The sequence below is a fragment of the Haliotis cracherodii genome, unplaced genomic scaffold (genome assembly GCF_022045235.1).
Source record: "Haliotis cracherodii isolate W230 unplaced genomic scaffold, xgHalCrac1.p SCAF_10, whole genome shotgun sequence".
In the NCBI taxonomy this organism is placed as follows: Eukaryota; Metazoa; Mollusca; class Gastropoda; order Lepetellida; family Haliotidae; genus Haliotis; species Haliotis cracherodii.
Genome location: NW_027266265.1, coordinates 46,400,363 through 46,518,332, shown reverse-complemented (window position 1 = coordinate 46,518,332; position 117,970 = coordinate 46,400,363). Strand labels below are relative to the sequence as shown.

Genomic DNA, 117,970 nt, shown 5'->3' with positions numbered 1-117,970 from the left:
CAGCCAATACAAAGGTCGATGAGAACCGGAGAAACACCCTAGGCTTCTTGAGAGCTTTGTACATCAGGAAGGAGGTGGACGGTATCCCAAACACTCCACACACAGACAGCAATACCAGAGACAGCACTGTTAAACCATAGTCGCCTTTATCCATTGTGGATTTGTGTGAAGGAAGAATTCTGACAAATACCTCACTTTATGGGGCATCCAATTCTTTCAAAGCGCTGTCTGGGGATCCGTTTTGACTTGTGTTTGGGGTCTGGTTCTCTGTATCCTTGAGTCTCAGCACCTGTTGTCTGGTCCCCTTGTGTCTTTGGGCCTGTTGTCTTGTCCTCTTATGTCTCGGTACCTGTTGTTATGTCGCCTTGTGTCTTTGGACCTGTTGTGTCTTTGGACCCGTTGTCTTGTCGCCTTGTGAATTTGGACCTGTTGTCTTGTCCCCTTGTGTCTCGGGACCTGTTGTCTTGTCGCCTTGTTGTCTCGAGACCTGAGAGTATTTTTTCCCTTCTTGTCTCGGGGTCTGCCGATCTTTCCACCAACACCCACACCCTGTGTTGACTGCGTGAGCTCGGTTCATGGACTGAAGTGTGAGTTGTAAACACGACACTGTGAAAAATGCCATAGCGCGTTATGTACATAATCGGAAGTACAGGATGACGGAATCATGGCTCACGTGATCAGCTCCATTCCAACAACAATTTACTCGGCTGCGAATTATCAACTCAGTCATTGATAGCTTGCTCGTTTTGGAAATAATACTCTCGTCATACTATCGTAAGCCAGTATTAAAGTATGGGAGTTACGATCACCTTAGTGCTAAGATGGCTTTGTGGAACGGGGTCCAGTTCAATAGGCAGGCCTATCAGATTTGATTGAGGTATTTTAGAAATTTGCTTCTTTTTAACTTTTACTTTATTATGTCACTCAATAGCTGTTAATGAGTACTTGAAGTTCACAGACAATGTCTCAGTTTGACACAAGTCACTGGACATAGGGCCATCCATATCTTTTTATGTGTTTCTCATCTCTAAACTCAATCAGCAAGAGAGCGGGTGTGCGAAAAATAATAATTTAAAAAAATAATACTAACTGTGTAACATAGTTTAACAAAACTTTAAAGTTTAGAAAACTTGCTTCCAGGCTTTAAATTAAGTTATGACATTGGCAGAGTTGCTTTGCTTTTAAAACAGATTTTGCTAACGGAATATCAAGCTGATCTGTTTTGTTTTTTTTCACACATATAAAGTACGATGGCATGAGTTCTTTTTTTTATCACATCGGGGCATAAATTTTCACACTGGTGGGGAAAATTGAAATTATAAAACTTTAGTAAATTGACGTCCAAAAGAAACTTTACCAGAGTTTGAAATCACTCTGGCTCAAAAACAACAAAACATACATGCATGAAGTAAAGTGTATTGAGAAGATCAATATATCAACATAATCAACACTGAAAATGACAATCATACCGCGACCGAGAATGACGTCAGAGCCCCCCCCCCCCCCCCCCCAAAAAAAAGGAAGAAAAATTGGGTGTGGTACAAAACTCGAGCTTTCAGAATCATGGACAATAGGCAGAGTACATAAACAATTGCTCACATTCAATAACAAGTCATCAGTAGCGTATGTGACCACCAAATGCCTCAATACACGCAAAATCTCTTCGACGCACAGAAAAAGTCAGTCGTCTGATTAGGTCACGTGGGATTTGACGCCATTCTTCTTGGAGGGCCAAGATCAGTTCTTGCCGGTTGGCTGGAGAGTGCGGTCGTTGTCGAACACGACGATCCATCAAGTCCCAGAGGTGTTCTATGGGTGACATGTCGTGTGAGCGTGCAGGCCACGGCAGGACGTCGACGCTGTTCGCTGCGAGTAAGTTAGTGACAATTCTGGCTGTATGGGCTCTCAGTTGTCATGCTGATAAATGACACCACGTGGCTGCTGTTGGAGAAATGGTAGGACAGCTGGACAAAGAATGTTATCCATGTACTGCTGAGCTGTCAAGTTTCTGTCAACAATGACCAGCGGTGTCCTCTCCTGCCCACAGATCCCTCCCCACACCATGACACTCCCTCCGCCATATGGTAAGGCGCAACACGCCGCCGTTCGTTCACCCCTTCGGCAGTAAACACGTTGTCTTCCATCAGCCCTAAACATACAGAATCGACTTTCGTCAGTGAAGAAATCCCTCTGCCAGTCACGTCGTTGCCAACGTCGTAAAGTCCGGGCCCATCTTAATCGCAGACGACGATGTTGCGCTGTCAATAGCTGTCCTCTGTTTGGTCTAAAAGCCCTGATTCCATGAGCCCTGAGTCTCCTGGCCACTGTCTGTTGACTAACCCTGTGACCTAAGGCATTTGTCGCCGATGACGTCACTGTTAGGAAGCGATTTCGGAGGTGCGAGGTACGCAAGTACCGGTCATCATGGGGTGTGGTCACCCTGGGCCTGCCTGTTCTTGGCTTGTCAGTGGTCTGCCCTGTCTGTCTGTAACGGCAAAATGGGAGCAACCGAAGGTTCGTGCAATATGGGCGTGTGTGGCTCCCATCTCGTTCACGTTGTTCGACTGTGAGTCGTGGCATTTTTTTTGTGTCTTTTTATCACTGTGGATGTCTGACTTGCCGTTGCAATCGTTTTATACCCTTACACGCACGTGCATTTGCAGTTGTCCGTGGTGCACATGTTTTTCACTTTTTCGCGTGTTATGTCGCAAACATGTAACAGACGATTAACATTTCTGCATACACTTGTTGTATTTAGTAAAATCCTCCTCTTTCATTTTTTCTTTATTTAAAAAAAAAAAAAGTGGTGGTGGTGGCGGCGGGGGCGGAGAGGGAGGGGAGGGTGTCGGCGGCAGTGGAGGGGGGAGGGAGGGAGGCGGCGGGTACCATTGAAGAGAGAGACGATCCTGGTGAAGGGTTTTCCTGAAATGCAGAGGTCACAAGTCCCTGTAGCGATGAGGGGAAGACCATACTGGCATAGACATCATTCATCACCTCTTGGTCTTTGTTCTTTCCCTTCGTAGGATGAACCTGTTTCAGTCTTTGCCCAATGATGACTGTTGCTCAACTGAAGGAAGGTCAGTGGGTTCGCCTGCTTTTATGAAAGTCTCTACATCTCCTAGGTTTTGCACATACACGAGGGCATCTCAGATCTCGAAAAGAGGCGGGCGCGTACGCGATGGTCTTGCAACGTGTTGGGTTTCAAGTCCAAGAACAGGTAAGTGTAAGGCTCTCGGGTGGCGTCTTCATCAAAAGAACCAACCTTTCTACCCTTATTGACCTGACACTTGTTCACTGAACCTACGATCACCTGACTGTACATACGTTCATTGCGTGGTAGGAATATACCCCTGTGGTACACCCTTGTGGTAAAAAAGAGAAAAAACGTTCATGTTCACAAAAATCACAGGGACGCCCCTTATCCTGTGGCTTTTGTTTTGTTGTGTTGGTTCATGTGAGCGGGGGATTAAGAAAGTTGAACCAAAATAAGTGCTGTACACATGTGTTGTCTTTTTAGGATGGGAATCGTCAAAACAAGATCGACATCTCACCGCTCCCTGCATTCCTACACCATGTCCATGTCTGTGCATGTTGATTCACCTTTAGAATTCAGGCGTCCGTTCCACAACATGATCGTAGCGCTAAGGTGATCGCCACTCACATACTTTAACTTAGACGAACGACTGTCATTGTGCTACAATACGATCGCCTTGTGGAACGAGACCTTGCACCTCAAAGTTTACAATCACGTCAAAATACCCGATGATGTCATTTGTGGAATTTTGTTGCAAGATTCTTTGACAATGTGACGTCATCGACTGTGTATAAGCTCGTCTCAGTGATCTATCATCTCCACACGCAATCGACACACACACCTTGCCACACCAACGGCCCTTTTCAGGGCCACCCATCTCTCCCGAAAGAACGCTTTCATCCATTGCTTTGACTACCCTCAAACCAAAACAAAGAACTCACCACCTCCTCCTCCTCCTCCTCCCTCCGCCGCCGCCGCCACCACCACCACCACTTTTTTTTCTTTTTTTTTAAAAAATCCTAGAAGGTCAAAATGCAGAGAATGACACGTTTACTTCTTCGCGTGAGTCAGTTAATATACTTCTCCATGGGAACATGAGTCACATGTTATGTTGTTTGATATGCATTACTTCAGGTTGACAGTCGATAAGCTACACACAATTTTATAGATAATGACTTCTTTAATACTGTAAAAAGCGACGTTTCGGTATAGATCCTTATACCGTGTGTCAAGCAGGATCTAAACCGAAACGTGGCTTTTTACAGTATTAAAGAAGTCGTTATCCATAAAATTGTGTGTACCTTGTCATATGTTGTTTTATACCCCTGAACTTTACACTCGTGATTTTCACAGATCATGATGTTTATCATCTCTATGGAAACAACAGGCTTGTTAATTTGGGGAACCTTAGTCAAAAGGATGCTGTTATGTGTGAATATTGACAAATGTATCACCATGGAAACCCGTGGGCCTGTATAGCTTGTCAAACTGCACCCAATCATTGTTAAAACGTCTTCGTAAATTTCATTCATCCCCTAGCGCCAGTGAAGATTTCATACTCTGCAAAACTACGCACACCCTATAACACAAATACCACTGAAACTGGTTTAGTACCTCCATGATTAACATCCACCATATCTTGATTGGTATGGAAAAGAACACACCAATTGAATTATGCATTATCATTTTATTGCATGTCACATTTTATAACAAACAACAGGATACATTTAACAAGAAATTGAAATACCTTGTAGAAAATAAAACGTAATTAAATAATGTAGTATGCACTTTCAAGTGGAAGAGAGAACACGCCTACAATGATGAATTCACTAAGAACGACTTACAGTATATCAAAATATCAAAAACAATGGGAAACATTCAATAGGAACATGACATCGAATAACCAATACGTTCTGTATCTTCCCGAGATAAGGCTGTCCAGGAGCCTATATCAAGGCTAGTTACTAACAAGACTTTGATAAAAAGGCTAGTGGACGCTCTTGCCTCGGGAAGATGTACATTCTGAGAAAGACGTTTTTACTTGCAACAGAAGTACAATAATTGTTCAATCTTATGTGAAGCAAAGTACAATTATGACATTTATTTCAATAACAATATCTGAGCTGCAAAATCATTAAAAGATTCAAAAAGTTTAGAAAACATAACAATACAAACAAAACATAGGTGAACCAGAAACAAACTGTGAGATTAGTGTGTAAGAAAGACGAAAGTTTTGTTTAATTGTTTGTTGTTTAACGCCGCACTCAGCAATATTCCAGATATGTGATGACGGTCCGAAATAATCGAATCTGAACCAGACAATCCAGTGATTGACATCATGAGCATCGAGCATCATGAGTAATTGGGATACGATGACATCCATTTACCAAGTCAGCGAGTCTGACCACCCGATCCCGTTAGTCGCCTCTTACGACAAGCATAGTCGCCTTTTAGGCAAACATGGGAAGCTGAAATGACAGTTTCGGTACTGTTAATTATGCTACGTACTTATCCTAGGCATAGTTAATGCAGTTATGGCGTAACAAGATCACAGACTGACCATCGATCGACCATAGGGATCGTACATGAGACATAAGTCTTTTTGTATGTAGAGCCTTTTTAGCGGACACTGGTAGGCACTGACCAAGATTGTGACTGTGGGTTCTGAGTCTCTTGAGTCTCTTGAGTCTCTTTCCCATACCAATACAAACATACAGTTTAATACATGATAATGAATTAATACTAGTACGCATTTACTGAACGTACTACATTCTGTTTGGATAATCTTTTTCAAGGAATGATATGCAATTTTCTTTGAATGGATACGACTAAATTGACTTGACCTGATTGACATTTATGCTTATGCCTCTCTATATAATGAGGCTAAGACTTGACATGCATGGCGCATGGCATTTCCATTGAGGTGTCAATAAGCAATCCTTAAGGACAAATTAGTGAACGTATACACCTAAAAGTATCTGTATTAATTAGTGATGCGGCTTTCAACCTTTAAATAGTTAGTGAGCAATCCTAATGAAAGACGCCATAGGTAATTCGGTTGCAACTGGGTACTAGGTCAGTAATTACTTTCTTCCAGAAAAAGCGTTAACCTTTAGCAATGAAATGTTTAAAGGGCATCCATAATCGTTCGATTGTTTATGATGAACATGAAAGGATTGACGGCAAACAGTAGTAGAGACAAGCTCTCTGTCAGAGGAGACAGGGCAGTAGCGTCGCCATGAATGTCAAAGAAACTAAGGCATTTGATCACAAAGTCTGGCAGAAGTAGCAGAAGGACCACCAGGATCTCAAGGAGAGGCTTGCGCATAACCTTCTTCATATGTTGCAACCGCCGTGACACAAACGAGAACTCGGTAGTCGAGCTCATACCTGGCGATGAAATGAAGTCACTGTCTGTTCTCGTGGGAATAGGTGGTGATAGTCCAAAGCTTGAGTTATCTACAGGCCGCGATAAAGTGTTTGAAACAACATGGTCCTGCTCTACCTCATTTGCAACACCGCCCTTGCTTCGCTGGGTGTCTTCTAGGTGATCACAACATGATTCTGAAACAGAGATTTTTCTCGTCGAGTCGTTATCTGTGTTGTCAGAAGTTATTCGAATTCTGACTGGCTGCGGGCTTGGGCTCAGAGCGTGTGAGTCTAGGTTGTTGAGGGGCGGAGAGCATGCCATTGTAACACATGTGTTGTCATATGTGTTGTTTTCATCGGCATTATGAGACTCGCACTCCTCCCCAATATGACAAAGCGTTGCCAGGACTCTGTCCTGTGTAGCGAGGTGTATGTCTGCTGATCCATCACTGTCCGATGACAGGAACCTCCTCACAACTGTATTCCTTCTTAGACTACCGGGACTACATACCCCACTGTCATGATCCAAATTAATGTTATCTTGACTGTTAAAACAGACCTCGACGCCAAGTCCCAAAGGTCGATCCTCGTCATTACATGGCTCAGTCTTCACCTCACTGGATCTATGTTCATTAACGTCATTACCGTGCTCATCAAACGAACAAGTCCTGGATAGGCAATGCTGGTGATCAAGGGACAACATACTGAGTGACTGTACTGAATGATCCTGTGACCTTTTCCAAATCAGTCGCTTCGATTTCTTTGGGCTTGATGAAGCTGAATGCATAGAGTTTAGTGTTGAATTTATCAGATAAGTTGGCAGAGACAGAGGGGAGTGTAAATTAAGTTGTCTGCTTCCTGCGTCCTCATCAAAGTGTCCAGGGTTGCAAATATCAGAAAAAGCAAGGCCACTGTCTGTCCTTAGATGAGACAAGGCCCTCCTTGTACGCGAATAGAAGCGTGAGGTAGGAAGGTAATTGCTGAAGTCTCCAATTGATGGACATCGTTCCAAAGTATGATCCATGTTTTCTTGGATATTCGGCATCTCGGCTGAATGTGTCTCATCACCCTGTTGACATATCCCCTCCATGCCTTGTCTCTGGAATTCCTCATCAAAAATCAACTCAATCTGGGGTCTGACATTTCCAGTCCCGCATCTTGTCCTAAAGGGAGCTACTTTAGGGGCTCGGAGAAACATCAACATAGATATCCAGCTGCCAAGCATCACCATGCAGGTTACAACGAGGACAACAAATCTGATCATGTAGAATACAGACACATGTGTCATCTTGACAGTGTTGACATTGACAGTGCACACCAGGGAAGTCTCATCCCATATTCCTCCATCATACTGACTGGCACAAATCAAGAGACAGCACCCAATACCTACGGCGAGTCCAACACATACAGACACCGCTTCCGTCTTCAAGTATTGATTTCGTTTTAATGACTGGACGTTTCTAGAGCGATTGACCGTCAAGACACAAAGACTGATCATTTGTGAGATTTCGAGAAAACCTTTAATGCTCAAGACAGGTGTGCATAATGACGTCGTGGTTCTTTCCACCATGTAGCCGCGGACAATCTCAATCACCTTGACAGGAACAAGGACGAAGCAGGCTACGAGCCCCAAGGCAGCCAATACAAAGGTCGATGAGAACCGGAGAAACACCCTAGGCTTCTTGAGAGCTTTGTACATCAGGAAGGAGGTGGACGGTATCCCAAACACTCCACACACAGACAGCAACACCAGAGACAGCACTGTTAAACCATAGTCGCCTTTATCCATTGTGGATTTGTGTGAAGGAAGAATTCTGACAAATACCTCACTTTATGGGGCATCCAATTCTTTCAAAGCGCTGTCTGAGTATCCGTTTTGACTTGTGTTTGGGGTCTGGTTCTCTGTATCCTTGAGTCTCGGCACCTGTTGTCTGGTCCCCTTGTGTCTTTGGGCCTGTTGTCTTGTCCTCTTATGTCTCGGTACCTGTTGTCTTGTCGCCTTTTGGGACCTGTTGTGTCTTTGGACCTGTTGTCTTGTCGCCTTGTGTATTTGGACCCGTTGTCTTGTCCCTTTGTGTCTCGGGACCTGTTGTCTTGTCGCCTTGTTGTCTCGGGACCTGAGACTATTTTTTCCCTTCGTGTCTCGGGGTCTGCCGATCTTTCCACCAACACCAACACCAACACCCACACCCTGTGTTGACTGCGTAAGCTCGGTTCACGGACTGAAGTGTGAGTTATTAACACGACACTATGAAAAATGCCATAGCGCGTTTTGTACATAATCGGAAGTACAGGATGACGGAATCATGGCTCACGTGATCAGCTCCATTCCAACAACAATTTACTCGGCTGCGAATTATCAACTCAGTCATTGATGGCTTGCTCGTTTTGAAAAAAAATACTCTCGTTCTGGAAATAATACTCTCGTCATACTATCGTAAGCCAGTATTAAAGTATGGGAGTTACGATCACCTTAGCGCTAAGGTGGCTTTGTGGAACGGGGTCCAGTTCAATAGGCAGACCTATCAGATTTGATTGAGGTATTTTAGAAATTAGCTTTTTTTTAGCTTAACTTTATTATGTCACTCAATAGCTGTTAATGAGTACTTGAAGTTCACAGACAATGTCTCAGTTTGACACAAGTCACTGGACATAGGGCCATCCATATCTTTTTATATGTTTCTCATCTCTAACCTCAATCAGCAAAAATAATAATTAAAAAAAATAATACTTACTGTGTAACATATTTTAACAAATTTTAGAGTTTAGAAAACTTGCTTTGCTTTTAAAACGGATTTTTAATATATATTGCTAAAGGAATATCAATTAGCTGATCTGTTAGGGTTTTTTTTAAACATAAATGTACGATGGCATGAGTTGTTTTTTTTATCACATCGGGGCATACATTTTAACACCGGTGGGGAAAATTGAAATTAGAATTCTTTTATTAATTCACGTCGGAATGAAAATTCAGGGCCGACGGGAGATGGGAAACACAGAAACAATTACGGACAGCCTTGGATGGAAGACTATATGTTCAGACCGTGGATCAGTGTGTTTACGTCGTGGAGATCCCCCGCACATTTAACCACTAAAAACTCACGCCACTGCGATTTATTGGTGTATTCACTCATTTTCCTGTTTATCATTCTCGTTGTATAGAAGGTTCGATTTATCTCTTACTTAGTCACAAATTAACAAAATTGATTCCCCGGATCGGTTTGAACTCAACTTACACGCAAAATACTCAAACTCTACAGAATCGCTAACGTCATTAGAGTTAGCTCCCTTCCATAAACAGCATCTCACTTCCGTTTACCTTCATGTCACATGATTTCAGTTTGTAGGAGGCACAAGACTTAAACTTGTCGGTAGAATTATAACAAGAGCGGAGAGAGAGTTGCACAGTTTAGTGGCTGTCAATTAGATGATCATGCCTGGGCCGGAGGGAGACGCTGTCAGGGGGACGGGGGGCCAGGTGGACGGTAAGTGTGAGCGAGGAGAAGGCATTTCCAGAGACCCGTCCAACACTCGAGTAGCAGCGTCAGATGGCTAACAGTGGTCTGTCATTGCTCCTTGTGCTCTTACATTCATTGATCAAAAACAAGTTCGAAAAAAGTATTACACCATTAGGGTCTATGTTGCGTCATTTTTGCTAAAATAAATTTTCAGATTTTATTTCCAAATATTAGACTCTACTAATTATTTTTGTTATGTTTTCATTAAGAAGGGCGATAAACACCAAGAAATATGGAAAACGATGGAATGGGTGTATTGGGTGTATTGAGTTAATATTAAAAAATCAAAGTGCAAAAGATATTCTGCGAATTGGTCTTATATTGAAGTTGCCAAACTTATTGAACGCCCCTTGTATGTAAAATAAAAAAATATTTCTGAGGAATCCTTGACGAAGAACTTGAAATCATACATGCAAAAAAACCCCCAAAAATATGGATAACAGTCCCTTAATTATACTGTAATAGCATTGCTTCAGTAAAGATGCTTTGTCCGTTATCATGGGGTGCAGGCTAAAACGGCACCTCAGCAAAATGTCACCGATTCTCTGGCGAAAAACGGAACCGCATTTGGCGCATCAATTCTTCTATGATGGGATCTACTCATCTCAAACAGCGGAAAGTGAAATTTTCTTCAGTCCGGCAAATTTCTAGATAATGGGCCACAGAAAGTCTGGTTCCACATACACGATGGGTAGACTGGTCACAGTTATCACAGGATACAGCATGTTGATTTTTCTGACATTCTTCTCGCATGCAACGCATAGAAAGACCCTTGTTATCTGACAGCATCATATTAGGCTTCTTAAATTCAGTTTCAGCTTGACATTGAGTTAAATTGAGTAAAGGTACTTAAAACTTCAAGGCGTATAGTGTTTTCACAATAAGCATGATAAGTTAAATACGCCCCCCCCCCCCCCCATCAGTGAGTGAGTAAGTGAGTGAGTATGGTTTTACGCCGCTTTTAGCAATATTCCAGCAATATCACGGTGGGGGACACCAGAAATGGGCTTCACACATTGTACCCATGTCGGGAATCGAACCCGGGTCTTCTGCATGACGAGCAAACGCTTTAACCACTAGGCTACCCGACCACCCACCCCCCCCCCATCAGAGTCAGTGAGTAAATTGGAGTAGGGGTCCAATTTCTTACTTGTTTTAACATTTCACAATTTCACAATTATTTGTGTTTGTAAGAGACGATGTGAGTTGAATTTAATTTAATTTACTTCAATGCATGTTATGTTTTCACAATAAGTTGAGTTGCATATAGGCTAAGTTGGAATATAGTTGGAGTAGAGGCTAATTTCTAATGTAAACTTGTTTTAACATCTCACAATTATTGGTGTTTGCAAGTTACCATGTAAGTTTAATATCATTTATTTGATCTAGATAAAAAAAATAAGTAGCTGTTTTTGCTTGAGGTGAGGTGACGTTTTCGCCAATCTGTGCTGTTTTCGCCAATCTGTGCTGTTTTCGCCAGGTGAAGTTTTGCTTAGGTGCCGTTTTAGCTATGACCCGTTGTCAAGTATCATAGGATTGTTTTAGGATAGCCACGTTTATCATGATTACTTGCGCTGTAACGGGGGTGTAGCATCACAGAAATACTGTAAATATTCAGTTGATGGCTTGTTATGCAAAGAAAGTTGTCTTTTTATGAGTGAATGAGATGTTTTACAGTTGTTCATGTGATTAGAGAGAAAACTACGAATGTTTCATAAGTGTCGAAAAATGCATAACACGGGGATACGTGGGAATAATTAACATGGTACAGAATTATATATGGCAGGTGAAAGATTAACAGTAACAATTATCATACATGAGAGGGATTAACACGAGTAGGTTAACTAAAAAACACAGAAGGATGATATTGTAACATCATGATGGACAGAGAACACATGCGGTTAGGAAGCCAATTAAACAGGATTAAATTCCTCGATGGGATGATTGGAAAAACTATTGCTTGATAAGTTCATAGTATACAGACGGGACGAAATAATCTGGATCTCTCTGTTGGAAGAAGGCTTGGGGCTGTGAAACTGGACTTCTGCTAGTTTTCTTTTAGTGAAGTCATGGTGGTTGTTGGTAAGTATTTGGATGTTTTCCAAATTGATGTGAAAGGGATAGTGGCTGATATTGTCCAAGATGGCTGATGATTTACTGTCTGAATCGATGGTTGAAGTTTTGTGCTTTTTTTGTAGGGTATGTTGCAATTCCCAGTAATGACTGGTCCCTATCACACTTTTGTCTAGATTAATGACTGATCCCGAAATCCGGCACTTGTACATGATGGCTACCGATAATGGCTGATATTGTCCGAGATGGTTGACGATTTACTCTCTGATTTGATGGTTGAACTTTTGTGTTCTTTTGATTCTGGTGTTGATTGGACAGGATGTTTCACTTACTAATGTTTTCCACAGTTTACATTCATGTTTATAAACTTTACCTTTGGGTTCAAGGGGTTTGGTGGGGTTTCACCCATTTGCTTTTAGTAGGGTATGTTGCAATACCCAGTAATGACTGGTCCCTATCACATATTTGTCTACATTAATGACTGATCCCGGCATCGGGGCACTTGTCAATGATGGTTACCGAGTAAACAAGAGAAGTCGACACGTGCGTCTTGTCGTCATTCTGTTTAGTGTTTGGATAACACATGATATTGAAACAGGGTATCGAGTGAGTGAGTTGGGTTTAACACCGCTTTTAACAGTATTCCAGTAATATCACGGTGTGTCAGCTTAATGTGGGAGGAAGGCTCAAAGTGATGCAGGTCTCAGACATATACCACTTCGGTGACATAATCGGGGAGAAACGGGATACAAACTCTCAATCATAGGTGGGCGGTCGGGTAGCCTAGTGGTTAAAGCATCTGCTCGTCACGCCGAAGACCCGGGTTCGATTCCCGACATGGGTACAATGTGTGAAGCCCATTTCTGGTGTCCCCCACCGTGATATTGCTGGAATATTGCTGAAAGTGTCGTAAAATGATCATACTCACTCATTTAAATCATTGGTTACTGGCGTGCCCAAGGGACACAACTATGCACAGCGAATCACAGAGGTTTAGACGACTGGGCCACCTGTGCCCCCGTATCGAGGGAGGTGGAGCTGGGGTAGTAGGTGTCAGTGTTGGCTTGCTGTTTGAGTAGGTGGCTATGAAGGAAGAGTGATGCGGGAGGGCACTGATTCAGGCTTGGTGGTCGTAAATCTAAGTCTGTTGTGGAATATAGGGCTGGGACGAGTCCAAATTTGCGACCCGGGTACTTACTTGATCCCTATTACCTGACCCGACCTGGTTCCCCACTGTAGGTCTCAAGAGTTGGGACATAATGTCCGATTCCAATTGCGAATTGTTTTTCCGAAAGCCCTGGCAAATGGTATTTACACTATAAAACGATCAGATCATGCGCACACAGAAGTCGACTGAAATTATATCTTTACTCAAACATATAAAAGTCAGAGTCAGAAAGAAATGCAAACATGAGCGACTTTCATTTTTATTATATTTAAACAATATATTACGTGAGTAACCACTGGTCCAGGTAGTCCTGTGGGTACCTGGGTCCTACTCACAATTACCAGAGTTACCCATCCCAACCCTAATAGAGAAGTTGACGTGTTTGGGTGGGTAATTGTTGAGATGAGCGAAGACATGACAGTCGTGCTGGATCTCAGCAGAAGAAAAGTTGATGGCTCCTTTGGTGAGTATAGAGATGATGCCAGTCCTAGTTCTCAGGGGGTAGTTGGAGTTGAAGTGGATATACTGGTCGGTGTGGGTAGGCCTTCATTAGACACTGGTTTGGATTCAGTTGGCTGGGGTTCTGGAGACAAGGAGCTCTTAGCTTCTGGAAATAGCAAATACAGCGTAGTAGGTTGTATTTTGTAGACATATATGCTTCCAGTCTTCCTCTAACATTGCATGGGGCACAGATGGCCCAGTCGTCTAAAGCGCTGTAATTGTCCCTTGGGCATGCCAGAAACCTAGGATTGTGGGTTCATATGTTTCTAGGTTTGGCAGCACCATACCCGTGCTCATGGGTTTCACCAAAGTGGTAAAAGTCTCAGACCTGCATCGCTTCAGGCTCTCCTCCCACATTAAGCTAACATGTCATGATATAACTGGAATACTGTTAAAAGCTGCGTTAATTAGTAAAGTTGTGTTTCAGCGGTACACTGGTGCATCGTCTGCAAACTTTGCACGATACGATGACCGATACACTTAATTTGGGATCGATTCACATTTAACTCCATATCGATTGCCCATGTGGAAATTTTCTGTGATATCAATAAGCAAGTACAAACTATTTTCTTAATTCATCATAACTTTCTTGGTCTTTCGGATATGGAACTGGCCCGACTACAACACTGACCAGCTTTTTCCTTGCTGCTTGTCATAATACAGTACAGAAACCTGTTCTCCTTTTTCATACAGAAATATATACATATTCTGTATTTTCTCATACAGAATAGTTGACTTGACTCCGTGTCATCCGTGTCGATGGGTATTAGTCAGTTGTCAGTTGTTCTTCTTTACCTTTATGAGCAAGTCTGTGGACTCTATTCTCAGTCTAATGACACAAAATGTTGTATATGCAGTATTGAGATACGTATCGTATCATGTCTTTTGTATCCAGATATGTATCATATCGTGTGACACCCTTAACATTAATACTACTTCTTTTGTCTTCCAATTACACCAGAATACAAGCAGTACTAGATACATCATTTGAAATAACCACATACCGTATTCGATGTAATAAGCGCCCAGGGCGCTCTCAAAATTTGAAATGGGGGCTCTTATTAGAATATTATTTTGGTGGAAAAAACAGAGTTGAAAGAAAAATTTAGTGGTTTATGCTGACGGCCTGAACTGTTTATATACGACAGAGATATTTTTCCAGAATTTAATTGCCCATAATTAAGGGTGCATATAACACACGAGTGGCTTTAGTTGACCAATTGTCTTTGAGAATTGCTAAAAAAAACATTTATTAAGTTATTTATACTCATATGCGTTCCACCCTTATGGATAATATAATCTTGTTAGTGTCTGTTCAAAAGATGCATTCTTTCTTTCTTTTTTCCGTTTCTTGTCTGGTTCCCGTACACATAGAGCATTTTCTGCAAGAATCTTGTTACTATGGTTATGTGGGTGTCATGTATCCCTAGAGGATGAAGCTGTAAGTGACTAATGCTGCAGATAACGATTCAGTAAATTCCACTACCATATTCGCCCTGTTACTTGCCCTGCTCTAATAAGTACCCCTGACCAACTGCTCGATAGATCTGTAAGTAATCTTTAAAAGCACCTCCTACTTAAACCTCTATATTTTCTTGTGTATATTACATGTTGTTTTACAGATAAACTGCTGCGTAGAAGGGGTATTTAATTGTCTTGTAACTATCATTAAAATGTTTAAGTTTGATCAACGTTTGAACTAAGTATGACTTCTATCTGTGTATGGTTTTTACATGTACCCCTCTTTGTCAATTATGGTGATTATGGTATTTGGGATTTTGACATTTTGACAAATCTTTCATCCTTTGTTTCATTGGTTCCGTGGTTACAATCGTTTATGTGTCTAACCGGCCCATGAATTGTGTCCAGTAAGACAATGAATCCAGTGATTGACATAAAATATCTTGATATGACCATGTTATAAGGAAGTCTCATTTTGAAACCACTTAGCTATCTGCTTTCGGAAACCGTCTACTTACTCTAGGCCAGACTTAGTTTTCTGTACTTGGATAACACATCTTCCTGTTTTAATTTTTTCAAGTGAAAAAAAATATATGAAAATGAAGTTGGTTTTTTCGTTTCCATTGACCTTGTAACGGCTATTTTGAACTCTGGACCCTGTTCAGCCTTTTTAAAAGGACAGAACTGAAAAGTGTAAAGATTTCACAATGACAAAAGGGACCGAAAACCTGTGAGAATTCCTTCTGGTAGTTTTATGTGTTTTTTGTTGTTGTTTAACGCCGCACTCAGCAATATTCTAGCTATATGACGGCGATCTGTATATAATTGAGTCTGGACCAGACAATCCAGTGATTGACATCAGGTGCCTCAACCCACGCAATTGGAATACAAAAACATCCATCAACCAAGTCAGTGAGCCTGACCGCCTGATCCCGTTAGTCGCCTCTCGCGACGAGTATAGTCGACTCTTACGGCAAGCATGGGTTGCTGTAGACCTACTCTAAAACTTTACCTATACTTGGCGCTGGAAGTTTGATTGACAATAACATGTCACCAACTTGGCTTGATAACGACATATCACCAACTTGGTTTGATAATGACATGTGTCACTAACATGATAACATGTCACTAACTTGGTTTGATAATGACGTTTCACTAACTTGGCTTGATAATGACATGTCACTAACTTGACTTGATAATGACATGTCACTGACTTGGCTTGATAATGACATGTCACTGACTTGACTTGATAATGACATGTCACTGACTTGGTTTGATAATGACATGTGTCACTAACATGATAACATGTCACTAACTTGGCTTGATAATGACATGTCACTAACTTGACTTGATAATGACATGTCACTGACTTGGCTTGATAATGACATGTCACTAACTTGACTTGATAATGACGTGTCACTGACTTGGCTTGATATTGACATGTGTCACTAACTTGGTTTGATAATGACATGTCACTAACTTGGCTTGATAATGACATGTGTCACTAACTTGGTTTGATAATGACATGTCACTAACTTGGCTTGATAATGACATGTGTCACTAACTTGGTTTGATAATGACATGTCACTAACTTGGCTTGATATTGACATGTCACTAACTTGGCTTGATAATGACATGTCACTAACTTGGTTTGATAATGACATGTCACTAACTTGGTTTGATAATGACATGTCACTAACTTGGCTTGATAATGACATGTCACTAACTTGGTTTGATAATGACATGTCACTAACTTGGTGTGATAATGACATGTCACTAACTTGGCTTGATAATGACATGTCACTAACTTGGTTTGATAATGACATGTCACTAACTTGGTTTGATAATGACATGTCACTAACTTGGCTTGATAATGACATGTCACTAACTTGGCTTGATAATGACATGTCACTAACTTGGTTTGATAATGCATTTTTCACTAACTTGGCTTGATAATGACATGTCACTAACTTGGTTTGATAATGACACGTGTCACTAACTTGGCTTGATAATGACATGCCACTAACTTGGCTTGATAATGACATGTCACTAACTTGGTTTGATAATGACATGTCACTAACTTGGCTTGATAATGACATGTCACTAACTTGGCTTGATAATGACATGTCACTAACTATGCTTGATAATGACATGTCACTAACTTGGTTTGATAATGACATGTCACTAACTTGGTTTGATAATGACATGTCACTAACTTGATGTATGGGGGTTTATGAATCTAATTGACAGAAAGGGCTTGTGCACCTCTACAACTGGCCAGCCATGCATGAATCAGTGTTAAGTGTATATTATTTGGTATACCTATTCTCCTTTTCCCCTCTATGACCTTTCTTGTCTAATGTGATATTCCAGAAAAATCCATGTGAGCTTCAGAGCCTTGTGGCTTTATTTTGACTGACATGAGGTCAAGTATCCTAAAGTTCTTTTTCTATCCATGTGTTCCAATATTTTGGCAGAGATTACAATGGCACTGATTGATGCTGCACATGACAAGAATGACGAGGCACGAGAAGTCATCTCCAACTCACTATACGAACTCGGCAAGAAGAAACCGTCTCTGGTTCTAAGCTCATGTTATTCATATCTTAAGAAACACAATAAGGTGAGGCTTAAGTGAACTCACATTCTTGTTTTAAACAAATACTGTTTTTATTATTATCTTTGTCATAAGATTCATTAGATATGATTTTTAGCTTGTTGTTTGACGCAGCACTCAGCAGTATTCAAGCTACACTGCGGCAGTCAAATAGTTATGTAAATGGATGCATCTGGACCAGACAATCTATGCATTTATGATCAGATGACATGCATCAAGCAAGTCAGCCAGCCTAAACTCCCATTCCTGTTAGTCGCCTCTTACGACGTAACTCAGTGACGTGATTGCATTTCATCGTACCCTGTTGGCTGATAGGTACTGCTGGTTTGTCAAGGCTAACGTTGATTATTTACAGGCAGGTGTGATACAGCTGGAATATTAATTACTGCATCATTAAACACGGATGAATTCTTCTGTTTCAGCTGTCGACAGATCACCGTATAGTGATACTCAACGCCCTGGAGCGTATCTTGAAAGAAGTCCTTGATAACATTGATGTCAGCCTGGCTGTTGACCTCATCCACCAGGCTGCAGATGAACTCACACAGTCCAAGGTACGGCCAACCTGTTTACATTTTTCAGCTTAAAGATTTCAACCAACTTGAACCAAAACCCCCAGTCTGAAGATAATACATTTATATATGCTTGTCTGGTTAAGACAAGTAGAAAAGTTGACTTGCCTTTGTGGAGGGCATGTGTTTGTGACAGGTGCAACAGGTTGGGCAGGATAGGCACGCATTTGGCGAACACCTGGTATCATCACACTGTGATAGTTATTTATAAACAGTTACTGTATTCGACGTAATAAGTGCCCTGCTCTAATAAGCGGCCATGGCTATATTTGCAAATATATTGGCTAGTGAACAATCCCAATTAACACCCTTCCAATTGATCAATGTACACAAGACTTATTTATTCTTGTATAATATGTATGTTATATGCACCCTTAATTATGGGAAATTAAATTCTGGAAAAATATATCTGTCGAATATAAACATTTCAGGCTGTCAGGATAAACCACGAAATGTATGATCTTTCAACTCTGTTGATTTTCACCAAAATAATATTCTATCAAGACCCCCCCATTTCTAATTTTGAGAGTGCCCTGGGCGCTTATTATGTCGAATACAGTACTCATGATGGGAATTGTACATATGGACTCTTTTGGCATTTTCATATGTTTATTGAAAGGGTTTTGACGTTGTTTTATAAGAAAAACATAAAACAATAATCAAACTTACGAGCAACTGTTAACTTTTAATTGTAGTTGTTTAAATATGGTGTTTGTCAGGCCACTGCAAGCATGTTACATTTTTGTTTTCATTTCCTTGTTAGTTGTCTCCCCTTATATAACAGGAAGTTGTGCCTGAGTGTTCCATTAGTCTCGATAATAGACCCATGAAGATCCGGGTTAGGAAATGTCTTCAGCAACCCATGCTGGCCGTAAAAGGCGACTATGCTTGTCGTAAACGGCGACTAACAGAATCGGGTAAGAGAGATTTGCTGATTTGGTTGATGCATGTAATTGTATCCCAATTGCATGGATCGATGCTCATGATGTCAATAACTGGATTGTCTGGTCCAGACTTGATTATTAGCTCACCGGGTCTGAAGGACCAAAGTGAGCTTATGCCATACCGTGGTGTCCGTCCGTTGTCCATCGGTTGTCCGTATGCCAACAATTTGTTCAAATGACTTCTTCTTCTGAACCACTATTTGGAAATTAACGAAATTTGACTGGAAGCATCCCAAGGAGGTGGGGATTCAAAATTGTATAAATGGTGGAGCTGACCCCCCTAGTGGCTGAGGGGCAGGGCCAAATAGGGGTAATTTGGCTATATTGCTTTAAACGACTTCTTCTCTGGAACTAAGAGATAGATGTCAACCATATTTGGTTGGAAGCATCCCTTGGTACCTTGACCAAAACATGCAAACCGATATTATCCCCACCCTATAATAAACAGATACATTGCATACATTTGTTTGTTTTAAAGAGAATAATACCTTCAATATGATTTATCCTGGATCATAACATGGAAACAGTTCAGATCTTTATGCTACATTTGTATCTAGAGAAATACACATTCATGCTGTTAGATTTGCCATGATTGCGTAAATATCCAGGTGAGCGATACAGGCCCTATGGGCCTCTTGTTTATAGACCGCCGTCATATAGCTGGAAGTGCAGCGTTTAACAACAAACGAACAAAATTATAGTTAATTATCTCCCCTTATGTAACAGGAAGTTGAGCCTGAGTGGCAGACGGCAGCCAGTGGTGTTCTGGTTGCCTTGGGAACCAAGTATTGTGATGAGGTGATGGGTGAACTCCTGGACCGTTTCCAACCTGGAGTCATCCCACACTTTTTCGTGGTGCAGACCATTGGGAACTTGGCGTCTGCTAATGGTATGTTGTTATATCATGTTGTGTAGTCAGACATTTTAAGGCCCAATAATATTCATCCTTTCTCAGTTGGAGTTTCATCCAACACCATTAGTTGAAATTGATTCTTATGACATGTATAATTTTCTGTTATTTAGATGACAATTTCAATCTCATTAAAATGAGATCTTAGTTCTCGCTATCGCTAAAGAAAGATCTGAGGACATCGCATTATGGATCACGTCAGAACGACCTTTCATCCAACCATTCAGAGCGTCGCTTACCCGATCATGAAAGTGACAGTCGGAATGTGTTTTCTAATCATGCAACCATGATATATTTAAAACGGGGGATTCCGAACGACAGTTACAGGTTTCATGATTATATCCATACAATCTAGGCCATCTAAAAGCCATTCCAGAATGTTTTTCTTATCAGTTTTAAAATCTTTAATTGAGAATACGTCAAAATATGTTTCGAAGCGTAGTCGCCAGTTTGAAACTAGTGTCGTTAAGCTCGAGAAAGCTGCCTTCTGATTGGCCAATGTCGATTTCTTGTCAGTCATTTCACTGGACGGTCAAAACTCTCTAAAGGTTGTTCTGTATCTTTGTTTAGCGGTAGCGAAGACTAAGATCGGATTTTAATGAGATTGATGACAATATTATTATTTGTTTCATGGTTTGTGGATTGCTTACCCAAAATAATTTGTTTCTTAAGATTTTTGGTTCATTTGACAATAAATAAAGTGCAAGTGATTTGTTTGGCTGACAATGCAGTTTTCTTGCATTTTTGTTTTCTAAACAAAAAATAAATTAGGTCATGCTCACTGGTGGACTATTGTTGTCTGATTGGCTGATTAAAGAATGGGTGGGGCTGAATGATGTCACTGATTTTGTTTTGTTGTGTACATTTTTCTGTAAATAAGCACTCTGTGAAGGTATTATACTTGAAATGTGTTTTATGAGAGTTGACGTAAATATGTTTTTGTGTTTATGCAGGTATTAATGTAATTACATTAGTGTCTTGTAACCATGGTAACTGAGACACTGCATGTGAGTTTGTAATCCTCAGTGACATTTTGTTGTTTTCCTGTCGTCAAGGAGACCATGGTACTTTCATTTTCTTTCATGCCCTACTAGAGTGACACATAAGTATTTTGTTTACATGAGAAATACATAGAGGTTATCACGCAAGTGTGTTTGGGGATGGTAAATATCCTGCATTAGGAATAAACATTGTATTTAGTGAGCCTGGGCGAGCTAAATACATAGTGTTTATTCCTAATACAGGATATTTACCATCCCTAAACACACAAGCGGAATAACCTCTTTATAATATAATGTTATTCTTCAATTCTGTGCTTGAAAATCGCTTCCCCTAACTCACAAACATTACCTAAACATTGCGAGTTTTCCTGGAATGCGCACATTAATATTTATTACATCAAAGGGTAAGTGATGTGTCAGTCGGACAGTGACAGTAGCCAATATAGTGCCAACTAAAATCTGTTTCTTATACAGTGGCAAAGCAACATATACGCAAAACAACAATTTGTTTTTACTTGCCTTTCGCTGCAATCCATCGATCTGTCCGCTAGAGTAGCTGCCCTTTGTCAAAGGAAAGCTACTCTAACCCTAGTTTTTGAGACGTCACAGCCACGTTCTGATGTTGTTGACAGTCGGTCTGTCCTGTCATAACATTAAGTGCAGTCAGACGTACACACAGCGACAAAACGAAACAAGGTAACAATTCAAACATATTTCGGCCAAAACCAACTATTTTAATTTGTGGAAAAGATTTCAAGCACAGATATGGCTACTGATCCCGCTTGGCTAGGCCTAGTGCCCTTGCAAAATTGTTTCGAAATTTATATCTCCAAAGTTGGCAAAACTTATAAAATACCTTAGCTACGTCACAGTTATAGACACTGATTTTCGGTATATTAGACTGTTCTTTTGATAATGATAGAATTATCCTTTTAGTTTATCCAGATTCCCGATAGTTATTTCTGACTCGATAACCGACTGACAAGGGCGACGCCATGTTTGTTTATAAACACTGAAAGTAATCCCTACTTGACCTTTGATATTTGCATCTCTATCCGCATATGACCCCAACGGATATCAATTATCCATTGTCTTTATCCTGCCGAGAAACCTTCCCATTATATGATAAAGTAAACTACACTACAGTAAACTACGGTTATACGAACTCAAAAGGACCACTAAGTTTAGTTCGTTATGACCATAGTTCGTTATAAACATATACAGCATATATACAGCAAATTACTGGGACCAAAATCCAGTTCATTAAATCCGCGGCAGGGGCGGTCGGGTAGCCGAAGACCCGGGTTCGATTCCCGACATGGGTACAATGTGTGAAGCCCATTTCTGTTGTCCCCCGCCATGATATTGCTGGAATATTGCTAAAAGCGGGGTAAAATCAAACTCACTCTCTCATTAAATCCGCCAGTCCGTTATAAGCATGTTTGTTTTAAACGCAGTTTACTGTTTTAATTTTTTTATAATAGAATAGCTAGCTGCAAATAGATTCAGTGCAGCTGATGTGGCCTAAAACAATATTTACTCTCATGAGTGCCCTCCCCCTTATCCCCCCCCCCCCCCCCCCCCAAAAAAAAAATAATTAAAAATTAAATAAATAAATAAACAAAAAAACACCAAAAACAAACTAAAAAACATGCATTGTTTGGTTGAGCCTCCACCAGCTTACCGTTATGATAATGAGTGGTCCCTTGAGAGGATGTACATGTAGTAAGTATGGTGTTTGTTTGTTTGTGTCCAGTGTATGCCATGGTGCCACATCTGACTGCAGTGCTGGGCACCATGCTCCCCATGCTAGGGATGATCAAGTTCGACAACATGAGATGGGTCTTCACTTCAGGTGAGTGTCACTGTGTTCTGGAGGGAGTGAGGGAGTTGGGTTCAGTGCTGCTTGGAACATGAGAGAGTTGGGTTATCTGGTATCTTGTACAGTGGAAAACTCAGCCCCCGCCGTGATATTGCTGGAATATTGCTAAAAGCGGCGTAAAATCAAACTCACTCACTCACTCATTAAATCCGCCAGTCCGTTATAAGCGTGTTTCTTTCACTTCAGGTTTGTGTCACTGTGTTCTGGAGGGAGTGAGGGAGTTGGGTTCAGTGCTGCTTGGAACATGAGAGAGTTGGGTTATCTGGTATCTTGTACAGTGGAAAACTCAGCCCCCGCCGTGATATTGCTGGAATATTGCTAAAAGCGGCGTAAAATCAAACTCACTCACTCACTCATTAAATCCGCCAGTCCGTTATAAGCGTGTTTGTTTCACTTCAGGTTAGTGTCACTGTGTTCTGGAGGGAGTGAGGGAGTTGGGTTCAGTGCTGCTTGGAACATGAGAGAGTTGGGTTATCTGGTATCTTGTACAGTGGAAAACTCAGCCCCCGCCGTGATATAGCTGGAATATTGCTAAAAGCGGTGTAAAACATGAACATGAAACATGAACATGAGAGAGTTGGGTTATCTGGTATCTTGTACAGTGGAAAAGTGAAAGTGCTGCAGGCTTTGAGGTTTGCTTGTGAGCTACAGTGCACAGATCATGAACTGATAGAGCAGAGGAAAACATGAAGTGATACAAGTCTTGATGTTACCACCATTGTGAAACCCACGAGCACAGGCATGGTTATGACAAAGTAAGGAACATAATCGTGGCAAATCTGGGATTCGAACCCATCATCATATGTTTCAGGTATGCCTAAGGGACAAAACTCTGCACAGCAAATTGCTGCAACTTTGACATCTGGACCACCCGTGCCCAACATGCTTTAAGGGCAGCCATGATATGGCTGGAATAATGCTGACTGTGGCATTAAATGCATGATTCACACACACATTACCATGACATACCGGTACCTCAGTGCTAGTGGGATACAAGCGTTGTGCATACCATGACATACCGGTACCCCAGTGCTAGTGGGATACAAGCATTGTGTATACCATGACATACCGGTACCTTAGTGCTAGTGGGATACAAGCGTTGTGCATACCATGACATACCGGTACCCCAGTGCTAGTGGGATACAAGCATTGTGTATACCATGACATACCGGTACCCCAGTGCTAGTGGGATACAAGCGTTGTGCGTACCATGACATACCGGTACCTCAGTGCTAGTGGGATACAAGCGTGCATACCATGACATACCGGTACCTCAGTGCTAGTGGGATACAAGCGTTGTGCATACCATGACATACCGGTACCTCAGTGCTAGTGGGATACAAGCGTTGTGCGTACCATGACATACCGGTACCTCAGTGCTAGTGGGATACAAGCGTTGTGCATACCATGACATACCGGTACCCCAGTGCTAGTGGGATACAAGCGTTGTGCATACCATGACATACCGGTACCTCAGTGCTAGTGGGATACAAGTGTTGTGCATACCATGACATACCGGTACCTCAGTGCTAGTGGGATATAAGCATTGTGCATACCATGACATACAAGTACCTCAGTTCTAGTGGGATACAAGTGTTGTGCATACCATGACATGCCTCTTTGTATGATATCTTCCAGCCTTGTCCAAGTTCAGTGAAGCAATCCTGGAGTACATCGCCAACCTGGACAAGGCCCCAGACTCCTCCATCACCAAGCAAAAGTTCTCGGGGGAGATATTCTCGGCCTATGACATCATCTTCAACATCTGGCTGCAGTCTAAGGAGGCTAAGGTATTGTGTGTGTTGGTGGAGACTGGGAAGCAAAGTGCATGTTGACTAGCTGTAATCTGTTGGTTTGCAAGAGGTTTCTCATGGGTTTTTCCTCACTTGCGTAAAAAGCTAAATTTTGCCGTAAGAGTATTATGTAAAAGAGTGATGAAATACTGTGTGGAATAAAATAGGAATATAAATTATTTTATTGTAAATGTTGAAAAATATACTTGTTCTTTGTCCACTAGGCTTTTATACTTCATTGTTATTATCCCCCCGTTTTTAAAAATGGGGGAATATGGATATCAGCATGTCTGCCCGTCTGTTTTCCGTTTCCTGAGCAGAACTCCTAAACCATTGAATATTTCTTGATGAAACTTGCTATACAGATCAGTCTAGTGGTGAAACAGGGCCTTTTGACAACATGTTTGATGATTTGTTTTTTTATATTTTTGTTAATTTTTTTTACAAGTAGTGGGATTTATACTGGAAAGGAGGTTTTTTTTGTTTTGGGTCGTTTTGGCCAGTCAGAATCAAGAATGCTTCACTGTCATGGTAGAATTAGCAACAAATGAATGATAAGAATTCTGTGTGCAAGTAGTTATGAACCATGGTGACCAGCTGTTAGGAGTCTTGATTATGTTGGCAGCTTCGTCTGGCAATAGTCGAGGCAGTGGGTCACATGACTCACGTGATGGACCAGGACAAGTTGGAGGAACAGTTCCCCAAGATACTGCAGGGCATGCTGGGATTGTACCGGCGCCACCCGGAGCCGTACCACATCACACAGGTAATGGTCACATTAGGGCTGGGACGGGTAACTCTGGTCGGATGGGTACTGAGTAGGACCCGGGTATCCACAATACTACCTGGACCCGTGGTTAGTCACATGATACATTGTTTAATGACAAAGATTATATAGAACTCCATGGTTACACTACAAGTCACTAATGTCTTTCTGACTTTTATGTGTTTGAATAAACTTTAGTCAATTTCAGTGTATGCATGACCAGATCATTTTATATGTGTATCTATATACACTTTGCCATGGCTACAGTCCCAGTAAACCATTCCCAATCGGACATTTTGTACCTATCTCTTGAGACCTACTGCGGGTACCCAGGTAGGTTCGGGTAATAGTGGGGTGGGTACCCGGGTAGTAAATTTGGACTTGTTCCAGCACTAGATCACATGTAGTCATACATCATAGTCAGACTTCGAATTTAAAATAACAAAACCAAATTTTTGCACTTAAACATAAACATTTGTGTGTATAATGTGTTGATTTTCCAAGCTGTTTGTTCTGATTATTAAAGACATTTTCAGCTTGTTAATATTTTTTATGTTCATAATAAATCTGTAACAATGATATTAAGAAGTGTTTTCATATGCATTGTTGCATTCTGGGTCAGGCAACCAGTATACATCTGTTGTGTTAGTTGTGACTGTATGTCTTTCAAAATGTCGACTGAAGTGAATTGATTTATATATTTCAATTTTTCATTTCCTCCCAAGGGTCTGTGTATGGTGCTTGATGGAGTGTGCAAAGAGGAGAGCCCCATCCTAGAGCCACACTTTGACAACCTCTTCAATATCCTCTTCTCACAGGTAAAACAACTCGTTAAGTTGTCAACAGGTGAAAGGGGAATGTGGTCTGACCACAATATTTAAGATCTGTTTATGCAACTGTCACTTGATTTACACCAGAATAGACATATGCTCTGACCTCACTCATTAAGACTGTTGATGGTTTTTACACCAGAATAGACATATGCTCTGCCCTCACACACTAAGACTGTTGATGGTTTTTACACCAGAATAGACATATGCTCTGCCCTCACACACTAAGACTGTTGATGGTTTTTACACCAGAATAGACATATGCTCTGCCCTCACACACTAAGACTGTTGATGGTTTTTACACCAGAATAGACATATGCTCTGCCCTCACACACTAAGACTGTTGATGGTTTTTACACCAGAATAGACATATGCTCTGCCCTCACACACTAAGACTGTTGATGGTTTTTACACCAGAATAGACATATGCTCTGCCCTCACACACTAAGACTGTTGATGGTTTTTACACCAAAATAGACATATGCTCTGCCCTCACACACTAAGACTGTTGATGGTTTTTACACCAGAATAGACATATGCTCTGCCCTCACACACTAAGACTGTTGATGGTTTTTACACCAGAATAGACATATGCTCTGCCCTCACACACTAAGACTGTTGATGGTTTTTACACCAAAATAGACATATGCTCTGCCCTCACACACTAAGACTGTTGATGGTTTTTACACCAGAATAGACATATGCTCTGCCCTCACACACTAAGACTGTTGATGGTTTTTACACCAGAATAGACATATGCTCTGCCCTCACACACTAAGACTGTTGATGGTTTTTACACCAGAATAGACATATGCTCTGCCCTCACACACTAAGACTGTTGATGGTTTTTACACCAGAATAGACATATGCTCTGCCCTCACACACTAAGACTGTTGATGGTTTTTACACCAGAATAGACATATGCTCTGCCCTCACACACTAAGACTGTTGATGGTTTTTACACCAGAATAGATATATGCTCTGCCCTCACACACTAAGACTGTTGATGGTTTTTACACCAGAATAGACATATGCTCTGCCCTCACACACTAAGACTGTTGATGGTTTTTACACCAGAATAGACATATGCTCTGCCCTCACACACTAAGACTGTTGATGGTTTTTACACCAGAATAGATATATGCTGTCAATCATTATAGTATATGCAGTCTGGGATTCGGCTTGTGTCATCTTTGTACTGTCTCACATATAAGACTGTTATTAGATAGCTAATGTACAGTGAACCTCGTTAACTCCAACTCATTTACTTGATATACGCACACTCTATGTATTATTTAGGTTGAGATCCCATCAAGATCTGGATTAGAATAGGTCTTCAGCAATCCATGCTTGTTGTAAGAAGTGATTAACGGGATTGGGTGGTCAGATTCACTGATTTGGTTGGATGTCATTTAGGGCTGGGACGGGAAACTTGGGTACCCGGGTCGGGTGGGCTCTGAGTAGGACTCGGGTACCCAGAGGACTGTCTGGAGCTGTGGTTAGTCACGTGACATATTGTTTAATGACAAAAACTCACTGTAGCTCAGTGGTTACTACAAATTGCTAATGTTCCCATTTCTTTCTGACAATGCACACATTCCTTTTGACTTGTATACATGTTTGATTAAAGATAAAGCTTCAGTCAACTTCAGTGTATGCATGATCTGATCGTTTGATAATGTTTCTAAATAGTTTTTGCCAGGGCTGTGTAAAACAATTCCCAATCAGACATTTTGTTCCCAACTCTTGAGAAGTGCAGTGAGTACCCAGTAAGGGTCGGATAATAGGCGGTTCTAATGTCATTGTATCCCAATTGTGTAGATTAATGCTCACGATGTCAATCACTCGATTGTCTGGTCCAGATTCGATTATTTGCAGATTGTCTTCATGAAGCTGCAATATAGGAGAGTGTGGTGTTTAACAATGAACAAACAAAAAATCCCTGTTTCTTACGTTCATAATCTTATAATTAAATTTTCGTTGTGTTCATGGAAATTCCTGCATTCTGATCAGCTGAATTGGTCACGTGTTATTGTTTTCATTTCCCAATGAATGTAAAAAATTAAGCCACGCCCACCGCAGCGCACTACTTTTATTACTGCGGAATGTCGGGGAATCCTAATGTTACAGTCGAGGGAATTCCCTTTCTGCTCACGTGTATCGTCATGCACAGGACATTTAGCGACTTTCATGCATATTCATTGTCCAAACTACCCTTTGAAACAGAAGGCCGAGAATGAATGAAACAGCAAACGTGCAGGCTCACTTGCGTGTTTTTTTCCCGCTCGCTTGGTTCAACTTTCATGTCTTCGGGTTTCATTTCTAACTAGCATTTCTCCAACTGTGTTTTACTGTAATCAGGGAAGTAATGTTTGAATCACGCAGTAAATGATCATGTTATTTGAAACAGCCGCCTTCTCTCGGACATATTTCTTCCGGTTCGTTACAGTCTGACTGTTGCAGTTCTTTTCGCCTCTTGCCTTAATTGACAGGTCCAATGAACATTGTTTTAATACCACTCTCCATTGATTGGCTACTGACTGTGTAGGCGTGTCAAATTATGTGCATAAATTAAATAATCACCTGATTCATGTCACGCCACTGTATGTATTCCTACACCTGGAATGTTTATCAATGTCGTCATTTTTGTCTGTTTTGATATATGCAACTGTTTGGGGTTAAACTATTGTAGATAAAACATGTTTTACGTTGTCGAATTTAAATATAAGCATTGACTGTATATTTTTTTCGGTTCATTGGTGTATGTCCTTAAGTCCTTAAGTATACAAGGGAGCATTAAGACTGACGTTGTCTGTTCCAGGTCCTGCAGACTCCGGACTACACCAACCCCCTGAGTATCAAGAACCACAATGAGCTGCTCAGGTCTTTCACCATCATCGGTCAGTTGGCAACTTGTAAATTAAGGATCCACCATTCAGATAAAATTCAATTCCCTATTTTTGACAAACCTATGTTAAATATTGCAACAGTAAAAAAAGAAATTCAAATTGTATGCTTTTGTTGTCAACATCTTTTTGCTTGTTTTTTTTTATAAAACCTTTATTTCAGTTAAATTTATTTCTGGGAAATTATCGATCCTGACAAAAAAATTTTTGCTTTGTGCATTTGTCATTTTGACCAAGTAAAGTTAAGTGTTGATTGTTGTTATATACCGTGTTACGTGTAACATTCCAAGTGCTGCATGTTTTCTGTATCAGATATAAATATTGCTCCACAGCCCGGTCATTTTCGGGTCGACTTGTTGGATTGCTGCTTCAGAAGTTGGAGACGACCAATGAGAAGACAAGGATTGGTGTCCTCACCATCTTCAAACACATCATTAACTCTGCAGGTAGGAACCATGAGAGTTATCTCCCCATTAGTGTCCTTGGTGTTGTACAAAAATCTACTGTCATTGTGCTAGGGGGGTACTTGAATTGACCTAGGGGGAATTAACCCAGGGGAGCAATTGTCAGGGGAATAGGCAGAGGGGAGTTGATGGAGGGGGAATAGGCCTAGACGCATGTGAAGCTGGGTTCTATGTGTTACCTGCAGTGACTCATGTATTGCAGGCCCCTCCATGGAGGACAAGAAGGAAGTGGTTGTATCTGGGCTGAAGAACCTCTGCAACGACAGCAACAACAAGGTAAACTCACTTGTACTTCAGGCCGATATGTAGCCCAAGTATGCAGCAAATCACAATCAACAGTCTCACTTCATGTTAGCATCGTTGAATCAATCAACTGAGGTTGGAATTAGAAGATAAATACTATGTGTGTGTCTAACGCTTTCGGGCCTCGAGATGAATTTCCAAGATGCAAATACTCGATAAAATCCCAGAAATAGACACACACATAGTATTTATCGATATTGTAAACCTATTGTTTTATTTAGAAAAAAACATGTGCACTCTTTAACACCTCGTTCTTACTCGGTTGTGAGGCGTCAACATCGAACGTTCTGTTGTTGCTATGGTGATTGTGATTTTGGTAATTATTTCATTTCATTTTTTTAATTAAAAATTTAAAATCCCAATAATTCCCATGAATAGGAAAAATCAAAATATTTGTTATAAATGTTAAGTTTGTATTTCAATTTGCTAAAGAACTGTCACACTCTTTAACTCAGCGAGTTATCACAGTTGTTAGTATGCAAAAAAATGCTGAGTAATTATGTATTCCTACACAGTGATTCGGTTGCTTGCTTCAGGGAATGCAAATCATATTTTCACCCTTTGACATTTGGACATGTGACCCAAATTAGCCAATCACAACACAGAACACACTTTCTATAGGTTTACAATGCTAGATAAACCCCTGTCCCCTCAGGACCTCCACTATATCTCCAGGGCTTGCATTTCGGTAATCCGACCGTGAAGATCCGTTAGAATAGGTCTTCAGCAGCCCATGCTTGCCGTAAAAGGCGACCATGCTTGTCGTAAGAGGTGACTAATTGGATCGGGTGTCAGGCTCGCTGACTTGGTTGATGCATGTCCCAATATGGCAATATTGGGATAAAGAGAATCTCTTTAGCTTTACCTGAGAGTAGTAGCAGATAACATACAAATACATGGTAGCCATGTTAGTTGCAAATAATTGTCAACATGGTATTAAATGCAATGGAAGATTTCCTCCCGTAACCCCTGCTTCAAATTTTGACAGCTTAGGGCACCCAGATCCTAACCCTGACCCCTGATATTTTTATAATCCTTGCCAGCAGTAAATATCGAGGCAGAGGTTACAGGCGAGGGTACTTGTTAAGTGCTCTGAAATGGTTAAACCCATTATAATTTTCAGATCATGAATTAATTTAGAATGATTGCGGGCTCTGCTTTTTATGTATGTGCTGTTATATATTTCAGGTGAAGAAAGTGTTTGCCCAGGTCGTCATAGCGATGGCTCACCATGGTTACCTGGAGTTGGAAGGGGGACAACTCATGGTGGAATTTATTGTCAGACAGTGTGCTCTTCCAGATGACCCACCGGTAAGAGTTGATTTTTTTACTTTTGGATCTTTAATAATTATGATTTTTGTTTCTTAAGAGAACTACTGTTTTGTCAAAGCATGTAAAATGTTTCTCTCTGGCATGGAATCGGAGGTCCCAGTTTCACCATCTCCTGAGCCATTCTTGGATTTGGGCAGTTGGGTAGCCTTGTGGTTAAGCATTTGCTTGTCGAGCCGAAGACATGGGTTCAGTTCCTGACCTTGGTACAATGTGTGAAGAACATTTCTGGTGTCCTGTGATAATAGCTGGAATATGGCTAAAAGTGGTGTAAAACGATACTCACTCACTTATTGGAATTACTGAAGATGGTTTGAACTTCAGGGCAAGAGGCCTGCAGACCCAGAATGGGTGTCGAACAAGGCTCTCCGCAGCATGTGCGAGAACATCCTGCAGCTGGTCACCACGACCATAGAGAGGATGGAGATTGTGCTGTGGCCGTACCTGCTGGAGCTGATTGTCCCCGAGCAGTACACCGAGGCAGCAGGTGCCCTCTGCCGCAGTCTGGCCTACCTTTCAATCAAGAAGAGGGAGGAGAATGCTGACGATTACGAAATAGACTTTGAAACTCAAGGTAGATATAAATTCTGTTAATACATGAAATAAGGCTTCAGCAAATGTTGCGAGCCTCCCATTTCAGACACCCAGCATGTCAACCATTATTTCTGTCATTACTTGGTAATATGGGTTGTGTTCATCTTTCAGAATCGTTCCAGATATTTAAGCTTGTTCTCATTTGCTTCATGGCTGAAATAACGCTGATGCAACGTTAAATTTTAACTCATTCACACTCTTTCAGAATTGAGGATACACATGTGGAGTGTGCTGGCTCCATGCTTCATTGCTCTAAGGTTAAAATATACCAGAAATATTGCTAACATGACTTTAAGTCGTAACCCACTCACTATTGTGCTAGGTTGTCAGGCCGGGGTGAGTAGGTCAGTAGGTGCGTGTTAGCAAGGCAGGTGCCCTAGGTTTGTTGCCCGTCATTTAACAGGATTATATGTTACTCAACATTTGACAGGGATATTCCGAGTGTCCAGAAGGGGGATAACTCTGAGGTTGTTGGGGATGTTGTCTAACGAATAGGATGTGATGTAGGCATTGAATTACGCATGTTAAGTTTCACTGCAAACAATAATTAACAAAATAAACATTTATATACATTGTTGTCTCCCAACTTCAATAGGCCGTGGTAGGCATGTGAGCAAACACAATGTCCTTATCAGGAATTGAGTAGAATATATACTTCCACTGGTGAGATCATTTTCCCCTGAGATCATTTCTCACCAGATAAAATATAGAGGTTTACAAGGGAAAATGATCTCACCAGTGGAAGTATCTGGCGGACGCCAGATAAAATATAGAGGCATACAGTGAAAAATTATCTCACCAGTGGCGGGTATGGTATCAAAATATCAGTGTCTTCAAATACGCTTTTTTTTCAGCTTTGCTTATGTTGTTAAGTGTTTGTAATTTGTTTTCAGCAAACATCCCCAAACCTCCATCGCTGGCTGCCAAACTTGTTGTAAGTAGTTGTACAATAGCTTTAGGATTATCATTTGCAGAAGCCCGAAGTCTTCCATTAACTGCCCGACAAAGGAGGGCGTTTGAAAAGACCGAGGGCTTCTGCAAATGATAATGCCCTGAAAAATAGCGTTACCCTTGTTATAGCTAAAATGGAAGGAATTTACTGTAAGAAACAACAATATCGGTTTGGAAACATTTACTGCAATCAACACAAATGTCATTGACCCACTTTTACAAATATGGCAACGTCAGAGAACAAACCAGATGACGACTATTGAACGTGACGTCACCTATCCCTATCCTGTGACGTCACCTAACAATGGGCGTGATAATGGCCCGTCGTCAAGCAGTATGAGGGCATTATCAAGTTACAGTGGCCCGCTTATTTCTGATAACATACGGGCGGTTTAATGATAACTCTATCCATTTTAGCTATAATATATATTATACACAAACAGTGTTTCAGGGCTGCTTCTCATCCCTTCATCAGGTGAATGACTGGAGCAAAAAGTGCCCCTGACACGTTGTTTATGTGTAATAAAGAAGTTGTTATCCAAAATAATATCTATTGTCAAGTTCTAGGAAATACCAGTTAGTATACTTCTAAAGCAAAATAATTTATACTACTGAAAAAAAGTTAAGGACCAACCAATTCTTTCATATTACTGTAGTTGCTGTACCTAGGAGAAAGAATCGAGTGGTCCTTAAAGTGTTTCTAGTATAATTGATCAGTCTACGGTATTTTCCTTTGAATTTATGCAATTTCTTTTCATTTATTTGTCATTCATCACTGTCCGACAGCACCATACCCTTACTTGTGGGTTTCATCAAAGTGGTGAACATCTTAATACCTGCAAGACTTCTGGCTTTCCTTCAGCGTCAAACTGACATGCGTGATATAGCTAAAATACTAATCAAAGGGGGCATTGGGGTAGCCTAGTGGTTAAAGCGTTCACTCTTCACACCGAAGACACAGGTTTGATTTCCCTCATGGGTACAATGTGTGAAGCCCATTTCTGGTGTCCCCTGCTGCAATATTGGTGGAATATTGCTAAATGCTAAGCCCAGCTCAGAACAGAGTATGGAGAAGGCGGTAATAAGTGCTGCACTTGTGCCCAATCCCTTTGTCTTTTTGGACAATAAAATATGTTTGATAATAACTCAGAACATCAGTTACTCTCCACCTTAGACCCTGCTTTGTATATAAACTGGTCGTTTCCCATATGAGAAAATAACAAGAGGATTTTTGTGTTAATTCCAAATTTTATATTTTGCCAAATGTTGTGGTGCAGGTGCTTGCTGGTCGTCCACTGAATGGCCGAGAACGAGGGATGCATGTCCTGCAGATGATGCGAGGGATCTCGGGTAACATCCATGAAAACCTCGTGGAGCTGTGGGATACTGTCATCCCTAAACTTGTACAGTACCTAGAAGGTACGTCTCAACACTCTAGAACAGTCAGACAATATTTACTGGAGCCTCGGTGGCTGAGTGGGCTAAATGGCTGACTTTGTGTGCCGGCGATTAGGTGCCACACTCTGGGACTGTTGGTTTGATTCCCAGATGGAATTTAACCCGCAAAAGTTCTAGAATCTGTACTTTACTAAAGTGTTATCCCAAATATAACATTTGTTACATTGACCAATTTCTAAATGGCATTGTGTTCATTCCCATCTGGGTACAATGTTAGAAGCCCATTTCCGCTGTCGTAATATTACTGGAATATTACTAAAAGCATCATGAAACCATACTCACTCACTCACTCACTCCTGGTTTCTAACGTGGAGTGCCACGTGGGGAATCCAGGTGAGAATCGGTCCCCTGTACCGCATGCATGTACAAGTTAACTGAACTGAGAATAGGGAGGACAGACTGTATGACTTGGCTGACTGACGATGACCCTACCATTCTCACTTACTGTTTATTTGTTGTAGAAAGCAATCACTTTTCTTTTTGTTTTTTGAAACATTAAAAAACCCATTTAACATGGTTTTCTTTGATAGTTTCACCAAAGGTATCTTATGGTATGTATGAACGAAATGTGATTGCTTGTTAGTTATTTTAGTGAATAGGGTCGTGTTGGATTTCAAATTGTTGGAATTGTCTTCTGAGTAAATATTGATGGTTGTAGTTATCATTAGTGAGTGAATTATTGCTTAACGCTATTCGTGGTGGTATGTAGCATGTGTGTGACATATGCTTCCATGACTTGCACTGTCGCCCTCCTTGTATGTTGTGCTGTGAGTTAACATTAAGAAAACATATAACTTCTAGTTTGACATGTTTGCCAATTGTTTTTGAAAAATATTAAGTGGTTTTCGAGTTGCGCTCCGGAAACGAAATGATTATAGACGAACGGACAGACAGACAAGGCGTCGACTTATATCCCCGGGCATATAGTGCGGATGGATGGACGGACAGAGAGACAGGTTGTCGACTGTTTCCACCACATTATATGCCGGGGGATATAAGTTGATACCTCGTCTGTCTGTCCGCCCGTCCGTCTGACCATAATTATTTCGTTTCCGGAGCAAAACTCGAAAATTGTTCAATATTTTTCAACAGATCTTGAAGTGGTGTCTTTTGCTATTTATGGATTTTGGGCATTTTTATTTTCCTTGATTTCCATGGAAACAATTTTTACTCAGTCTCAAAAGGGACAAAACTTGTCCACCAGATCCTGAAGTGGTGCATTTTGCTATTTGCAGACTTTTGGCTATTTTTGTCTTGATTTTCATGGAAACAATGTGGACTTAGTCTCAAAAGAGTTGGTAGATGTTGTTTCCAGAGCACAACTTGAAAACTGTGAAAGCCTTTTCATCCAAACCTGGTACATGTATTAACCAAAGGCTGAAGTTGTGCCTTTTGCTATTTAGGAATTTAAATAAATAGTAATTTGTTTGACTTTGACTTTGACTCTGTATATATTTGTAAGACTAGTAGGTATTCTTGCATGACACTTTGCACACACGAGGACCAGGTTGTCAGATGGGGCCTTTTGCTTCTCTGGGGTGTTTAGAATCTATATTTTTTTTCCATTTCCATGGCAACAAGTTGGACTTTGACTCAGTCCATAGAGGTGTGTACCTAACATAGAAATCCCAATTCCATGGTATCGTTTTGATAGCTCAGTAACTACTCGTGTATAGAGACAGACAGATTAGATAGAAATTCTCTCATCAAGACAGACTTACAGTAATGGTCAGATGATTTGTTCTCTCGAAGTTGTGGGGTCGGGGGGATTTGTCATCTTCCAATGACTCTTGTTGCATTTAGTGATGTTTCGATGTACATTCTTACACCATTAGAAAGCTGGAGTGACTACATCCAAGTAAAGGACAGGTATATGTACAGACCGCCTCCGTGGTCTTGTGGTAGAGCGTCCGCCCGGAGAGCGGAAGGTCCGGGGTTCGATCCCCGACCGCGTCATACCAAAAGACGTTAAAAGATGGTACTTGTTGTTACCCTCTCTGGCGCGCGGCATTAAGGGGATAAAACAAGGACTCATGGTTCACCTTCAATTTCTTCTTAGAAGGTTCATTTCCCGGCCGTAACTTGAAAACCGTGTGACATATTTCAACTGAACTTGGCATATGCATTGCTCATCAGCTTAACTGGTGTCTTTTGCTATTTTTAATTTTTCAAAATTTTATTTTGTTATGATTTCATGGAAACAAATTTGACTTGTCTCAGACAACTCTAGGCTTGTTTGTTTGTGAGCCATAACTCTTAAACTAATGAATATTTTTGCATAAAATAGTCATGTGCAATGACCCCAAGCTCAGCTATTGCCTTTTCATATTCTTGTACTTTTTTTATTTTGTTATGTCTTTTGTTTCCATTGAAACAATTTAGAATTGGTTGCAAACAAGTACTGTTTGTCTTGCCAAAACTCTACAGCTGTGGAATATTTCTGCATGAAACCTTTATCTTTCCAGGCTATATTTGATACGTGTGCATTTATCATTAGCTGAATTGGTGCCTTTACCTTTATTTAGATGATTTGGTTTCTCGCCAATGATGGTAGCTGACTACTTAATCAACTAAAATATGTACACATATGTATATTGCTACTGTGACTTACTGTTTATCAGGGGCGGTCGGGTAGCCTAGTGGTTAAAGCGTTAGCTCGTCACGCCGAAGACCCGGGTTCGATTCCCGACATGGGTACAATGTGTGAAGCCCATTTCTGGTGTCCCCCGCCGTGATATTGCTGGAATATTGCTAAAAGCGGCGTAAAACCTCACTCACTCACTCACTACTGTTTATCAGACCATTAAACGTCTCTTGCTTAAAGTGACAAGACATGCATAGTTTTTTTCAAATGATATCACACATGAAATAATTCCACTGTGTCATAGGAGTAGGAAGACAAGTACGAGATACTACCCTATCACTATATATAAGAACTGTCCAAATTTTGAATTTTGTCCATTCTCAACAGATGTTGCTTTCAGACTTTTCATTATGTTGGCACAGATGCATTAATCAGAAACTGTCCTAGTTTTTTTTATGCGGTTACTCTTTTTCGGATTTGCAAACAGATTTATATTAACAGCTTGAACTAATGTATCAAAAAAAGTATCTGGGAGACATATTGTTAAAATAGTTTAACAAGCTATACCAGCTGTGCGGTACACAGCCTTTTTAATCATCATTCCCAACATGAAACAATTCCAACACCGCTAAACACACAACCATGAAAAGCACACGCTACAAGAGACACTACATAGTTGTCAATTATCAAAAATGTATTACCATTGTACATATGAAAACACATTGACCATCAGGGTTAGTATTCGTCTTCAGCAACCTATGCTTGTCATAAGAGGCGACTAACGGGATTGGGTGGTCAAGATCGCTGACTTCATCGCATCCCAATTGTGTGGATTGATGCTCATGATATCAATATGTGGATTGTCAGGTCCAGACTCGATTATTTACAGACCACTGTCATATAGCTGGAATATTGATGAGTGTGGCGTTAAACAACAAACAATCTCATTAAAATCAAAGAACTGAAGACATCCCATTAGGGGTTACATCGGAACGACCTTTCATCTGACCAATCAGAGCGTCGCTTACCAGATTATGAAAATGACAGTCGGAATGTGATTTCTAATCATGCAATTTCAAAAACTTTAACACGGGGTATTCCGAACGATAGTTATGGGTTTAACGACTGAATCCATACAATCTAGACCATCTATTAGCCATTCCAGAATGTTCTATTGTTTAGGTTTCAAATTTGTAATCGAGAATTTGTCAAAATATGTTTCGAAGAGTAGTCACCAATTTGAAATTAGTGCCGTAAAACTTCTTTCTGATTGGTCATTCCATTTGTTGATCAAAGTTCGCGCAAGGTCGGCCTGACGTGACCCCTAATGGGATGTCCTCAGATTTTTGTTTAGCGGTAGCGAGAACTAACATCTGATTTTAATAAGATTGAACAACAAAGAAACAATTATTAATTAGTTTGTCTTTGGTTGTGTGACAGATCATCTGGAGGATGAGGGGAAATGGTCGCAGAAGAACTGGGAAGACTTGCTGCTGAAGGTGACTCTTCTAATTACACAGTAGACTAGTGTGTCATAGTACAGGATTCATAGGTTGTATACTCCTCAGGGAGCTGAGAATGATATATGATTCAATGACCTGTACAACCCTGTTAATCCAGATCGTACAGTGTTATTGTCTGGATAAGAGAAATGCACCATGAGTAAAGTCTTTTGTATACATATATGTTAATGTTTCTCAGAGTAATTGGGGGCATGGGTGGCCCAGTCGTCTAAGGCGCTGCGTTATACTTGAATACTGTTAAAAGAGGCGCTAAACCCAACTCACTCACTCACTCACTCACTCACACTCACTCACTCACTCACTCACTCACTCTCAGAGTAATTGTCTAGAAACTTGGTTTCCAGACAAACAGGGTCTAGAGTAATAATGTTAAGTTTTTCAGTGTAAGGATAGCCACATTGTTTTCATTTTGACCAGCCAGACTGCCTTTTCTTGAAGCGTTCTTAGCTCTATGAACATCATAACTGCAGTGCTATTGTACTAGCTTATGAATAACGTAATGCTTGGAACGTTTTGTGAGTAGGTATCTAGTTTTTTCATGTAAAGAGTAGCAACTGATAGTTAGAAATGGTAAAGACAAAACTATTGTTAAACTATTGTCTGATGCTATGATCAGATGCTGGCAAAGAGCCTGGATGTGATTGACAGCGAGGAGTGGATCGCAGACTTCGGCGAACTGATGGGTCAACACGTGACCATGTACCAGAACGCTGCGGAGGAGAAGGTGGGTTGAGCTGGGGCTCGTGTTCAGCCATTGTACAATGAGAGACTTTTGGCCATAGTAAGTGAACTGGGCCCTTAGAAAATTGACGAAAAGTAGCACTGTCTTTTAACACCAATTAACTTGTAAAGTAATGAATCAAACGCATCGTGGTACACTGGTTATAAATCAATGTTTTGTATCGTGGGCCTCGTATCAGGATACAATAATGTAACACTGTATCATTACACCAATATCATATTCAATTCTTTCTTTGCTGCTAAAAATGTTTTCGCACAGGATGAAACAAAAATGTCTTTAAACAGGAAGTGCTTATTAGTTTCTTGTTGAGGTAGCTGGACATTGACCGCTGATGAATTCTCACACCAATGTATGATGTGTGTCTTCTAGAACTTCCTGTACAAGTGTCTGGGCATCATCATGAGGAAGTCCACCAAGAAGGACTTCGTCGCCAAACATCTAGATCTGCTCTTCAGCACCGTCAAACACACAGAGCAGGTCGAGAAGGAGGTAGGTTCTGTGGAGACACACTGACTAGACTGAGAAGGAGGTAGGTTCTGTAGAGACACACTGACTAGACTGAGAAGGAGGTAGATTCTGTAGAGACACTGACCAGACTGAGAAGGAGGTAGGTTCTGTAGAGACACACTGACCAGACTGAGAAGGAGGTAGATTCTGTACAGAGATACTGACCAGACTGAGAAGGAGGTAGGTTCTGTAGAGACACTCTCCAGACTGAGAAGGAGGTAGATTCTGTACAGAGACACTGACCAGACTGAGAAGGAGGTAGGTTCTGTAGAGACACTGACCAGACTGAGAAGGAGGTAGATTCTGTTGAGACACAATGACCAGACTGAGAAGGAGGTAGATTCTGTTGAGACACACTGACCAGTCCGAGAAGGAGGAAGGTTCTGTAGAGACACACTGACCAGACTGAGAAGGAGGTAGGTTCTGTTGAGACACTGACCAGACTGAGAAGGAGGTAGATTCTGTTGAGACACACTGACCAGACTGAGAAGGAGGAAGGTTCTGTAGAGACACTGACCAGACTGAGAAGGAGGTAGGTTCTGTTGAGACACACTGACTAGACTGAGAAGGAGGTAGGTTCTGTTGAGACACACTGACTAGACTGAGAAGGAGGTAGATTCTGTAGAGACACACTGACCAGACTGAGAAGGAGGTAGATTCTGTAGAGACACTGACCAGACTGAGAAGGAGGTAGGTTTTGTAGAGACACACTGACCAGACTGAGAAGGAGGTAGATTCTGTAGAGACACTGACCAGACTGAGAAGGAGGTAGATTCTGTAGAGACACTGACCAGACTGAGAAGGAGGTAGGTTTTGTAGAGACACACTGACCAGACTGAGAAGGAGGAAGGTTCTGTAGAGACACTGACCAGACTGAGAAGGAGGTAGGTTCTGTTGAGACACACTGACTAGACTGAGAAGGAGGTAGGTTCTGTTGAGACACACTGACTAGACTGAGAAGGAGGTAGATTCTGTAGAGACACACTGACCAGACTGAGAAGGAGGTAGATTCTGTAGAGACACTGACCAGACTGAGAAGGAGGTAGGTTTTGTAGAGACACACTGACCAGACTGAGAAGGAGGTAGATTCTGTAGAGACACTGACCAGACTGAGAAGGAGGTAGATTCTGTAGAGACACTGACCAGACTGAGAAGGAGGTAGGTTCTGTTGAGACACACTGACCAGACTGAGAAGGAGGTAGGTTCTGTAGATACACTGACCAGACTGAGAAGGGGGTAGGTTTTGTAGAGACACTGACCAGACTGAGAAGGAGGTAGGTTCTGTAGAGACACTGACCAGACTGAGAAGGAGGTAGGTTCTGTAGAGACTCATTGACCAGACTGAGAAGGAGGTAGGTTCTGTAGAGACACACTGACCAGACTGAGAAGGAGGTAGGTTCTGTAGAGACACTGACCAGACTGAGAAGGAGGTAGGTTCTGTAGAGACACTGACCAGACTGAGAAGGAGGTAGGTTCTGTAGAGACACACTGACCAGACTGAGAAGGAGGTAGGTTCTGTAGAGACACACTGACCAGACTGAGAAGGAGGTAGGTTCTGTAGAGACACTGACCAGACTGAGAAGGGGGTAGGATTTGTAGAGACACTGACCAGACTGAGAAGGAGGTAGGTTCTGTAGAGACACTGACCAGACTGAGAAGGAGGTAGGTGCTGTAGAGACACTAAGCAGACTGAGAAGGAGGTAGGTTCTGTAGAGACACTGACCAGACTGAGAAGGAGGTAGGTTCTGTAGAGACACCAAGCAGACTGAGAAGGAGGTAGGTTCTGTAGAGACTCATTGACCAGACTGAGAAGGAGGTAGGTTCTGTAGAGACACTGACCAGACTGAGAAGGAGGTAGGTTCTCTAGAGACACTGACCAGACTGAGAAGGAGGTAGGTTCTGTAGAGACTCATTGACCAGACTGAGAAGGAGGTAGGTTCTGTAGGGACACCAAGCAGACTGAGAAGGAGATAGGTTCTGTAGAGACACTAAGCAGACTGAGAAGGAGGTAGGTTCTGTAGAGACACTAAGCAGACTGAGAAGGAGGTATGTTCTGTAGAGACACACTGACCAGACTGAGAAGGAGGTAGGTTCTGTAGAGACACTGACCAGACTGAGAAGGAGGAAGGTTCTGTAGAGACACACTGACCAGTCCGTGAATGAGGATGGTGCTGCACAAACACACATACCCCTTGACAGGTTCATTACTTGAGTGAGATAGAATGACAAGTTGGATGTTTTGATAAATAGGTGAGCGTGAGCGGTTTGTGTTTTCGGGAGAAAGGTAGTGTAGAAGATCGCGGTTCTGTCTACCTGTCGTAATGTTCCATGTGTATTACAGATAGAGTGTCTGGTCGAGACTCAATTACTGACACAATGCTGTGATACTGATGGAATATTCCTGACTCCGATGTGACATCATACAATCCCTTGTTTCCCCAGGGGTGTGCAATAGCTGTTGGCTTTTCTGCTGCCTCACACTTGGATGCTGTTCTGACCAAACTGGAAGCTGTTGCGAAAAATGACACTGCCAAGAAGTCAACTGGGATCCTCAGTGTGTTCAAGGGCTCTGTGAGTACAACTTATAGATGTGGAATTATCTCCCCTAGCAGGGGCATGTTGACACGAAAACCTGGCTGAACCAGACATACCCAGGCTGCACCCTGGTCCTTTCAGTTTATCAAAGTTGAAACATGGATGCATAAACTAGTGTAACTAAATAAAATCTCACATCTCTGATGACTGTGTCATGATTTCACATAAATTAATGTAGTGCTGCTGTATGACATAAAAGGTACATATGCTGATGACAAGAAAACATGACAAATTACACACACCACAGGGATTAGTGATGTAGTACCAAGGAAAAGAGATACAAATCATGTTTATGTATGGAAATAGTTATTTGAACAGTTATTTAGGACGAAATGCGAAGTTTTATTGTCAAATGCTGGGCTGGCTATCAGACGCCGGTTGACATCGCCAGTGGAAAAAAATGTGAGATCTTCGACTCCGTGTATAAGACGACCCCCCTTCTTAGCCCCCTCATTTTTGGTACGAAAAACTCGCCTTATACACAGCGATATACGGTATGTGACATAAAGCTTGGAGGTATTCAAAGATCGAAGTGTGGAAAAGTAAGGAATAGTCAAACATAAATTATTTTTAGGCTAAAAAGAAAGTCTTGGTTCTCTGGCACCGCCTGCATCATCATAAAGTTCCTCGCACATTTTGTTTTTATTTCCATTTTTTTTTTTTAAATCCTCGAATATTCCAAATCAAACGGTAGTCAAATACAGTATCCCAGTATTTTACTCATCAAGGAATACATCTATGTAGGGAGGCCCTTTCCCAGGTTGATTGTAGACCATTGGTTATTGATTACACAACTGTTTATTGGTTACATACTACATGTAATTTGAACAGCCAAAAAAAAGGACACCGAAGACACCGCCCGCCCGCACTATATTTTCAAAAAACATTGTCTGAGAACCAATTCTTTTATTTTTTTAAGCCTTACATGAACTTGGTGCACATAGACAGTAAAATAAGGTTGCATTATTTAGTAATAGGTTGTACTGCTGCATGTTTTATATAGTTAAATCGAGCCCTGTAAACCCAATTCACCCACTTACACCAGGACAAGTCTGAGGGAGTGCCGGAGAAGGTTAAGTCAACGATCATGTTGTGTTACGGCTTTGTGGCCCTCTACTCTCCACCCTCCCTCATCGTGTCAAGGATGGAGGCCACCATCCTCCGAACCATCGCTCCATACTTCCAGAACGTCAAGGTGAGTTCAAGCAGTGGCACACTTTATTGCCACGGGGAGCGTGAACTCAGAGGAAATTTTGTCCCAATTCTCCATGCATGTTCCCCACAACCCCGTGATGATATGGTTGGAAGTGGTCTTCAGCAACCCATGCTTGTCGTTAGAGGCGACTAGCGGGATTGGGTGGTCAGACTTGCTGACGTGGTTGATGCGTGTCATCGTATCCCAATTTCGTAGATCAATGATCATGATGTCAATCACTGGATTGTCTGGTCCAGACTCGATTATATAGCTGCAATATTGCTGAGTGCTGCGTTAAACAACCAACCAACCAGTCCTATACCCTTGCCTGTGGGTGTCACACACCTCTTCTTCATAGAAAATCCTAATTTTATCTGACAGAAGCATGAAACTTTCTGTGTCATTTGTTCAGGAAACAGATAATGACAACTATTTGAACAAAATCTAAGATTTAAATTTTTTAATTTTTTATTGCATTGAAATATTCTAGTTGCTAGGTTACTGTTGCAGTCTTGCAGCATCAGCGTGGACCTGCGTCGTAACCTGATTCACTGTATCAGCTTGCTGGGGCAGTGTTACGGTCAGGACAGTCTGCGATACGTTAACACTTGTGCCATACGGGGAGACCTACTCACTAGCCTACAGGTAGTGTGTGGGGAGAGGTCTATGTTATGCATGTCTGTTTCTCTTATCATTTATTCAGGACACAAGTGTCAAACAAAATCTGATTCGCACGGTGGATTTGATCGGGAAGGCCTTGCACCCCGACCATCTTGAGCAGACGTATAACTTCAGCACACGTGGGAATTTCATAGCTCACCTACAGGTACTGCCTGTGACTTGGTAGTCTTGCACATCCGTAAATATTGCTGTAATAATCTAGAAACACTACATAACTATTTAACCTGTGAAGATCTTGGGTAGAATAGGTCTTCAGCAACCCATGCTTTCCGTAAAAGGCGACTATGCTTGTCGTAAGAGCATGATCGGGTGGTCAGGCTTGCTGACTTGGTTGATGCATGTCATCGATCCCAATTGTGTGGATCGATGCGCATGATATTAATCATTGGATTGTCTGGTCCAAACTTGATTATTTACAGACAGCCGTCATATATCTGGAATAGTGGTAAGTGCGGCTTTAAACAACAAACCAACCAACCAGAGTGTATTGAATAGTTTTATCATACCTCCATGTCAGAATGATGAGATTAGATTGGTCCACGTGATCTTAATAAAATAACGTGTAACCTGCCTTGGAAGGGAATAAATTTACATAGGGTTTTATGCGTCCCGCGTTAGGTTTTAAAAATGTGTATAAAACTAACGCGGGTCGCATATACCCCATGTACCCCTCATGATCCTGGTACAACTTCTAGTGTGTCTTTCAAATGTAGTTTTCTGCTTGCACAGCACAAGTATACACATGATCCACTATACAGGTGACTTTGGTATGTGTTTTGTTTGCACTCACAGTTTGTTTTAAAACAGAACTTGCATGAGGCTTGTTGAAAAACACAGGAGTAGTGAAAGTGTAGTGGTATAACTGAGTGTCGGGAGATGTCACTGCATGGTTAGTGGACTGTTGATGATGTCCTTCCTGTGGAGCCCCATTGTGTTCCTTTGCAGGAGACACCCCTACCATTATAAGGGCCCTACCATTGAATATTTTCAGGGGGGACCTGGGATTTTCGTTTGACAAAGGATAGATTTTTGGTAACTGCTTAAAAAAATGTATTTATTTTCTGTAAAACAATCCACAGTAGCATATAACAACAAACTTTTTTCAGGACATCCACCATGCTCCCCCCCAAAAATTCTTAATCAAATCCCCCCCCCCCCCCCCCCCCGCTCCGAATATGAAATGGTTGGTAACTATGATCTGACTATAGAGATCAGGTAGTCAATGTCGCCCAGCGACGTGGATCGTTGGACATGCAGTCAGCACTTTTTTCCCAACCACCACTTTGTGATTCACTGGCTGCCTTGTTTTAGCTGGGGTAGTGCTGACAGAGATGTAAAACAACAAGCATTCTCTTGTTTTGTTGTGATGACAGATATTACTTTGATACTTCTGAAGGCAGTGTTAAACCCAACTCCCTTACTCTCGTTGATTGCTGCAGACTTACATGAATGCCGAGCCAGTCTCCCACCTGTCCAATGAGACGAGAGCGCTAGCCATGAATGCCTGTGCTACCCTTATGTATCCTTTTTGAATTACAAGGAGCATGTTCTTTTCTGACATTTTGTTTCAATATATGACTTAACCTATAGTTTTAACTGTAAGACATTTTTTGTTTTCTTTATTGTTCATAAAAAGAAGTACCCGTTACGTAAAACAGGTTTTCATCCAGGGTTGCAGAATGCCCTTGCCTTGACATCTAAAGAATATTTCACAACTTATAAGCACATCTTAGAATTGTTACAGAAAATAACATACTTGTCACTCCCACATTCACTCTAGGAGTAAGGGGTGGTCGGGTAGCCTAGTGGTTAAAGCGTTCGCACGCCACGCCGAAGACCCGGTTCTGATAACCGACATGGGTACAATGTGTGAAGCCCATTTCTGGTGTTCCCTGCCGTGATATTTGCTGGAATATTGCTAAAAGCGGCGTGAAACTATACTCACTCACTCACTCACTCACTCACTCACTCACTCACTCACTCACTCTAGGAATACAAATATACTGCATATATATAAACTATTGAAGCTTAGATATTATATAGCAGCATAGGAAAGTACATGGTCTCAAACATTAATATCTATAGTGTAAAGCTAAAATTGCAGTGAGAGCTCCTCTTTTTAGTCTGGCCCAGACATATAAAAAGCCTCTTTCAGTGTTTCAAAGAATATTTCCTTAGTTCCATCCAGTAAGCTTGACCCACGCCTGTCGGAGGCGGAGATATTTGACCTGATCAAGACGGGGATGGACTGCACGATGGCGCTGACCCCCAACGGGTTCCCCCTGAAGAAGGGGAAGGAGGAGACGTATGACGAGATGCTGGAGATGGAGGTGTTGATGGAGGCCACGTTCCAGGCGTTGTACGATATGCTCAACGGCATACTGACCAAGGATCTCGCACCACAGGGCCTCGAGACAATATTCAAGGTACCATGGTATTCAGTGTTTTACTCTAAATGAGATTGATATGAGGATTTATGAGGTTTTACGGCATTTCCTATATTAATTTTTGTTTTATTTCTTCATAAATTAGGTTTTGTTGTTTGATCAATGTCAATCTCATTAAAATCAGACCTTAGTTCTCACTACCGCTAAACAAAGATCTGAAGACATCCCATTAGGGGTCACGTAAGAACGACCTTTCATCCAATCAGTGCTTCACTTACCAGATCATGAAAGTGACAGTCGGAATGTGATTTTTAATCATGCAATCTCGAAAACTTTAACATGGGGTGTTCCGAACGATAGTTACAGGTTTAACGACTGAATCCTTACAATCTAGACAATCTATTAGCCATTCCAGAATGTTTTTTGTTCAGGTTTCAAATTTGTAATCGAGAATTTGTCAAAATATGTTTCGAAGCGTAGTCGCCAATTTGAAATTAGTGCTGTAAAGCACGAGAAAGCTGCCTTCTGATTGGTCATTCCATTGGTCGGTCAAAGTTCGCGCAAGGTCGGTCTGACGTGACCTGTAATGGGATGTCCTCATCTCTTTGTTTAGCGGTAGCGAGAACTAAGATCTGATTTTAATGAGATTGGACCAATGTCAATAATATAAATGAGGTTTTACTGAATGCCCTGTATTAAAAAGGTATAACTGTTTGCCCACTAGCAATAAGGTTTTACTGTTTATGCTATATAAATGAGGTTTTACTGAATGCCCTATATAAAAAGGTATAACTGTTTACCCAATAGCAATAAGGTTTTACTGTTTATGCTATTTAAATGAGGTTTTACTGAATGCCCTATATAAAAAGGTATAACTGTTTACCCAATAGCAATAAGGTTTTACTGTTTATGCTATTTAAATGAGGTTTTACTGAATGCCCTATATAAAAAGGTATAACTGTTTACCCAATAGCAATAAGGTTTTACTGTGTATGCTATATAAATAAGGTTTTACGGAATGCCCAATAGCAGTGGGGTTTTACTGTATGCCCTATATTAAAGAGGATTTACTGTTTGCCCAATAGCAGTGGGGTTTTACTGTATGCCCTATATTAAAGAGGTTTTACTGTTTTCCCTATATTAAAGAGGTTTTACTGTATGCCCTATATTAAAGAGGTTTTACTTTATGCCCTATATTAAAGAGGTTTTACTGTTTGCCCAAGAGCAATGAGGTTTAATGGTATGCCCTTTGTGTGTGATGTTTCAGTGATTTCGTTCCGAGTCATACTGGGGTAAAAATCATTTCGGGATTATGCCCTAAATTGTGGATGCGGGATGTCGTGAAAATTAAATAGATTGTTCGGTTCCTCATTTCAGAGGAATAAATTGAATGTATTGCCGAAATGACCAGAGTGTATTCTGTCTCTGACAAACCCTACTGTATGTCTTACATCAATGCCCTGTCCCAACAGCACCTGGTGCCATGGATCCTGGACCCCGAGGAACACAAGAGGGAGAGGGCCCTGAAGACCTGGCAGACAGTCCTTACCTTCTACCTGGAGCACGCAGAGATCACAGTGAGGACCACGTACAGGGAGGGGCGGAGACGAGTCTTTGTGGATTGTCATGGATGTGGGAAGGGGTTGTCGTGGATGTGGAGAGGGGATGTCGTGGAAGGGGTTGTCGTGGATGTGGAGAGGGGATGTCGTGGATGTGGGGAGGTATTATCGAGGATGTGGGGAGGGGTTGTCGTGGATGTGGGGAGGGGTTGTCGTGGAAGGGGTTGTCGTGGTTGTTTGGAGTGGTTGTCTCAGATGTGGGGAGGGGGTGTCGTGGTTGTGATGAGCTTGTCGTGGATGTTGCGAAGGGTTGTTATTAATGTGATGAGGTTGTCATGGATATTGGAAGATGTTGTAATAGCGATGGGGAGGGATATTCCAGGCAGGGACAATCAAAATTTATTGTAGATACAAACCATTCTAGCAGTATCATTTGATGCGTCAATCATGACTTTTCAGTCTGAAGAAACGTTCAGCAGAGAGGGAGTATTTCTGGCCAGGATGGTTCCTCGATGTACAGACCCCAGCATCAACATCCGACTCCACGCTATTGACTGTGTACAGCTCACTCTCAAGATTGGACTCCGATATGAAGGTATGCTACACTCACAACTGTGGCTGCTTCATGAAGATTGAAGTTTAACTACAACGTCACACAGTTTTTTTGTTTAAATATATTTTTCTATCAGGTTTGAACATTGACAAGTTTGGGATTAAGTTTTGAATCACATGCCTTCAAGGATCAGATGTGATATCCATGGATTTCTGCATTATGTATTTCACATTTCATCTGTAATATCTCACGTCTGTCATAAGAGTTATATGTGTCACTTGCAGGGTGGGGTTTGAAGGTCTCCTTCAACAAGGGATCTAACACTAAGATGACCATAGATACCATACTGGCAACAATCATCATGCTAAGATTGCTTTGTGGAGTCAAGGATTTTATGAGCTGATTTGTCTTTAACTTGTAAATCCTGTACAATACGTTTTAGTTGTTTGGTTTGTTGTTTAACCCGGCACTCAGCAATATTCCAGCTATATGGCGGCGGTCTGTAAATTATCGAGTCTGGACCAGACAGTCCAGTGATTAATATCATGAGCATCGATCCACGCAATTGGGATCAATGACATGCATCAACCATGTCAGCGAGCCTGACCACCCGATCCCGTTAGTCGCCATTTACGACAAGCATAGTTGCCTTTTACGGCAAGCATGGGTTGCTGAAGATCTATTCTACCCCGGATCTTCACGGGTCACGACACGTTTTACAAATATATCACTGTCCTCGAGTCAATTGGTGAAATGATTTTGTGTGACATTTAAATCCGACCTTCATTATGATAATGCAAAGAGTGAAGAGGGTCACATGTCATGTGACAAGCATGTGATGGCACGTTAAGCATTATGACTTTCATGACGTCCGTGCAGATTGGCCAGTTAACTTGTACAGTAAACTATGGTCGTAATGAACCCCAAGGGACCACTAAATTTAGTTCATTCTAACCGCAGTTTGTTATAAGCACATTTGCAGCATACATACAGCAAATGGACGGGACCAAAAAACTGTTTGTTATATCCGTCAGTTTGTTATGACTGTGTTCGTTGTTATAAACGTAGTTTATTGTATTTGTTTTGACATGCCACGACTGGCCACTGTGATCGTGAATATGACATCATGGACTTTGGGATCATATGAAGGATAATTCATGTGTTCAGAAGTATTCAGATTATCATATTGTTGCCAAGGTAACAGTGGAGATCACAAGGACCAGATGGTGGAAGCTCTTGGCACTCTGAAGGAGAGGCTGAAGAAGGGTGACCCCAACATCCTCTTCAGTGTCATCAACGACTTGTCAAAGGTGAGCAGGAAGAGACATACTTTGGGAATAACTTGGCCACTTGGGCCGAGTCAGTACGTTGTGTCTGAGTAGGGTATTCATGTTAAACTGAGGAATCGTATCTCAGCTGGCTAGCACTATAAATCGGCATCAGTCTTGACTAGTACAAGCAGCCACACCCACATGTGCATGTACATTGCTAATTCAGCGCAATATTGCAATGTCAAACCCCATTTCACCTCACCTTGTTAAGCTGAAATTCAATATTGTTCAAAGTGGCATTAAATTCAACACACTCACTTCTTGTCGACAGAGGCACTTGTATGGTGGGTGGTGACAGGAGCTTGTTCAGAAAAGTGCAACTACGACCTTAAGTCTATGTTACGACATGACAGTCGTAGAGCCAAGATTTCATTGTGGAACATGGCCTTGACTGTGTAAATGTGACATCATACCATGACGGCATGGATTACTGTTCGTGCAGTAGGAATAGCATCAGGTCCAGGCTGTTGAAATTGCTGAATTGTTGCTGACATTCACCGATCATTCAGACATTGTTATCAGAGGGTATCCATGAGACTTTGTTTGAATTGATTGCGAACCAATTTATATTTTCCAGGTGGTATCCAAGAAGCTCCATGCTGACCACCTCCAGCCATTCATGGAAGTCCTCCAGGAGGGTCTCCTGGATCCCCAGTCTCACAGCTCGTCTGGGGCGTGCGTGGTCCTCAATGGTCTGATGAAGACCCGGGGAGGAGAGCTGCATAAAGAGGTGAGGGTGTAGAGGAGGGGTGCTGTAGCCTCACAGCTCTTCCAGGGCGTGCATCGTCCTCAATGGTCTGATGAAGACCTGGGGAAGGGAGGGGAGCTGCATAAAGAGGTGAGGGTGTAGAAGAGGGGTGCTGTAGCCTCACAGCTCGTCCAGGGCGTGTGTGGTCCTCAATGGTCTGATGAAGACCTGGGGAGGAGAGCTTCATAAAGAGGTGAGGGTGTAGAGGAGGGGTGCTGTAGTCTCACAGCTCGTCTGGGGCATGCGTGGTCCTCAATGGTCTGATGAAGACCCGGGGAGGAGAGCTGCATAAAGAGGTGAGGGTGTAGAGGAGGGGTGCTGTAGCCTCACAGCTCTTCCAGGGCGTGCGTCGTCCTCAATGGTCTAATGAAGACCTGGGGAAGGGAGGGGAGCTGCATAAAGAGGTGAGGGTGTAGAAGAGGGGTGCTGTAGCCTCACAGCTCGTCCAGGGCGTGTGTGGTCCTCAATGGTCTGATGAAGACCTGGGGAGGAGAGCTTCATAAAGAGGTGAGGGTGTAGAGGAGGGGTGCTGTAGTCTTGCAGCTCGTCCGGGGCGTGCGTCGTCCTCAATGGTCTGATGAAGACCTGGGGAGGGGAGCTGCATAAAGAGGTGAGGGTGTAGAGGAGGGGTATGAGATATGGGTGTGAGATTTAGGTGTACAGTGCCTAGAGGATTCAATACAGTGAATCTTTTTCCCAGGTGGGCAAGATCCTCGACAATCTGTACGACAAGCTACGGCTCATCCAGTGTCCACAGACTCGAACAGGCACACTCCGAACAATCCGAACAATGGCCGCTCACCACCTCATCCCAGTCGTCACAACCCTCCTGGGATACCCATTGCCTTATGATGAGTAAGTTGAGTTCTGTGTGGGGAGATAGCCACTGCCTTACGATGAGTAAGTTGAGTTTTGTGTAGGGAGATAGCCACTGCCTTATGATGAGTAAGTTGAGTTCTGTGTGGGGAGATACCCACTGCCTTACGATGAGTAAGTTGAGTTTTGTGTTCGGAGATAGCCACTGCCTTATGATGAGTAAGTTGAGTTCTGTGTTGGGAGATACCCACTGCCTTACGATGAATAAGTTGAGTTCTGTGTTCGGAGATAGCCACTGCCTTATGATGAGTAAGTTGAATTCTGTCTAGGGAGATAGCCACTGCCTTATGATGAGTAAGTTGAGTTCTGTGTAGGGAGATAGCCACTGCCTTATGATGAGTAAGTTGAATTCTGTCTAGGGAGATAGCCACTGCCTTATGATGAGTAAGTTGAATTCTGTCTAGGGAGATAGCCACTGCCTTACGATGAGTAAGTTGAGTTCTGTGTAGGGAGATACCCACTGCCTTACGATGAGTAAGTTGAGTTTTGTGTAGGGCGATAGCCACTGCCTTACGATGAGTAAGTTGAGTTCTGTGTAGGGAGATACCCACTGCCTTTACGATGAATAAGTTGAGTTCTGTGTTAGGAGATAGCCACTGCCTTATGATGAGTAAGTTGAATTCTGTGTAGGGAGATAGCCACTGCCTTATGATGAGTAAGTTGAGTTCTGTGTTGGGAGATACCCACTGCCTTACGATGAATAAGTTGAGTTTTGTGTAGGGCGATACCCACTGCCTTATGATGAGTAAGTTGAGTTCTGTGTTGGGAGATACCCACTGCCTTATGATGAGTAAGTTGAGTTTTGTGTAGGGAGATACCCACTGCCTTATGATGAGTAAGTTGTGTTCTGTGTAGGGAGATACCCACTGCCTTATGATGAGTAAGTTGAGTTCTGTGTAGGGAGATCCACACTGCCTTACGATGAATAAGTTGAGTTTTGTGTAGGGAGATAGCCACTGCCTTACGATGAGTAAGTTGAGTTCTGTGTAGGGAGATACCCACTTCCTTATGATGAGTAAGTTGAGTTTTGTGTAGGGAGATCCACACTGCCTTAATTACGATGAATAAGTTGAGTTCTGTGTAGGGAGATAGCCACTGCCTTATGATGAGTAAGTTGAGTTTTGTGTAGGGAGATAGCCACTGCCTTACGATGAGTAAGTTGAGTTCTGTGTGGGGAGATACCCACTTCCTTATGATGAGTAAATTGAGTTCTGTCTAGGGAGATCCACACTGCCTTAATTACGATGAAAAAGTTGAGTTCTGTGTCGGGAGATAGCCACTGCCTTACGATGAATAAGTTGGGTTCCATATATTGAGATACTCATTGCCCTACGATGAGCCATCTTCCCGAGGCAAGAGAGTTAAGCCTTCTAAGCCTTGTCTATGGACCAATCAGATTCCATCATTTGCATTTGTTTCAAACAATATGGCGATCTATGTTGTGATAAAACGGGTCTTGCATCGCGAAGTGCATCAAATCACACGAGCACCTTGATTTAAAACATGAAAAGGTTTGGAAAATATCTTTTGACAACGCGTTGGCAGTGCACGTGCTTTGCCAATCCTGCAATCGACCGAAATCTGCACGACAGTTTATGAACCAGATTTCGATTTTGATTGGACTATGCATAGACTCGTTAGTCCAGCCAAAATGTAACTCCATAATACCAGACTAGTTTGGAAAGGGTGGAAACTGGACTTTTATAGCCAGTTAACTCTCTTGCCTTGGGAAGATGACGATAAGCAAGTTGAGCTGTATTTTTTGGGGGGGGGGGGATACTCATTGTGTAAGGATGAGTTAAGGGGGGACTGCACACTGCTGGGGACTTTAAGCAGCCTAGTATGTTTGTGCAATTCTCTCAACTTTATGATGAGTATGTCTACCATATTTTAACTCGACTACTGCGCTGTTTCGACTTGCAGACACATAGTTGAGGTGTGGCACATCATTGCCCAGGAGTCGCAATTGACGGCCAGCATGATTGACCACTTCCTGGAGCTGCTGCAGAAGAGTCTTCCTTACGAGGAGAAACCCGACCCGCGGGACAAGAGCCATCTGCTCAAGACTGCAACAGTTACCCCCCTTGCTGTCAGTATAGTCAGACATACATTTACAATTAGAAAGTGTAAAATGGTTGTTTGAATTGAAGTAATTACTAAATGTTACTGTCTTTCGATTCAAAGATATTTAAATATTTTAGTTCTGATTCTGAATTAATGAATGATCCCGATGATTCAAGTATTGACCTTCACCTGTCAGTACCTCCCATCATTCTTAAATCATTGTGTGTCGGTTCAGGTTAAACAAAAAGAGTAAACACTGATCGGCAGGGGTTGGCCATTAATGTTTAAAATATGTTCCATCTTCCAAGGCGAGACTAATGTTTTCTTGTTTTACACCATTTCTTGATCCATTCCCAGGGGCGGTCGGATAGCCTAGTGGTTTTAAGCGTTAGCTCGTCACGCCGAAGACCCGGGTTCGATTCCTGACATGGGTAAAATGTGTGAAGCCCATTTCTGGTGTCCCCCGCCGTGATATTGCTGGAATAATGCTAAAAGCGGCGTTAAACCATACTCACTCACTCATTGATCCATTCCTTAGAGGCAGGAAGTAAAATTAGGTATGTGTTGTCAGGGCTGATTTGGGGTTGTTACAAAACAACATTCAATCAAGCACATGTTTTGTATACTAGAAGGAAATAAATTGGTCAGGGCTGAAGTGGATATATGACAATGCCGACATGGGTTTGTTGCAGGTTACATATGCACTGAAGGAGATATTCGTTGTGGAGGAGTCTGAAGAACAAGTGTTGAAGAACTTCCATAGACTGTTTGCAGCGCTCATGGTGAGAGTGGGCTCTGCTGTCGGAGTCGGACCACCCAAAACTCAGGTGAGTGGAGTGAGGGAGTGAGTGAGTGAGTGCTCTGGCATGGTAGGACTTGGACAGTGAGAGTGAGTTGGGTTTACTGCCTCTTTGAACAGTATTTCAGCTTAAAGAGGGAGGAAAGCCCCGAGTGGTGCAGGTTTTAGGTGCTTACCAGTTTTATGAAACCCATGACCATTGACTGGTGCTGATGTTTTACTTCCTGGGAGGAGTACCATTTGTGACCAGGGACAACTTGTATTTATCATCCAAAACTGGCTCCCACAGGAGATATCGCTTGGAGTAGATCACGCTTGGAGTATCTACACTGTAGATATCGCTGCAATGAAATTACATCACAATGCTTTGCAGACCATTGTGACATCACTGGCTGCAATTTGAAAAAGTTGGAAGAATGATGTTGGATGATAAATAAAATCTCGGCAGGCCTCGGATTTTTCCGCTTTTATCAACTCGTGCTGATATATTTGATATAAAAAAACACGCGGGTGAAATTCTCTATGTCATTGTGCACTCCCTGAATGTTTTCTGGGTATAGCAAGACAGGTGCCCGGGGCTGTAAGCTTGTCATATGACTACAATAGGGTGTCATAGGTTGTACAAGTTGTACAAGTTGATGTTTGCCACATTTTCATATTTTGTATATGAAGATTTAAGGAAAGTATTGTGAAGTGTTTCGTGATTTAAATGCTTCTTTTTGACTGCTGTCTTCTTGAATTTGATTATGTTCTAGTTCTTGTATTTTTAACTTATCCTGCATTACATATTGCACGTCGCTGAAGTCCTAACTGGAAATGAATGACGATTTATCATCGTCTTCAGTAACTCTTTTGCCAACTTGACCTCCATGACCCTAGTGACATCTGGTTTCGGAAGACACGCCCCCTATATGTCTGGCGCCTAATCTACGGAGCCAGCATGATTGGACCTGATCACTTTGCCAATACCTTGACTGGTAGCTCATGCCATCGAACGCTTCAGACAGCATCAAAAGTTCAAAGCATCCCATCACGATGGGGTGGGGGGCCCACTACTTGGACCAGAACAAACAGTGACCCATCAACAACTTGGAACTGGAGACTGGTACCCTGGCAGTACAGTATTGGGCTCATCAACTGACCGACACCAAGCTGCTGATACCCACGGACAACACAACGGTTGTCTGGTTCGTCAACAAGCAGGGATAAACCCACGCAAGCTCTCTTTTGAACCAGTCATTCCTCTTTCACCATCTCATAGACTGGATTCCATTGGGTGAGACACATCCCCTGGTGCAGAAATGGCCTGCCAATGCCCTATCAAGGCAGGACTGCCCATCCCCACAGACTGGAAGCTGCCTCTGGAGTGTTCCGTTTACGGTGCCAGTAGTTGGGGCAGCCAAACACCGAGCTGTTTGCCACACGATACAACCCGCAGTTGCAGACATTCGTGTCTCCTTTGACGGACCCACAGGCCTGGACCGTCGATGCCCTAGCCTAAGAACAGGAAAGCCTCAGCACCTATGCATTTCCCCCACCAGTGCTTCTGCCCCGGGTGATCCAAACAATCAACTCAACAACCAACCTGTCCTTGAACCTTCTGGTGCTGCATTGGCCGGCAAGAACCTGTTTCCCGGACCTATTACAGGTTGCCGGGCAACCGGCTCGAAAACTCCCAGAGTGGTCAAATCTACTGCAGGACATTCACATCCACTGCCTCCATCCGTCCCCAGAGCAAGTTCACTCACTTCACACCTGGTTCACATGCAGAAGGCGCTCACCTCCAAGAGTTACTCAAGGAGAGCATCCCAAGCTGTAGCCCAGGCTCATAGACCATCCAACAGGCTACTGTATGATGATAAATGAGCCTCCTTTAAGATTTTCTGTCGGCAACAAGGCGTTACTCCCAGATGTTACTTACAGATGCAACAGCACAATCCATGGCAGATTACTTACTCTATCTGAGAATGAATAACCACCTAAAGAGTGGTACTACAGTTACTTACCTTGCCATGATTGATACTCTCTGTGCTGACGCTCAATACCGGAAGCTATGGTTGGAGAACCAGAAGTTCCGATTTATATCTCGTCCTCCAGCACCTCCGACAACGCCCCTGTGAACCACTCAACAGGGACTCTTTTCAGCAGAAGACTGTTTTCCTACTACCTCTAGCTACAGCAGCCAGGGTCAGGGAGCTCCATGTACTCGAGTCCAGTAGGAAAAACTTTCCAGAGGGTTTGTCCATCTTGGCCTGTGCTGGGATTTTATAGCCAAATTGGAGTACGCCAGGGCCAAGAATGTATATTTATATACTAATCCTACATTACTCAAGGTCCCTCTTGTCACTGATGTCTTCCTCCCCACTGTACCATCAGCCCTGAGGGGCGTTCGAAGACAACAATGACATATAGGGGGGGTTTCTTCCGACACCAGATGTCACAAGGGTCATGGAGGTCATGTTGGGCGAAAGAACTACTGAAGATGCTTGCAGATCGTCATTCATTTCCAGTTAGGACTTCGGAAGTAAGTGCAATGTGCAATATGTAATGCAGGATAAGTATATAAAATAAACATAATACTCTGATTATGGAATTTTTTTCATCTTTCTGTAACAGGTTGAAAGAGAGGAGCCAAAAACAAAGGACAAGAAAAAAGCGCCAAAGGTTGAACAGAAACTCATCAACCCAAGTCAGTAAGGACACTGTTCGATTTTTCTTCTTTCAGAAAATGTACAATAGAATGTACGGAGGCTCGGATGATGTGAAGAACTGCATCCCTTGGGCATACCAGAAACCTATAATCAAACCTGGTTCAAATCCAGGATTGATTATGTTTTGTAAGCACCATACCTTTGCGAATGGGTTTGAATAAAGTGGTAAACAACTCACACCATTTTCCCCACATCAATTTATGGTGTCTCTCATCGAGGTTTTGCAGAATATAAACAGATTCTATGAAATCCTAGTCATTCATTCGTAAACTTCAAATCGACACCATCATACAATTAGTAATGGATGAAATACAGGAATGATGATTTTTGCAATATGCGTGTGTTTTCGTTTTTTTTGTTGCAAGTGAGCTTGTGAAATTATTATCATAAAAAGTCTGAAGTCGTAGGATTACTATATGTCATTAATGAAACAGTAACAAATCCCAAGGAGGTGGGAAAAGAAAAGACTTTTTCATTTTTTTGGTATTTTGTTCCACATCTGTGACCTTCATGAATCTAGTAATTAAAATGACCTTGTTACCCTTTAGAGCAGTGATAGAGGCCTTCCAGAGGTTCCTCCAGAGAGCAAAGAGCTTCGACATGTGTGAGAGCCTGGAGAAAGAAATGGTGTGGATCAACATGGAGGACGAGATGCTGTACCCAGAGGCCATCACCACTCTAGCCAGGTAGTGAAATCAGTGTCCTTCAGGGGAGATCCAGGGCTGAATAGGGGACTCTAGGGGCCATTACCACTCTAGCCAGGTAGTGAGATCATTGTCCTTCAGGGAGATCCAGGGCTGAATAGGAGACTCTAGGGGCTGTCACCACTCTAGCCAGGTAGTGAGATCATTGTCCTTCAGGGGGGATCCAGGGCTGAATAGGAGACTCTAGGGGCTGTCACCACTCTAGCCAGGTAGTGAGATCATTGTCCTTCAGGGGGGATCCAGGGCTGAATAGGGGACTCTAGGGGCTGTCACCACTCTAGCCAGGTAGTGAGATCATTGTCCTTCAGGGGGGATCCAGGGCTGAATAGGGGACTCTAGGGGCTGTCACTACACTAGCCAGGTAGTGAGATCATTGTCCTTCAGGGAGATCCAGGGCTGAATTGGGGACTCTAGGGGCTGTCACTACACTAGCCAGGTAGTGAGATCATTGTCCTTCAGGGGAGATCCAGGGCTGAATAGGGGACTCTAGGGGCTGTCACTACACTAGCCAGGTAGTGAGATCATTGTCCTCAGGGGAGATCCAGGATAAGATAATGAGCAAGGGTATAGAATTATAATTGATCCTTTTGACTTACGTCTGTTATTAGTGACACATTGATAAGAATTCACGACCTTTTCTTAAAAGAAAAATGATGATACTAGAAGCCCAGTTGCAGTAAACATTCGCAGAGGTCTTGTTACACGAAGTCTGCACTTCCACTAAAAGAATTGACTTTAATATTTTTTTCATTTTTGAAATTATAAACATAGAAACCGGTATGCATTCTGTGTTAAATCAGCTTAGTCTATTCTTATAAATATATACTTCAACAATAATAACTTCGCAGACTGCTGATTGAAGCATCAAGACACAAAAACCTGTAGACAACAATACGAAGTCAGCGACATCGTTCAGCACAATAATACAACACAAGCCCCGCCCTTTCTATTTTCAACCAATCAAGAAACAGTATTCTGCTTTTGAGTGTGGCCTATTTTGTTAGGGGTGTGGTGTTTTATGGAAACATTAACGCAAAAATAAATTGCTTGGTGAACCAATGAAATGCCACGGAATCACTTGCAGTTCATTCATTGATTCATGTAATTGTGTTGTCAGAATTTTGGTAACCAGCACAGCAGAATGTGCCTACACATCCAAGATTGTGGCCAATCTCACGTCAGTCCTATCCAGTCTTTTTGATCCACAGAGGGTCGTAGTGGCTGCTTTCTTTGCAGAGGTAAGATAGTCTTTAGGAGGTAACCAGTACATATTTGTGTATTGCCTTATGTCCATTAAGACACATGCTGAGGATCTGGGCCTGAGCAATAACAAGTTCCTTTCTGAGTTTTAGAATGAGTTATGCTTTTGTAGAGTGTTTATATAACATGTATTAAATCTACAGACAACATGTACATTAATATTCAAACCTTTTCCCTTTAGCTACAAACTTTGGGACCCTAAGTCAACGAAGGAAAAATGGGGAAATTGGGGAAAAATTATCTTTCAAGTTGGCTTACTGTGGATCAAATAACATTTCAACTTGTAGGGCATTGTGTTCAGTGTTGGTAGGCGATGATCACAGCAAAAAAAGTGTATGTTTCCGTCTTCCGGAAACCTTCCGGAAACCTTCCGGATACCTTCCCATTTTGGATCCGGCCCGGATACCTTCCGGATACCTTCCGGAAACCTTCCAAAAAAAATGTCAAAATTTGGGGGGTGCATTTTGTTCACTTAAGTGTGAAACACATAAAAAAATTAACTTGAAAATACAAAGCAATTTGAAGGTTGTTGAAGGCATCTGGAAGGTTTCCGGAAGGTATCCGGATGCAAATTTTCTTCATGACTTGCTTCTGGTAAATAATGTTAGCCTGTGCATTACAGATACCTGTTGTAATATTCTGTGTTATTTTAATTGTAAATATCCTCCTAAAACATTTTTGGAGAAGAAAATTGTTCAATTTCATATTGTGTCCTTTTTGGATGTTAATGGTATTTAATGAACAAACATCAGTTCTTGTATAATGATATCCTTAAATTTCATGTCCAGACTTCCAGTTTGTACTGAGAAAAAGAAAAAGCCATTGACAATGTGCTCACTTGGGCCTTTGGTCCTAGTGAGATGATAATAAGACTATTTGTAACGGTACATGTACTTGTTATATCCAAAATACTAACTTCATTGACATTTGCCTCACCCTAGTTTTATGGTACTACAGTAAGCTCTTCCTCAGTTACTGTGAATTATTTTATTAAAAGGGATTGACAGTTAATTTGACACTGGAGTTGTAACCACTGCACATATATGTGTATTCAAATAATATAACAACGATGTGCTTAATACTTCACAAATATCTCCAGAAATAGGCATTCTAGTTATAATTGCAGAAATACTTTATGAATGACCCCTTCACAGTTGCCTTGATCTTACACTTCAACCCCTCATGAGTTATCACTTTTGAGTGTGAATTTGACCTTCAATATCAGTGATAAATATTTCAAAAACATTTCAAAGAGCTATCCGGCACATAAACCAAATATGCAGTCCTTTGGTAGAATTCAACATATCATTGACCAAAATATGGAAGTAATGTAACCAGTATATGTATAAGAGTTACTAAGACTTCTGTAGAAAAGGCAATTTAAGGGAAAATGTAGTATATATAGATCACACACCACCTTTTTCCAACTTTGACCCCTGCCCAAAGGAAGAGTTAGACCACAAACAAGCTTTTTGTCTGGTTGTGACTTTAACCTTTGACATAACAGATCAATGTGTCATCAGACGTTTTCAGAGCAAAGGAAACATGTGTTATTTATCTTGAGATGCCCAAGCAATGCATGGTTTCATAAGATAAGTGTGGCTATTAAACTGAGGCAAAATCATGAAACATCCCCATTTACACAGCTGGCAAATGAAACATAAGCAACAATCAAATTATCAATTTCTTTTATTCATATGCCTATAGTATATCGCACATTGAACAGTGTTCACATGATGGTTCCTGATGCAGTATGCAATTTCATCCTATTCTTCAATACTCATAACAGAGTGTGATAACTGTTCGCTTGAAAGGTACCTACGGATTATGTTCACCAGTTCAGATAACTTACTTTCCCTCAATCCTCCTTTTCTTTCTATATTGCCATGGATGAACAGGAACCAGGATGAGGGGATACCAGTTAGACTCAATCTCTGCTGCATTGTGTTAGTAGAATTGTGAACTTTCCATTTGGTGTTTGGGTCCACATTTAAAGACAGTAAGTCCCATTTATCATTCCTTTCAAGTGTTTACAAGAATTTCCTGAATGTCCTGGAAGAATTCCACTCCAGCTTGGCATTGGTTGGTCTTCTCACATTAGCCAGACCAGCCTTTGTGTGTCCCAGTACCATTTGGCATACAATTTCTCGGTCGGCCTCCATTGAAATAACAGGACCCTCATCATCGCTGTCTGCAAATCACCTCTGATATCTGAAGGGGTGCAGCCTCTGTTTAGGACTCCCTTGTCTGGTCCTTCCAGACTGTCAACCTGGAGTACTCATCCAGGGATCTCAAGCAGGACTTCAGTTTCTGCAGCATTATGTAAAAAGATTTTAGCTATCAAAAGAATTGTTGCCACATGTACTTACAGATAGAAGGCAACAAAATCACTTAAGTTGTCATATGTGAGTCTTGTTATATGCTAAACATTTAAGATAATCACATCTCAAATCTCAACCAGACAAACCAGTGACTAATGTTATGAACTCGGTCAAGACAAACCGATGATAACTATTATGGACAATATCCCACATCACTGTGGTATGATTACATGTGATCAATGAGCCTACTCAATCACAACCTTATCTATTAATTAGGCTTGGAATGCTGGGAATCTTTTTAAGAGATGTCATTTAGTGATTGTTTCAACTCATCAACATGGAAAAATATATATTCACAATCCTTGTCATATAGCCAAACTATTGCTGGATGCAGTGTTAAATAAATGATTTGGCTTTAACACTGCTTTGAACAGTATTCCAGATATATCACCGCATGTTAGTTTGATGTGGGAAGAAAGTCCTAAGTGATGCAGGTCTTTGATGAATCCCACGAGTATGTGTATAATGCTGACAAACCTAGCAACATAATCAGGGAGAACCAGGATTTGAACCCATGACTATAGGTTTCTGCTAAGCCCAAGAGATGCAACTCTGCACAGAAAATTGTAGCGCCTTAGATAATAGGACATCCGTGCCTACAGCGATAAGGAACAAACTGAAGACATATTTGCAAAATAACCATATGAACCAAACAGAATAATTTCAAAATATTTACCACTCACTGTTGCTCTTCTATGGTCTTTCTTTGCATTGATGCTGCACGGATGACTGTCTCTTTTATTCATCCGGACATTCTACAAACATAAGTAGCATTCACATCACAGAAATGTCCAAACTGTACATGTTGTACATTTGATTCAAATGAAAAGACCCCGGTTGTTATTCCGACTTAGAACTACCCTAATCATAATAATTCATGTCAAACATTCAGAGATGACATTTATCCCCATATTTAACAAATGTTAAAACAATATTTTGACAACAAAGTCAGGGTCATTCAACACATACATTACATAGGAAATAACTTGTTTGACAATGCAGAGAGATCCTCACCGAGGTGAATATCATTCCATGAATTATTGCCACATTTTCTTGAAATGCAGATTAATGCAATGCAGTATTTACTTTTATTTCTAGGCTATTTGTTTGGCTTTTCCATGGCACTGGTTTGACAGAGATCTAACCTTGATATGACACTTTGTTCAGAAATGATATAAATAAGAGAATACTTTATTATTCCAGAGAAAATTTGGGTTACATTGTAAAAGCACAGAGAAGCAAGTATAAGATTCATGATTTAAGTTAAATACACTCGACCCGTGAAGATTCCGGGGTAGACTAGGTCTTCAGCAACCCATGCTTGCCGTAAAAGGCCATTATGCTTGTCGTAAAGGCGACTAACGGGATCGGGTAGTCAGACTCTCTGACTTGGTTGATGCATGTCATTGATCTAAATTCCGTGGCTCGATGCTCATGATATGAATCACTGGGTTGTCTGGTCCAGACTCGATTATTTACAGACCGCCGTCATATAGCTGAGTGTGGCGTTAAACAACAAACCAACCTAAATACACTCATACATACACACACAAACACAACATCCAAACACCAGGGTTAGAAATTGGCACTAGTCATTTTGACATTTTAAAGGTTTTGCTATAAGCTATCATTTTAGGACTAGTGTGCTGAAAGTGTTAGTTTCTACCGCTGCAAACATTAATCAACTAATGAATTGAGTGGTCAGATTAGGTTGTCATCATACTCTGAGGGCATGGATCTTTGCTGAAAATAACAATCACTAGATTGCCTGGTCCATGTTCAATTATTTACAGGCTGCCATCACAGAGCTGGACTATTGTGAGTGTGATGTTTCACATTACATTGAAATATACCATAATGAATACATGTAGTTTGTATTTATCACAAACAAAAATACTCACTCAATACTTGGTATCCTCCCTGAGGATGTCTGTGAACCTGCCCACAAACCCTGAACATGCTGAAACAGAAAACAACTAACTTGTCTTTATCCTTTCAATGTTTCAGTGTGAATTTGTTAAAGATTGATAAGCTGTCACTATTCATTGTAATCCATATCTCACTTTCAGGTGGTTCAGGTGGCAACACATGATTGGAATTGAATGCCACGTTTTGTTTGACATGCACTTTGCCAGATTTATACCCTTGGTAACTAACCCTCATCATCAAATCCCAGCGTTATGTTGAGAATAAGGACACGACCCTTAAAAGTCCTGCACCTGTAGCTCTTATGCAATCCCAAATAGAAATACCATGTCACAACAAACACTTGATCATAATAATAACAAAGGGTTTCCGAAAACAACAAAACTAAAAGGCCCTTGACGTTTACAGTAGTAACATGGAGATCAGGAAAATATCTAAATCAATCCATTCTATAAGATCTCTGTATAGAAATCATGGAACATTATGTCTCGAAGCCCTGCTACGTACCTGGCATCTGCAAGCTGCTCTTCCTTCCTTCGGCTGTCAATCGAGTTTTCGAAATACTTGACGTCCTCGTTGTGGATGGCTCAGGTGGATTTCGACCGGGATTTCCGAGTTAGAGGTGATTGAGAACAATGTATCGATACACGAGGTAAGCATATCGCAAACAAGCATCACGGTGTACATCGATTACACGAGGTTTGAGTGTTTGTTTACATTTGTGTTCCAAAATGGCGCCCTCGGCCATACAGGGAATTATGGGTAGACTTGCTTGTCCCGGAATAACACGAGTTGGTCACGAATGACGAGCGGTCATTTCTGCAGCAGTTACGGAAAGAGACGAGGTTGGCCGATTACAGTTCATACAGGCCATATTGGGAGCCGCGGGGATTTCGACAGAGTGTATTAGGAAATATACCTACGTGGTGTATGGAATATGCGTTTGCCTACCATGCCAGGCAGTGTGACAAGGGATATCCCAGCGGATGTAATATTCCTACAGCAGAAATGTTTCACAACCTCGATTGCAGGGAGCTGAAGATGTGACATATTCAGACAGAGACCATAATACATAGACTGTTATATGGTCTCTGATTCAGGTAAGGAATATGTTAATAATATTGATCACGTATTAAAGTTATTTATCTTCTGTAAGCCACTTATTCTGTTTTATATATGTTAGTAAATGTGTGATTTAATTTTTGTAGGATAAGCAATCTACCTAACTTATGTTAATCCTTGCTAATGTATATGATGTAGAAATATGTTTGCTTATTTATATTCCTTTATCTAGATACTCTATAGTGACTCATTTTTTTAGTTCATACCGTACTGACTAAACTTACTTTTGCAGGTGTGAATAATCAAGAACAAATTAAATGACAGGAGTTTTGCAACAGTGAACATTGTGAAGTGGAAGATAAGACATTTGAAAGGTATGGATATTTTCACTTGAACTTGTTGAAGAATACCGTGATGACAACTTTATCATGTTGGGAATTTTGGCGGTGGGGTAGCCTAGTGGTTGAAGTGCTGAAGACCAAGGTTCGATTCTTGTCATGGGTACAATGTGTGAAGTCTATGTCAGGTGTCCCTTGCTGTGGTATTGCTAAAAACAGCGTAAAACCATACCCACTCATTTGGGGATTCCGGGTTGGAATTGGTCCCCATCAACCTATGCTAGTTGTAAGAGACGGTTATACTATAAAGGGAAATAGTACCTCGCCTACTATTGCCTGGTGAAAACAGGACCTTGTTATTTTTTTTACCTTGGGTCTGAATATGCCCGAATACATGAAATTAAACTTGCATGGTCACTTGTAAACACAAATAACTGAGAAATGTTCAAAAAGGTTTACATTAAAAACTAGCATCTACTTTGGATTTGGAGATGCAACTAAACTTATTGTGAAAATATAATATGCTTTGATTTCTTTGAAGTAAAATAAATGCAATTAAACTTGCAAACACAAATAATTGTTAAATGTTAGTCACCTAAAAATAGTTTACATTAGAAATTAGCCTCTGCTCAAATTTACTCATGATTCTGATTGGGAGGTGCAACTAAACTTATCATTGAAAGATCACATGCTTTGAAGTTTTAAGTAGCTTTACTCAGATTAGCTCAATGTCAAGCTGAACCTGAGTCTGGCGAAAATGTCAAGAAACTGGACAACAGGTATACTATATATGTCATATTTTTTTTAGTAAGTAGGAAATAAATAGTAATTTTATAGAAATTTCATTTATATATATTTCGGCCAGGAATCAACATGTCTCTCCATTTTTGCCAAATCAAGGTGCTGTTTTCGTTGGAGAAATCAGTGACATTTTGCTGAGGTGCCGTTTTAGCCTCACCCATAAGAGATAACCTAATAGATCAGGTGATCAGGCTCAGTGACCTGGTTCATGGCATCTGACAGTGACCATCTAACAGTGTGGATTGATGTTCACAAGATCAATCACTGGATTGTCTAGAATTTTGGGCCTACCTTTAGAATACAGTACATAACTTTTCAAACAGGTCACAGTACCCTGTGATGTAATTCGTAGTATTCTGTTGCCTGACACACTGGCAAAACAATGCCTTGTGCTGTCAGGGGTCATTGGATGTGCATATATATGCTCTTTTCAGTGGTCTATCGTCTCCACACGCTATGTTGTTGCATGAGTTTAAATTATTTGTTTACTAAATATTGTTTTAAACATTTATATGTGAACTGGATGGGTAAACAAGCAAAAACTTATTTGAATACCGCTCCAGAATTAGAATACAATATGATATGACAAAAGTACAGTCAAGGAATACAATTATATACATGTTCTTATTATAGAAACTACGTTGTCGGCGCTGTCAGGTCGCATTTTCAGTAGTAATAGTGTACTGCAATATACGGCAAGGAATAGTATTATAAATTTAAGATGCTATGTACAATCACAAAACCTATTGGATAGCTGAATGTAGTCTTCTACTGATTTAAGAATTTCTAAGTTTATTTTTGACGTCCTTTCAGGATTACCTAATAGAATTGAATTTAGATCATATCCCTTAACATAATAGTACATATTCTGTCTTAAATCATTGTAATTTGGACATATGAGAAAGAAGTGAAGTGCATCTTCAGTGTGATGGCCACAGCTACATGTAGGATTATCTTATAAATATTGCCTGCGGATGCACATTTTATAACAAGTGCTTGTTTATTTTCTATATACTTTTATTTCATTTTTTACTTATTACAGTGGTTAAAATGATTATAAATATAAATTGAAACTAATAATGTGCAATAAGCGGGTTATAGCTGAAACGACACCTTAGCAAAACAGCACTGACTGGCGAAATACTCGCCGAAAGCGAAAACGGCGATTATTACTTGACGAAAATGACACCTTATTTTTTTTTTTACCTTGGTAAAATAAATGAAATTAAACTAGGATTGATAACTTGCAAAGACCAATAATTGTGAAATGTTAAAACAAGTTTACAATAGAAATTAGCCTCTACTCCAACCTATCCTATACCCGACTCAATTTATTGTGATAACATGCTTTGAAGTAAAATATATGGAATTAAACACACATCGTCTCATACAAACACAAATGCATGTAGTTGTTAAACGTTGAAACAAGTTTACCTTCGAAATTAGTCCCCTACTCCAATTTACTCACCGACTCTGATTGGCAGACACAGCTCACTTGTTGTGAATGTATTTTTCACTTTAAAGTTTAAAGTACTCAATGTCAAGCTGAAACTGTATTTAAGAATCCTAACATGGTGCAATTTTTCACAATGGCCTTTTGATGTGTCATTTGAACATGTTGAAAGGTTTTACAAGGGATATTTGTAACCCAATACTTTCCGTAACGGGCAACAATGCTCGTCTAAAGAGTTGACTAACGCCATCAGGTGGCGATCAGGCTCGGTGACTTGGTTGATGCATGTCATTGATCCCAATTGTGTGGGTCGATGCTCATGATGTCAATCACTGGACTGTCTGGTCCAGACTCGGTTATTTACATATAGCCGGAATATTGCTTGCGTGCGGCATAAAACAACAAACCAAATCATAAGTGTGGGATGAATGATTTGAAATTAGCAAGTTTTATGTGACCTTCAATCACTACAACCTGATCTGAGTCTTGAAAAGATATGACTTTGATTCAGTGAAAATTTGCATCATGATAGTTTCAACTGTAGATACAGTTAATCTGTTTGTTGTACAGTTTCTGTATATCAATATATATGTTGTTCAAATAAGCTTTGCCTCTTCACCAACCCTATTCCTCTTTTGGAATAAATAGTGTCTAATAATTCAAACACCATCACCATCATCCTAGTGAACACAACAAAGAAATGCACATCAAAAACGTCATTATTATTATTTCTGATCTCTGATAAATTAGAAAAAAACTGTTATCCAGCAAGATACATTTCCTTGGTCCCAAGAAGCATGTTACATAGTAAACTGACTCGATAAGTTGAATAGCAGTTGTAAAGGCACAACTGACTAAGCCGTCACTACTCAATTAAGTAATTAACAGACAATTGCAAGTACTAATACCCACCCGACACTAATTGCCCTGTTAATCCCTAGTCCACAATGAGTTGACATTGAGTTCATTTTGCTAATTAGCTGTTTTTAGAGTAGCAAGGTAATAAACATCAAAGGTGGGGCAGGCTTTGATCATGTGTTCTGTAGAAGAGATAATGTCACTTGTTTTATGTTTATTTAGGATTAGCTACATACCTTGATGCTACCAAGGCAGCCCTTGAGATTATCAGACAGTTTGGCTAGACACAAACTGATGTCTCCCTTGTAGCACACTATGTGTCAGACACAGACTTTGACCACTCTGTGCAGATGCATATCAATGCATAAAGAACATTGGGTAGATGATTCAACAATGCCACACAAGTCAAAGTTGGGTTTCACTGTATTACGAAACAGACGATGGATCCAAAACTTTATAACAGTAATTATGATTAATTTAAACTTTGCCAGGCCAATATTTTGCATGTTATTGTTAATCTTCATTTAGTTAATTTTCAAAAAAGATAGGATGAATGATAAAATATGATAATCAGTCATGAATATTTGAATTCAGATCAGAACAAACAGGGAGGGTCACCCCAAAATGTGAGAGTCTCTAGGGGAGATTTTTGACAAAATGGACAATAAAATATAAAGTGCTTTGCATTTTCTTTCAGTGAGGGTTGTGTCAAAAATGAATGAGAACATACCGGTAATACATGACCGGCCCCTTTAATGTAATATACATAGTTTTTAGTTGATGGTTCAGGTTGTACTTTTCAGTTGAATTTCTTATCACCGTCTATGATGGACTACCAATTAATGGTAGATATTTAATATCCATAATAACTTAGATAAATGCTTCTACAGTCTCATCCTAATTTGTCAACATTTGAATTTCAATATAGCTTCCATTAATGAATTAATGAATTTGGTGAGAATATCTATTGTCTGAATTCCTAATATACTTTCTTTTGTATTTGGTGTGCAAGGGTAGCCTAGTGGGTGAAACAGTCTCTGAAACCCGGGTTCAATTCACCACATGGGTACAATGTGTGAAGCCCATAGCTGGAATATTGCTAACAAGCTGCATGAAACTATACCAACTCACTCGCTCATTATGTTGTATTTTGAGATCACTTACATGACATGTGTTTTGATAATTATGAATAGTTGCATTTATGTATAAGAACCTATGTAACTTAGTTTTGCATAGTCTTGTTTACCCTTCCTTACATTTTGATGTAATGCAAACATTCAAGCAAAATTCAGGTGAACCTTGTGATATTGTTTTCGAAGACCGGATACATTTTTGTATTTTCTGAACACTTTTCTGTTTGCAATGGCTTATTTACATGTTCAAAGATTGGTTAAATATTAGTTGCAAGATAAATTGTCAATACCTCACTGTTTGAGAAAACAACTTTAAACATTTGTAAATATGTGTGTGTTTCTTAACTTTTGACTAACAAGTTTCTAAAGATGTTATGAAATGTTTCAGGTACCTGGATTTCACAATCTGACACTAGCTACATTTAAGAAGATCTTGCTCACACAATTCAGACAAGGAAATCGCCGGAAAATGAACAATACTCCTGATAACAACCAACAGATTCACCTCAGAAAGTGATGATTCTGAATGAATAATGCCACTAATGTGACTGTAGGTGGTTGTATTATGACACTAATGAAGTCTGAATGAATTTATGCCAAAGCACTGTGACTATGTCCAGGTTGTGTACACCGATGCTGACCATACAAATCTGAATGACTTTTGTGGTTTACTGCAGAAACATAATTGACTTTAGATATTCTTCTTCAATAAAATTCTTCTGAGATTTGACTAATTTGTTTATTTAGAAAATGGCATTGAAGCGTCTGTTCTGTAAAACCTTGCAAACACCACTGGTTACTTTATGCTAGTTCCTCTGCTTGCTTGATCAAATTTCAATTTGTGATATGTACCAATGAAATGCCATATAATCAATAAATAAGATTTTTTTCCAAAAACATGATTTGTTTTGCTTCATTAGCATAAAGATATATAATACTGATCAGCCATAACATAGGTGCTGAACAAATATGAAATGTACTAATGCCCTGAATGTTTTCCTACTATAAATACTTAACAAAAGTTGTAGTTCCACCATAGTAGACAAATGACATTGATATTTTTTCTGTACTTTATTTAGGTGTTTTCTATGGATGCCATTAGTCTTATGCACCAATTTGGGACAACTGTATTCTGTTTTATATTCCCATGAAACTACACTGTCCCGATATAACAAGTACTGATACCGTTCCAAACTAATCTGTTAATCTCACCAGGGCCAAATGCCAAAGCACATAGCCAATGACTTTCCATTTTTTTCTGAGTGAGAATGCTGTTTTGCCACTTTTAGCAATATTGCAACAATATCATGGTGGCGGACACCAGCAATAAGCTTCACACATTGGACCCATGTCGCAAAACAACTTGTGAACAATGCATGCCCACATATCTCAGTTTGAGGAGGATATTTACCATTAAAATAACACAGAATATTACAACAGGTACCTGTAACTTTTTTCTTTTTCTCAGTACAAACTGGAAGTCTGGACATGAAATTTAAGGATATCATTATACAAGAACTGATGTTTGTTCATTAAATACCATTAACATCCAAAAAGGACAAAATATGAAATTGAACAATTTTCTTCTCCAAAAATGATTTAGGAGGATATTTACCATTAAAATAACACAGAATATTACAACAGGTATCTGTAATGCACAGGCTAACATTATTTACCAGAAGCAAGTCATGAAGAAAATTTGCATCCGGATACCTTCCGGAAACCTTCCGGAAACCTTCCGGAAACCTTCCAGATGCCTTCAACAACCTTCAAATTGCTTGGTATTTTCAAGTTAATTTTTTTTTGTGTTTCACACTTAAGTGAACAAAATGCACCCCCCAAATTTTGACATTTTTTTTGGAAGGTTTCCGGAAGGTTTCCGGAAGGTATCCGGGCCGGATCCAAAATGGGAAGGTATCCGGAAGGTTTCCGGAAGGTTTCCGGAAGACGGAAACCTACACTTTTTTTGCTGTGGATTTGACACTCGTATAAGCAGATTGTCATTCTTGTATATGTATTTGTCAGTGTGTCACTTGTGATTTCGATTAAGGACTCTGAAATTGTTCAGGAGCTATCAGTTTCTAAACAGCTGTGGGTTCATCCTCAAAATTGCTAAAAGTTTATCTCTTACTTATTCTTTGGTTAAGAAACAGAGTCAGCTGAAAGACAATCGTCAAGTTTTTTTTTTTTTAGTTTCTACCTTTCTCTGTCTCCGTGTTTCAGTTGATCAACCAGAAGTGTGCTGGAGACGACACAATGGTGGAGCTGATCATGAACAGCCTGCTGGGCCGCCTCGTCGACTCCTCGCACGTCGTCAGAATGCTGTGTATACGAGGACTCAGCAATGTGGCCAGTGTCGGCAAGGACCAGGTTAGACCATGTCTCAGTACCTTCCTTAGCTCACACAAAGTTAAGTAAGTAATATCATGTAAACTTCTGAAGGATAAAGGGGGCACGGGTGGCCCAGTTGTCTAAGGCGCTGCGATTCGCTGTGCTGTGCAGATTTACGACAGAGTAGCGCTAAGGTTGTTTTGTACAATGGCCGCCTCAGCTTTTTGTGCATTTGTAACACACTAGAGAAGGGGATGAAAATATACCTTTTTTTAAAAAAAACAACAACAAAACATGAACTATGCCCACGTCAGTGGAACTAGATTTTTATCCCCCCATAGAAAATGCTATTGCCAAGTTTACGTCAAGATATTCCTGATAACAATGTAGCACCTAATTTGGAAAGACATGAAGCTCAGTGGTCTAAGATGTCCTAATGTGCTGTGCAGAGTTGTGTCCCTTAGCGTGACCAGGAACCAATGATAATTGATTATAATCTTTGATGTAGAATTATTAGGACCTAGTTTTGAACATCTACTAGCAGCCTGTCTTTGTCCTTTCCTTCTGCATTAAGCTTACATGCCATATGATACAACAGATATACTGCTGACACTTAAAACTACTTTTTCACTTTGTTCTTTTATTACCAGGTTCAGAAATACTCAACAACAATCCTGTCGGCCATGATGGCTGGGATGGATGATAAGGAAGACCCAAATGATGACATCACAATCGAAGCAATGAGTGGTTTGTCTCGCATCATGTCCGAGATTGACGAGAGTCACATCCGAGCCATTCTCATCAATGTTGCGCTCAAAATTAGGCCTTGCTTTGAAAAGGTATGCTGTTTTGCATTTAAAATGTTTGGGGGCTTTATTCAAGTTGAGGCAATATTCAGATGATTCTTAAAAATGTATTAGTTTTGAACTGGAACTTGGAATAATAATCCTCATTAAAGTGATAATCAAATGCCTTGGTGTCTGATCTGACACATGCAATACCAGTATTTCTTCATTTCCGTTGAACATGTTGGTTGTGTACATATATAATTAGAAATGTATTATTGTCAGTTAACCTAATCTCCGAGAAGGAGTAAAACTTTTTTTTAGACTTTCACTTTAGGAATTGAAAGTATAATATCAGTTATATAAGGAATCTGCTTTGGATCATAATTACATTTGTTCCATTTGGAAAATAAGGTTTGTGTCTCATGCTTCTGGTTTAGGTGAAGCCTGCAGTACGTGCACAGGCATTCATCTTGTTTGGCAATCTGTCCCGGTTCGGAGATGGTCCGTCACGAGCACCCTTTCTTGAACAAATACACAGTAACTTCATCAGTCTTCTCCTGCATCTGAATGATCCAGAACCGGATGTGAAGAAGGTGAGACTCCGGGTGAATGAGTGAGTTAGTGAGGGAGGGAAGGAGGGAGCTGGAATAGATGCAGGTTTCAGACATTTCCCACTTTGATGAAACCCACGAGCACAGGTATGGTGCTCACAAACCTAGAAATATAATCAGTGAGAACCGGGATTGGAACCCACAATCGTTGTTATTTTAAGTGTGCCCAAGGGATGCAACTCTGCACAGCCTATTGCAGCATGTTAAACGATTGGGCCACCCCTGCCCCGGAATCCGGTGAGGACAGATTCCCAGTACTCTATGCTTGTTGTAAAAGTCATCATGAATGGGTATCACGGCTTCAAGCTCTGCGAGTTGTTTGATTATGTTTTATCGTGCAAATTGCCAATCACATTATTGCCTTGAGAAGCGATTACAAAATCCCAAAAAGTGAGTGTGTGAGGTTTAGACCTGCCTTTAGCAATATTCCAGAACCATCACAGTAGGGTAACACCAATAATCAATATAATGAACAAACACTTTAACTGCATGGCTACCCTTTCACCTTCTCTTATCGTATTCATATGTAATGGTTTGGACAATATGTATTGCGGCAACATATTACGATATCCTTTGTAAATTGTTTGTGCTTCCCTGTGTTCCAGGCTTGTAAGTATGCCCTACGGATGCTTGGGCCACTGATAGGATCAGAGGCTGTCAACGACAAGTTTCAGAAACATCTTCTGGAGGAGGCAAACCTTTTCTATGGGGAATTCATGAACGACTTATCAAAACTTATTGTAAGTAGCGCCATTTAGAGGTTTCCAAAGTTTTTTGCTATTATTACCTTCTTTCAGTTTTACCAGCAAAAGACTATCATAAAAAAAAAGTAACAATCAGGTGTCCGACTGTGACTGCAAAATGTCCGATTTGAAATAGTGCCACCCGGACATTTTAAAATTTGCCAACAGACATTTTCGAAAAAAGTATTAGCTGGACATTACAGCCTGAGACCGTATATCATAACAAAGGATACAAAATAAAGAGCTGCAACCAGACTGACATGTGTTAGTGTTGTTAATTAGTGTGTAAACTACTTACAAGGGTGACTGGACGCTATCGGTCAACATCGAACAAATACTAACAATAATTGTTCACCTGTAGGATCCTTGATTATTGTTGTCTTTCAAATGTCCAGACAAAACCTTTCTTTAATATTTTGTTCTCTGATAATTGTGTACATGCCAAAATGGGAAGATATAGAACTCAATGCTGTGTATGCATATATGTACATGCATAAGTAGTTTTATGATGTTGATTAAGACATTGTTTTTAGCTATGATTTGTTGTTTCTGTTTTCTAGATTCAAGATTTTCCGGAAAAGATCAACTTCTATGTGATGGGCTGTGTCTCATTCTTCAAAAGCCACTGGGATGAAATCAAGAGCAATGCTGCAATGTTTGCAGGTATACACATTAAAAGACAGACTGACATATTATATTATATTATATGAGAGGCTTCTGCTATGTAGTTTTGGACTCAAGGCAGAATAGGGGTTCCCAGTACCCACTGCTTCTTACCCGTGAAGATGAGGGTAGAGAATAGGTCTTCAGCAACCCATGCTTGCCACAAGAGGCGACTAATGGGATCAGGTAGCCAGACTCGCTGACTTAGTTGATGCATGACATCGTATCCCAATTGCAGAGATCAATGCTCATGATGTCAATCATTGGATTGTCTGGTCCAGACTGAATTATTTACAGACCGTTGTCATATAACTGGAATAGTGATGAGTGCGGCATTAAACTACAAAAAAATCCATTGCTTCTTGTACAAGAGTGCTCTGAGAGCACAACATCCCCCGCATGAATTTTTTTAACGAGTTTATATTTTCTATGTATTTTATGAAATAACAAGAGTAGATGGCACTGCAATTGAAACAAATTGTGCAGAACATTTTGTTGGGAGTAATCCAGTCTGAATGCTAATGCCATAAGGATGTAGCTCACCCACAAAAGCCTTATACAAGGAAACTAACGATAGTTAGGTATTGTGACATTTTCACAACAGAGACTAAATGACATTGTTTTATAATGGTTGTTACCTGAGGCAAAGTTGTACCTGTATCAGTTGACAAAAATGAGGATCATAAACCAGGGAAGTAACTATGTTAAAATAATTCAAATTTATAACGACTGCGATAGGTCCAAATTAGTCGAAATGAAACAGGACTGCGATATGTGTATCATCAACATGTCGACATCTTGTGTGTAGAATGTCAGGGATATTCTCTGGAAACTGTAGGAGGAGTTGATTTCACAAGCTTAGTACCCTCTCTCACAATTAGGCAAATGAAGCTCCGTAAAACAGGGGCAGTAACTCTGTCAAAATTAGTCGAAATGAAACGGGACTCGATATGCGTATCATCAACATGTGATATCTTGTGTGTAGAATGTCAGGGATATTCTCTGGAAACTGTAGGAGGAGTTGATTTCACAAGTTTAGTACCCTCTGTCACAATTAGGCAAATGAAGCTCCGTAAAACAGGGGCAGTAACTCTGTCAAAATTAGTCGAAATGAAACGGGACTGCGATATGCGTATCATCAACATGTCGAGATCTTGCGTATAGAGTGTCAGAGATATTCTCTGGAAACTGTAGGAGGAGTTGATTTCACAAGTTTAGTACCCTCTCTCACAATTAGGCAAATGAAGCTCCGTAAAACAGGGGCAGTATCTCTGTCGAAATGAAATGGGACTGAGATATGCGTATCATCAACTTGTCGATATCTTGTGTGTAGGGTTTCAGGGATATTCTCTGGAAACTGTAGGAGGTGTTGATTTCACAAGCTTAGTACCCTCTGTGGGACGGACGGACAGACAGACGGACTGACTGCGCCACGACATAATCCCCCTTCGGCCATTCTGGCCCGGCGGGGGATAAAAAGCGGGTTAGGAATGATCATGAGTTAAAACTCACACAAATGGTGTCAATCTTTGCTTGTGCCATCAACCATTAATTTGCCCGGCCCAGATTTGATTATTTACGGGCAGCAGTGATATGACTACAATATTGCTGATTGCATTGTAAAAAACATTCAGTCACTCATTTATAGGTGTGGATGTCTATTTTGCTCTGTATGTAATTCTTCTCATTTGTCATTTCAGTGAACAGTAGTTATGCCACAAGCATTACTGTCACTCTGTAAATAAAGAGACTGTCCCAGTGGTCTAAATCACAATGTGCCATGGAGATGACTCTCTATGCTTCCAGGATCCACTGGTCATGAGTCCAAATCCTAGATGCATCCCGGGAGGCACGGGTGGCCCAGTCGTCTAAGGCGCCGCGATTCGCTGTGCAGAGATGCGTCCCTTTGGCACACCAGAAAACAATGATTGTGGGTTCGAATCCCGGTTCTCCCCAATTATGTTTCTAGGTTTGTCAGCATCATACCTGTGCTTGTCGGTTTCACCGAAGTGGTAAACATCGGAGACCTGCATCACTTTGGGCTTTCCTGCCACATTAAGCTGACACGCAGTGATATAACTGGAATACTGTTAAAAGCGGCGTTAAACCCAACTCACTCACTCACTAGATGCATCCCAGTTATGATCTCTGGTCTTAGAGCACTGTTACCAGGTTCAGCTGTAATTGTCCATGCCCTGTGTCACGTTGTCCTAAACCCAACTCACACATTGATTGATGTGTTGTTTATAATGGTTGTCATTTCCTCACCAGGGTTCCTGCTGGGTAATCTATCAAAAGAGAAGCAAGGAAACATTACAAAGGAACATGTGTGCTCAGGTATTGTCCCTCATACAGTCATAAGACCCATGAAGATTCAGGCTAGAATTGGTCTCTAGCAACCCATGCTTGTCATAAAAGGCAACTAATGGGATTGGCTGGTCAGGCCTGCTGACTTGGTTGATGCATGGATAGATGCTCATGATATCAATCACTGGATTGTCTGGTCCAGGGTTAAAGACCTGCACATTACCTGCTATAACTTTCTTGACAGGTGCTTTATATCAAATGGGAAAAAACCTATCACATTTCTCTTGCACCTTTCTAAATTTCCTATGAACATTTCAGTGAAGTATTACACTTTGCTGTAACTCATCAGGGCCCTGTTCTACAAAGTGATCACAGCCCTATGATTGTTGTAAGTCTGTGTTAAAGCTTGAGAGTTATCAACTTATCGCAAAAATGGCTTTGTGGAACACCGCCCACAAGAAAAGTGTGGCCTAGTGTAACTCACAGGACAATGTTGTATGCCTAAGACAGGCCAGAATTCACTTATGTTTGGTTTAAAACAAGATTTGTCATAATCATAAGTGGGGGCACGGGTGGCCCAGTCTAAGGCGCAGCAATTCGCTGTGCAGAGTTGCGCCCCTTGGGCACGCCAGAAACCTATGATTATGGGTTCGAATCCCGGTTTGCCCCGATTATGTTTCTAGGTTTGTCAGCACCATACCCGTGCTCGTGGGTTTCACTTAAGTGGTAAACGTCTGAGACCTTCATCACTTCGGGATTTCCTCCCACATTAAACTGACACGCCGTGATATGACTGGAATACTGTTAAAAGAGGTGTAAAACACAACTCACTCATAATTATAAGGGCCCCCACAAGAATGTAGGGCCTGGTGGTTCAGCCCCTGCAACTGATCGTACAATGTTGTATCTTTAAGGCAGGCCAGAATTCTCTTATCATGGGTTTGAATGGGCTTTCCTAGCACACCAAGCTGTCATGCTGTGATATTTTTTTAAAACTGTTCATAGTGGTGTTTATCCCTTCAGGGATGAATCTCTGTTTGAGTTTTGCATGTGTATGCTAATAATGAACACTAAGAGTAGGAGAAAATTGGAGATTGTGTGTCTGTCCTGAATGAGGTAACATTCACCTTCTAACTTTGCTAGGGGCACGGATGGCGCCACGATTCACTGTGCAGAGTTGCGCCCCTTGGACACGCCAGAAACCTATGATTGTGGGTTCGAATCCCGGTTTGCCCCAATTATGTTTCTAGGTTTGTCCGCACCATACCCATGCTTGTGGGTTTCACCGAAGTGGTTAACGTCTGAGACCTGCATCACTTCGGGCTTTCCTCCCATATTAAGCTGACACGCCGTGATATAACTGGAATACTGTTAAAAGCGGCGTTTAACCCAACTCACTCACTCTAACTTTGCTATGATTTCAGCTCTTGTACTGCTGCTGAAGGATATTTCCCCTCAAGTGAGATGCAAGGCAGCAGAAGCCATGAGCTTATTGTATGATTACTGATGTCACAACAACTAGTTGCACAGACCGAAGTCCTCTCATAGGACTGAAACACAGTTCTTTTGAGCTTGTACAACGCCTGGGGTGGTGGACCTGTTGGCCCACTACCAAGACAAGGTGTCTGTATGTTTTGCGATTAGAAAGCCGACGGATTTACCGACTTAGGTCTCCCCAACATCCACTCATGTCTTTCATTTTCAACATTCCTATTTATAACCATCAGCTATTTATGAACATCATTCAAGACTTAATAGATCCTACATTTTATTTATTACTTGGGGTCAAGTAGAATAGGTAATGAAATGAATAAGGTTTGTGTGTAATATCACATGTAGACTATGTTCTCTTACACATACGTTTCTCTGTGAAGATTAATTAAGCAGGCTCCATGCTATTAGCTGTTTGAAACTTGGAAGTGACCAGTGCAGGGTTTGTTAAATCTTGATGGAGAGAGGTATCAAAATGAGAGTAAAAGATCTTAAATTAATAAGATTCAACCTTGTATATACACTTGTTACTTTGTGACTAATAATTACAGAATGTAAGTTAAGATAGTTCAATCTTTCCATTTTCATATCATACACCTGAAAGGACCCTAGTCATTGTAGTTGCTTGTTGAACACTGTTGTGAGAGCAGGAAATGTTTATGAAATGAGAGTAAATTCATACATATGTGGGACTGTGAATGAAAGCACCTGCTACTCATTACTGTTGCAACAGTATCTTCAATTCATAGTCCACTAACAAATGAAAGGCATGTTCTAGAAGTGCTTAGTGTACTGATGTTTTTCTTCATTCATTATTACCAGTGTTACAAGAATGGGGATATACCCATTTATGGACTGGTGACTGGTTGCAATATTGATTTGTTATAATAGAAGTAATGTTTGAATATTTGAGGATTGCACAGATTGTTTTGCTTAAGTAACAAGTTCCTTGTACAAGATAAACTTTTAAAGTATTTATGGCTGTATTTTTGCACAAATGATTTTGTATAATTGACTCAGTTCCAGCAAGATGGAAACACTAAAGATTGTGCTACTGGAAACGAGTTTAGAGGGAGAGTACGGTAGTTTTCATTGTACCATGATTCAACTAACCAATGGTTGTGCAAAGTTCACAACTTGAATTTGGGGGTCTGACATGATTATGCCAGATCAGATTGTATGACTGGTAGTGTTATACCGGGTGTGTAACATAAAGAAGACATGAAATAAATGAGAAGGAACTTTAATAGTGCTTGAAATTTTTGACTGAATATGTTTTTTAACCATGTCATTATACTGTAAGAGGGGGCTTCCATGTTGCAATTGTAGACTTTTGCTCAGATCTTACTTAGATCTTATCAACCGCAGTTCATTACAAAGAAGGTGCTAATGTTGAGAACTTGCCTTTATGTGTACAATTATCTCGAACAAGACAAAATGAATACTCCTCTGTAGTGTACACAATGAGACCTAGTGTGGAAACTGTACATTGTTAACATATGTTGTTGTGTAAATAGACATTTTATGTTTGTTACTGTATAGACAAACTATATTTATTATTGCACTGTACGATCTGTAATCCTGATGCTCATGATGCAACCATATTTTGATATACCATAGTTGAATCATTAATGTTTGTATATTGATTAGTATGGGGACGATGCATCAGTGGATTGCGATTTTTTACTTCTTGATACAATATCGATCAGAGGCACACAGTAAGTGAATCAGTTGGTATATTGTCCCAGTCCAGATATTGATATCTTTACAGTGCTGTATGACAATACAGTTCATGTGTACCTATCATGATATGGTGTTTGAAGTTAAGACTGACTGTCAAAGGGGCCTTGCCATAACCCTCTTGTTAAGAAAGAAAGACTTATGGTGTTCCTAGATTTATCTTTTTAAAGAGGAACCCCTTGGGCCACCTAACTTTATAACACAGAAATGAAATTCTTTATTGCTTGCTACTATATCCCTGATATTCAAAATATTGACACAGAAAATTAGTTACAGATTTGTAGATTGTATTCTCTCTTTATTCACAAAACATACCAACCATAAATGTACATTGCACATGTAAATTGGGCATTTATTGGTGCATCTAAAGAACTGTTAGATAATGTTAAAAGTCTTATGCAAGTATTAATTGAGTGCTCATTTTGTAATGAGGGCTTACCCATGGGTTGTGTTTGTTGTCCCACAACTGGTATTGTATCTATGTGTGATTTATGAAATAAAACAAGATGCTGACCCAGTGAATTGCGGTTTGTGACTGTAAACTTTTTGATTTGATGGAAACACTATGGGCTTGTATGCCATGCCATCAAGCCAGAAGTAGTTTCAAATGACATGTTTTTAAACACCACTAGTAGGTTTTCCACTTCACAATTAACAATCCAAATTGGAAATCTACTTTACTGAGATTTGAACAAGACTTGGCTTTCATGTTGGTGTATGGTACAGAAAGTGTTATGATTGTTTGTTAATGCAATAAAATAAATACTATTCTTAATCTGATTCTGTTGTGTTCCTAATAATTACAGGTGAAGATTTCCAAGTCCATGAATACCTCAATGAGTGGTTAGCATACCATGTTAAGTACATATAACACAACTTGCTTGGATATCTCAACAAGTATAACGAAACAGTTTGCTTTTAGGCTCTGATAAACAACATATTTAACATAAAATTTCACAGTTAAGGCCACAATATATTTGTCATTAGATTTTCATCCATTTTTTTCAAAACTGAGGCAGGATTATATTTTTTATATATTAATTTTTCTAAACAATCAACTCAAGTAATCTGTGGCATTAACTATTAATGGATGTCTGGTAGGACTTTGTATGTGATGTGTCTTTCATCAAGTAAAGATTCTACCAAGGATTCCTCACAAAGTGCCTTTGGCAGGTAAATTGGGAAAAATATGTAACATTGTTTGTTTTTTCAAAATTGGATTTTTAAAAAATAATGATCTTGTGTTATTAGGAATTGAGAATGATGGAATTGGGAATTGTTACTGACATTTGCTGCAGATTTGGCTTGACTAATGCCCTCCGAGCATGTGCAGATAAATCCCTGTTGTACACTATATGCATAATTTTCTAACAGATGACCATCCTTTCTTAACTCATTCTGATAAATCTTTGAACAAGCACTATATCTCAGTATACCTTCTCTTCTAATTTCTATTCTTCTGTGTTGTTAAGTTGAAGGATATGATTCACATGGTCGACGAGGTCTGATTTCTTGTCTTTTGTCTTGCATGGCACACCATTCATTTTGAGCCAGGCCAACAGAGTGACACTATTCACTTTGTTCAGCTAAAACATAACATCATACATAAGTTCATTTCAGTAAATGAATAAATACAAATTAACATTACCTTATTAATAATAGTATTGCTTCTTGTAGGAAATGGGGTGGTCGGGTAGCCTAGTGGTTTAAGCATTCGCTTGTCAAGCCGAAGACCCGGGTTCGATTCCCGACATGGGTACAATGTGTGAAGCCCATTTCTGGCGTCCCCTGCCATGATATTGCTGGAATATTGCTAAAAGCGGCGTAAAACCATACTCACTCACTCACTCTTGTAGGAAATCCCCTTATCAGTGAATATGGAAAAGCAATATTCAAGCATTATCAAAGTGGGAGACATCAAAATACTTTTGTAATTGCTGAGGGATTTCTTGCTGTTGCTGATATGTTATTTTATCTGCAAATTAACAAAGATGCATGTACTGGGTATATGGATGTATCTTGAGCAAAAAAATTAATATGAAACAAAGGCTTCTAACATTCTTGTTAGAAGTCACCTGCAGGTAGTGCAAGAGTGTCCCAAAGATTCAAGTCTTGACCTACAGTACCTGGTTAGCTCTGGCCATCATCTCCACATCTACATCCTGAACCTGGGCCTTGGCTCGTGGTTTCTTCATAGAACTCTCAACCTCATCCTGTTTTATATCCAACTCAATGATTCAAATTTATAAATAAATGTTGAACATAACAAATCAAACTTGAGTTTCATCTTCCTTATTGTCTTTTTATAAAATACTAAAAAGATACTAACGTCACACAATATGCCAATCTGCGACTTTAGTCACTTTTCCAAAGCCTTTATAAGTCTAGTAAGATTCTGTCTGGCCTAGTTACCTCTGTTGACAATAGTCCATATAATTACACTAAAATCCAGTGAAAATGGTGATTGGTGCTGAGTGCCAAGTTCAGTCTGATAGACTCAAATGTTTTTGGCACTGATATTTTTAGTCATGGTGTCTTTAGTTGCCGTATACGGTGTCATATAAGTTAGCAGAAAAATACTGGGCGAGGCGTCAATATTTTTCTGCTAACCTAATATGACACTGTATACGGCAACTAAAGACACCATAACGGATTTATTATGCCAAAAGGTTTACACTCTCTGGTATCCATATCACATGTGTCATGTCAAAATACAAACTTGACACTTACAACCGTAGGGAGACTACTCTTCAAATCATAGAGGCCAAACCTTGTTGACAATTTTCACTATAATCTTTAACAATAAAGTGATCTAAAAAAAAGATTAATGTCCTTGCACATCACAATTGATGATAGTAAAACACAAAACAGTGTCAAATAACAACTTTTGGTACCAGAATTTTCATGTGAAATATGTAAGGTGGGATGTCGGAAAATCCAAGATGGCTGTTACTGATGGTATATGGTCTCATATTAGGTCAGTATCAACCATCTTGGATTTTACTGACGGTATACAGGCTCATGTGGGGTCATTAGTTCTTTTCTCTGATTGGTCAATCTCACTTTGAGGCATAATAAATATCCTTATGTACATACTACAGAATGAATGCACCCTATTTTCTCCTTTGGAGCATTTTCACTTCAATATAAAACAAGCAATTCTAGTGGTTACTTTAAACCTAAACATTTTTACCTGTATATCTATTATTGTACCTGCTCTCTGTTCCAAAGCTTGTAAGCAATTGGTTGTTTATGAACAGTGTACAAATGGTATCTGATCTGAGTAATGGTAAACTTACACTACTTGCTTTCCTCTTCAAATATTCAGCATTCTGACTGCTGTCATGGCTGGTGACAACCTGCATCAAGTCTGTCGAGTTGAACACACTTGTGGACTGCAGAGTATAGGCTGGACTCCCTGATGATACACTTAGCCTGGGTATCGGAGCAATAGGGGTCATTGGGTCAGATCTTGGCTTTTGCTGGGCTTGTTTCAGGCTTAGATTCTTCTTCGGTCTTTGTGGGGTTGAATTTGGTTTGATGGGAAAGCATTCAGTTGCCTGATAAACTGATGGAATTGTTTTCCTTGCAAATGACTGTGTGGTGCCTCTAATGGGCTCTGATGTACTGAGTTTGGAACAGACATCGTAAGACCCTGGTTTATCAACAACTGCCTGTTTGGTGATGCGTGATGTTTGGCAGTCTGAGGAAGCTGGTCTTGGTTTTGGTTTGAACCTGGGCACTGTTCGGGGTGTAGCAGCTACCTTGGACACTGATGAACATTTGAATGCCTTGGGTCTGAAAACTGGAACAATTTTAATAGAACTGCTTGAGGCATTTTGTGATGCAATGTAGGAATCACCATTTAATGTGTTCACTGTTGGAGCCCGATCAGGAATTACTCTTGGCTGTTGTGGATTTCCTACAGAGTCATATAAGCACTGAGAGGTGGCTACATGACTGGCTAGCATTGAAGCCATTGAGCTACCAGGCCTGCTGGCATCGTATGTTGATCTTTGGCTTGACACAGATGAAGGTTGTGAGTCATCTCTTGGTGTGGCCTGGGAGAAAGCAGTGGGACATGGAGTTCCCTCGGCTGGGGAAAGCTGGTTGTTTGCTTGTGCAGTGATGGGGGCGTAAGGTTTGTGAACATACATGTGTGATAGATCCTTACTGTTGCGGAGAGGGACAGATGAGGGATGAGGGTTCTTGTTTGACAGGTTTGGATGAGCACCATTTTTGGCCTGAAACAAGATGTCACATACAGAAATATTCATCATGTATTTTACAGTCAGTGTTTGTAGGTTGTACTTCAGGGCCTTGTTTCACAATCTTAGATCTACAACTATTGTATGTTTTTGTTAGAGTATTGGAGTTACGAAAGTCGTAGGACAAAGATCTCTCTGTGGAAAGGAGGCCTGGTGGGTAATGTGCTGTCTGCAACTTTCACCACAAGTCCAAAGCCCGAGTCGAGTAACATTCTGTTTGGTCTAGTTAGCTCAGCTAATGATAGTCCATCCAATAACACTAAATTCTATAGAAAATTATGCTAATAGCCATAATCAGGCTAGTAGTCTCAAAACTATTTGGCACAGATTGAATGTGTACAAGGAAGAATGAAGAACAAAGTACCAAGTTCATTTGGAGTGTCCAGATATAGCCACTAGTATTCCAGATCTATGATCAGGGAAAATCTGGAAGGACTACATGTTTTCTCCACAAATCACGTTGTGTTCAATAAACCACCAGCCCAACATGAGTTCTCGATTAGTTGGATTTAATTCATTTGGCTGCCAATCAAGGCAAACTGAATAGGCAAAAATAAATTAACTTGGAATGGTAAGAAGGATGGGTGGTTATACAGTCATTTGTCCATTGATCACTTTTTGCTCGAAACACGAAGTACGTTTGACGATTAGATGTTTAGTCTCTGATTTGATTTTCAGCTGCATTGATTCATTTTCGGTGATAAATTGACACAATTCGCACACAGACACACCCTACATGAACGTTTCAGTTGCATATAGTTTCGAAAGCATACCAGCATCTTTAAATAATTCCTGTACAGATAGACACATAAGAGTAAGACTTCTGTGGTCAAACTGAACAGATCTGATCATAGTGGATGATGTTTTTGTTGTTTAAGGCCACAGTCAGCAATATTCCATAGCTGCCTGTTATTAGCTGATCAGGACCGAGTAAGCTAGTGACTGAGAGTATGAGCCACGACCCACTCCATCTGGGTAAGATTAATCACATCAGCAAAGTCACAGAACCTACAGGACAACTGATCCCCCTAAGGAAGTCCTTAAAGAATATAAGCAGTTTCAGTGTTGTTGAATAATACCTGGCCACTATCATAGAGCTCTGGAACGGCATATCTGACTTTAGGTAGGAACTTCAGAGGATGGCCACAGATGGATGGTAGTTTGCTGTGCAGGTCTTGAATGAAGGCAATGAGAATTGGCTTGGGGTCAATTCGAGGGATTCTCTGCATATCTGCTGCTCTCAGACATACACTGGGGTAGGTGATCAATGTTAAGGGTATTTTCAGCAGGTTTGACTTATGTTTGAGATTGATTAAAGGCTCTGTTCAAGTACTGAGGTGAACATTTACATATTCTGTTTTAAAATTAAGTTTCAGAAAACTAAATATGTTTAAGGAGAGGATGGCTAATGAAACTTTCTATGGTTGGTAGACAAGCTCTTTTTCTAATGCTAATTTCAGCGTCTCTTAAAATATGTTGTAGCATCAATATTTCTAAAAGAAGACAATGAGGACTGATACAGATGTATTGTTTGTGTAGCGTTAATTAACAATTAAACTTATCATGTAAAACCTTATCTAACTCATAAGAAGAAGGATATGTGAAAAGTTTTCCTCCATTCTGTCGAAATGAAATCTGGTAGAACATCATGTCATCTTCTGTGTCCGGTAGCCGGTAGCCATACTAGAAACAATGCAAGTAATGACTATCCAAATCTTTGCAAATCCATTTCAAATTATCAAAATGCAGGATTAAATTACATAAACCTAATAATCTGCATTTAATAACACCTAAATGCAACATGATTCTTGCAGCTTACATATATATCAAATATTTTATTTATTTTATCACTAAGATCTGCACATATCCGTATGAATTAATTGAGAGAGAGAGAGAGTTGGGTTCCATGCCGCTTTTAACAGTATTCCAGTTATATCAAGGCGTGTCAGCTTAATGTGGGAGGAAAGCCCGTAGTGATGCAGGTCTCAGACATTTACTACTTCGGTGAAACCCACAAGCTCGGGTATGGTCCTGACAAACCTAGAAATATAATCGGTGCGAACCGGGATTCGAACCCACAATCATAGGCTTCTGGCATGCCCAAGGGACACAACTACCCGTGCCCCCTATGAATTAATTGATGCTATAACTTGAACCACAGAGATGCCAAACATTAATTGATCATATCTGGCATAACATATGTTTTGTGGCTGAAAACAATCAAAGACAGTGGAAAGATGGAGTAAGTCTTTTGTCATAGCATAATTATAGCTAAGTATTGGCAGCCTCATGAATCCTTGAATCCTTGGCAGCCTGTAGTTTGTAGGCATGTTAAGTAATTAATCCAGAGAAGTCTTTGATAGGCATTTATAGGTTGGAATAACATGAATACATGATGCTTTTTATGGATAGCAACTTCTTTTAATCTTTGTCAAGAGCTACTTCGCTCCTTCATCTCCTGTTAATCTGATTGGCCTCATCATATTATTGTTTTCTTTGTACATTCATCCCATCTTGTGTTGTGTAAACATATCATGATATATATCAACTCTATGCACTCACCTGAGGAAGGAGCAAGAAGTACCGGTAGCTCTGAAACGTTGTGACAAAGAATAAAAGAAGCTATTGTCCATAAAAAGTGTCATGTATTCATAATTAATCCAAGTTACACAACTTCCAGCATTACTAGTATGACCTAACAATCCTCATGTCAAGAAAAGAAAATATTTTATGTTACCATAGGCCAGACCACTTATTATTACTTGTTTTACAGATCTACCGGTCACTTTTGGTCATATAAAACAACAAAAAACTGCAATAGAGAAATAATTGTGTCTCGTTATCTTGTCTTGTTATGCCAGTTCATTGATATTAGACCAGTTTTTTTATATCTCCAGCAAAAACTTCACCAGAAGCAAATGGATACCATTTATTTTTCAAAATAAATAAACCTACAAAATGGTGGTGTGTACTGTACACAAAGAAAATATGGTAATAGTAACAATGCAGTTATTTTGAAAGTGTTGTTGTTTTTATAAAAGAAAGTTTTAGTTTTATATCTTTTCCCTCCTATCAGTTTTTAGGATAAAAATCTGTCTCTGTTGTTCTAATAACCAATATGTTTTAAATCGAATTAAACACATTCTAAATCTTGAATACATGAAGCTTTCTGTCAACCTTGTACATCTATTATTTATACCTACAGTATTCTTCCAATGTCTCTTCAGATCTCTATAGGATTTAAAAGGCCCATCAGCTGGCACATTTCGACTCACACTACAGACACGCCCTCTCTTCATGCTACAATGGAAATTGTATTTACAGGAATTTTTAAGAGACAAAGTAGTGAGTGAGAAACAGTGTTTCAAATAATTTTAAGACAGACGGGCAGGTGACCCATAAGTGTTGCCTGCCCATCTTCAAAGTTACCTGCCTGTATTCAGGCATTATAAACATTGAAAAATCGCAACAGCAAAAATAAGAGACAAATCGCATCTATTGCATCTTGATTCAGTTGAAATAATACAAACAATTACTTGAGGATCTACAAGGGGTTATAAAGAAACTGACTACGTAAGTATTCTTGAAATTATCTGCCAGAGAGTCGGGCAGGTGGAGAGAATCAAAGAGTAACCAATTAACAATATACCTTCACAAAAAATATTTATTACCTACCTTGGCAACACATGACACCAACAGTTGTAAAGAGACATATCTTTTATTGTGTCAGGTTGATTTATCCTCAATAAATTCAGGAAGTACTGGTCAACATCAAGATCAATCACCTATTAAAAAGTAGTGGCTCAGATTCAGTGAGTATTCGTTATTTAATTCACATGGCATACAATTTAACTCAATAATTCACTCCTTATTTAGACCTACAAATATACAAAACAGTGCTACTTAAGCTCCATGTACCTAAAGATTTACACCAATGTGTGGACTGTGTGTTTGAACAGAAAGCAAAAAGTGTTGTTTGCGTGATCTGTTTGCTTTATTCATGGATATGCAGAACCCAAGTATTTGCCAGTGCTAAAAGATCAATAAAGGACTCGTGACTATTTCAGTGGGATAAAAAGGAACAGCTGTGAGAACAATAGCCATAACACAATAACACAGTGTTTACCTGTAATGGTGGAAACTTGACAGATGTGGCCAACAGAGATACAAACAGCTCATGACTATTTACTGTCAAATTCATTTCTGGAAAAATCAATATTGGATATAAATAAGATGAAACAAGCTCATAAGAGTCTTCACCCCACCTGAAAAGTTTGTTAACTGGAAAAATCATGTTGGATATTTATTGTTCAGCGTTAGAAATTGGCACTGGTCCTATAGTCCTTGCCAAAGTGCCCTATGGTAAAGGTATCATAAGGACTAGTAGAAATTGGTCCTTTTTAAGGGTTTTGCTATATGTTATCATTATAAGGACTAGTGGATGAAAACTGTTAGTTTCTAACCCTGCAGTTTGAATACTTTTAAAGATCAGTTAAGTAAAAATTCTTTGTTTTCTTTGTAAAACTGAATACTAATGCCCCCACCCAATTGTGAGAAATTTTGGCAAGCCTTATACTGTGTCATTTTTTCATGTAATCTCCCCTACCCCCGTCCATAATAAATGACAAGTCCCTAAGCTTGAAGTACATGTAGCTTCTGCTGGCTACAGGAAAGTCCTTTAAAGTTCATGCTATTGTTGTTTGTGTCCTGTGACAGATGAACATAAAGGAAAAAGGAAGTATACTTACTCACTGCATTTGCATAACCAGTGTGGGTGAGAAAGTCACGGCCTGTAATGGTGAGATAATATGGCCATAACAGAAAAACATAATATTTATTCTCATTGCTTCTTAGATTATCCTTGAAATCAGCAATATTCATGCTTTAGATACACGACAAAATGTCAGAGTGTTCTACTGACAGCAAAGGTGTTAAAATGATATTTATCTTCATTCTTTCAATTCTTATCCCTGTGATAAACCAATTGAGTGAGTGAGTGAGTGAGTGAGTGATCATCCGCTGTAATCAGCAATATAAATGCTTTATATATATGCAACAACAAAATAAAATACATATTGTTTAAAAGTGTGTCAGAATTATGTTGCGGTCTCAATTTCAGCTCTGATAAGTCTGAAAGAAAACCTTAATTGTCTGGTGACATGGTGTAGGGAACGTAAAGGTTTCAGATCGGTTAATATTCTAGGATATTAACTCATTGTCATCCTAAATGTCCAGAATTCCTTCTAAAAATTGGTAATGTTATAGAAGTATGTCCTATCAAAAGTTGACTAAAAACATGAACATGTCCTAATCCCATTTGTCCCCTAACAAAACCACTGGAACTTAAAGTCCTTCATGACAACGACCCTTTGATTTCTAAGCTTATTCTTTAACAGTGACATAGATAAGTTAGATATAAATTCTTACCCTGCACCATCCACTCTCCTGCTTTGTTCCAAGTGGGGGCTATTTTGGCTGTGACTGTATACCTCAGACAAGACTGGTAAAGGGCAGGGGTCACACGGAAGGGCTTGCTTGTCTATAATTGAGGAACAGAGGTTCTTGTCAATTATAATAATAATGCATCATGTTGAGTGCAGTTGTAAGATCATAGTTCATAGACATCAGCACTTTAAGAAGGCTAATTACTTGTATGATGTGATTCACTGTTTTTCAGAATCAAACCATGAATAATTTTATAATGAATTTGTTCATGTAGAAAATAGCTATGAAAGGCTTGCTCCAGATATTCACCATACAATTTATACTGTAAGCTGACGTGTAGATGTCCCCCTGCTCACCTCTCACAGATTCTTTGTGTTCACATTAACTTCCAAAACTTGAATTTGTTCTGATTCCATCAGTGTTTGCTGAAGTTATCATCCAGGAGTCAATCCAAGGCCAGCAATACATTATGATCTCAGACTCATTACTTTTGACTAATTACTGGCTAATATTGTTGATGGGAAGCTAGTTTTCCAACATCACCTTTAACCTTAATATTGACTTATTTAGCTAGATATCAAACCCTGTCTTTCTTCAAATGAGTGAATGTTTAAGAATAATTGGAATGAATCCTATCCTTATCATCAGAAACTTAACTTCGGGTCAGAGTTGGTAATGGGTAATTTATTTTTTGACTTGGATACTAAAACAGACCAATTTGGCTGGCAAACAAACTTAAAGTCTTCAAATATGTTTTGCAACACTGAACGATATAAGAAACAGTACTGCAGTATAAAATAATGTGTTGGTTGGGTAATAGAAATTTGATATCAGTACTAGTTTATTACACAATACCTGAATACCAATAGGTTAATACAGCTATTGATACATCTAAATCACCTCTAATCCAATCTTCTGAAATCTGTTTTGTAATCTTCCTGTCCTAAACAAGGATTGCTGAAATGATGAAGTCATATGGAATAAGCACACAAATAGCTGAACACATTCAGATTTATCATGAAAATGGTTAAATATGACACTGGAATATATCAATAAATTTGTACCACAATTTGGAGCACTAAATCTATTTTTTAAGATATGTTTCTAGGCCAGTTTAAGAAAGTATTATGTTATAACCAAGAGCAAGTATGTGTGTGTGTGTGTGAGAGAGAGATTTTATATGGCCTTTAAGACTTGGCAAGTGCAGTTTAGGCAACTAAGTTAGTTTATGTCATGCAAATGAGCTTGTAAGAAAAAGAAAAAAATGATACAATTCATGAGAACCTTAAATTACAATTCATATAGGTAAAACATAAATTGTAACAGCTTTTAGGTCTTGAAAACATCTACGTACCTGCAGTACAACACTGAAACAATTTTCTACATCAAATGCAGGAGTAGCAAGAATATCTGGCTCTGTAAAAATAATTTCTCTGAAAATAGGAACATTTACTTTTAAGTTATATATTAGCATCAGTGTCTGATATTAGAGAGGAATGTCAAAGGGTGCTTTCATAACCTTTCTATTAAAGAACATAGATTTATGCAATCTCTAGCAAGGTCAGACATGGTTACTGGTCCATGACTTGTAAAACTCTACAGGAACCAGCCTTAGAAATTGACACTAGTCCTATAGTCCTTGCCAAACTGCCCAATAGTTAAAGTATCACAAGGACTTGTAGAAATTGGCCCTTTTTAAAGGTTATCTTTATAAGGACTAGTGGACGAAAACTGTTAGTTTCTACCGCTGAGGAACTAGTTGTTTTGGCCCCAAATCTTGTTATGTTACATAAACTACTGGTTGGAAGTGAGCTTTGGACTAGTTGGATATGACCAATGGTGTATACTCCTGTTTAGAGGCAGACACATAAAAACTGTAGCAGAAATCTATAAGGATCCTTAATAATAAGGATAAGGATCATAAACAGAGCTATTATACACAATATACATTGCAACCTCTGGTAACAATTTGGTTCATAAGCTACAAAATCTAATTAAACCAACAGTAAAAGGAGTGACTTCCATTAAGATATTTAGGAGCTATTTGTGATTCTTAGAGTCTACAAAGGACTACAATTACAATTAGATATAATGAATAATTCATTTTGTTTCTGAAAAATAACCTTTCTGAACTGGTATTATGTCACTGATAAGTCATTTTCCTTTATATTATTTATTTGGCAACCTGGTTTCCCCCGCACCTGCATTTCAGTATCTGTGGTTGCCAGGTAGAAGCTATCTGTGAGAAGGTTAACCCACTAGATAGAGTCACTGTGATGGCACACAGCTCTTCAAGAGGAGGAGGGCTTGCAAACAGAACCACTGGTTCAGTAAATGTTTTGATATGCATTTTCTGTGGTATGATACTGAAAGTTTAAAAAAGACTTGTCATAATTCTGTTAGGAGAATATTTTGTAGATCTAATCAAATATTGATTATGCAGATACAATTTACAAATACAAGTTTTTCTAATAGGAATTTTACAATAATATTGTTCTTAGAAATTGCTCTAAACTATTTCCAATAGGGTAAAGAGCAACTCAAAATTATTGTGTATCCAGGTATATATATATCATACATATTACTGTTTCATCTTGACATGTTTCAAAGATAATTGTTCCCATATTATGGTGCAACTATATACCCCGGTAGATTAAGCCCCAGATAGTCAGTGTTTTCAATGACTTTAACAGACTGTCAACTGAACAGTAACTGATTAAGCTAGCATGAGCCTGCAGCTTTTGAAGACTTCACACAAAGATTACCTCTGTCACCTCGAGCGCACCTTTAGGGGCCTAAGCGGAATCCCTTGTCTCTGTTGGAAATCCAAAATCCAATATGACGTGAGCTAACAACTGGCTACATACAATAAACAAAATGCGTAACGGATACCTGTCTGAAGTCACCCTAACGGCCTTAACAGAATAGTAGGGAGATTTGCGTACCCTCTGCTTCACAACAAGACCTACCCTTGGTATCCAACATTACAGCCTAATGAGAAGGCGGTGAAACCCCTTAGCCCCCAAAGGCCTACAGCAGTGTCATTGCTAGGGATAAATGGCACAAGGAAATGTTCATAATTATATCACATTTTGAAAGAACATTTATCTATATCCTTACTAACTGAACATTTTCATAGGACATTTTGGATGACAATCAGTCAATGTCTCAGAAAATGAACCGATCTGGAACCCAACTCTTCATACACCCCTACCATTAGAGCCCACAAATCAATTGGAAAATAATACATATAATTCCTAATAACACACGTAAATATAGGGACCGGCAAATCACTTTCACCCGAAGTGTGTCTTGAATATAAGGTATATTCCCTACGTCACAAACCTACCATTAAAAGTAGGGTACAATCAGCAAAAAGAATCGTCGTCTGCTCTAGGAAGGGAGATAACTCTAAAGAGTTCTGAAAAAATGTATGACCCAAGCTCCACCACAGCGTGTTCTCATGTTCGGCTATCTTCAACCATATGCCCGATTGCTAGCTTATTATGTTTATTTTTGACGTTTTAATGTTTTAATAGTGTTTTGTCTTTTATGCTGCGCTGTTCTTCCGGACAGAAAGTGAAAACAGAACTATTAGACTGGTATCCCATTTCTTATATACCAATCTCATTAAAATCAGACCTTACCGAGAACTAAGATCTGGTTTTAATGAGTTTGCTTATGTACTCTCCAACATTCCATTGAAAGAGCAACACTGATGACAGTACATTCAGCCCGGAACGCAAAACATTAAAGGAGGCACAATTTAGGAACAGCAACTAAACATTATTTCATTAGTTGCCCGTGGGCCTCCATATTGATATTCTGGTGATTTAGTCTGGGAAAAGATGAGGTAATAGGCTATATATAACATCCCCTAATAAAACAACTCATGCTTCAAGGTTATATTGTAAGTGAAATATTATATGCGATTATCATGATATTGATATGTTTATGAGTGTTTTGATAATGCAATTTATACCTGGAAAACTATCTCCACCAGAAATGAACGATCGTAAAGTTTTTCACCCAAGACAAATAACAGTCATTTCCGGTCACAGCTGGTTATCCAACACTGCAAAAAACGAAACGTCGGTTTTTTTCGTATATTCGCAATTGCCGGGAGAACGACTAAAAATTCATTTAAATTCATTTTCCGGTCACAGCTGGTTATCCAACACTGCAAAAAACGAAACGTCGGGTTTTTTCGTATATTCGCAATTGCCGGGAGAACGACTAAAAATTCATTTAAATTCATTAATTGGTGAGCGTCCTGAAAGTGTACTGAAAAACTCGAGTTTTCAAGTGAAAAATAGACTGGAAAACGATGCTTTTTGCTCCGTCTTGTACAAATGTTAACGACCAATCACATTGTGCCGGTCCCCTAACGCTCGTGATGCTCAAACTTCCTTTTAGCACAGTCAGCATAAGATCAGCTCTGGTGAACAGATGTCTCTTTTGTCGTGTCATGCACAGCTACATATGGCATTTCATCAATGAACCAAGGTCTATATAAGGTAAGTTACTACTGCTGTCCAATTATCATTTGTTATTTTTTTATAAGAAAATTGTTACACTGTAAGAGAAGGTAAAGTTTTGTTTAGAAATTAGTCCTGCCTACATATAGACCAATGAACATTTCTTGTAATCTGCTCAAAAATGAAATCTAACATACAAATAGTGAGTGAATGAGTTGGGTTTAACGCCGCTTTTAACAGTATTCCAGTTATATCACAGTTATAAGCCCGAAGATGCAGGTCTCAGACGTTTACTTCGGTGAAACCCACAAGCACGGGTATGGTGCTGACAAACCAAGAAACATAATCGGGGCGAACCGGGACTCGAGCCCACAATCATAGGCTTCTGGCGTGTCCAAGGGACGCAACTCCGCACAGCGAATCGGGGCGCCTTAGACGACTGGGCCACCCGTGTCCCCCTAACATACAAATAAACCTCAAAGTTGGGAGTTAGCAGTTAAAAAACATTTTCTGCTTATCCAATTGAATGTGCAATGCTTCTTTTTGTTTAATTGTATCTATTCTAAGATTAGATTTGTAGTGACACTGTATACAAACATCAAAAGATAGTATTTTCTTAAGGTAAGTTGATATGCAGTGACAAAACAATTACACCCAAGCAAATTTTGCTTCCGTTTGCTGTCATGATTCTCACTGGAAATAATTTAGAAATTTTTCAAATTTTTAATCGTTTAGGTCACGCTCTTTCACGCCCAAAATTTGAAGAAATTGAGACTGCAATATGCCTCCAAAAGCTAGCATGGGCTGAAGAAGATGCTGTACCGCTACCACAAAACATTCACCCTCATTTGATTCCACACTTACATTGGATAACATTGACCGCCTTGAGGAAACTCTGTGCACTTCCCCTACAGTGAATGGTATAGCAATCCAGCCTTCCATCATCCATGGCCCACAGGGGCGGTCGGGTAGCCTAGTGGTTAAAGCGTTCGCTCGTCACACCGAAAACCAGGGTTCGATTCCCAACATGGGTACAATGTGTGAAGCCCATTTCTGGTGTCCCCCGCCGTGATATTGCTTGAATATTAGTAGATAATAAGTAAGAAGTATCCATCCACACATCCACATTTGATGACGTCACAAGTGCACCTAGTAACCTCACGTGACTGATGACGTCACATAACCTTGACCTTGGGGTGGGGGTGGGGGGTTGTCAACGTCATGGCCTCATTAATATGCAAGATAACTCATTAATATGTAAATGTATAAGTGATGTATCAGGTTAATTAGATGAATATAGAGTCAACTGACCAGATGCAATCATGCAACTAATGACTTGACCATTCCTTAACCCCAGAACACGGGATAGTAATGAATGTCCCTATATGGACATGTTACTACGACCGGGGTTGGGTTGGGTCTTGACTCACGCGGAATGGAATGTCATTGTGAGACCATTTTGGCGTGAGAACATGTGGTGAACATTTGAACCTTTTGCTTTGAAGACATTTCTCTATGCACATTCGGTGGCGGGCTATGTGTGGTAGGATTAAAAAAAATGCCCAGGAACAGGTTCATGTAGAAAGATCTCCCGATATTCAATTACGTTAATAAAGGGTCAACTGACTGGATGCTATCATGCAATTAATTACTTGACCATTCGTTAAACGTAGAACAACACGTGTCTAAAAACAAGATGGCGGACGTTGCCATGAACGCTCACGGGTGTCACGTGTCCTCAGTTTGAATCTCGCGCCTGACCTACAAGTCAGTTCTATGAGGCCCCATTCCACATCTCAGGCTAAGTTGATCCATAAGTGCAATAACTCATTCATTGTCAACTATAATCATGACGTCACGGGTCAGAAAGAGTAATGAGAGGTCTGTTGTTCCAATGCAAGAAGGAAATGTGTTAATGAGTCCTTCATTAAAAGAGAACAAAGCGTAGTAATGAGTGTCCCTATATGGAAGTGGCTACTACAGGTTCAAATGTGATTTACGGGGAAAGGAATGTCATTGTTAGACGTATTCCATTGACGCATGTATTTCGAGTAGTAATGACTGTCACATGTGGCAAAGAGGGGTGTGAGTTGAATTTTCATAGAAACCACATGTCCAGTTCTTAACTCTTCTAGTGTTACCTCTTATAAGTTCCCTGTAACATTCAGTTGCCATGACAACTTCATAAAAAAATAAGGGTTAACAGTCTTGACTCCTAGCTAGAGGTCAGCTCGGAGAAATATAGAGTCGGTATCGTGAAACCCGTGTGTTGAAGACTGTAATGTATGCCAGTCTGGTATATGATGTTTTAATACTGTAAAATTCTATTCTCTTTATTCTAAAAGATGTTTGAGTTCAAAATGTCGGTTCAGTTTCCTATTTCAATTGAAAAAATACTCGTTTAACCCATACCCAGAATCATTTTCATGAGAAAAAATAGAGTGAAATAACGCAGTTTCAAGAAATTTTATACGATATCCTTTCACATGTCAACACTTTTCAATGAAAAAGAATAATGTCTCACGTTTACAAGAGTGTTTCAGTTTTAATGCATAAAACTCTTGTTCTTAAACAATCTGGTGAATAGAAACAGCTGTTTCAACGGGGGGGGGGGGGGGGGGGGGGGGGGGGGGGGCGTGTTAGGAGTATTGGGTTGTAGCGGACACGCCTGTTGACTAAGCAAACAACTGTGTTGAATGGAAACAGCTGTGTCAACAGGCGTGGCGTGTTAGGAGTTAGGTGTAATTGGTTGAAGCGGACACGCCTGTTTACTTACCAAACAAATCTCGTGAATGAAAACAGCTGAGTCAACAGGGGCGTGTTAGAAATATTGGGTTGTAACGGACCCGCCTGTTGACTGAGCAAACACCTGTGTTGAATGGAAACAGCTGTGTCAACAGGAGTGGCGTGTTAGGAGTTAGGTGTAATTGGCTAAAGCGGACACGCCTGTTTACTTACCAAACAAATCTCGTGGATGAAAACAGCTGTGTCAACAGGGGTGACGCGTTAGGAGTTAGGTGCAATGGGTTGAAGCGGACACGCCTGTTGACTGAGCAAACAACTGTGTTGAACGAAAGCAGCTGTGTCAACAGGGGCGTGTTAGGAATATTCGATTGTAACGGACACGCCTGTTGACTGAGCAAACAACTGTGTTGAACGGAAACAGCTGTGTCAACAGAGGCGTGTCAGGAATATTGGGTTGTAGCGGACACGCCTGTTTACTTACCAAACAACTCTGTTGAATGGAAACAGATGTGTCAACAGGAGGGACGGGTTTCCCTCTTGGGTGGGTCTGTGTCAAAAACATCCGTTTTGCATGGCTATCGTGAACCAGTTGACCAACACCTGTGTCAACAGGGGCATGTGCTGCTTCTCACGGTAGCCATGCAAAATCATATAAAAAAGAAAGCCCAAATCTTTTTGCGATACAGTTGGTCTCCAATCCACCATTGGTATCATCACAGAGAGCTTTTTCACCATACCCCCCAAAAAATGGCCACGTCTCTCAAGCGTTTATCATCAGAAGTAGCTGATAACATGGAGGGTAATAAAATGTTCAAACCCAAAGTGACCATCGTTTCCCGACATGAACTGATGAAAAAGGTGAATGCAAACGGAATCCTACAAGAAAATTCCACAAGATGTAAAGTGAGTGATTTACCAAAGAATCTTTTGCTCGAGATCATCTCTCACGAATCCATCTGTGTCAAGGATGAAGACCTGTGGAAAGTTCTACTGTCTCCTGCAGTGAAGAAAGTAGGAAGCATGGACTTTGACGTCCTTCTGAATATGCAGTACTCGGAAGCCCTCGAAAATTCAACTCATTTGATCTTCGAGGGACAAGGTCGGTCTAAATCCAATCGAATGTTCAACCGAATAAAATTCTTCAAGTGTACTGAAGACGGAATGAATGAGGAGAATGGAGATGACGTGCTGCTGTGTCAGAGTCAGTCTTAGGTGAGTAATAATTTTAATCTAAATATTTTTACAGATTATTTACTGATAAGTAATTAGTTATATTGAAATCTTTTTTCTTTCTTTCTCATCTGTCTACCTCTAATGCATATTTGTGTAAAGCATTTTTGTAATGTTACGTATGCATTTGTACATCATGCTTTTGACTTAATGATTCATATTATTTAACAGTTAAACTTAAAACAGATTCCTTTTTACTAATTCATTTGTAGAGTTTAATACCCAACAGAAATCAGATATAATCCTTCTTCTTTTTGTTGTTGTTGTTGTTGATAAAACATCACTCGTTAAACATTTTACAACGCAAGAAATAGAATACTCGAAGTGATGTCATGAAAATTAACTTTGTATGAAATGTAAAAAAGTGATGTCTGATACGGCCTATACTTTATTTTGCGAGCGGCGCACAACTTTTGGGTACATGCCATAGCATTGCGATTCCTGGCTGTAGATGTTATAGTCTGTTTCTGCATGATGTATGCATTTGTATGAGAAAAAAAACTTGATTGAGTTTATTATCTTATCATGAGTCCAACGAATTCTCATTGTACATGTACAAATTCAATGTTCCCTTTGTTCCAGGATGTGTGCACCACAAATGGCGTCCCATTGAAGAACCATCGTAATGAAGAGACATCGTGATGTAGTTACCTTTACCTATGTGCTGTTTAATAAAGTCAGACATCGATCGATGTATTCTTATATTGTCTTTTTACAAAACACTTACGATTAATCTTAAGGTTTTTAAAAGGTGATCTAAGCATCGTGTTAGTTAACCCTTGTCATGATAAATTTCTATGACTCAAGATAAAGTTAGAATATTCTGAATTTAGCATGATTAGCTTTTTAAAACCTTAAGATTAATCGTTTGGTGTATTGTGTCCTCTGCCAGTGGTCAGGAAGATAACCCGATGATCAATTCAACGCAAGCTTCACCAAGTACATATTCGCTGGGGAGTCACGTGATCACCTTCTTTACAACGCTCAATGGGCATAGTAATATTTCCATATTTAGTTAGTGTACTATGTACACAGTTGTCGACGCATCTAACAGTAGATCATATTGCTTATATGGTAACAAGTGAGGTTTATTTTACAACAGTCCGAATGAGTTGGTATATGTGATACACATAACACCTTGTTTTGTCAGTGTCGCTGTTTTGTGAAATACTAACGTCCAGAGAGCCTCCTGAAATTGAGGTCACCACATGCCATTTATCGTGAGTCTGCTTATGAATGGTTAACCACTGCTCCACTCCGTTGTAGAAAGTTCACATATGGTATGAGTTACTATACACATGCCATGTGATACACGTGAATGGAGAGACAAAATTCACGTACCGCGTATTGAATTTTATCCAATAAATAATGGTCGGTAATTCCAATACAACTGAAACACCCCTCCCGTTTTTTGACAATGAAAACCCAAACTGCGGGCCTAGATGACTGTCCCGACACTGTTAGATGCCCACACCCAACTGTCTGACTGACATTGAATAACGCAAATATTTTAAACGAATAATTTGTCTAGTCATACGGTTCTAAACTAAACACGCTACGTGGGGTGTGTTCATTCTTAGATTTTTCACTTATAAGAAACTGGTGTAATTTTATCATATGCTATTCAATAAAGGCATGTTGAATACTAAGAATATCAGGATCTAATTTTGTAAAGGAACAATACTAATTATATGAAAAACACCAATTCGCCTGTGTGAAATTTACAACCATAATCTTTAACTCTGCAAAGTACGAATTTGCAAAATCACTGTGTAATATTTCATGACAGTTTTAACTTTAAACTGAACATGTAACCATTGTTTGCTAGATACATATTATAATACCGCGATAGCTAGCTAACGGAATGGTCGTTGCCTGATAACTTGGAAGTCAATTGATAATTATTGGAGATTGATTGAGAGCATGTTCGTGTATGAGTATGTTTGATAAGTAAATATATTGCTTGGCAATCGAGTTGTTGACAGTTTAATTTAACTGACCGGTCGTAAAATCAGACTGTCAGACTTGCGACTTAACTAAATATTTACTGAATAAAATATGTTTAAATCATAACTTATGATATGGGTGGTATGATATGGGTTGTCCCAGAGAAGAGTGCTTAAACAATGATGAATGCTTACATCTTGTGTTTAACTTACCGACATTTATTGGAGGAACTATTCTGCTCACATACGCATTTCCCCAAGAGAACAATGCCATACATTATTTTGACTGCTGGCTTAATGACATCCTGAGTCGATGTGAAGAGATCTGACAGCAATAAGTGACATATCATCGCCCTCATTTTGTGTATGTAAACAGAACAGCACAATATGAACTTAATAAGAATTATTTGATGTCTATTTTTTTTGGTGAAATTTTACATCCTTATATCAACAAGTATTGCGGACTTTCACATAATATCGAGAATGTGTACGTTCATATGTCAACACCAAGATCGCATGGCTAATGATGTTTTTAAGTCAATCAGATAAACAAAATGGATTCTTTAATTTGCCCACAGTTCCTATTCTGTATTGCTGAGGGAGTGCTGAGTTCATATTTATGAAAGTGTTGTGTGAAAAAAATGTGACACATGGGAACCTGTCAGACACGTTTTTGTTTTGTTGGGGTTTTTTTTGGTGGAGGGGCAAGCACGATGTCGTTGTTTGGATGTGGTTTAAGCATAATAGGTATGCAACCCTGCTGTTGACATTCGTGGGGGCATACAATAGCCGCAACACCTGCTGCTGTTAATACAAGACGGGTCCAGACTCCAGGGCGTGATGCCTACGGCTCAATGTCCATATGTATGAATGTAGGTTTAATAAAATAACTTTCATCAAGTACAGCTTATTCAACACGGATGGTAAACAATGATTTTATATCACTGAACATTTTCTACAAAGAGTCCATATTTCTTTTCTTTCTAAAGTTACTTTACCGCATCTTGCGACGTCATCAGTGAATAAACAGTGTAGACTTAAACTTCTCCTTGTATATCACTGTCCATCCTTGGAAAATAGAAGACTGCATACATTTAACACGCAAATTGACATCGGGAACCATCTTAATCAAAGACAATGTAGTATGATGGTAAAGCATCTAACCCCTCAGTAACATATCATTGATACAAAGTGATGGGATGTTTACTGCATTGTTTTACTGCAGAACAAACATGCCTTGGGATTTGAGTTTTACTGTAGAACTAAAAGACCTTGGAATTGAAGTTTGCAACTGCAATTAAGTCATGTGGAAGCAAATGTAGATTTCTTCTCCTGTTTCAGTCCCCATATTTGGAAATAGACTGCAACCATTGTGTAACGGAGTGTTCTCGAGGAAAGGGGATTTTTAAAAACAACACCGGAAAAAAATAATGAGATCTACATTTTATTTAACACAATGACATTATACATTGAGAAACAAAATTGACGAAAAGCATCAAGAGGTTAACAATGTTGATCAAAAGTAAACATTAGTTTGTCATCAACTATTACAAACAATGTATTTCATGTTATGCATAATTTGTATCGACAACTTGTACATCATCTATATGGATATACATGTTCATTTGCATTAAAAAGCTTCTAACTTTCTCGATTTAGCGTTCCCGGGCACACCATCAACTGCTTTACGCTTGATAACTAAGGCTTTTACACGCTTTTCTTTTTTGTCTTCCTTTTGTCTGCTTTTCACGAAATGCTTTGGAACGTTTAATTGTCTTAAAAGTTTACGAAATTCCTGGTAACCCTCCGGATGCCGTCTGCTTTGAACACGGGGTGACGTGATGACATAGCGAATCAAGTCCACAATGTTTGAATTATGCAATACATCTCCATTGCTCATCACAACTTGTAAATGTTTATTCAAACTCAATTGCCCACTCAGAATGTTTTCTTTGACGAACAACCACAAAGCCATTAACCTCCCTATTGTCTTCGTAGAGGAAATGTCTCTGACTAACTGGTCAGGAACTTGAAGCATGAGCTTCCTTTCAGTTTGTCCCTCTGTAACAGGCAGTGATGTATCATTGTCAAGTCTATTAGAAATCGCTGTCTGAGGATCCTCCGCTGTCTGATTCACTGTCGTCTGTGGATTCTGTTCTTCTCGGTTGGTCATCAATCTTTGATACGTCTCCCTCGTCAGAAGAACCAAAGGTTTGCTCATGATGAACGTTATCTTCCGACTGTGCTGACGACGAGAGGTATGCTCGATAGGCTCTGATGCAAACCGGGAGAACAGAATGATGTGCGAGTATCAACTCACGTTTTTCACGTCGACTTACTGTCTTGCTGGCCAAGGATCGAATGCACTTCTTGTGACGCGACAGTCGAATTTTATCCTCATCCGATAAGTGTATATTCCCTCTTAAAATGTTGAATAACAGAGTGATAACACCCATAAACTGTTCACGCGATGCATGCGTCAGCAAAGCTTTTCTTTGCTTGGTGTTAGCTTGTTCCAGCATCAGTAGAAAAGTTAAATGTTTCTCCAGTAGTTCACTCATAATGGTGTTTACTGTTTGATTGTCTCGCTCTCAAATGAACAGGTGTATGCTTGCCAATAGTGTTTTATTGCATCCTCCCTCCCCCCCAAAAAACCAACAGAGATTTCTTTTTTCTACCCTTCCTTGTTGACCTTGGGTTCTTCGCACACCATGTGGATATAGGTACAGCGAGGGGACAGTCTGAAGTGTTCCGTCATCGGGTCATCTTCTGGTATCCATCGGTGTACGCGAATTTTGCATTTGAAACAGTAGACTCTGTCGTTTTGTCCTGTGTATATAAATCCAGCCTCTGCCATGGATTTTGGAGACTGCTTCATCTGAAGAGGCCAGATAGCGAAGGATTTCAGTCTGTCGCTAAACTTTTCTCCGTACACATCTGTACTGCGCTCTATTACTTCTGCGCAGTCTGTAACTGAATCGACATCAAACCTCCCACATACATCCATCGTGTTTCGAGCCTTAGTTCTGTTCTGTTTGTGAGGTGAAAGCGAAATGAACCAAAAGGGTATAGCACATCTGTACTTCTTAGTCACACATCAACAATGTCATGCGCAATGGTTTGTTTTCTGTTGTTGTTGTTTTTTTCCTTACTGTGGTAAATACACCGTGCACACGTCACCTGGAAATATCCCCGTACGCAAACGTCCGTATTCCTCTTCTGCATAGGGCGACACATCCATAACGAGATACCCGTATTTTTTCCTACTCACAGCATCCTGGAAGGAATCCGAAAAATATTTCGCTTGACCCGGAAATATTTGTGATGCTAAAATTTTGTATTCGTGTGCCGATCGTGGGTTGGACAACAGCACGAAGTAATGAGTGTTTAAAGACATGGTTCTGTTACACTCTCCTTTGGGATAGGCCGATTGCTGTATGTTTATGACGGAAATCCCGAGGTGATGGGATAAAGTACTGTAGAGACGTAAGAATAACTGATTTTTACACACTTGCTCCATATAATCATCGACGACCAGCAAACAGTTCTTGTCAGTCTCCAATGAATACGATTTTAGTTCATCTTCTGTTGGTAGAGAATCCCGAAATCGAATGTTGTTGTTGACAGATCTCTCTATGTCAGTGTACACATTTTGCCAAACAGCGTAACAGTAAATAATGAGGTTTGGTGCTGGGTCGAACATGGTATTGACTTCTTTTAGCAGTTGTGCAACCCAAACTGTTTTACCGCTCGATGACCCGCCCACCACTGATATGGTAGTAGGGGTTTGAAAAGGCAACAGACATTTCAATTCTTCTTCCATGGTGATGATGTGTCTTGGTCACTCTTTACCATAGAACTGTTTTTGATAGACTACTCACATAGGTATTTATACACAACATGACACAATGAGGACTAAAACTGATGTTTTATTGACTTCTACCACAGCATATAGACATGAAACAAAGCATTTCACTAACTACATGCCCATGTCATATGATTATCTCGTACATGACTCATGAATATGGCGTGAACACGAATCTGTACAATATCTAAAATAGCGACAAACAAATGCGGAAACGTATTCATCGTTGATTAAATGATCATTTGTATCGAACTGCTGTACAATATCATCCATGCGTAAATTGGATTTGAATTTACATAACAGATAATACAATGTAAAAAATCCGCATGTATCAGAGTTTGAAGATTGTAATTGCTTTCTATTGCGAGTGTAAGAGGAGCTATTCTCAGACTTCAAATAGTGATCGAATACTTTATCCACGGGTCGTTCTGATAAAGAATCGAACATTTCTGCTTTATTCCCTTTGAAATACATGGCGATCCAGTGACGACCTTCTCGTGTGCTAGTCTCTGTGTTGACAATGAGTCCCACACCTTTGGCACGCTGGCCAGGTGTCAGAGTGGGCAAAGTATCTTTGGCAAAAACACCTATGACATGAGATTGTAAACTCGGGTCACACCGTATGGCGCACCAAAGCTGAGAGGCTTTCATATTGTCTCTGCTTTTTTCTTTTGGATGAATTGAAAGTTACTTGACAAACACGTTGCGAGCCTGGTCGATTTCGATGATGGAATTCCTCTGAGTCAAGACGACGCAACTCAGCGTTGTGATGAGTGGCCTTTTGAATTCAAGTTCGAGCCTCACACTTCCAGATTTCACCAGGTTCAGGTACTCCGAATCTGCACACATTTTATCAATGTCGAAGACGAACAAGGCATTCCCCAAGAGAAATTCACTTCTGGTGATAGCGTTTCCCTTGTTTTCCTTCCACAGACCCATGCCGTCTAGCATGTTAACGTAACAGGCGACATCATCTGCTTCAGTGGGTTGACCCGGAACACTGACCCCATCGATGTACAACGTCATCTTTTTAAGCATGGACGACTTAAAATTAAACGGGTTGCCTGTATAGCTGCCATTTAGACTCGAACTGTCCACCAATCCGACGACGTATCTGTTGGCCACGGGGTTAGAGACGTTGTCTATGCAGTGAGTCTGCTGCGTGGTGGGGATGCTGGTGACCTTGACCTCATTTTTTGTATACGGGTAGAGAGCGTTCGTCTTTTCGAACAGCGTGTTGTGAGCCAAGATCAGGGCGGGGTTGACTTTGACTTTGCACACCTGCAGGTAGGCATCCAAGATCTGAACTTTGAATTCGTGCTCGGTCACGCTGCTCATCAAGCAGAATTCAGGATTCGATCTGTACATCTTCAATGTCAGGTCCACCTCGTTCAGCAGGTACCGGTTCATGTCGAAGATATCTTCGTAGATGGGTCCCGACATGGTCAGTACTTTGCTGTCCGCTATGTAGGAGGCTCTCGATGACATTCCGCCGTTGATAGATCCAGTGACGTCGCTGCTCTCCAGGTCGGAGTTTTGTTCGGCTACGTCCTTGTAGAACAGCTGAGCTGTCAACTGAGTGGTCTTTGCCTCGGCTCCGTACTCCAACAGGGTCTTCATCATACTTTTGTAAGTGTAATGGTTGTTGGTGGAAGACACGAGCTGATTCTGCAGGTAGACCGTGACTTGAGAAAAGAGCGACTGCAAAAACAGGTTCACGGGGGCCACGTTTTCATCTTCTGCTAATGGTGTACCGTCCGTTTGAGTGACTTTGACATTGAGGTGCAGACGGGTGCGCTTCAGATCGACGTAGTCGCCTCCGGAATTGGACACGTGAAATTCCAAAGGTGTGGAATCGTTGATTTGGCTCAGAGGACGCACGTTGACGAAGTAATGTTTCTGAACGCTGGTTTGATAGGGAGGCAGAGTGAAGAGATTTAACGATTCGGGAACCAGTTCCTCGAATTCTTTGTCGTTCAACAGGGCCATGATTTAACTAAAGATGTCGTTTTCTTTCACTGGGGTACACTTGAGCACTTTAGCCGTCTTGGAAGGTGCGTTGATGTTGTCAGTTCGACGTATCTTCTTGGTTGTGACGCACTTAGCCCCCACCTTGCGTTTTAAAGCCTTTTCTCTTTTGCCGTGTGCTTCTGCTCTCTCTACTTCGCTTTGGGATTCGGATGTCATTTGGAGAGTGACCTTAGTTGGAGGATCTGCCTTTTGTTGTTGTGTTGCCTGTCGATGAACTGGAATCACCATCCTTTGCATCTTCCCATTAACCAGTCTGGAGGATGACCTTGTCGCGTGTTTGTCAAAGTAATGTTTAAACTTGGCGTAGTCGGGGAAATACAATGGGCGCGAAGCATCCATGTTTACTCCACAAAAGGATAACGTCTTAAGTGAAGTGTGGCGTAGGTCTCTTCCGTTAAGAATGACGGCGTAGAGGTACTCCCCGACTTTAAATACAGCTCAATATTGTCGGTTTCTTTTAATTTGACACGAATGGTAAATTCACTACCAAACGTATAGGTAGGCCCCTGTCTCAGATCGATGCGTCTCAATAAGGCCAGTTGAGTTTCCCCTACCAACGAGCTGTCACATAAGTTACATAACACGTCCACGTAGGGGTCACCACTGGGGATTTTTTTCGCATCCAGCTTTCCAAAATTGAGCTCGACTAAAGACACCACCCAGAATCCGTCAAAGACTAACCTTTGATTTAATTTGACTCGAAAATGATAGGGTGAATTCTCAGGAAAGGAGGTTGTTTTGGAGTCTGAGCTTTTGAGAAAAACGTACTTTTCCATCATCAGAGGTCTTTCAGTTCGCTCTCTTCTACGTAGGAATCAAAGGAACTGGGCCACCCTAGCCAACGCACTAAAACATGGGTCTTGCCTTTCACCTTTTTTCTTTTCAGAATTTTGTTGACTTGCCACAGCACATCACCCTCTTTCTCGACCTTCTGTAGTTCGTTCGCGTAAAAGCTACCTATCAAGGGTTCGTCGTGGAAATCTTTCAGCTTGTACTGAGGGAACGTTTGCTTCTTGTAACGTCGAGCCACTTTAAACAGTTCTTCCGTCCACTTGAGATCGAGTTCCTTGGTGAAAGGTTTCCTGAGGTATGAGATGCGAACCAGGTCGCCCACTTTAAATAAGTATTTCTTGATGTTGGGTTTGACTTTTCTCAGAGGTTCCAGATAGAGGTGATCCCACACTTTCACTTCGTTGGTTTTATCGACATCTGCAGGAGAGAGATGAGGCAGAGACGAATGAAGGGTGTGATTATAATTGGATACTAAATCCGCCAGAACGTCCAGATAACGTTTGGTGTTATTGTGGGTCATGTATCTGGTGATCAGTGATTTCAGTGTTCTGTTAAAACGTTCAACGTAATTACTTTTGATGTTTTCGTTGCGAGCTATGGTGAGTTTTATTTTTTGTTTTTCTAAAAACGTCTTGAACGCCCCCTTAAATTCGCTTCCGCCATCTACTCTCACCTTCCCGGGACGTCGCTGTTCGAGGATGTGTTTGAAAACTTTCAAGACGGTTTCGGGTTTCTTATTGTCTAACGGAAGGGCGAATGCAAAGCGGCTCAATATGTCGATGGCCACCAGCAAGTATCTCACACCATCGTTCCACTTCGTAAACCTAGACAGGTCGGCCAAATCCACGTCGAACATTTCGTCGATAGAATTCACTCTGACTTTCATTCGTTTGAAACGGTATCTGACGGGTTTGTGTAAACTGTAAGCATCTTGATTGTTGACAAACCGTCTGACACTGCTCGCTGGAACTTCCAATTGACCTTTTAACACCTTTTTGAGTTTACTCGGACCCAAAAACGCGCCCGGATTTCTGGGAGTGAAATAATAATCTTCTAGTACTTTGTCAGAAGTTATCTCTCGAGAGCTCATCGTGTAATGATAGAATATCATGGATGATGTTTCGTTTTATATCATTGTTGTTGTGCGTCTGTGTGTCTGTTCGCAGGTACCAGGCCGAAGCTTGCAGGTGTCACTGCATCACATAACCACATTGGTGATGCAGGCTTTTCCTCCTGCAGCTATAAACCCTGCCGCCATGGTATAACGGAAAACAATTGTTGAAAAAGGCATTAAACCCTAACTCACTCACTCACTCGCTCATTATGTGTGACTGAAGATAAAATACAAACAAAATACAAATTTTCAACATTGATTTTTATTATCAAATCAATATCATAATTAAAATAAACAAACAAAACATTCATTCAATTAGTCCCAAGAAAAAACATTTCACATTCTTTTGTCTAACTTTAACATTTTCTCGACGCGTTCTTTCAATCCCTCCTTCCATTGAGACGTTTTAAATTGAGAGTCACGATAGTCCTTGCATCGATACGGGACCAAGTTAAAGTCCCTCACATCTCGAAAACTTGGGTCTTCTAGCAGCAGTTTTATCCAGCTCTCGTGCACCTCTCCATCGTCTACGTCGGATAATGCCATGTTAAAGTATTTCTCCATCAGTTGTTGTTCAGACATATCGCAGGTGTGGCCCCATTCACCTTCTGCATCGAACATGCACCCGAAACACAATTCACGAGACAGTCGTTTGATCATCTTGGTGAGTTGAAGACAGTAGCATAAAGTCAACAAGTTTTCAACGAGTTTCATCTTCTCCGCCACGGCGACCTCGTCCGCGGAGAGTGCCCAGCAAGATTTTTTTATAATCACTCGCTTAGTGACGTTGAAATCGTCTCGAAACTTGCGCTTGGCGTTTTTCACGCATTCGTCACGATTTGGAAACCATTCGTGAGATTGGTGAATAACCGCCTCGTTTAGGGTGTGCGGCATTTTCATGACCTGCTTCCAGGAATAGAATGTAGATTTGTCTTTTCTTCCCACTCTGTTTAAAGATAGAATGACTAAATTTAGAATTTCTGTGACAGCTCTTTGTTATTATTCTTTTTTACTTAAACAAACCAAAAAGTGACAAATACCACCATTAACAAATTAAAAGGCAATAGCTATGTCGAGTGAATACTAATACTATGATAAACAACTTAAAAGACATTAGCTATGTAAATTGTAAATTAAAATGGAGTGAACACCAACCTTTCTGCCATGATACAGTAACTGTGTTTTTCTGAAACAACTCGAGTCTCTGAATGTACAGGAAGAAATGCGTGTGATTTAAGCGCAATGATGAGCATGACACTATTCTATTATTTCAAATTCATTGGTTGGTTGGTTGGTTTGTTGATCACGTGTTCATTAAAACCTTTGATGATTGGATCTACATGAAAAAAAACATTTCATTGGGTGTTTATGTAGTGTATTTATAGGTTTAATTATATTCAAACTCTCTCTGATAACCATTCTGTTATCTCTTGTTCATAATATATTCAACAAAGAAAGAAACACACATGAAAAGAACACATTATTCTTTTTATCTAACTTTTATTCACACTAAGTAACAGACATATTATCTATTTATGATATGTAGATGAATACTTTCATGATCTCATCATATGATCTCAATCAATTTGGCCTCAATCGTTCCTTCCTACTGGAAGTTAAAAAATGTCTGTTCAAGTCATCAACATTCTCATAAGGCAGGTTTTGAATGTCCAGGAAGTCAACTCCAGAAGAATTCTTTTGTGTCCTCGCCTCTTCAAGGATGTCGCCATGGGACACAGCTTCTAAAGCATCGTCAAAGTACATCATCACACGTTCATCAGGCTCAATCATCAAACACTGATGATGGCGTTGCGATGGGTGATTTATCTCAGACCCATAACAGTTACTATTGCACAATTCATTCACTATGACACGTAAGCGGTCCAAGTAAAGCTTTTCAAGGACCATTTCAAATTGTTCTCTGTTTGATCAAAGATTCTGATTTGGTTCGGGAATACTCACTTCCCGGACGTTAATAGTGAAAGGTCCTGTTAATATATCCGCTGATGTGCTATCCCGTTGACAATGTGTTCTCAGGGTTCTCTCCAGAGATCGACATCCAGCAAGATAAGCAGCAAGGCGAGATCGTTTCGATTGTGCCCCATCTCGGATAAGTTCTCCTCTTCCCCCTCTCACCCTGTAGTGGTAGGTAGTTGCTCGTCCACTCATCCTGTTTATAGAAAACACATTTTATTTTAAAAAATTTATATCCTGGACATTTTTTTTTTTCTGTAACATATTTTGTTACTTTCAAACATATTTCTTGTGTTTTATTTTATTTGTTTTTGTCAAACCAATTTTTTGATTTGTTGATGTCAAACCTATTTGGTTTCTGACATTTATATTTTCTGTCATAAGTGTTTTGTCATACAAGTTTTTTTGTGGTCAAATCAATGTATCTGTCATTAAGTTTTATTTCTAGCTTTCATCACTAACTGTTTTTAAAAATTTACTTCACAACATATTTTTCGCAAAAGTTTTTAAAAACAAAACAATAATGAAATGTTTCTTCTACCTTTCACATGTCGAGGAACACTCCAGAGGTTTCATCATTTTGTGGATGTAGTCATTGTTTGCTAGACGATCTCATTTTTTATTTTCTTGGAATGGGGAATGTTAGTTACAAAGTTCTAAATAGGATTGAACCCATAGGGTCGAGATTCGATGCCATCTGTCAGCAAGTATCGCTTATCATCTTGAGGAGTTAAACCCAATTTGGTCACTTTGACTGTCAAGAGTGTGTTATGAATGGATCGAATTTGATGAAATGTTGACATGTTTTGTTGGTGTTTAAAAAGACAATCTTTAAACATCTGGTGACGGAGATGTTTTTTGACAAAAGCTTTCTGCACACCTTTAGCAGTGCGTTTCTCAACCCTTTCACCAGGAGTTTTGTCAAAAATAAAACTATAGTTTTTGGGACGAAGTCCGACAAACTCTCTGATGGTTTTGCCACCCACTTCATCTTTCATCAAACCGATGGCCTTGTGTCTTTCCATTGAATGAAGTGGGTGGTCTACGGGATAGTTTGAGGTGTCAAAGAGGTGGGTGTTAGCTAACATAAAGTCTTGAGGATCGCGGACAGGAGTACCCACAGGGGACCAGATTTGATAAAACAAGCTATCCGTGTCTGTCATGAGGACCCTGACATTGTCACTATCGTATTCCTTCAACATGACATTGTAGTGAAAGTCATAAAGAAGTCTTTTTGCGTGTTCCAAAATGGTGAAGCCCACGGCGACGGGTTGGTTCAAAGTCACAGACACCTTTTCCATGCTCACCACGACCAAATTTTCCGAAAAGATGTTTACACTTTTGAAATTGGATTTTGATGAAAACCTTCGCAGTCTTTCCTCGGTCGCAATTAATTCAATTTGTTTGTAATTTCTTACATTTTGCAACTGTTTCCCATACACGGCATTTGAGAGAAGTTTAAACAAATCTTTCGAAAAGTCATCCGTGGCTTCTTTTCGTTTCTGAGTGTTAAAGTCAATGTAGGGCTTCATCCATTTGGTCTGAGTAAATTTCAAAACTTTGTGTACTTTTTTCAGTTTCAAACCCAATTGTAAATATTGCTGCAAAGTAGCCAAGTAAATGATATAATTTTCTTTGTTTTTCAATGTGCCAAAAAGTTTGGTTCCCGTGGCTTTCACCCCTTTGATACCAAGCTCTGCGAGCAATTCTCTATGATAGGGGGACATATCTTCAAAGGGAATGCTTTCTTTGGTGGGAGCGAGGGGCAGCGACTGATGGACAGAATGAAGGTGACGTTGATATTCCAAATCACACTCTACAATGTAACCCACGCTACCTTCGGGGTCTAGTTGCAACCAATCAATAGACTCTATTTCTGTTTCGTCTACCCAGTCAAAATGACCTTGAGGTAAAGGACAACTCATGGCTGCACCATACAAATTGTTAATGTCAAAGTACATCAGGTGAGATTCGGGTTTGGACGGGTCGAAATCGGACATGTGTTTGTTATTGGCTTGAGCGTGGCGATGATTGATACTCGCCACGCCTCCTCTCACTGCATTTGAGACAAAGTTGTACATATCGGGATCGGTCATAAGATCTAAGCTCACCCCCGTCATCAAAAGACAAGCATCCATGGCCATCCCCGGGAGAGTAAAGTACTGACACGGGTCCAATCTGTAGTAGCTCAGACACATGTCACGGAATGCTTCGAACACATCGGTCAAAATCAAAGTGTCTACGGCAACGTACAATTCCATGAACTGTCTCACCGATCTAATTTTAAAAGTCTCCCAAATGTGACGGGCGAAGGCATAGTCTTGTTCAGAAATGGTTTCTTCCGTTAAGGAAGAGTAAAAGTCGTCACGACTCGGAAATTCTGTTCGATCTAATTTTTCAAAACTGTCCACATACTCATAAAAGTAGGGTAACTTTCGAGTCAGCAAATCCACATGTTCGGGAAAGTTCTTTGTCAAATAGACAAATTCTTCTTCGCCTTTGCTTCTCAAATTGTTGGCCAAATTTTGTAAGCTGGTGTTTAAAAATTTGAAACTGTCCAAGAAACGAAGTTGATCTATTTGAAACATGATGAAGTGTTCCGAATTTTGACCTATGCACGTCAACTTTCGATCGGCAAACAGTTCTGCTGCTTGAAGAATCAAATGATTGTCATACCTCGAAGCATTGTGACAAATGACATTGACAAATTTGGCTTCGTTGTAGTTGACGTTGCAGTAATTGTGACACAGACCCCTGACTCGACCCGTCAAATGATCGTGATCGATGTGTCGCTCATTCTGCTGTACTTTCTCCCCACAAAGATAGCAATGGGTTTTCGAATCTAAAGCTAACTTTTCCTCATCTTTTAATTTTATGGGCACGGGATGATTTAAAATGTCCATGATATGATCGTAATCCTCCAAAAGATGTGTCATGAAATGCTCTGAGGCCCGTTCGCCGCTATAGGTTCTCAATGGAAATGTGTACAGGTCGGGTTCCCGACATACAATTTGATAACTGTAACCACAGGGAATGTGCTCGTGGACGTGGTGACTTCTCCTCTCCGATGTCTCATTATGTTCTAAAGGTGACAACACGGATTCAAAATCACAGTAGATCACAAAGGGGACTTTGACTGTTTTGGCATAGTGACCCAGTCCGAACCTTCTAAAGGCTTTGTTTGGTTCAGGCATTTTAATTCGTTGAGCTTTGTGATAACAGTAAGGGGTGTGCTTTTGTAATCTATCATCAGATGTAAACGTCCACAAACATTTCCGACAAATGAATTTGCTGTTAGTGTCTCCAGCTTTTCTTATCAAAGCCGGCAAACTGGTGATCAGAACATAATGAGAAATGGAGGATTCGTCCGACTCTTCCTCGTCTACTTCTGACATTAGCAGAAGGAGATTGATATGACGTTCTTTAGGTAAGTGGGTCATATCGGAACTGACTCGCAAAGGAAAGACAACATGGTGTTGATCTTCATCTCCATCAATGCCATACACATTGATGCTGAGATCGTTTGCTTTTTCAAATTTTGAAATATGTTTAAGACTCATGGGAAATTCACACCCTTTCAAATCTAACTCGTGTAGTTTGTCCTTGTAGTGACTCACTTGTTCTCCGACCAGATCAGACTGAACGGGGAACAGATGAGCCAAAACGCAATAGGCAAAACAGAGGTCGTTGTCCACGTTTTTAATGTTTAACAGACAGCGCTTGTTCTCTAGCGAAGGAGGGAGGGGGAGATATGAACTTCCGCGAAAGGGTTGAAATTTAACCACGGATAATTTCACGCTCAACACAGTTTCAAAGTTTAAGTTTGAACTATCTCCTTCGTAATTGTCCATCAGTTTCATGATTGTGTTTGCGGCTTCGGTGTACAACGCATCCAAATCATCAGCTTGGGTGGCTGGAGACATTTTGGTTCGAAAGTAAGGTTCAGTAAATGAATTCAGACCGTCCGAGTTGGTTTTGCTGAATCTAAATTGGGTACAAAGTCCCCACTTGATACTATGTTTTGTTTCAATTTCTGTTTTCAAGTGATGAATCATGTCAGGTTGAATTTTCACAAAATAATAGTAGGGATCATTTCCCTCTTGGCCCTGAGGAATAAAATCAAATTCCCTGACATTTTCATTTATTGCTTGTCTGGAACATGACTGTTGATTATCTACATTAGTTTTCCTACGTTTAGCTGCAGCCCCGCCACCACTTTGTTGATTTGAATGGGTTTGTCTCCTGTGTTTAGTGAGATCTTTCACTGATGGGAAAGTGGTCAAACATGTATGACAAGTAAAAGTAAAGGTAGAAGTAGAAGTAGATGGTTGTGGATCTTTGTGTTGACTTTTAATGTGTCTTTGTAAGCTATCACTACGGTTGAATGATTTGGAACATATTTGACAATCAAAATGTTTGGAAGCTGGGCCACAATTTCTCTGATGTCTAACAATGTTCTGTTTGTTACTGTAGGATGTTTGACAAAACTCACATGTATACACAGATGTTGTAAATGGGGTAGACATTTTTTTTTTACATAAAGTCTAGCAAACAATGTGCTTGGAACACTTCTGTTTTCTGAAATAAATAAATAGATGATAAATAGAATAGTTTGTCTTTCAGACTATTAAAGTCAATATGACAATTTAAAGGAGTTCAAAGTGTTCTTCATAATCACAACTATGATAGATCTTCGGACAAAATTTACACTGTTTTAAAATTGATGCAAGGATGTAATACTTACATGTACTGAAATTATAATCATTATTAGAAGATCTTTTTAATATAATTGTTAATGAAATTTAAAACATAAAACTCTTACCTTTTGTACAAAGAATAATTCTATCCAATTTGAGAAACAAACTGCTGAGTCACCTTTTGGTAGGTGGAAAAATAAAATGGCACAGATAGGCACAATGTTCATTTATGAACCAAGAGAGACGGAATGTGAGGTTTAGATGACAACTCTGCTATTTATAGGGTAATATTGACACATATTCAACATCCCCCTGTTGTGTTGACACAGGTGTTTTCATTTGTGAGACCTGTTTGTTCAGTCAACAGGCGTGTCCGTTACAACCCAATATTCCTAACACGCCCCTGTTGACACAGCTGTTTCCATTCATCAGATTTGTTTGCTCAGTCAACAGGCGTGTCCGTTACAACCCAATGTTCCTAACATGCCCCTGTTGACACAGCTGTTTCCATTCAACACAGTTGTTTGCTCAGTCAACAGGCGTGTCCGCTACAACCCAATGCTCCTAACACGCCCCCCGTTGAAACAGCTGTTTTTATAACTGAAACATGTTTGTACTTTTTTCCCCGATCAAATAAAAGTGAGACATGATTTTTTTTCATTGTAAAATGTTGACAAGTGAAAGGATATCGTATAAAATTTCTTGAAACTACGCTATTTCACTCTATTTTTTTCTCATGAGAAATTATTCTTGGTATGGGTTAAACGAGTATTTTTCCATTGAAATAGGAAACTGAATCGACATTTTGAACTCAAACATCTTTTAGAAAAAAAGAATAGAATTTTACAGTATTAAAACGTCTTATACCAGACTGGCATACATTACAGTCTTCAACACACGGGTTTCGCGATACCGACTCTATATTTCTCCGAGCTGACCTCTAGCTAGGAGTCAAGACTGTTAACCCTTATTTTTTTATATAGTTGTCATGGCAACTGAATGTTAAAAGGAACTTATAAGAGGTAACACTAGAAGAGTTAAGAACTGGACATGTGGTTTCTATGAAAATTCAACTCACACCCCTCTTTGCCACATGTGACAGTCATTACTACGCGAGGGGCGGTCGGGTAGCCTAGTGGTTAAAGCGTTCGCTCGTCACGCCGAAGACCCGTGTTCGATTCCCGACATGGGTACAATGTGTGAAGCCCATTTCTGGTGTCCCCCGCCGTGATATTGCTGGAATATTGCTAAAAGCGGCGTAAAACCATACTCACTCACTCACTCATTACTACGCGAAATACATGCGTCAATGGAATACGTCTAACAATGACATTCCTTTCCCCGTGAATCACATTTGAACCTGTAGTAGCCACTTCCATATAGGGACACTCATTACTACGCTATGTTCTCACTTAATGAAGGACTCATTAACACATTTCCTTCTTGCATTGGAACAACAGACCTCTCATTACTCTTTCTGACCTGTGACGTCATGATTATAGTTGACAATGAATGAGTTATTGCACTTATGGATCAACTTAGCCTGAGATGTGGAATGGGGCCTCATAGAACTGACTTGTAGGTCAGGCGCGAGATTCAAACTGAGGACACGTGACACCCGTGAGCGTTCATGGCAACGTCCGCCATCTTGTTTTTAGACACGTGTTGTTCTACGTTTAACGAATGGTCAAGTAATTAATTGCATGATAGCATCCAGTCAGTTGACCCTTTATTAACGTAATTGAATATCGGGAGATCTTTCTACATGAACCTGTTCCTGGGCATTTTTTTTAATCCTACCACACATAGCCCGCCACCGAATGTGCATAGAGAAATGTCTTCAAAGCAAAAGGTTCAAATGTTCACCACATGTTCTCACGCCAAAATGGTCTCACAATAACATTCCATTCCGCGTGAGTCAAGACCCAACCCAACCCCGGTCGTAGTAACATGTCCATATAGGGACATTCATTACTATCCCGTGTTCTGGGGTTAAGGAATGGTCAAGTCATTAGTTGCATGATTGCATCTGGTCAGTTGACTCTATATTCATCTAATTAACCTGATACATCACTTATACATTTACATATTAATGAGTTATCTTGCATATTAATGAGGCCATGACGTTGACAACCCCCCACCCCCACCCCAAGGTCAAGGTTATGTGACGTCATCAGTCACGTGGGGTTACTAGGTGCACTTGTGACGTCATCAAATGTGGATGTGTGGATGGATACTTCTTACTTATTATCTACTAATATTGCTAAAAGCGGCGTAAAACCATACTCACTCACCACGGCCCACATCTTGATAAACATCCAGCTCCATCATTAGAAAAGACAAGAAGACGCACCATTGACTCAGTCGTTCCATTGTTACAGCTGTACAATGCAGGGGATGGAGTTGGACCACCAGCACTACCAGCACCACATGGGTGTGTTCTCTGTCCATCATGTTGTGACAGCATTATCCTTCTGTTGTCACTACCTACTTATGTTATCCCACTCATGCATGTAATTGTTGTTACTGTTAATCCTCCACCAACTATACATATTCTGTACCATGTTCCTCATTTAAAGATATGGCAAGACAAAAATACTCGAGATGAAGCCCTAGCTCGGAAAAATCCCTCTCTAACGCCATCTGGGATATTAGTACATGAACTCATCCGAAGTCACACTTGTGATGACATTCAGCCTCCAGAAAGTCACTACAAAGGGTTACACCCTTTCTGGACTTTAGAAACTCCCAAAGTTGACACTGCTATAACATAAGAAGTCACTAAAACGAAAACCCAACCCTACTACAAACAGTAGCTATCACCAAAATTTCAAACTACCTAGGACAGCTAGGCCCACATATAGACTGATGGATCCAAAAATCCTATCAACAACAGTGCTGGTTACGGTATCCATATCCACAGCTCAAAACCCCAAGCATATTTAGTTTGCTTGCCTGATGGTCGGTCAGTATTCACTGCTGAATTGGAGGCAATTTATCATGCACTCAAACTCATACCGGAACTTCCGGAAGCAAAGGCAGTCGTCCTATTAGACTCGCTAAGTGCACTTCACGCCATCAGCAGCAGAAACTCAAACTCCAGGCCAAACACAGTCAACACTATTCTATACGAATATACAAATCTATCAGACCAAGGGCAACAGGTGGTGCTGTGTTGGATCTCCTCTCAGATAGATATTCTTGGAAATGTAAAAGCAGACACACGGGCGAAGCAAACTCTAGACAAAGCGGAGATGCAGCCTATTCCATTTAGTAAATCAGAGATAAAAAGCAAAATCAAAGCCTCTATAGCCCAAAGATTGCAAGCCCAATGGGACGCAAGTACTCGTAAGGTCGGAAGATAGCGATACAAAATTCAACCAAAGATCCAACAAAAGCCAAACTCATACTCAAGTGAAAGGAAAATTGAAATTGCCATCTCACGCCCCAGACATCGAACACAAAAAGCACTATGGCAAGGTTTTTCATCTTGCAA

General features: G+C 40.3%; 4 protein-coding genes and 1 long non-coding RNA gene across 5 annotated transcripts; 1 reads left to right on the top strand and 4 right to left on the bottom strand.

Annotated features, from left to right (window-relative positions):
* Window positions 1-9,728: 9,728 nt before the first annotated feature.
* On the top strand, window positions 9,729-81,915 carry LOC139454452 (maestro heat-like repeat-containing protein family member 1). The gene is made up of 40 exons (XM_071236162.1): window positions 9,729-9,888; window positions 17,602-17,747; window positions 18,164-18,295; window positions 19,984-20,146; window positions 22,925-23,023; window positions 24,689-24,840; window positions 25,469-25,609; window positions 26,335-26,427; window positions 29,261-29,339; window positions 29,678-29,791; window positions 30,012-30,085; window positions 31,301-31,423; window positions 31,766-32,015; window positions 32,929-32,969; window positions 34,264-34,405; window positions 38,469-38,527; window positions 39,168-39,275; window positions 39,663-39,782; window positions 42,243-42,371; window positions 43,441-43,590; window positions 44,294-44,416; window positions 45,711-45,790; window positions 46,460-46,697; window positions 48,131-48,235; window positions 48,677-48,812; window positions 49,968-50,080; window positions 50,679-50,831; window positions 51,550-51,704; window positions 53,649-53,814; window positions 54,482-54,616; window positions 57,205-57,281; window positions 57,848-57,985; window positions 59,121-59,241; window positions 71,439-71,585; window positions 72,197-72,385; window positions 72,772-72,927; window positions 73,551-73,685; window positions 74,249-74,351; window positions 76,623-76,688; window positions 78,083-81,915. The coding sequence occupies exons 1-40, from the start codon at window positions 9,831-9,833 to the stop codon at window positions 78,163-78,165; spliced, it is 4,992 nt and encodes a 1,663-aa protein (XP_071092263.1). The 5' UTR covers window positions 9,729-9,830; the 3' UTR covers window positions 78,166-81,915.
* On the bottom strand, window positions 62,325-64,243 carry LOC139451598 (uncharacterized). The gene is made up of 3 exons (XR_011652347.1): window positions 64,078-64,243; window positions 63,546-63,604; window positions 62,325-62,399 (listed from the first exon to the last, which is right to left on the bottom strand). It is a non-coding gene; the product is annotated as an uncharacterized lncRNA (long non-coding RNA).
* LOC139454451 (uncharacterized protein C18orf63-like) lies at window positions 81,340-91,952 on the bottom strand. Its single transcript, XM_071236161.1, has 13 exons — window positions 91,804-91,952; window positions 90,957-91,035; window positions 90,503-90,559; window positions 89,585-89,696; window positions 88,906-88,947; window positions 88,284-88,360; window positions 87,833-87,942; window positions 87,361-87,457; window positions 85,758-85,840; window positions 85,237-85,417; window positions 83,189-84,133; window positions 82,016-82,102; window positions 81,340-81,475 (listed from the first exon to the last, which is right to left on the bottom strand). The coding sequence occupies exons 1-13, from the start codon at window positions 91,950-91,952 to the stop codon at window positions 81,341-81,343; spliced, it is 2,154 nt and encodes a 717-aa protein (XP_071092262.1). The 3' UTR covers window position 81,340.
* Window positions 91,953-102,097: 10,145 nt separating this feature from the next.
* On the bottom strand, window positions 102,098-103,008 carry LOC139453852 (baculoviral IAP repeat-containing protein 7-B-like). The gene is made up of 2 exons (XM_071235304.1): window positions 102,680-103,008; window positions 102,098-102,275 (listed from the first exon to the last, which is right to left on the bottom strand). The coding sequence occupies exons 1-2, from the start codon at window positions 103,006-103,008 to the stop codon at window positions 102,098-102,100; spliced, it is 507 nt and encodes a 168-aa protein (XP_071091405.1).
* A 1,545-nt stretch (window positions 103,009-104,553) lies between these two features.
* Window positions 104,554-105,855, bottom strand: LOC139453851 (uncharacterized protein F54H12.2-like). The gene has a single exon (XM_071235303.1). The coding sequence runs from the start codon at window positions 105,853-105,855 to the stop codon at window positions 104,554-104,556; it is 1,302 nt and encodes a 433-aa protein (XP_071091404.1).
* Between the last annotated feature and the right edge of the window lie 12,115 nt (window positions 105,856-117,970).

Bases quoted from the DNA above. Each gene is read 5' to 3' on its own strand.
- LOC139454452 (XM_071236162.1), top strand. From the start codon at position 9,831: ATGATCATGCCTGGGCCGGAGGGAGACGCTGTCAGGGGGACGGGGGGC. The intron at 51,705-53,648 runs GTAAGTTGAGTT...TTCGACTTGCAG, and splicing joins TACCCATTGCCTTATGATGA to ACACATAGTTGAGGTGTGGC. The intron at 72,386-72,771 runs GTATGCTGTTTT...CTTCTGGTTTAG, and splicing joins TTAGGCCTTGCTTTGAAAAG to GTGAAGCCTGCAGTACGTGC.
- LOC139454451 (XM_071236161.1), bottom strand. From the start codon at position 91,952: ATGCATATCAAAACATTTACTGAACCAGTGGTTCTGTTTGCAAGCCCT. The intron at 90,560-90,956 runs GTACGTAGATGT...TCATCATTTCAG, and splicing joins GTTTCAGTGTTGTACTGCAG to CAATCCTTGTTTAGGACAGG. The intron at 81,476-82,015 runs GTACTGTAGGTC...GTTATGTTTTAG, and splicing joins TGATGGCCAGAGCTAACCAG to CTGAACAAAGTGAATAGTGT.
- LOC139453852 (XM_071235304.1), bottom strand. From the start codon at position 103,008: ATGGATGTATGTGGGAGGTTTGATGTCGATTCAGTTACAGACTGCGCA. The intron at 102,276-102,679 runs GTAGAAAAAAGA...GGTTTGCATCAG, and splicing joins CCCAAGGTCAACAAGGAAGG to AGCCTATCGAGCATACCTCT.
- LOC139453851 (XM_071235303.1), bottom strand. From the start codon at position 105,855: ATGGCCCTGTTGAACGACAAAGAATTCGAGGAACTGGTTCCCGAATCG.